Source organism: Podarcis liolepis (assembly GCF_965112155.1).
Source record: "Podarcis liolepis genome assembly, chromosome: Z".
Lineage (NCBI taxonomy): Eukaryota > Metazoa > Chordata > Lepidosauria > Squamata > Lacertidae > Podarcis > Podarcis liolepis.
Window position 1 is genome coordinate 22,517,166 of NC_139570.1, and position 126,354 is coordinate 22,643,519.

Here is a 126,354-nt window from a genome sequence, read left to right on the forward strand (position 1 = left end):
TCATTTTGATTTTAAAGCCACTCCAGGGACAATCGCATTGTTGCAGAACCACCCAGAAAAATAACAGCCTGGAACAGATTAGGCGAAGGAGGGACTCCATCAATGGAAATAAATCGCGCTGGGCTTGCTAATTTCAGCTGCCTTCTCAAAGCCTTTGCATTTGTCCAAATATCAGAGCAATAGCATGTTTACCTGGAGGCAATTCCCTCCGAGTTCCATGGGGCTGAGAAATATGGGTTGTATTCAGCTAAGTTTTACGCATTTAATGGACCGTAGTCCTGCCTATTAGTTTCAATAAATCTGACATGAATATGACTAACGCTGGGCACAACCCTGGATTAAACAGAGTGGACCCCTTGAAATTAGTGAACAGGACTAAATTAGGTAGATTAGTTGCAATCTAGCCAAAGTTCAAAGCACTTTTCATTTCTGCTTGATTGCATTGGGGCGTACTTAGTTCCTCTTGGAATCAGTGGCAATGTCAACACGCTTCGCTAGCCGGATTGTGCCCTTCGACTGCAGGATGGTACTCGCGTTGTTCTTGTAATGCGTTTTATAAACCTATGTTTATGCAGATCTAAATTTAAATATCTAAATATTTAAATATGCAGTATACCGCCCTTCATAACATCCCAGAGCAGTTTACAACAGAAATTTTAAACCAGCAAATTACCCCGCGCAAGAATAACTGGTAAACCTAACATTTAGTTACACAAACAAAAACGTGTGTTTTAAAAACGTGTATAAGAGGTGGAAACAGCTCAAAAAGGTCATCTCCTGGTCACTCCCTTAAGCCCTACTCTGGTGACTTATTAGTATATGCAAGTTTATCGGAGGAAGTAACCCCCTGTTGAACCGAGTGGAATTTACTTCTGAGTAAACATACATTGCCAGAGCTACCAGACGCGTTCCAAATACAGTAAGGGCAGGAATGAATCAAAGTAATACGTTGCAGATGTCCCGGTTATAATATTAAACACTCTATTACTGCATTTATAATATCAGTCTATTGTAATCATAAATATTTTTATTGGTGTAAGTAAAATACACACTGGTATTATTAATACGGCACGATTTTAGAATGATATTCTGAGCAAGGGGATCTCCATGTGCGTGGATTTTTATTTTATTTTTAAAAACTAAAGAAGTGCTATTTTGGCTGCAATCCTATTTCCACTTACATTGAAGTAACCTTCACTTACTAACATATTATTATTATTATTATTATTATTATTATTATTATTATTATTATTATTATTCCCTGTCCACTTGGCTGGGTTTCCCCAGTCACTCTCAGCGGCTCCCAGCAGAACTATTAGCCCTATACCGAGGACTGCACTTAAAAAAAATAAAAAAATGGGGAGAAGGCTTATGCTACTACAATTCCACATACTTCCAAACGGGAAGCAGTTGTGCATCGATTTAGCCCAGGCACCCCCAAACTCGACCCTCCAGCTGTTTTGGGACTACAATTCCCACCATCCCTGACCACTGGTCCTGTTAGCTAGGGATGATGGGAGTTGTAGTCCCAAAACAGCTGGAGGGCCGAGTTTGGGGATGCCTGATTTAGCTTTACTTACGGTAATCATTGTGTACACAGTCCATTCATTCTTCAGGATAGTGAAGTAATGTGCATTTGTCATTTACATCCTCAGTATGCTTTGAGGAGGCTCCTAGCCTGCTACATATATTCTTTCACACAAATTAGTCAGCTATTTTTTAAACAAACAAACAAACAAACAAACAAACAAACAAACAAACACTACTCCACTGCAAAGATAACTCTATTTACAATGTCTCTCCTCTCCCTCTCTACCCCCACCCTCAGACCTGGGACAGTCACAAGCTAGGAAGGGCAACATTAAAAGGTGGTGAACAGTCACTATTTATTTTACCATATGGTGTGGGCAAGATGAGCACCACTTGGACTTCCTGTTTTGTCCCCCAAATGCCTTGGTCCAGACTTGTCTAGACCAGGGGACTGCTCCCCACCACCACACCGCATGACTTTTAGGGAAGAAGGCCTGTTGGTCTCTAAGATGTGCTACTCGTTGGAATATTGCTAATGGTTAAGAGAGTAATGGAGAAATTAAATTTTAAATCGATGAGATTTTCACTGCAAACTTCTGCTTGTTTGCTCAGAAGTAAGCCTTGCTGTATAAAATGGAGCTTAGGAAGTGTATTTTGTATCCTTATTATCCACCAGGGGTTTTTTTTGGGGGGGGGCATAATTCATCACCACAGTCCTAACCAAGATGGATTACTTCTGTACTGTATTGGGAGTAAGGCTTCTCCTAAACCTGAATGTTGCACTCTAGCTAGTGTGCAGGACACTCAGCTCTTTCTTCCACACTAAATTATACATGGTGTGAAGAGAGCAGATAGAGAAGGTATTTTCTCCCTCTGTCATAATAACCCAATGATGTTGGAAGATTCAAAGCAGGCAAAAGAAAGCACCATTTCACGCGGTGCATCGTTAAACTGTCTTTCGTTCCTATAAAATGTAGTCATGGCCACCAATCTGGATGGCTTTGAAAGAGGATTAGACACATTTCTAGGGGATAACTGCTTCCAGGGACTGCGAGTCACTATGGCTATGTGTTGCTTCCATTGCTGCAGGCAAGGGTAGTTGCTGGTATCACAGGTGGGAGGAGTGTTGTTGCACTTTGGTTCTGCTTGCAGGTTTCCCATGGGTTTGTTAATAGCCTAGATGGGCCTTTGGCCTGATCCAGCAGGAATCCTCCAATGTTCTTATGTTCCTAACTAATACTTTCTAACTAACCAGGGCACTATATAGTTCATTAGTAATAATGATGCACAGAGGGCCAGTAACACTTCTAGCATAGAACATATGAACTGTGCAGATGCATAGTTGCAATGTTATTTCACCACAGAGCCCCCAAAATTTTAAAAACTGGATTCCTCTACAGTCAAAAAGCATACCAGCAATTGTTGCTGACACAAATAATCCAATAATCAAATGAGGCTTACATCTGAGTAGATACATGTAGGGTTGCACTGATAGGATACAAGTCTACATTCTCAGCCAAAGGAAATAGAAAACAAAACAAAACAACAACAACAATTTATTATTTATACCCCGCCCATCTGGCTGAGTTTCCCCAGCCACCCTGGGCAGCTCCCAATCGAGTGTTAAAAACAATACAGCATTAAATACTGAAAACTTCCATAAACAGGGAATATATATGTGTGTGTGTGTGTGTGTGTGTGTGTGTGTATACAACTTAATGCCATAATAGTTCATAAGCGTGTGTGTGTCTAGCATATTCATTAAAATAATTAAAATGCACAGTGGGTCTACTTTGAGTATGATTCCGTTCGTCTTGGAGAAGAAGAGGAGGAGGAGGAGAAAAACGGGGTTTGGTTGTTGGGGGGGGGTCGGTTGCCTTTGATAGGAAAACGGGTTTGTTAGGAGGGTTTTTTTTAATTACGATTTTCATTTATGGCCTATCGACAAGCACCTGGCTCACATATGCATGCAGCACATCTCTTCCTTGCTCAGCACTTCGTCAGTAGTAGCTGGAAGTATGACTCCATTACAAAGCGCAGCGTTCCAGGCGATAAGGAAAACTGTGTCCCCGGCCCTTGATCTAGAGGCTGGTCCACGTAGCTGAAATCACTAGAAATCACTTTTCGAAGGCGCAGCAACATGCACGTGTTAAGAGGCAGCTAGAGAGATCGGATCAAAAACCTTGCAGTTCACTCCTCCCAAAGCCTTCCGGACAGGATAGCTCCCAATATTAATGCCTTAAATAATCTTTGGGGAAGGACCTAGCTCAGTGGCAGAGCCACTATTTTGCACGCAGAAGGTCCCGGCATCTCCAGGTAGGGCCGTAAAAAACCATAGAGAGCTGCTGCCAGTCAGTGTCGGCAAAACTGAGTTATATGGACCAATGGTTTGACTCAGTGAAAGACAGCTTTCTTTGTTAGTGTTTTAGGTTGTGTTGCTCATTTCCTGCGAAGCTTTGAAAGAAAGAATGAAAGCTCAGGTTGCGCACCCCTGGTTTCTCTCTCCAACTGGAAAATCGCAAGCGTTGCTAGTGACCCATGGTTGATAAAGTGGCAAGGGCAGGAAAGAGCCGATTACCAAACTCCCTCCAGGGTAGGAAAGCGAAAGCCACGCTGACTTGTAATGGGCAAGTTGTCTCGTAATTGACAAAATCTCTTGTCAATTACCAGGCGGAGAAAGCGCGCGCCTTTCTCGATTTCACTTTCCGAGAGAAGAGATGGGCGCGGGGGACGGGGCGGGGAGACCGAGTGATCCGATCTCCACCTGTTTGTTTGCACTGAAGGAGGGCTGTCAGTAAAATGTCAACAGGCCGAAGTAGGGCGGGATCATCCGCAGGTTTTGGAGAAAGAGAGGGGCAGGACCCTTCCCGCCGCCTCCAAAGCATCAGACCTGCTGAGATTGGTTTCCAAATAAGGATTTCCTCTCTTATATCGACTCAGCTAGAGCCTAGATAGGAAGCAGATGCATAAATAGATAGATCTATATCTATCTATATCTAGCTCACGGGATAGTGCGGAAAGGGTAGGAATACACAATTTCAGCTGTGAAAGGGATGGCAGTGGTGACGCTCCCTCTATCCTATCAAGGCAGCATGTGATCTGGTTCTGTCGAGTTTCCTATCCCTTAATCCCTCCTCAATCCCTCTTTGCCGTTGTTTTCAAACCGATTTCTAGAGTGATTAGGATTTGTACCTGCACTCGTTCCGCAATTCTGGGTGTTCAGCAATACTCTTCACACAATTACAAGCATTCGTGCAGCATTAACTATCCAGCCCTCGGGTTGTTCAAAGACACCTCCCGCGAATACAGTATCCCAGCAAATCTTTACCGCAACCCTGAAATGTAGATGAAAATTGTATTCCCCTTCGCGGCAGTTAAGGGAGGCTATCTAGCCATTTCGTGAAAAAAATACCCACCGAGGCAAGATTCGAACTAGGGATTTCAGCGTGTTAGAGCGCAATGCATGTTCACCATCTATCGACTAATGAATATAATGCGCGCATACACAAAAGTCACTTGTAGTGCAATTTTCACGTTTAGATTGCAGGGTTGTTTGTGTTTTTTTCTTAAAAAAGGCGTGGCATTTATTCTTCCAGTCCATAAAGTTTCGCGCACCTCCGTCCGGATACTATGCATATTTTCCCTAGATGTAATCCCCTCTCTATACAATGCGTCTTACTCCCTGGTAAGCTTGTGTAGTACAGTGGTACCTCGGGTTACATACGCTTCAGGTTACATACGCTTCAGGTTACAGACTCCGCTAACCCAGAAATAGTGCTTCAGGTTAAGAACTTTGCTTCAGGATGAGAACAGAAATTGTGCTCCGGAGGCGCGGCAGCAGCAGGAGGCCCCATTAGCTAAACTGGTGCTTCAGGTTAAGAGCAGTTTCAGGTTAAGTACGGACCTCCGGAACGAATTAAGTACTTAACCTGAGGTACCACTGTATTTAAAGTCTCACTTGAACGCAACGAAAAGGGGCCGCGGGTGGGAGAAACGAAACAAGTGAAGGAAATATTTGAATTCCTCTCGCCGCCGCGTTTCAACGTGACATTTCTTGGACGTGGGAGGGAACACAGGGAAGAAGCTTGCTCGCTCTTTCCCTAATTGCACACAAGTAATTTAAGACTGCATATTTACATCGTGATAACTTTAAGTGGGGGGCGACTAAGGAAATGAATAAAAGAGACAGCAGAGCAGCATCAACATTCAGCTGGGATTTGCTACTGAATGGTCTCTGTGCTTCCTTCTGTGCTATATCTTTACGTATCTAAGATCCAGTCCTGTTTGATCAGAGCCCACCTAGTCCAGCATCCTGTTCTCACAGTGGCAAACCAGTGCCCGGGGGGAGGAATTGTAAGGAGGACCTGGGCGCAATAGCGCTCTTCCCCGTGGAATACCAAGCAAATGGACATCATCTGCGAGTGGACTTCCTTAGTTTCAACTCTGCGTCGTAAGAGGAAATACTTTCCGCTTCATTGGATGCTCCTGAGTTCTAATGTTATTGATTACTTATTATATGCATAAGCCTCCCTTTAACCTTAACGGATCCAAGGAGTTTACAATTTAAAAAATGTATTCAGTCCGAATATTCCAAACCAGGTCGTTTTGCTCCTTGCTCAGAGACAAACCCTGGTCTTTCATAGTGTCCGCTCAGCCAGGAGCTGTAGCCCAAGCAAGGCTTAGCGGCTGTGTGCTACACCTGCTTCTGCTTGTTATAGGAGCTAACCTACCCAATTCTACCTTTTATCTCGTCCAAGTCTCTGGAAACCGCCTCTGATCAAAAGCGAGGTATTCTGTGCCAAACCTTTATCCCCACGCTCCAATTCGATTCATGGGCTGAGGTTTAAAGAACCCTGGCTCTCATCACACCGAGCCAAAGGGAATTATTTCTATCCTCCACAAAGTTTCACAAAAGGTAGCGCTCACAATTAAAGAGAGACAGAAAGCCTTTGCAAAGAAATACTGGAAGTATGTACATTTCCACTGAAAACCTCAGAGCAATCCTTGATCCTTTATTTCTTTCTCTGAGAACAGGCAAGGCTGTCTGTACAAAACCAGTCGATCATGAGGAAACTGAAGTTAAACCGGAGCGCACGGTAGCGGGTTTGGAGGCGGAGGCGAATTTGGAGCTATTCGGGAGGAAAAGGAACATTCGATTTTAGAACGTTCCAGGATCTTTCAAGCAAATCGAGAGGGGCGTTTGCCGTTTATCCAGTCTGAAAGAATTCGCTCTCAGCTTGGCAGTGACGTTCTTTCCTGCCCAGAAATCGCTAATCATCCACTAGGTCTTTCTTTTAATTCAGCAAAGGCAGCCTCAAAGTTTTGATCGTGGATATTACATTTGGGAGCCAGCGATTTACATTCAGTACGTAAGTACATTTAGGAACTCAAATATCACTACTGCTTATTGAACTGAACATCTAGCGCCAAGCAGAACTGAAAAAAGAATATCCGACTCGAACGGGATAAAGATTCTCAGGCAAAACACACACAAACACGCCCCCCCCCCCAGTACTTTGCAAAACCCAGTTTGCAAAAATCCCAAAGAGCAATTTCCCAATTCAATCTTTTTAGGACTCTTATTTGATTAAAGAAACCACTTAAAACTCCCTACAATTGATCAGGTTATTAAATTTGCATAAATTTGCATGAGTGTAAGATAACATCCCTGGATCAAAAAGCATACCTCTTGTTTTAGATTATACCTGTGCCTAAAAGGCATAAATTTCGAAGAGGGAGCTCTTTTGGTATGATATGGAAGAGAGAATATTAGCACTGTTTACAATTTCTATAAGTGTTTTGCATTAGTTTCCATTTGTTACCTTTTACCCAAGAGTAAGTCTTAGTGTATCTGAAGAAGTGTGCATGCACACGAAAGCTCATACCAAGAACTAACTTAGTTGGTCTTTAAGGTGCTACTGGAAGGAATTTTTTTATTTTGACTATGGCAGACCAACACGGCTACCTATCTACTACTGTGTGTATCTGAAGAAGTGTGCATGCACACGAAAGCTCATACCAAGAACTAACTTAGTTGGTCTTTAAGGTGCTACTGGAAGGATTTTTTTTATTTTGACTATGGCAGACCAACACGGCTACCTATCTACTACTGTGTGTATCTGAAGAAGTGTGCATGCACACGAAAGCTCATACCAAGAACTAACTTAGTTGGTCTTTAAGGTGCTACTGGAAGGAATTTTTTTATTTTGACTATGGCAGACCAACACGGCTACCTATCTACTACTGTGTGTATCTGAAGAAGTGTGCATGCACACGAAAGCTCATACCAAGAACTAACTTAGTTGGTCTTTAAGGTGCTACTGGAAGGAATTTTTTTATTTTGACTATGGCAGACCAACACGGCTACCTATCTACTACTGTGTGTATCTGAAGAAGTGTGCATGCACACGAAAGCTCATACCAAGAACTAACTTAGTTGGTCTTTAAGGTGCTACTGGAAGGAATTTTTTTATTTTGACTATGGCAGACCAACACGGCTACCTATCTACTACTGTGTGTATCTGAAGAAGTGTGCATGCACACGAAAGCTCATACCAAGAACTAACTTAGTTGGTCTTTAAGGTGCTACTGGAAGGAATTTTTTTATTTTGACTATGGCAGACCAACACGGCTACCTATCTACTCTTAGGACCTATGTATGAGTAGATTTGCATATGTTTGCACAATCACAAGAAGCTATGCTTAATAGATAAAATGAAGTCTAAATATATTCATCTAATTAAATAAACCATTCAGATTAAAACTACTACTACTAATACTAATAATGAAACAGACAATACATTTGTTAGGCCAATCAAAATACCGCAAAATGGTGTACATGTTTCTGAGTTCTCCAGAACTATTGATCAGGCTAGACAGCACCACCAACAACAAAGAAGCAGGGGAGAGGTGGCCAGTGCCCATTTAGACTGGTAGAGCAGAAGGCAGGGAGACCAACAGGAGGTGGAACCAGAGCCAATGACAAGCAGAGCCACCCCCTAACTGGCAGTAAGAAAGAAGACAGGCAAATGGCTAATGGCAGTTGGCTTGGTATGGCAGTGTCCCATCCGCCACTAGGTGAGGGGAAAGGAAAAGGCTGGCTGAGGGTGAAGCCTTGTACATTGACCTCAAGATGGAATGCAAGAGGAGGTAGCAGCCATTCAAATGTGGCTCTGTTAGGTGCTATGCAGGCTCCAGGTTGCACCAAAATCTCTTGGGCGGAAAGGAACAAACAAGGGTTCATCCTCTGGAAGACCAAAGGGGAATTGAAGTTCAATTTCTGTTGGGCTCCAGGGAGAGTCTTAGAAGCCTTCTCAAGCTACTGAAAATTAAGGCTGCATGCCACTGTACTTATTAAAGCAACCCACATTTTCAACAACAAATTATGTGACTGAAATTACGGTAATAATTAAAGATATGGAACTATTGGATTCCCTTGCCCTTCCTGGCTATGAGTTAGGCAGTGGCTACACTGCAGGGGTGGAAGGTGGTAGTATGAAAGCAGTAGGATTAAATTCTCAGGGAGGCAAGCTCTGTTTTGCAGTATGCTTGCAATAGTACAGGAAAGTGCCTTTGATTTGAAAAAAAGTAAGTAATTTTAGAGGAGAAACATAGATGTCCAAGTGTCATGGGAGTGGCCAGACGCATTTTTGGTGGGTGTTGTGGAGATCTTTTGTGCTGGGTCTTTTTGTGCTTGCCCCTTCCTTATTTTTTACTTTTTTAAAAAGGAAAGTTGTTATTATATTTAACTCTGCTTGCAATTATCCATATGTCCCACCTGAGGGAGGTACAGGTGATAGTAACACGAGAATGGCCTTTTCACCAGTGACCTCCTGTCTGTGGAATGCTCAACCCAGGGAAACATACCTGGTGGCATTTTGTTAGCCTTTAGGCACCAAGCTAACAGCTTTTTGTTCACCCAGGCCTTTGGTAATTAATAGGGTTGAACATGCACTGTGACTCCAATTAGGAGGGGACATCTGGTTGACAGTGACTCATCCTGGGTTGACCTGGGGACCACTTTCTACCCTGGATCTGGTCCTGAGTAAGTTTAAGGTTGGAACTAATGTTTAATTAGCATTTTAAAATGCAATTAAACAGATAGCTAGCAGAGGTGTGTGGGAAGGAGATCTGGTGTTTTAAGGTTTTCTAGTTTAAAATTGATGAGATGGGACGGCAGAGGACGAGATGGTTGGACAGTGTTCATGAAGCTACCAGCATGAGTTTGACCAAACTGCGGGAGGCAGTGGAAGACAGGAGTGCCTGGCGTGCTCTGGTCCATGGGGTCACAAAGAGTCGGACACGACTAAATGACTAAACAACAACAACAAAAAAGTTTAAAATTTGTTGGAAGTTTGGGTGCAACTCACCTTGCAGAAGAGATGCCAGCATAGGGTTAAGGCCGATAGAGTGAAGGACAACAACATTCCCAGACTAGCCTTGTACCTTTAACATATCAGTTTACTTCTCTATCTCTTTGTTGTTTAGGCTGATAAATACTGCATTAGATTACATCCTGTTTACAGCTTCCTCCTCCTCCTCCTCCCACTTCTCTCAGATCTCAAGATGAGAGTTTACCTTGGAATTAACTTCAGAGAACAAAGGAGAAAGCATGGCTGCCTTGTTCTTCTCTAGGTTGGTTACTTAGGCTAGAAATGAAAATTTTTCTATTCAAGTTTTTTTAAAAAAAATGTGCTACAAACAACTTTTATTTTATTACCTACAAGCATCTCTCTCGGTGTGTGACTGCAACAAGTAAATTCTACTCTCTAACCAAGGCTCACAAGCTTAAAGGCTGCTCACTCTACATACCAAAAGGATTTCAATGCTATCCCATTAAAATTGTTCTTATTTGTTGTATTTCACCTTGGCAAGTCACTTTGAGACCTCTTCTTTTGTATAATTATCATATTAGTAGTAGTAGTAAAGGCTGACTGAGCAAGTTACAAAGTGCAATACTGGTGGGACCTTAGCCACCTAGCACTTTAATTTTCACATATGCAGTTGTTTATGTTTTACTAGGCATTAAACAGCAATTCTCACCTATAGATTGCAGATTGAAAGGTGGGGGGAGTGAATCTCGCTGGACACAGAAAACCCTTTTGGCACTCCTGAACTCAAATAAAGCCCTAACAGCCACAATTCATTTCCTCATCCCATTCCCATGTCAGCCTAAATGTGCATTTCTTCCTCTCAATAAATTAACCTATACACATTTGAGTCATGGGCCTGTCCTCATTATGACTTAAGAAGTTGCATTGCTAGAAGAGAGCTTTGGGGCAGAAGTCCAGGGCCCCACTCAGCAGAATGAACAGGAGGCTACCCCAAACATAGCAGACCTGGCTATATATGAAGTTAATAATGTAATTGGACAGTGATGGCTGGTGCTCAATGAAACTGGCAGGGCAGAAGGCAGGGAGGCTAACAGTAGGTGGAGCCAGAGTCAATGAAGACCGATCCAGCTACTGTAATTCCAGTTTTGTCCACATCCTTCTCCCTGCTGAGTTCTACAAGGGCAGCATTGATAAGGAGGAGAAGGAAGTTGAGAGGCAATGCTTCTACCCCCTGAACTAGATGTAAGCAAGAAGGCAGGCAGTTAGGGGCTGGCTGGGGATAGATAGCCTGTGTTGGCGGGATAGTGCCCCATTCACCCTAATGGATTAGCCTCCACTGATAATAGATTTCACTGAGCTCCCCAGCCGTACCACATAAGACAAGTAAGTCACAGTCTAAATTTACCTAACTGCACTACCTGGGAATGATAAGGAGTGCTGGAGCCCTTCAAGCAATAAAATTCCTGTTCAGAATTCCTCCTCTGCCTCCTGAGATTTACTGGTGTGCTTTCAAATGTATCAATTTAATCCATAAGGACTAGCAACTTGACTTTGAAAAGAAGTACCACCAAGATTCTCAGGATGCCAAGCAGTGTTGCCAAATTCTGTGATACAATCACAGATGGAATTTGCATCACTCTGCCATAAGGTTTTTGTTTTGATCATTTTGTTTCCAGGTCTATGTGTTTTAGTTTTAAAATGTAGGAAATGTGGTCATAGGGATTTTTTTTGGAGTTGGGGGTTTTTTGGGGTTTTTTTTGGTGATGATGGAGTATTACAATTCAAGGATGAAATGTGGGTTTTTAAAGAGTGTACACACTTGTTTTTTTCCTTTGTTCTCTTATCGACTCTAATTGGAGCCAGCTGAGAGTATTATGAAGAAACTGTTATCTCTGCTGAGATGACATGTTATTTAAAAAAACTATTTCAAGTAATCTTTTATTTCCTTCACACTGCAACACATTTGAAAAAAAAGGAAAAGAAAACCAAAGAAACTTGGCCAGGGATCAACCAAACTTTTTAAATTTCCTATGGTGAAGAATTAAAGAAAAGCAAAACATGATTGAGGATGATATAATCAGGAATGGTTTGGAAGCTTAGGTCATATTAATGCAGTATTATCCTTTTTTTCTAAAGAAAAGAAATGCAATGAATATGGAAAGCCTTAATCTTCACAGACAGATGCTGAGCCCCTTTCTGTGATCTATTGTCATTTGCAAATTATTTGACCTCACGCCCTGCTCTCCTGTCATCAAGAAATAGAGAAATCATCTCATGGTGATGCTTCGAAGATTCTCTTTCTTTGACTTCTTGTCCAAAGGTTCAATTTCTGAATTACCTAGACTTTCCCCACCAAAAGTGAAACCAACGTATTAAGGGATTGTCTATCGTTCATTCGAGAACAAGTGCTGTTCTTTATATACAGTACTCAAAACAGCACCATCCACACACACAAGAGGCAGCTATCAGAAGACTCCAGGAAACTCCAAGGTTTGCAGAATTGTTTAAGAATCATTAGGAGCCCTGCCCCCCACAAGAAGTGTAAGAACACAAGAGCAGCCTGCTGGATCAAGCCAATGGTCAGCAAAGCACCCTCTTCTCACAGTGGCCAGCAAGATGCCTCGGAAAGACTGAAAGCAGGACACTCTACCCAACTGCAATTCCTAGCAAGTGGTATTCAGAGGTGCATTGCCTCTGACAGTGGAGGTAGACAGAGCATAGCCATCCTAGCTAGTAGCCATTGATTGCCTTGTCCAAAATAGTCTAGTCCTATTTTGAAGACATTCATTTTTGTGGCCATCATCACTGCCTACAACATACAGGTTCCCTTAATATTTCCAGGTTGTAGCATTATGGGAGAAGGAGGAAAACTTACCTCTATCATTATCAGGTCTTGCTTTCCTTTTCTCTAAACTAAAAGGCATCAAATGCTGTAACCTTTCCTCCTCCACCCCTTGAACATTTTTGTTGCCCCTTTCTGAACTTTTCCCAAGCCTACAATACCCTTTTTGAGTTGAGGCAACCCGAACTGTACACACCAATCCGAATGCAGCTGCACCATAAAAACTCCTCAAACAACCCAATGAGGACTGTGCATGCATCTGTAAGAGGCTGGTAATGGACAATTGGGTGGGTGGGGGGGCAGAATGGAGTGTCTTGCAGGAGGGCTTTGTCTGTTTGAAACACTGAAAATGAACACTCTATGCTGCAACATTTTGTTGCAGGTCATGCTTCTTGTTTCATTCCTGGACTCTGCACAAAACACTGTGTATGCAAGTTTGCTGTTGTCACTTCCCCTTCCTCTACATCCCAAATGCACACATATACGTTGAGAAGAGGCAGTTCAGTATACTTCAGTAATTTGCACATTCAGCAACAGTTAACTGGAGTACTTGGCTCAGGGCCAATGCACCAGTAGTAGTAGTAGTAAAAAAGAATAATTTTATTATTTATTTATTATTTATACCCTGCTCATCTGGCTGGGCTTCCCCAGCCACTCTGGGTGGCTTACAGCACATGTCTAAGGTTCAAGGACATTGGAAGCTGAGATAAAGGCAATTTGCTCTCAGTTTGTAGCAGGCAGTTGCATTTTGCACTCTGAAGTGAGACGTTCAGGCATTTGAGATTGCAGGACGAGCCTGCAATCTGCAGTGTGAGAACGGCAAGGTGGTGAGAAGAACAAAGTGAAAGGATTCTGCTTTTGTACATAGTCTGCCTATCTTTCAATAAACACTATCAGTATTCAACCGCAGATGCTTCGGTTACCGTGCACGACCAGCTCAACAGTCGGCAGTATAGTGGTTACGGTGTTGGATTAGGATCTGGGAGACCATGGGTTCAAACTCCCACTCAGCCATTAAGCCCACTGAGTGACCTTGGGCCGCTCATTGTCTTTCAACCTAACCTACCTCACAAAGGTGTTGTGGGGATGAAATGAGGAGAGGGAGAGCAACGGAAGCCACTGTAACCTCCTTAGAGGAAACACAGGATGTAAATGTAACAAACAAACAAAACACCACAACGGACCAACACTTTGAAACATTTATTTTTTGTGGTTGCATCAAGCCTACATTAACAACACCCCCACCCCACACCTTTATGCACAACAATTGTGTGGCCAATGCATATGGGAGAAGGAAATATGTAAAGGTTTTAGCAAAAGGCAAGCTGAATTAATTTTAGAAATTCTGCCAGCTGAACAAAAAATTTGGGAAGAGGGGCAGATCAAGCCAAAAAAATGGCAACGGAAAGAAATGCAGTGGGTGGGTTAGAAGAGAACCCATTGTTTCTTATGGGATGTCCTCAAAATTCTCCCCATCTGAATTCCTTAGTTTTGGAGTTCCAAATTACCTGGTCTAGCTTCTAAAGTGGAACCAATGCACCACACATTCAGTTCCATCCCACATGCCCACCCCACAACCCCCACTGCATGAATGAGGGGCATGTTCCCAATGGCAGAAAACCCTGTGGTTTAAAGGTGTGCACATTCCCTTCTGGGCATTCATGAAACTCTGCAATAAAAAGCAATACTGATGCATTTGTACTTTCCATGATTGTATCATGAGTCAGGGAGGCCACAGGGGAATGCCTTTGATTGCTTAGAATGGAACTACCTATAAGCAGTACTAACCAACATAAAGTTTGGCCCTAACTTCCTACAAACCCTCTGACAAATATATTCGCAAGCCTCCACAAAATGCAGAATTAAGAACATGGACTCTAATATCCTAGCACTCCAAAGAGGCACAAAACAAGGATGCTCAGTGTTTCCCTTCCTATTCATTCTGGCCCTGGAACCCCTAGCAATCCTAACCTGGGCAGTCCCTGACATCAAGGGAGTGGAAATAAAAGGCAAAACCTATAAATCAGGGCTCTTTTCAGATGACCTGATGGTCATGACACTAGACCCACCCCCACAGCAACTACCTTAACCAAAGAACCCAACACATTTTCAATGGTATCGGGCCTAGAAGTAAACTTTGCAAAATCTGAGGCTATGTGCTTCAACACTCCCCTCCCCCATATCCAAAAAGAATTCACCACCAATATCACAAAGAAAAAACTCTGCCACACCAAGTTCAAATACCTAGGGGTACAAATAACCAGAAACCTCAACAATTATAAACCCCTATGGTGACAAATTAACAAAGACCTGAAGAGATGGAGCAATACCAACTTCACTCTCTCAGATAAAATAGGCATGATCAAAATTACCACCCTTCCAAAATTAACCTACCTATTCCAAACCCTTCCAATCTGGATTCCACCAACGCAACTCCACAAATGGCAGAAGAAACAACACTCATTTATCTTCTCACACGAAAAGCCAATAATAAGCCCCAAACACCTGCACCTCCCCTATTCAGGATGTGAAATCCCCAACACAGAACTATACTACATTGCCAACCAAGTGTGCTACATAATCCATACATTCTAGAAGATGAGACAAAACAATGGGTATACTTGGAGAGAGATATAAACGAAAACACTCCCACCCCAGCATACACTTTCCTCCAAAACAAACTAAGGAAAATCCCCACCACACTAAACAGGTTCACACAGATCATGCTTGAAGCATGGAAGGAAGAAGTAGGCAAACTGTCCCCAACCCAATCCCCACTAATCCCTCTGGCTCACCACCCACTATTCCACCATGCAGCACAAGATCTCCAGATAAAAACCTGGCAAACCAAAGGCCTATATCGCCTAGCAGACTTCTAAAAATAGCAAACCCATATCAAAAAAAGAAACACAAAACAAACTAGGGGACACCCAAATACCTTGATTAACACACCGCCAACTACATGCCTTCTTAAACAACCCATTGGTAAAATCAACAGCCACTAGGCCCTTGCCCACCTTTGAAAACCTTCTCCTAACAACAACAGGATGTGGCAAGGGGATGGTATCCACAATATATAAAACACGGCTGTGAAACACCCCCCCAAACCCCTTGACGCAATCAAAAAACAATGGGAGGATGACATAGACTATGAAAATAACCCCACCAATTGAATTAGAATGTGGTCTAAACCTTCCTTAAAATCCATATCAGTGAAAAGAAAAGAACTCACTCTGAAACTCACTTACAGATTATACCTAACACCATGGAAAGTGGTGCTGATACACCCAGGAACCTCACCAAAATGCTGGCAAGGCTGCACCTTCACAGGCTCATACGTCCACATGTGGTGGGAATGCCCCCAAACCCAACTCTTCTGGACAACAGTCATATAAGAAATAAGCAAAATAACTAAACAGGTACTAGAAGTCACCCCAGAACTGGCCCTACTGAACATCTTCCAAGATAACAATGCCCACTCACCCTATAAAGAGCTCATAACCCACTTCTCTCAGCAGCCAGAAACAGCATAGCCAGACACTGGAATAACTTGTCAGGAATAAACATGGAACACTGGTATCAAGTAGTATGGGAAACAGCCTTACTAACCAGTAGACTGAAACTGACACAGGGAGAAATAGATGAGGATGCCTTCACTCCAGCATGGCTCCCCTTTATCACATACACAGCCCAACAAGACAACAGTGTTATGTACTGAAGTTCTCACCCTGGGCCAGCAGGGGGATACTGTAGATAGTTTTCACTCAGGTCCACATATGCAAATAAGGGATTGAAAGTGATGTTCAGTGATTGGATAGTTACAGAAAGTGGTTACTGTTGTGTTCTAGTGGAGCTCTATATAAGCAGGCTGGCTGAACCCTTCAGTTCAGTTCTGTTCTGACCTGTGAATAAACAAGAGCTGTTTGGAGAATCGCTGTGTCGTCTGATATGTTCACCCACAACTTAACAAACAGCATGAACCCACTGACAGCATACAATTCTGTATGGCTAACTTAACCCAACAACACCCCCCCCCACGCACAAACAAATCCCACTGCAGCCAACCAAAGACAATCAACCACACCCCAGCCCCCCCCAACCTCTCTTACCACCAAGGAAACATAACTAGTGAATAGAAAGACAACCTACCCAAGTGACACTGACACAAAACCCGCATATATACGCTAAGTAAAAGAACATAAGCTTCACCACCCCACTCCCTCTCTCCCATCCCCCCTCTTTCCTTCCCAACCCTATACTGCATATAACACCAATGTCTCACAACAAATGTAACCGATCCATAGAAAACACAACCTGAAGAAAGAGACAATGCATGTGCTTTTGTAAATGAGGAAAATCTTTAATATACATTATTTAAAAATAAAAATAAAATAAAGGAACAGAAGGGGTGGGGAGGGAGATCCATTAATCTTAAATTGCCTACTGCAGAAACCAATTGCACCATACAGACCTGGCAGAACCCAGTGAAGGTTGTTGTATAGCAACTGCATTTGACAGATTGCACCTTTGATTTTGATGGAGGAACATTTGGCTTGCTAATGCTACTTTTTTCCACTGAACAAGAACAAAAAAGAGAGAGAGAGAGGCAAGAAATGACATATGACTTTCAGCTTACAGTACAGAGTTACTGGTCACCTGCACTTCATCAGGTGCCTGATACCTTTATCTTCTATATCTCCATCTGACATAATGCCCTGGATGTATACAGCGCTGCAGCTATAAATCTGATACTAACTTGCCTTCAGTTCCAACATGGAGCTTTCATAAATTGTTCCTTCCAGTTTGAGGAACTCTTAGCAGGGAAACATTTCAGATCTGTTTTTACCATTTGGGGGCGGGAATGGTGGTTGGTTTCATTGCGGCACAATTTATTGTCACATGTAATTACTGTTGTTTATGGGAGATTTGAGCCTTAGCTCGTTGCCCACGGATGAGGTAGCAAACCCCACTGAAATCAACAGGACTTGCTTCTGAGCAGAGGCATATGCCTGAGCTGTAAGCAATATTAGCTTCATTGATTAGGAAAAATGTAAACTGAATTTCAGGCTATGAGTCAAAATACAAACTGCTATATGTCTAATGATCTCTTGCGTGTGTCTCTTCCATCATGTGGTTCTCTGAATTCTGGGCTTGCTTTAATTTCTTTTTAAAGGTAGTAAAAACTTGGCAGTAACCATCCCTAGTAGTCCAGTCTCAGTCATGCCCAAGTTATTTTTCCTTTATGTGCTCAAATGTCAAGTCCCACAGGATAGCTATAATTTCATCCTCCAATTTATCTGGCTCATAATGAACTTTAATAAGCCCCTGCTCCATAAATTCACGAGCACTGTAATTAAGGTTATGCCATAACTATTTAGTGTTTTGGGGAAAACATTTGGGCAGTATTGAAAAAAACACCCCCTTGCCCCCTCTTCCTATTCATCTACATTGCCCTCATTTCTTTCTCCCTTCCCTTAATCTGGCCTCAGTGATACAGACACATAGCCAAACCTGGCTAAATAGTATAATGAAAACATCCCATTCATTGCAATGATCCTTGACTCATTGGGGTTCTGTGTGTGACTATTCCAGGAAGCAATACATTCACTCTCAGTTAATGTTGTTTGTCCTCACTGATGGTTTTATGTTGCATAGCCAAACACGGTTGGCTGAAGACCTGCACGATGTCATCCACTTCATTCTGTGATCCCCAGTTGGTTAGAATTTCCTATGTGGCAAACCCAGGAAGAGGAAAGGAAAAGGGTGGGAGGTGGGGTGGATGTTGCAGAAGCAACAGCATGTAGGGGTAACAGAACAAAAAAGGGAGTAATTTTCACTGATAGGTTCTCAGGAAACGTTTCTTCTGACCATGCACCCCTCACCAGTATATTATACCCATGAATAAAAATGGAAATCCTAATTATAATCTGTTATTTGGTGCTATTCAGAAAAGTAAGCAAATAATGAGCACTGGATGAAACCATGAGCAGGATTATTAACCATTCGTCCAACCATTGATGGATCTAATGCTGCAATCCTATGCACCTGGAAGTAAGTCCTACTGAACTACCACTGAGTAGACTGCAATAGGATGCACTTTAAATTTAGCCATTCATGTTAAAATTCCAGGATTTCCTCTTCCATCCCTAAAACTGTTTTTAGATACGAGCTCTTTCCAGATAAAGAGGAATTAGTAGCTGGGAGGGTACATTTTCCAGCTTGTTTTTATCACAACACAACATAGCATTGGTCCTATGGCTAGATCTGATAGGTATTGGGTCCCCATGCAAGAGCTTGAGCCCAGAAGCCATGCCAACTGTTGATTCCAGGTCCGTATGAATATGGACTGGTTTTAACCAAAGGGAACTCAAGCAGATGTTTCAGTGTTTCCTTAACTCCTAACAGGAGCATTCTAACCAGCCAGATGTGTTGGTCATGGGTTCCATCCCCCATGTCACAATTATTAATTTTTTGCTTTTGGCTCCAGTCCCACCAATATTTTGCACTTGGCTTCTCCGTGTGACAAACTACAAAGTGCATGCCACAAACCTGAAATTTGCCCACAGCTGCTCTAAAGTGCCACACCACATAATGTAAATTTTGCCAGCTGTTTTGAGTATCCATTTTGGGGATGAAAAAGCAAGAAAGAAATATGTTTATTATTATTATTATTATTAATGCTAATACTAATTCTAATACTAATAATACTCTGCCATCTGGTTGGGTTTCCTAAATGCAAAATAAGTATTAATGGTGGAGCAGGGATCCTCAAAATTATTACTGCTTTAGGGCTTCAACTAACTTTAATCAAATAATGGAAAAGAATGGGACATACTTTTAAAAACAGCATGTTTGGTGGAGTATGCAATTTTATTTTGCTTTTTAAACAAAAGTTGCAAGCATTTCTGGACTCTTTCTTGATGCACCTCTTCAGAGAGCAAACACAAATCATTTTCCTGTTACCCTGCTGACCTTTGCCATGAGATGTTTTGCAATCCCCAATGAAAGACCCTTTCTCTTGAACCCCTCCCTCTGAAACATTGCAAAAAGAGACCTAACAGCCTCCCTTTCTCCCATTAATTGAAGGGGGAAATCCTCAACATGTGTTGAATCTCCTCATAATACTTAAAAAAATACTTAAAGAATGTGTAATAATAGGGGAATTAGAGAGAGGGTAAAATTAACCCATATGGTTAAAACTGAGTGGGAAAAAGAGGGGGGTTTGAGTGACATTTAAATGTACTCTGTCCAATTTTACCCTGGGGAGGAGTACTGGAATGGAGAATGATAGAATGTGCTCTTGCTTCCAGGACAGAATGTGTGTGTGTGTAAGTGAACTTAGGCTCTCTCTTGTGCAAATGAAAAAATATTCTGAAGGCCACTTGATTGGGGTGGGGTGGGGGGTTACCTGTCACATGTAATGAGGGAAAATCTATCAGCTGTCTAGGTTAGCGTCCAGGAAAATCAAATGGTATTTTTTGTATTTAAAAGGGGGAAAAAACACAGAGAGATTTAAGGGAAACCACCTCAAAGAAATTTGCCTAGGCATTTAACAAAGAGAGAGAGAGAGAGAGAGGGAGAGGGAGAGAGAAAATGATTTTGACTCATTTCCTTTGCTCAAATATAAATCCATGCTTCCTTCACCAACCAAAATTGGGTCATTATAGATCGACACCATTGCATATCAGGTTAGGGCTTTGTCCTTCAGGCATAATTTCACCTGGGGTGTCCCTTCACATTCATGTAATGGGTTAAAATGAACTTCTACATGCACAGCAATCAAACCTGGTAGGAAAAGGCTATGTTTACATAGGAAATTTATACTTTTCCCTGGCTTGTGCATTGATTTGGTCCATTTTAATCAATAGCTAGAAGGGATGGGTGAACTTGTCAATTTATGTTTCTCTTAAGTTCTCTTAATAAACTTTCTCTTAAGTTTCTCTTAAGTTCTCTTAAGTTTCTCATTTTTCAGTTCTTTTGTTCTCAACAATTCCACATTTTTATTTATTTAAAGAATCCTCCTGAAAGGGAAGGAGCTTGAGCACCAACAAGATGGTGGCATAGGCTGATAGCTCCGTTGTCTATGAAAATCATCCCTGAAAATGAAGCTGGGGTAGAGGGTAAAACCAGAATAGGAAAAAACATGAAACTGCCCCAGACATAGCCCCAGAAACATTACAGATGACAATTACTTTAAAGCTCCAGGAACTGGGGTTCTGATATTACTAGGGATTTCTCTTTCATTTAGTGGTGCCCCACAATGGAGACACTCACACAGCAACCAAGTATAGATTCTGCACTTGGAACTACCTGAAGGAATAAGGGCTGGGGGCCTAGACAAAGAAGACAATGATGGTGATTTGGAGGAGGAAGAAGGCCTCCAACAGCTAGGATTAGGGAGGAAATGGAATTTCGAGTCTCAGAGCTCTTCCAAATAGATATGACTGGCATTGAAACACATTGGATGCTTAGAGTTTAAACATCCCACAGATACAGTACAGACATGCAGCAAGGCTTAAAGTGATAAAGACTGGGAAACAGATCAAATAGTTAGAGATATTTATTACAGAATGAATATCTCAAATAACATCTTTACTAACAAAAGAATTGGTAAATATTGTCCTTGCCTCAAATACCACATGGGTGTGGCAATACTAATAGGTGCAGATTTAGACTTGGGGGGCAGGGGGCGGGAATTGTTGAGATAAAAATGGCCAACGCCTATTTGTTGAAGAAGTCCTGGAAAAACACACAATGGTCACGTTACTGTCGCTATAGGCACCGAGTGAAGAGACAGCTCAATTTTCTTCATAAAGGGCTTAAGAAATTGGGGAAGTTTACTTAAGCAGAGATTATACTTGGGGGAGATGTAAATTGGAATTGAATTTAATGGAAAATTAAAACCAGCAAGGCAGCAAATTTCACATATGGCCCATTTTATGCAGCTATTACAAAAATATGACCTTCATTAAATATGGGCAGAAGCAAATTCAGGATGTTTTGTTTCTCAGATAATTTCATAAAGTGTGAAGGAGGTAGATTTGCCAGTAAGTGCAAATTTAACTGAATTTCTCCCCCATTCCTAGCAGCTAGATAATCTGGTAAATCTATAAGAAACTGTTTTAAACATCCATTTATCATTAGGTTTACCAGCCTTGCTCAACCTGGAATCCTCCAGATCTTTGGGACTTCAACTCCCATCAGCCCAGCTAGCATGTTCTTTTACTTCTGACTTTGCTGCCTGCCACACCACTGGTAATACCATCAGCTGATGTAGCCATGATGTCTGGCCACCATTGGCTCAGCTGTTGTGACATCACAGAAGGCCTGGGTAGCAGAGAATCAGGAAGCTAAGTGTTCAAGTTAGCCTTCTTCATGGAAACAACTGAATATAAATTTATTCCAATAGGCTTTTCCAGCTAGATAAATGAATATTTACAACAAATGTCTAGTTTGCATGGTTTTGAAAGTGTTTGCTTGCTTGCCTTTGGTTATTGTATATCAACCTGAGACAAAAAAAATTATATAAAAAGCAATACAGTGGTACCTCGGGTTACATACGCTTCAGGTTACATACGCTTCAGGTTACAGACTCCGCTAACCCAGAAATATTACCTCGGGTTAAGAACTTTGCTTCAGGATGAGAACAGAAATCATGCACAGCGGCGCAGCGGCAGCAGGAGGCCCCATTAGCTAAAGTAGTACCTCAGGTTAAGAACCGTTTCAAGTTAAGAACAGACCTCCAGAACAAATTAAGTTCTTAAACCAAGGTACCACTGTAAATGATAATAATTAGTGCTTTTTTTCAGGGGGTACTTTAATTGTTAAAAAGTGTGGCACTTACTGTAACAACTTCACGGCGAGGGTATCTATTTTTTTCTAGAAAAAAAGCACTGATAATAATACTGCAGTAAGTTTATGGAGCCTTTTACCAGAAAGAGACCAGCAACAATTGTAGATCATGTTGCAGAGTTGAGCCTCAGCTATTTCATAAAAAATGATGTATGCAGTCATCATTGCTAAGAAATTAATAATGGTGTTTCTTGAGCCCACAAGGTGCTGCTAGTTGCTTTAATTGTTTGGTAGCCCTGGAAATATAACGGTGTTACATTGTTTAAGTGATGGCTTACTTTTTTTTCTAAGGGACTATTCTGAGGGTTGCTGCAAATATTCAAATGATATGAGCATCATTTAACTATGATATTGACTTTTTTCTTTTTACAGTCAGTACACCCATTATTCCTCCTCCTTGATGCTGAAGCAAAAGAAAAGCATATAGTTCCGAAGCATCCTTAGCAAAAACAGCAACAGCTAAACGACCAAAGTCAATGTGGTGCCCTCCAGATGTTGTGGACTACAACTCCCACAATCCCTGACTACTGGCCATTCTGGCTGGGGCTGATGGGGGATGTAGTCTGTAGGGAATCCAAATTGGCTAGTCTTAAAGTCTGCAATGTAGCTACTTGGACATAGCTGATGCTCATAAATTGATTGTCTGATTTAATGAATTCCATAGGAATATATTCCCTCTCCACCCATGCCCCTGACTGGATCTTCCCCCCCCCTCTGGGACAGTGGTGATGATGACTCTACTATGCACGCCATTCTTTCTTACCTATGAAGCCAGATGTAGAAGGTAGAGAACAGCTGCAGAAAGTGCTGGAGTTATGATATATCTCCTAATACCCACAGGGACAATCAATTGTGTTTTATAGAGGGGCTGTTTGTGTCTTTCATTTTGTGTGTGTGTATTAAGATCTTGATGAAACCTTTTCTTTCCAAAGGCCCAACATTTCTCTTTTGCTCAACAGCTCAAACAAGTTGCAGCTGGGTCCATCTCCCTGGAGGAATCTTGTAACTTTCATATGGTGAAAGAATTACCATTGGTCCAAGTGAGCAAGACTTTCAGGTCCCCTCCACTGCTGACCATTATAGCTGGCAACACATTGAAGCATTCCAAATCCATCTGATTCAGCTGTGTACTGGAGAAGTACAAAAGCCCATGTAAATATATCATGCTATTACTGGTTGGCACAATTCATCTGCCATGGATAGACTCCACACGCCTGGATATTAAGACTCCCTATTAATTTTCATTACTCAACTTTATTTTGTTATTGGATCCTGGCTTGTTCCAATGAATGAAAAGTGGGAAAAGTAACATTATGAGGAGAGGGGAAAGCAAAAAATAGGGAAGGTCATAGCCTCTTACTTAAAGAACAATAGAATCTGTAGTTAATGAAGCTTTTCCATTGTACTCAGAATCTCCATCTTCATTTTCATGTTAATTTGCTAAGCATTTTATTCAAAGCAACTTTTTGGAAATGCAGCCAGAATGATCGTTTGCACTGCATGAGATCTGCCAATGCAAACATCTGACAACAGGATAAAATAATAATATCTTATTGAAACAAAGAAGGGGGGGGGGAGAGAACCACCAAGCAACTTTCTGTGGAAAGTGATGTCAACCGCGAAGCGAGCTATATATTCTTTGTATTGGAAATTAGAACCGCATGAACCCTCTGTATGAAAACATGAGTGAAAGCATGCTTTTTAAGATAATCCCCTGAGGGGTTCTGGTTATTATTTCCTGGTTTTAATTTTAAAGTAATAAATAAGTGCAAGTGATGGACCAGACACCTAGAAACACCAGCTTATTTGGACAAACGTAGATCAGCGTAGTTTTTTAATACAAATGAGGATGTTGGTAGTTTTAAAATGTATTTCTTCTTTTTATAACATGGATTAATAGAGATGTTATCCTGAAACAGAAAAACCAACTAGAGCTTCAGTGATCACCAAGCTGTACATTTTCATGAGTCAGTTTGATCACTGGACAGAAAAATCTGTCCCTAAAGTATTAGCTCAGTTGCCTCCGGCTGTGCAGATGATCAGACAATGGGCTGTAAATTATCCTGCAAATAATCTTTTGCAATAAGGCAAACACACAATGATTTAATATACGAGCCCCTTAAACTTATGGCCCTTTCAGCTTGCAAAATGGGACAGTTTTGCTCAGATTCAAAAAACATTCCAAATAACCCCCAAATTAGTAAGTAACCATCTGTTCTGGTGGCTCAACACCTTCCATGACCATAAATTTCAATCTCAGCAACATTAACAAGGGATTTACTTGGCAGAAAGAAGCTCCACCTTTGGATTATGGGGAGTCAAGGTCAGTACAAAAAGGTCCTTAGGTGGTTTTTATTACTAGATGTAGCTGATTTTGACAGGCAAACTCAAGAGGCCAAGATTAACTAGTGCCTGAATTTTAAATCCCCTCTCTACTGTATTGCAAATTCAGCTCCCCCCAACCCTGCAACTTTACTGATTACAAATGAGATCCTTATATTTGTCAGCTTAGGAGAAGTGTAAATAAGGGTCCCACTTCTGATGGTGCTCTGCACTACTGCAGAACACAATGTTTTACACGTTGCTATAAGATGGCAGAGTGAAGGCTGAAAGTTTAAACAAATCAAAGCAGTGATGGGGAAACTGTGATCCTCTGTATATTTTATTGGTCTGCAACTCACATCAGCCCCAGGCAGCAGGGCCAATTATCAGGGACTCATAGTCCAACAATCTGGAGGACCACAAGTTTCCTATCCCTGAATTAAACACCACACATACATCCATAAACAGAGGAACATAGAAAACTGCCTTATACTGAGTCAGACCAATTGGTCCATCTAGTTCAGTTTTGTCTATTCCGAGTGGCAGAGGCTCTCCAGGGTTTTGAGCAGGAGCTTTTCCCATCCCAACCTGGAGACAACAGGGAATGAACCTGGGGTCTTCTGTGCCTTTTTTTCACCTCTCCATAGTCATTTTTAAAAAGCCTAAAACTAAAATGTCCCAAACATTTTAGCCTTATCCCATGGGAAATGTGTACTCTATCATTTGGGTTGACATAAGAATGCAAGAAGAGCCTGCTGGGTCAGGCCAATGCTGGGTCAGTACCCCATCCTGTTTTCACAGTGGCCAACCATATGCCTGTTGGGAATCTGCAAGCAGGGGCCAAGCACCAGAGCACTCTCTCCTCCTGTGGTTTCCAGCAACTCGTATTCAGAAAGCGTTGCTGCCTCCTACTGTGGCGGCAGAGCATAGCCATCATGGCTAGTAGCCATAGATGCGGTCAGAGGCAGTGGTGATTCCTGCTGGGTCAGTGATGATTCCTGCCTTGTGGGACGGAAGAGTTAGGTCCCTTACAACTCTACAGTTCTGGAATCTATGAATACCAGTTGCTTATGTTCTTATAGAAGGTGCACTCTTATCATTTGGGTTGGCATTTTCCTTCATCTTCCCCATCTCTGCAATGTCCTTTTTTGAGATGGGGAGTGGCTGAAATTGTACACACCGTTGCTTATTTAAAAGGCTTCTAGAAATCTTTTCAGGCGGGTCACCCCTCAAACCATAAAACTGAACAATAAACAACGAAAACACAGGGAAATCTAATTATGTCCAAAACGTACACAAACCAGCACAATGATAAAAGCAAAGTAGTGCAATCTAACTCCAAATGAGGCCGTGCCACAAATTCATACAAAGGCCCAATGCTAGTGGCTCAGTCTCTTTTCTGACAATCCTGAATATGATTAATCATCATTTATATAAAAAGGAATAACTGAGTCTACAGGTGTTGTTGGGCTCCAACTCCCATCAGTTCCAGACAAGCAAGGCCAGGGGACAGGGATGAAGAAGAAGAAGAAGAGTTTGGATTTGATATCCCACCTTTCACTCCCTTTAAGGAGTCTCAAAGCGGCTAACAATCTCCTTTCCCTTCCTCCCCCACAACACACACTCTGTGAGGTGAGTGGGGCTGAGAGACTTCACAGAAGTGTGACTGGCCCAAGGTCACCCAGCAGCTGCATGTGGAGGAGCGGAGACACGAGCCCGGTTCCCCAGATTACAAGACTACCGCTCTTAACCACTACACCACACTGGCTCTGGTGGGAGCTGGAGTTTAGAGGGCCGCAGGGTCCCTGTCTTGGATTATATGAATGCTTTTTAAAGGCATAATTTCAACAAGACTCTGTTACAAACATACAAACAGGAAACTGTCTGTAAACAAATTTCTCTACATGGATGGCCAGTTGCCATCACCATCATCATTATTCAACTCTCATTACCCTTTACTATGCTGTTCCTACAAAACAGCATCTACACAAACACTCATTTTGAGCTTCAAACTACCTTGTGAAGTAGGGCAAGCTTAGAAATGGGGGATAAATTTGATTCAGTTAGTATTTAAAGGTGAACCTAACAAGTTTTCCAAAACAATATACGGACTGAAACACAGACACGTTTTGAAATCAGCACCATTCCAGATTTGGCAATGTTGTTTTCCAAAGAAGTAATGCGTACCCAAAATGCATATATCAGTTAAAAATAACATTAAAAAATTCATTAGGGATAATTGCTGAGCATAAATGTACAAAGTTCCATTAAAATGTTGATTTAAAAATGTGATGTGGAAATTTGGAAAACTGAACTTAAGATTGTAAAAATGAGAGAAACTGACACTAACAGATGTACCCATTTCTAGTAAGGCTAGATTGGCCCAAGGTTATTCATTGAGCTCCAGGGATAACTGAGGATCAGAACTCTGCTTCAACTACTATACTATGCAACAGTAGTTCCTCCTTCTCTCTGTCACCTGATGGTATTTCTCTGTCTTCTTCATAAAGAGGACTTCCTACTTGGTTGTTCTTCCTTTTGCTTCTAATATAGTCAAAGAAACCTTAAAAACATATTTTTAACCTCTCTTGCAAGCCTGGGCTTGTTCTGAGCTTTGCCCTGCCTAAGCTACTCATGCATTCCCTTTCTTCATGATTTCCCCTTTATTCCATTTGTTATACATGCCCTTCTTAAATTTCAGCCCATCTGTAAGTTGCTTAGGTAGCCATGCCAGTTTATTTAGAGGCCCCCCTTTCCTTTCTTGTTGGAATTGTCTGCATTTGTGCCTTCAGTATTTCACCTATAAGAAACACCCATCCATCTTGGCCTGCCTTCTGTTTGAGTAGTTCTGACTATGGGATCTTACCCAGTAGTTCCTTAAGTTTTTTGAAATCAGTCCAGTGTGCATGTCCGACTATACTCAGATTTCCCTTGCCTGCTTATAACAAAATCCAAAAGGGCATGAGCACTTCCTCCAAAGGTTCCCAGTACTTCCACTTCATCAATCAGTTCTTCCTTGTTGGTTTGGATTTGGATTTGATATCCCGCTTTATCACTACCCTAAGGAGTCTCAAAGCAGCTAACATTCTCCTTTCCCTTCCTCCCCCACAACAAACACTCTGTGAGGTGAATGAGGCTGAGCGACTTCAGAGAAGTGTGACTAGCCCAAGGTCACACAGCAGCTGCATGTGGAGGAGCGGGGAATCGAACCCAGTTCACCAGATTACGAGTCCACCACTCTTAACCACTACACCACGCTGTTGGTGAGAACCAGGTCCAAGGGAGATGACCCCCTTGCCGCTTCTTCCACCTTCTGGGAGATGAATTTGTCAGTGAAGCAATGAAGGAATTTGTTGAACTTTACATTCTTGGCAGAGTTTGAGTTCCAACAGATATTGGGGAAATTGAAGTCTCCCATGACTATTCTATCTCTCCTTTTTGAATGTTTGACAATCTGCTCTAGGAAGGCATCACCCAAATATTCAGTCTGGCTTAGAGGTCTACAGCAGACACCCACAGTAAGGTCACTGTTGTTTCTGTCTCCTACATGTTTTACCCATATACTCTCAATCTACCTTCCATACTCCATACTCATCTCTTCATGAGTGTGCACTTGTGAACTCACCACTCAGTTCTGCCTCGGGTTTTCTCCTCAGTCCCTGACAACTGACTTGCACCATGGATTCTGATTCAAAATGCAAAAATGCTCAAAGAGGGTATGAAGCAAAGCTGGTAAAGGGTGTGGCTGGTGAGAGAGTTTGGTCAAGTGCTAAGGGCCAGATGGACAGGTATGGAGGGCTGTATTTGGCTCCTGGGCTTGAGCTTCCTCACTTGTGGGCTTTGAGATTGAAGGTCACGATAACTCTTGTGCTTTGGAGAAAACCCAAAAGCCAGTGTCTTAAAAGTTCTTGTTCATTTAACAACAACAACACTTTACATCCACCCCAAGGCTGGAGGGAATGGCTATTCTTAAATCAACAACATCTTAATTATGGAACTGTTAATTTTATTTTATTTGCATTTATATCCAGCCAATGGGTCCTCTATGTCACAGCAGAGTCAAAGTTAAGTGTGGCTTAGTTTTAAGAAAGCAAACCATCCAAAATTCAAGCAATTTAAGATAAGCGTTCTGCTTTTGTGTGAGAGGTTGTGTGATCCTGCCAAGGTTCAAGGAGATACAAAGGGGCACACAGTCAATCTGCCAAAACCTCTGGCAACTGCATGCAAAACGGTTGCAAGGTCTCTGCATTTGAGAACTGATCTAAGCCTGATATGAATGGATGTGAATGGGAAAATTTCTCAATTGATTTTTGTTTGCTTTGGCTAAAGCTTTTGGGCATTCATCCAGCAAAACAGTAACAAGGGACTTTTCAAAGTGTTTCAACGAAACAATCTATGCTGAGTGGAAGGGTGATTTGAGGATCAAATTCCCACTTATATTCTACTTCATTCATGTATTACCCTAGTTAGTAGTAGTAGTAGTAGTAGTAGCAACAGCAAATTACAAATGGAATCATACCAGCATGGAGTGCTCATAGTAGCCCATATAATCTCAGTCATGTTTACTATACTTACCAAGTAGTTTAGTAGTTTTATTCCCATATTCAGGGAAGGGACAAAGCTTAGTGACAAAGCAACGGCACTGTGTGTGGAAAGTTCCAAGTTCATTCCCCAACATCTCCAGGTTGCACTGCTAGAGAACCCTGCCTGAAACACTGAATAGCCACTGTCAGTCAGTATAGACAACACTGAACTGCATGGACTGATGAGTCTGACTTGGTATGAAGCAACCTTCTATGTTCATATCCTGGTGAGATGCTACTAGTCAGTGTACCATAGAAGTAGGGAACATTTTCTGGCCAGAGAGCCAGATCTTCATCTCCTCCACCCCATAGGGCATCATAGTGACACCAGGTCCTTTCCTTTGTTTGAGGTCCAGATTCTTGCTACTTCAAAGCAAGCAAACTGTGGGACTGCTTACAAAGGGCTTTAAAGCTACCCCACTCCAACTTCTCCTTCAAACCTCTGTAGCTTGAATGAAAAGTGTGTGTGTGTGTGTGTGTGAGAGAGAGAGAGAGAAGGTGTGCTTTAATCCACCCATCATCTTTACCCTAATAAATGCATTTTTGTACACATGACTTGGATGGAGAACTGCATTTCAAAATTCAGAGAAATGTGAATTTAGGGTGGCTGCATTTTTTATTGCATAGTGTTTTGGAAAATCAAAATTAGGTAGGTTTGCCTTTAGAAAGGAAAATAATAATAAAAATTATTCCCAGTATCCAGGCAGATCTTGGTGCAGTCATTCCTGCTTGCATGTTACTTTTGCATACAAGCAGAGTGCCTGAAGAGGGCCACGGTTTTAGCCCAAACAGAACGTCCCTTTTATCTCTTCCTTCCTTCAAGGGCCGCAGAGGCTAAACATGGTGGGTGAAGCCAATCAAGAACCTAAGAATATTTTACTGCCCAAGAGGATGTCATAGTCTGATGCTCTGCTGAAGCACCACACAGAATAGCAGCTAGTCCCAGTGGGAACATCCCTGTGTCAGGAGACAGGAACCCCTGGAGCTAGAAATTATATATTATCCTGGCTTGGGCCTGACTTGAGGCATGACATATTATGTTACCTGGTGCTAAGCTGCTTAGCGCTTGAAAGGCTCAAACCAGCCCTTTTAATTGAGGCAGATGCAAATATGAAGCCAGCTGAGCTGGTGTAAAAATAGAGATGTATGTTTGGCCCTATGACCACCAGAAAAGTTGGCAGCTTCTGCACTATTGAAGCTTTCAGACTGGCTTCAAAAGGCACTTCCATGTAGAACTGCACTACAACAATCCAGCATGGAAGTACCCAAAGCATGGGTGGCTGAAGCCAAGTCTTCTCTAGGAAAGACCCTGGCTGCCTTATGAGCCAAATGTGATAGAAGGCACTCCTAGCAACCACTGCCAATTGGGCATCCAGGGATGGCAAAGGTTTAGGGAATACCACCAAGCCAAGGAACCACTGAAGACCAGTATCATATTTCTCCATCCTTATCATTTAGCTCAGAAGGATGTCATGCCTGGTGGTCTCAAAAGCTGCTAAGAGTTCCAGGAGAACCAACAAGGCAGAGAACTCCCCCAATCTATCCTTCACTGCAGGTGACCCATCAAAGAAATCAAAGCAGTTTCTTTTCAAATACCAGTCTTAAAGCCAGACAGGAATGGATCTAAGCAACTGGTTTAATTCAGAAAACCTTGAAACAGAGGCTAATGGGAAGGCAGATTTTCCCCACTGTTTCAGATGTGTACTTCCCTCCCATACCATCAGGCTATTCTTGTCCCCCCCCCCCCATTCTTTAGACTTCAGAGCCTTTCCACATATGGGATAATGGATTTACTCTAATTTCCCTGGAAAACAAAAAAACAGAAATATCAAATCCCTGATTTTATGAATAGTGAATACATATGGCCCAGGGCTGTGTTTCAAACTTTTCCTTTAAACTGTGGCCTTTGGGATATGCCTGCTGGAAATTAAACAAATAACTCAAAATGCTGACGAGGTTTGCAGTTGTACGATGCTATCCCGGAACTGGGGACAGAGAACAATTTAGTGGTTATACATGTATAAATTCATAGACGTAATCACTTGACCCTGCGTGTTTATTCTGCAGAATTCAGGGTCACGAAGGAAGCAGTCCAGTGTCCATCAAATCTGAAAATAATCACAAGATTTACAGACTTCAGGTTAGTCATCCTAGAATCAATGTTTTTATAGGGAAAGTTTTGTATTTCCCCCCCTCCTCTACCCCCTTAATGCTTAAATTATTACTCCAGTTTTATTCCAGTTTCCTAGAACCCAGAAGAATGTTTGCAAATGGAAAACCATTGAGCGTTTGCAAAATCAAAAGAAGGTGTAGTTCTCCATCTAGAGGCACTATGTCATATTCCCAGCCTGCAGGGATACCAAGTTTTTGTGCACCCTTAAGCAAAATACCTGGCTGGAGGCATCCTAGGTGTCATGCAAAAAGATGGCATCCATCTTCAGAAGAGAGGACAAAAGAGGCCACTAACTTGGATAAATTGTGTATATGCTCATTTATATGTATAGACAAACATTTAGAAATTGTTACTGTTACAACATGAACCAGCCCACAGCCTGCAGTCTTCATCAGAGGGTCCACTCTACGTGCCTCATCCAAGGGGGGTACATGAGAATGGGCTTTTGCAGTGGTGGCCCCAATTTTGTGGAACACTCTCCCCAGGGAATGTCAGAAACAGCCTTGGTTTCAAAGGCACTTCCCAGCCAATGAATGCACACAGGACAGCAGTAACTCTTTATTGTCAATAAAATCACTTCTGCAGCTCTGGAAGCCTATGCACACCAATCCAGCATATAGGCAGCTATTCCCAGGTCTGCTCTCCTTGGAGCAGTTGCAGCAACTGGAGACCACTCCCAGTTTATGTACCTTCTCCAGACGAGCTGTGCATACGTAGTCAGAGACTACATCTGCATGAAAGCTTCTTTGGCTCCTCTCACTTCAATTCTCTATTGGTTCTGGAAGACAATGGTGCAGAAGAGGCTGGGGAAGAACCCGGCCCTGCACTTACTTGGCACGCCTCTTCCTCCAGTTATGAAGCTTTGCCTGTCTCTGATTCTTGCTTCCTGGCTGGGACAGATCCCCACAGCCTCCCTTCCCCTGGTGCAGACACCAAGGGGGATGCATGAGGCCCCCACAGTGCCCATGGGCTCCACTTTGGGGATCCAAGCTCAGAAGAGTCAGAAGGGAAGCTGGGGTAGAGCCAGTGTATGGATCCTTTCCATCCTGAAGGCCACATTCTCTTCTGTGCAACCTTTTGGAGGTCATATGTCAGGCAGGACAGGGCAATATAAATTTCCGCTTTGTACAAATTGCTTGTTTCTACACACTTACACACCCCTCTCTGTCCTTCATCCAGGTAAGCAAGACTCATTTGGAGAGTTTAAGGGCACATTCAAGCTGGGCAAGGACACTAAAGCAATATCTGAAACAATGCCAGCAAGGTGTGGCCTGGGGAAAGATGGTGTGGCTCAAGAGTATGTGTGAACCACGGATAGTCCCACAAGGGCCACACAGAGATACTTTGAAGGTTGCATTTGGCCCCTGGACCTGATGGTCCTGACCCCACTGTGTGGCAAGCAGCGCAAGTTGGTCTGTTAAAGAAAATGGGGCACTGCCACACCAACCTCAGTCTGCCACCACCTGCTCACCTTCTTACTTAAAACGAATCCAGGAGGTGGCATTGGCTGTCCTGTTTGGCCTTCCTGTTTGGGCTGAGCAGGAGTGATCTTCTTGGCTCGGACTTCCTGATTCATTTCTGAAAGCTGTCTATCACTCAGCCTTGACAAAGAGAAGGTGATCCTTCAGATATGTCAGCCTTCTCCAATTTGATGCTATCCAGACATGCTGGCTGGGACTCATGGGGGTTGTAGTCCAAAAGACGTTGACAACCCCATGTGCCTATCTTTTGGTTTCTTCAAAACAGCTGAGTGAATACACAAAGTAAATAAGTGTAAGGAGAAAACAGCTTGAAATGAAGTAGCCCCAAATAGTTGCACAATTCCTTGTCAATGTCCTGTGACAGTGCCCTGGACGTTGACCTTGGAAAACTGTTCTCTTGTTGCCTATGGATTGAGCTGCAAACTTTATTATGTACATCTCATTTGTTTTTCTTTCTAAAAAGGAAAGCACACAGATGAGTAAACTCAATTTAGAAGGAATACTGGTAAGCCGTCCAATGTAATTTGATTTAAAAGTACTGGATTATACTAGCATTGTAAGAGTAACCTGATCCCTTTAAATTTTTTTTTTAAGTGAACTTGGTCATTCTTTCTCAAAACCTTTGTATGAAACAACTTTTATCAACTTGTGACCAAAAAAAAAAAAGTTGGGTTTTTTGCTCATAGCTTGGAAGTAGTTAAATAAATTAAATGGCTTATTATTCAGTTGCTTAATTTTTTCATACACAAAGGCCTGGTTGTTTTGCTCATGTGGGATGGATTCCATCAATAACCTTTCTGTCAAAGCCCCATGGAATTGAATGGGAATTAAATGCTTCCCACTGACAAATACTTTATACCGTATACAGTGGTACCTCGGGTTACAGATGCTTCAGGTTACAGACTCCGCTAACCCAGAAATAGTACTTCAGGTTAAGAACTTTGCTTCAGGATGAGAACAGAAATCGTGCAGTGGCAGCGGGAGGCCCTATTAGCTAAAGTGGTGCTTCAGGTTAAGAACAGTTTCAGGTTAAGAACAGACCTCCAGAGCAAATTAAGTTCTTAACCTGAGGTACCACTGTACTTTTTTTCTGCTCCACTGCCAATATCTTAGCAATGACAAGAGATGGAAGCTCTTACAGCAGTGATGGCTAATGCCCATGAATCTACTAAATCTCATTTTAAAGTGGGGATGGGGAACCTGTGGTCCTTGGGTTCCAGCTCCTACTAGCCCCACCCAGCATGGCCAGTGGTCAGGGATGATTGGAGTTGGGCGTCCAGTAACATCTGGAGGGCCACAGGTTACTGACTCCTATTTTAATTTAAGCAAAAGGCTATCACTCCATCTTGTGGCAGTGAACTCCATGAATTAAGTATGCATTGTGCAAAGAAGGAAGTGCATTGGTTTGCCTTTTCTGAATCTACTGCTCATCAATCTGACTGGGTGACCCCCAAGTTCACAGGGCATTTCTGCACTAGGCTTATGTTCACATCTGTGAATTGAAATGCTGGAAGGTCATTTCCCCCTGCTGTGTTTCCAAGTCGCTTTCTCCCATTGCTGTTAGCATCAGAGTAAGGGCAAGGATACCTTCACCTGATGACTTCTTTTTGCATGCCAAGCAAAGCTTTCATGTGCACATGTGCAAAAGTCTCCTCTTTGCAGCACAATTCCTTGTGGTTTTCGAATCACAAGGAAGCTGGGCTGAGGGAAGGCACATCAAAGAGTATTCTTCTAAAAGCAACAGGATACAGATGGCTTATCATCACTATCATTATAGAATTTATTGCTCACCAGTCACCTGAAGATCCCAGGGCAGGTTACAACAATCAAAGCACAAGATTATACAATAATAAAAACAGTTTAAAACAACTTAAAATTACAAGAATAGGGAAGCAGGTGCTTCAGTAGGTGCTGAAAAGACAGCAGAGATGGTGCCTGTCTATGCTTTAATGGGAAGGGATTCCAGAAGGCAGATGCCACAACACTAACAGCCCAATTCCTATATTGTGCATCCAATCATTGGTGCTGCCCAAATGCCCAGGAAAATGCAAACACTAAAAATGAAGGCTAGGACAAGCATTCCATAGATCAGGAGCAGAAAAAGCCAATTCTCTTGTTGCCAGCCTTCAGGCTTCCCTTGCATGTGGCACACAGAGGATGGCCTCAGGTGATGATCTAAGGGTCCAGGTGGGTCAATACAGAGAGAGGTGGTCCTTAAGTATCCTGATACCTGTTCCTTTTAAACTGGAAATGACAAGGGTTGGACCTGGGGCCTTCTGCGTGCACTCTGGTACTCAGCTATGGAGGCCACACTCTCTTCAGGCCCAGCAACAGCATTCCTACTTTGGGGAAGAGGCTGTCCTGTCCCTGTCACATAATCAGACCACAGCGAAAGGTAATGCAGATGCAGCCTCCCTCATATTGTTCCTCCACTAGTATAATTATCTCTTCTCCTACCAAACTCTCACATTATCCTGAGTGGGGTATGGGGGACAGCAAAGGGACCATAGGGAAGAGGAGGGCAGAGGAGTCCACAGCTGCATCCTCTATCACAGCTGGAGACCTTGTTAAAGAGACACAGTGCTCCTCTGTGTTATGACCTGGCAACTCTGCAAGGAAAAACAGGACATGTATAAGGTTAGAAAGAAGTGTGTGTATTTCTCTGTCCTGGAGCTTGGACAGTTGCTGCCTTTCATGATTGACAGTACTAGGGCAGATGGAACACTTAATCTGCTTCGGCAAATTTCAGTGGCATTGCTAGATGATGTGGCAAAATGTCATCTTGGATTATTGTAGAGATCTAGAAGCTAGAAGTGCTTTCTTATGCAGTTCCTAAATCTCTACCATCATCAAAAGACACCCTTGACCTGTGTCATCTGGCAATTCTAGGGAACTTTGCTGAACCAGATTAAGCGTTCCATCTGCCCCAGTCATGAATGGAAGCAACTCTCCAAGGTATAGATGAATCTGTCTATCCTTGGTCTGTGTTGCATATGCAGGTGTTCACTCATAAGTCCTTTCCAATCTGTTTATGAGTTAGCCTGCAATGAAAGAAACAACAGATCCACATTAAAGCACACATTTGAATGAACATTTAGTCACATATTTTTAAAGACCTTTCTTTGCAAAATACACATTTCTACAAGTATTTTTGTTAAATAATATCTGGTTATTGGAGATATAAGGAAAAGTATCTATACACAGTGTACTACCCAGTTGCTTAGTAGGAAGTAAACCTGCTCTTGCCTTTCAGTGACCTGACCAATGAGTGCAAAAGCATTGGGATGACTGACAAATGTTGAACTTTTCTTTATTTCTTATTTTATATGGCCAAGGCTGGATTAAGACATGCTGAATCCCAAAGCTATGCCAAGTTTAAGAAATCCCATAGCATTATAAAAAATGTATAGTATTCTAACACAAATGACAATGAAAATAGAAATGAACACTTGAACTAATTATTTTTGTAATATAAATTATAGTCATTTCTGCACATACTAATAAGCAAAATATGAGGTGGGAAAATCACTTAGCCATTGAGTATATTTTTGCCATGTCTGAATGATACTGTTTGCTTCTGACTCTGTTTTTGCTGTTGAGTTTTTTAACCATTTAGGTAAAAGTTGCAATTCAGTGATTTTTTGCCAGTTAGATGTGCCTCATAAGGCTCACCCACATTTCAAGAGGTGCAAGAGGTTTTTCTTTCAGCCCGCCACTTTCTCGGGGGAAATCCGTCTTTTACTGCTGAATCAGAACAAATGCCAATCTACAGAAAACCAGATTGATATTTGTTCTAAATCAATAATAAACCATGGGTATTCTGAGTGGTATCTGGTTAGGAGGGGGGACGGGACCCCTCTTGAATTCATGCCTAGAAATCACTGCACAGATGGAAGTGTGGACAAGCCCATAATCTGAGGCTCTAAACTGTGTGTAAATGTGGCACCATATACAGTGGTACCTTGGGTTAAGAACTTAATTCATTCTGGAGGTCTGTTCTTAACCTGAAACTGTTCTTAACCTGAAGCACCACTTTAGCTAATGAGGCCTCCAGCTGCCGCTGCGCCGCAGCTGCACGATTTCTGTTCTCATCCTGAAGCAAAGTTCTTAACCCGAGGTAATATTTCTGGGTTAGTGGAGTCTGTAACCTGAAGCATATGTAACCTGAAGCATATGTAACCCAAGGTACCACTGTACAGAGCTCTCTCTCATTATTGCCTCATGACCAAGTATTTGTAGCTCAGAGGAATACTGCTCTTGAACATGGAGCTTTCATCTAACTGTGTGACAAATAGCTATTGGGAGGCTCCATCGGCTAAATGAATTTGTCTAATCTCCCTTTAAAGCCACCTAAGTTTTGTCCCATCACTGCATCTTGTGACAGCAAGCTCCATATGAATTGCATGTTGCCTAAATGATTTCCCTCTCTCCTGGATCAACTGCCTGTCAACTTCATGAAGTAGTCGTGACTTCTAATATTATGGGAGTAGGAGGGTTAAATAGAAAATGTCTCACAACCACTTTATCTACACCATTTAAAACTCTATAGGTCCACCATAAAGGATTACTGAGAAGGATGTGCACAAGAAAGCCCATTGGAGATTTTTGTTGTTACAGTGGTGCCCCGCAAGACGAATGCCTCGCAAGACGGAAAACTCACTAGATGAAAGAGTTTTCCATTTTGGAGGTGCTTCACAAAACGAATTTCCTATGGGCTGGCTTTGCAAGACGACAATGTCTTGCGAGTTCCTGCTGGTTTTTTTTCCTCCCCCCCTTTTTCTAAGCCGCTAAGCCGCTTATCAGCTGATCCGATCAGCAGATAAGCCGCTAAAAGCCGCTAATAGCGCTAATCCGCTAATCCGTCAATGGGCTTGCTTCGCAAGACGAAAAAATCGCTAGACGAAGAGAATCACAGAACGGATTATTTTCATCTTGCGAGGCACCACTGTATTGGGTTTTTAAATGGGAAAACTTTAAGTTTTATATGAATACATGAAATGGAAGTAGGCAGAGATGGAGGAGAAATTTGATTCTGTTTGCATTAATTATTATTGTTGTTGTTGTTTAGTCATGTCCGACTCTTCATGACCCCATGGACCAGAGCACGCCAGGCACTCCTGTCTTCCACTGCCTCCCACAGTTTGGTCAAACTCATGTTGGTAGCTTCGAGAACACTGTCCAACCATCTCGTCCTCTGTCATCCCGTTCTCCTTGTGCCCTCAATCTTTCCCAACATCAGGGTCTTTTCTCTTCTCATGAGGTGGCCAAAGTATTGGAGCCTAAGCTTCAGGATCTGTCCTTCCAGTGAGCACTTGGAGCTGATTTCCTTAAGAATAGATAGGTTTAATCTTCTTGCAATCCATGGAACTTTCAAGAGTCTTCTCCAGCACCATAATTCAAAAACATCAATTCTTCGGTGATCAGCCTTCTTTATGGTCCAGCTCTCACTTCCATACATCACTACTGGGGAAACCATAGCTTTAACTATACGGACCTTTGTTGGCAAGGTGATGTCTCTGCTTTTTAAGATGCTGTCTAGGTTTGTCATTGCTTTTCTCCCAATAAGCAGGCGTCTTTTAATTTTGTGGCTGCTCTCACCATCTGCAGTGATCATGGAGCCCAAGAAAGTAAAATCTCTCACTGCCTCCATTTCTTCCCCTTCTATTTGACAGGAGGTGATGGGACCAGTGGCCATGATCTTCGTTTTTTTGATGATGAGCTTCAAACCATATTTTGCGCTCTCCTCTTTCACCATCATGAAAAGGTTCTTTAATTCCTCCTCACTTTCTGCCATCAATGTTGTGTCATCTGCATATCTGAGGTTGTTGATATTTCTTCCAGCAATCTTAATTCTGGCTTGGGATTCATCCAGCCCATCATTGCATGATGAATTCTGCATGTAAGTTAAATAAGCAGGGAGACAATATACAGCCTTGTCATACTCCTTTCCCAATTTTGAACCAATCAGTTGTTCCATATCCGGTTCTAACTGTAGCTTCTTGTCCCACATAGCAATTTCTCAGGAGACAGATGAGGTGATCAGGCACTCCCATTTCTTTAAGAACTTGCCATAGTTTGCTGTGGTCGAAACAGTCAAAGGCTTTTGCTTCGTCAATGAATAATAATAATAATAATTATTATTATTATTATTATTATTATTATTATTATGGTGAACCTATCTAATTTGCATTTTCCAAAGAAATGTGTGAACCAAAACACAACCATCCTTCTAAAAACTGCACTTCACTGAATTTTGCAGTGCAGTTTTTCAGTCAAGTAATCTGCACAAAAATGCATATAGTGTGCATAAAATGCACATATTCGTGAAAATAACATAGAAATGCATCATATTAGGGAGAACTGCTTTGCAAAAAAATTGTGGATAGTAAGCAAGATGTGATGTGGAAATGTGGAGAACTGAATTTAAGATTGGAAGAATGAGAAACTGAGAGAACGAAAAAAATGACAGATTTACCCACCCGTAAGAGTAGCACCAGTTGCACTAAAGATCAGACTATGTTAATGACACATTGGATAGACCTACATCACAACAGGATTAGCTTGAAGTCCTTCTCAGAGGAGAAACTCCCAACCCCTCCTCCCCAAATTTGAGTGTGCTCCTGTCTCCAGCTGTGCGAAATGTTAAGCGGCATGAAAACCCATCCAAGCAAATTAGCAGAACTTTGGAATGGCTAAACAGACCCCCAAAGGTCGCCTACAGTATAGTGCAGCTGAAAAGAGGAAGAGGCTGACAGCGGTGTGCAAACTGCCACTGAAATTCGTTTTGGAACTTGAGGGTTATGATCCTCTTAATGAAAATTTGACAAGATCCCATCAAGACAGACAGCTGTCACTGCTTTTAATTTTCTTTTTCTTTTTTTTTTTTTTTTTTAAAGTTAACAATATATCAGTTATAACATTCATTCCCCCAGCTAGAAAGGTTAGGCATCTGGGCCTGGAAAAAAAATGTTTAAAAAGAAATGGTCACCCCTAGAGACTCCACGGCCTGGAAATGATTTCACTGAACTGCTATGCAGATGGATTAATTCCAGTACTGTAAAGTCAACATGGCCGAACACTAGCTATATCACAGTCTTCATTACTGTGGTCTGGATCAGGTTTGATGAAGTAATTTCCCTTGGGTTTAGCACTTAGGAAGCATATAGGGCGTCCTTCTCGAATTTGATTTGAGAGTTGTCCTCCCCCCACTCTCCTCCCCACCTTTCCAGCTAAATTGGGCTTTATCAGTTGCACATGGACCTCTATGGTTTGGAGGAGTTTCAAACGAGGGCCATATGTTTTGTGGCATACAATGCCCAAACAATTGGATGCATGAAATGAGATTCATTTCTTGCTTTTCTCCCTCTCCCTCTCCCTCTCCCCCTCCCGTCTCAGTCATAGATGATAGAATTAATAACAAATGATACAACACTCCACTGAAGCATGTTCATATGGGGAGAGCCAGCTCTGTGGGGTCCTTGGTTCTTTGAGGCGGATCCTACCTCCACAAAGAAAAGGGAGCACTTCATTGCTAAAAGCTCACAATCACCCAGGGCTTTGAATTCTGATCCACCTGTTCTTTATAGTAATGATCAATGGCAGTAGTGCCTCTGGGGCAGGACTTTGGGACAGGAGCTCAGGGCCCCATTCAGCAGACTGAGCAGGCGTGCTGCCGAACACAGCACATTTTGAAGTGTGTAAAGTAATACACGAGATCATCTTAAGAGATCTCCACCACCAACACCCGCCACACCATTAAGTTCAGAGTCTAGGGTTACTTAACTGCACTGCTTTGTCAAAGCAACACAAAACAGAGTGAAATTGTATCTATATATTTTTATTGGGTCAGTAAGTGCAAATGCATGACATCCAAAACGGGTTCTGTATCCAGCACAGCACAGAAGTGAATGTCCTTTAAAACCTAAATCTACAGTCCAGATCAGTGATGTAGAACAGCTCCATAGAAGGCAGAAGAACAGACTATTTGCACTCAGCTAAGAAAGTAAAACTGTCTGAAAAATTATTCTCGTGGTCATCAGTATCAGGCCTCAAGCCATAGATAGACAGACAGACAGACAGACAGACAGACAGACAGACAGATAATGATGATAGATGATAGATGATAGATAGATGATAGATAGATGATAGATAGATAGATAGATAGATAGATAGATAGATAGATAGATAGATAGAGAGAGAGAGATATAGATAGATAGATAGATAGATAGATAGATAGATAGATAGATAGATAGATAGATATAGATGATAGATGATAGATGATAGATGATAGATGATAGATGATAGATGATAGATGATAGATGATAGATGATAGATGATAGATGATAGATAGATAGATAGATAGATAGATAGATAGATATAGAGACAGATAGATATAGATGCATAGATATGTGCCCCCTGCTTCATCCCCCATCCAACCATTTAAGGTGAGGAACCTCCAACCCTTGGACTTAATTAGGCCCACCAGGCCTCTCCATTTCACCAAACCAAGACCATCTGCTCTACACCTGATATCTCATGTGGATGTGGGTCAGATGTGGATCAGGTAAAAGCAGAACTGGGCCAAAGGCATTTTGCAAGCACCTGGAAAGTGCTTCTGCACGGTGCTTTGCAAGCACTGATAATCAGCTGGCTGCTGGAGCTAGCAGCCACAGAGCCTGCAACCATGAGCAGAATAGACTTTTCACCTCTTGTTGTTTCCTCACTCAGCATTGCCCCCTCCAGCTGACTTTCCATCCACAGGGAGCAAATATAGTTGCCTGCCTCTTTTCTCTTTCAGGGCATGTTGGGCTGATTCTGAGCAGGAAACACTCTTGGGGTGGGGGTGGGTTTAGCAGCGTTTTCACCCTCCAGTTTGCTGTCTGGTTGCTAAAACTTGAAGTCTCCTATGACTGCTTTGTAAGAAAGAGGGGAATGAGGCCAGGAGAAGGGAATTCATGTCATTTGAGGGTCACAATCAGTTTGGCCCCGAATCTCTTCTATTTAGTGAGATCATACAAATGAGACTTCAAGAAAAGCAAAGTGCTAGCAGGGAGAATGGTGTCAGATGACCATGCTACTGTCTCCTGCACTGTCTATGAGCTCGAGGGTAAACTTCTTCTTCTTTTTTAAAGTGTTTACTAATTTTCCAATAAGAACATCCAATTAACATATCAAATCAAATCCAATAAAAATAAAAAAATAAAATAAAAAGTCCAATTGTCTTCCAAAGACAGTAAACTTCTAAAGTGGGGAGTTTCCTGTCCCTGTAGAAGCTCCCCACATTGTTTAGGCTGTGCCTAGATCATATGGGGGACCCTCCCACATGACACAATTTTAAGAAATTGCATGGATCAAAGAACTGTGAGAACTGTGGTTTATTTCCTGAGAGCTGTTGGAGGATATAATAATAATAATAATAATAATAATAATAATAATAATAATAATATTTTTATTTATACCCCGCCCTCCCCAGCCAAGACCGGGCTCAGGGTGACTAACACCAAATACAAAAACAATTGATTGAAATACAACTTTAAAAACAAGATTAAAATACAGCCTCCTTTCAGTAGAAACTCAAATCAAAAACTTGGGGGGGGGGGATGAAAACATCAAGTCTTCACCGAGGCTAACTATCCAGACTGGTCCTACGTGGGCCAGAAAAAAGCCAAGAAAATCCCCAAATAGGAGTTCCATCACAGAAGGAGAGAGGAAAAAAAAGAAAGAGTGGGAGGGGATCATTAATTCCAAGCCAAAGGCCAGGCGGAACAACTCTGTCTTACAGGCCCTGCGGAAAGAAATCAGATCCTGCAGGGCCCTGGTCTCATGAGGCAGAGAGTTCCACCAGGCCGGAGCCAGAGTTGAAAAGGGCCTGGCTTTGGTTGAGGCTAATGTGACTTCCTTAGGGCCCGGGACCTCTAGGGTGTTGCTATTTATGGACCTTAAGTCCTCTGTGGGGTTAAGGTACCTCACAGAGCTACAATTCCCAGAATCAACCCCTCTTCCTAGGAAATTCTGGAAACCATAGCTTTGTGAAAGCAATAAGAGTTTCCTAACAACTCTCAGCACAGTTAACAGATTATACCTTCCAGAAGTCTTTGGGGAAAACCAAGGCTGCCATTACAATTTTCATAAAAGCCACTTCTGGAACTGTAGTGGAATATAGCACAAGTTTAGTGTTCATTTCTGTGCTATTTGCTTCCAGAAGAAAGCCATTTGCAAATAATATGGGAGTGTGAAAATTGCACTATATTCCACTTTTGCAGTGTGTGGATAGCTCAAATATGTGAAAATTAGCAGCAAGGGACATGTTGTGAAAATGGAATAAACTGCCATGTGAATGCAGCTCATGACTGCCTAAAGTGGTATGATACTACTTTAACTGTGTAGTGCAGATGGAACCTCAGTTAAAATAATCAGCATATTAAACTGACAAGAAGAACAGTGGAAAACAACATTTTGGTGCTGCCAGTTGGGGGCTGAATATTGGCTGTTCAGATATCACAAACAGGAAATTGTGTGTGAGTGTGTGTGTGTGTGGTTTTTTAAATTTGTCAGATTTCCCTCAGAAACGGTAAATCCAGATTAAATGGCAGTAAGGGGGGGAGGAGATATGGGCTGGCAATTGTTGTTGTCTCATAGTTTTTTACATAAATGTGTGACAGGATGGAAATAATAAGAAACATTAAAATAGAAGAACAATAACCTAAAATGCTCACCCACAGATTTAAAAAACAAACAAAAAACAGGTCCACTCTGCCCCATTAAAAGTATGACTACAGAATGGGCTATAGGCACTCTCGATTGTTCTCCAAAGCAAGGACCAAAAGCCTGGGTAGATAAGCATGTTTTTGTCTGTGCCAAAAAACAGACTATGATGGCACAAGGCGTGCCTCCCTGGGGAACCACCATTGATAAGGCCTGTTCAATGTGTAGCCATCCTCTGTACCTCCCTTGGAGTGGCACATAAAGAAGGGCCTCAGATGGCCAACACATGGTCCGTGTTGGTACATGTGGAGATAGGTGGTCCCTGGGGGATTGGAGTCTTGAGTCACATTTTAAGGCCAGCGATGCCATGTGACACTGTGAGAAATATGCATGCTTGAGGAGCACTGATCCCTCAATGAACACCAGTGGTGGTGCCTATAGGGGATGGTAGACCAGAAAGCAGAGAGGCCAATGGCCAATGGAGCCAGAGTCAGTGGTGGGCAGAGGCAACTAATTCTAGTTTTGTCCCCATCTTCTTCTCTGCTGTGTTGTACAAAGGAAATGCTGAGACAGAGGAAGAGGAAGCTGACAGCCAGGGCCACCCCATGGACTAGATGTAAGTAGGAAGACAGGCAGCTGGGGGCTGGCTGAGAGCAGACTTTGCCCTACAAACTCCAATGGGTCAGCCTCCCCTGAAAACTCCATTCTTGGAAGCAAGCTACTTACTCTCCACTGGAGCATATCCTAGTAACCTGCAAATCCTTCAGCAAGCAGGTATGTGCATATAAGTGTTGCAGCCTTCCCCTACTAGTCATGATTTAAGGATGCCTCAGTGTTACTTTATTATATTTACTTTGGTTTTATTTTTATAGCCACTCCTGCTTCCTCTAACTGAGAAAAGCATTTCTCCATTTTTATATTGTTCCTCTTTTCAAACCTCTGGGAGGTAATCAGTCAGTTCAGGAGTACTGAGTCAGGCTGAGAGATAGGGCTGTTTCCCCAAGGACCCATCTGAGAAGACACAGAAGTTCCTGGTGAACAAGGAACAAAACAGATCTCTTGCAAACAGAAATAACCGTCCAGCGGGTGAGCTGGGAAGGTGTAATGGGAACATATGATGGAGCATCTGTGATTTATTAGCTGCACAGAAAATGCATCTTTCCTGCACCAATTATTTTGCTTTCATCACTAATGAGAAAGAGGCTCAGGGGTCTGTTGCTCATGGCAAATTCAAACAGCCTCCCACGCATACTATGCATGCACATTTCTCATGCGCTATTGCGCATTACATTAAACAACAAATAATACATACAAGGACAATTCATTAGGACAGCAGCAAAATGCTCAAAAATAGGGCTGGAACTAATTTGAAGGGAAGGAGGCAGAAACAATCTCAAAGCAAAACTTCCTTACTCAAATTTGCCTGTAAGAATTCAAACTTATATTGTCCCAATATATATTTCTCTGTGTGCATATATAGGCTTACTTTTCTTCTTCAACAGCATCAGCAGCTTATTTTCCCAGAACACCTCCCAACACAGGTATAAGCTGTCTTGACACACGTGCAACGTGTGTGAAAGAATGTACATTTGCACAGCTCATTGATCTGTGCACACAGGTGCACAGGTGCAGTAAGTGCTCATAAGGGCCTCTGTATTTCCTTTTCTGCAAATGCACTAGAGTCTAACTGTAGATCACCATTTTAGATTTAGCAGCCTATAACGTAGGCTGCCATATTTCAAAAGGTGAAAATCCAGACACAAAAGCTGTTGGGCAAAATCTCAAAACCAAAATACCTTTTAAGGAAATTCGCCAAAATTGACATTACCGACATGGGTTTTCTTATGTCCAGATTTCCCCGGACATTTCAGGGATTTCGGCCCGGACACAGTTTCTGACGGCCTAATTCTGGCAATGTCCGGGAAATTCCAGCTGTATGGCAACTCTAAGATAATGATGCAAAACCTAGGGCCACCATGAGGATTGATGATGGTATCAAACCAAAATGAAATGAAGAAATGAGTGTAGCAACATCAAAACACAAACTCCATCAGTGATAAACATCCCCTATTTTGATAAAAGATAAACACTTCATCAAATTACTGTAATTAATGTGATGTACAAGCAGTACTGTTATACATTTTACCCCTTCTGGTGCAAATATGAATGAAACCATATAATCATTATATAATGACACACACATTTGATTCCCCATATTCCAGAATGTTATAAACAGGTAGTTTCCAAAATTTGCCTTTTGATGGCCTGAAACTTGTATGCCAAAAAAGATGCCAAAAAAGGGGCATCTTTTAGAGAAGGAGATATCAACTAATAAAGATAACTTTCTAACACATGGTTGGGTTTTGATGAAATAGAAATCTGGTGAAAATGTTGCCTCAGATACACCATATCTAAACTGACAAGATGAAACTAAAACAGTTCTTTGGATCCCACAGTCCCCTTAAACTCAGTGAGACTTACTACTAAGTAGGCATGTCTAGGATGGCACTTAACATTTTTTGAAAGTTCCTTTCAGATTCTAATCTCAAAATCAGCATTTGAACATATTCAGAGTTCAAACAGTTGATCATAGATTCCCCCCTAATATATGTTTCTTTGTAAGCAGATTGCCTAATATACACATTTTTGCAAATCAATTTCATTTTTATAATGCATTTGTATACACAATTTTCACTAATATGTCCATTTCCATACACATTATTTGGCTAGAAAACTGCATGGCAAAATTCAGAGAAGCGTGGTTTTGAATGAGGGCTCCGTTTCAGTTTGCATATGAAACAGTGAGAACTGAACTGAATCTCTCTCTCTCACACACCCCTAAATCTAAACGAGCACTATCCCTCCTATCAAGCAGAAACTCTCCTAAATTTCAGACACCATTGTCCATCATTCACTGGCTGCTCTAAATTTAAGTAGGAACTGGAGAAATACTTAATACATCATCCATACTTCTTCAGAAGAACAGCTGTCACTTTAAGGTTTCTGCATTGTTAGATGGGCATTATTCTCATACTCCGTCCAAAGTGAGCTTTTGCTTTTGTGTTGATACAGTGCTAGAATATATACCGTATTTTTCGCTCCATAAGACGCACCAGACCACAAGACGCACCTGGTTTTTGGAGGAGGAAAACAAGAAAAAAATATTCTGAATCTCAGAAGCCAAAACAAGAGGGATCGCTGCGCAGTGAAAGCAGCGATCCCTCTTGCTGTTCTGGCTTCTGGGATAGCTGCGCAGCCTGCATTCGCTCCCTAAGTTGCACACACACTTCCCCTTACTTTTTAGGAGGGAAAAAGTGAGTCTTGTAGAGCAAAAAATACGGTAATCCCATATCTGAGTACCTCTTTCAATACTAAAATTTATTTATCCAATTTTGTGGGATTCTGCAAGATGGATGACCCAGAAGAAACCAGAATTAGACTTTATAAACACCCGTATAAATTCACTGACGAGAGTGTTTTCAAGTGTAAGATTGATTGTTATCTTCTCTGCTATTTTATACCACTTTAATTTTTGTACATTCTGGCATACATCACTCTCCAACTTGATAATAAATGGAGCTTTGGATATGAAATACTTATTACAACAATCTTATTTTTAATTTTTTTAAAAGCAGTTTTTGTTCATGTTCATGAATTTAAGATGCTTCATCAGATCTTCTGCTGTTTTATGCATTCTGTTTTAGTTTGGGTTGCTTATTTGTAGGTTGATCATGGTTGCTGTTTTTGTTTTAGATATGGCTAAACAAAATCACATTAATTTTTCTCTCACTTGTAGAGTGTAGCAAAGTTCCAGAGCACTTTCACAACACCTAATGTCAGAACAAGCACAATTGACTGTATCCAAGGCTGTCCTTTTGTTCACAAAAGAATCTTCGGCTCACAAAATCTGATTTTGCTCCTTGCCATAGAACACCAATATGAGAAAAGTGAAACTAAATCCACAAATGTCGTTCTGCTAGTGTAATACACTTCATGGAGTTGCTTAAATATGCCAATGTATGAGAATTGTTATTGAACCAAATCTACCATGGTACTTTATTTTTTAGCATTTATGCAATGAACTACACTGAGATCTATGGTTGAACGGCAGTATACAAATTTAATAAATAATAATTTGTAGAACAGCAATCATGTCTATTTTCTCTGCATTTATAATTCGTTGGTTCCAACCCTATAATCTGGATCCAATGCAATATCTACTCAATGGGAAGTTCACACATTTGGGTAAGTGTTCTCAGTTAGGGGTATGTGTTTCTCCCTGCATTGCCTTGCTTCATCACTACAAACTTATTTCATCCCACCATTCATTTGTTTAAGGAAGGAGGGGAAACATAGGACTCTGGTGGCAGCCATCATTTCTACTACCATCCAGGACCAACTCAGAAAAATGCAACTTGCATTTTGAATGGGAAATGGCAGCTGCTAGAAGCAATGAATGAAGTCAGTTCTGCTGCTGCTGCCACCAACCCCCCCCCCCCCAAAAAGATAACAAACACAGGTAACGAAAACTGTGCCCATTGTCCTGCTTTTCACCCAACACACACAATGAGGCTCTTAAATGTAAGAAAGAGTTCTTTATTCAAGCAAGTAACAGCACAGGATTAGCAGCAGACAGAGTTCAAGAGGCACAGTTCTGGAGTTTAGGGATCAGGCAAGATGTACACAACTGGACAGAAGCAACAAAGGTGTCCCAACAGTTCCCATGCCCTACCACCAAGCTTTTAAAGATACAGTGTGACGTCCTCACTCGAAGTACTTGCTCGCTTTGCAGCAAATGTGTACTTCTCTGGGCGATAAAAACACTTTAATTGTGCTCTGGTGTGCATTTGAATCTCTCCTGGGGCGGGGAAGGAACAGTCTGGATGCATCGCGGGTGTCTTAAGAGATAAGAAATGAATGAACGGGTAAGCATGCTGATCAAGCCTTAGTTTTCAGAAAACAGAGATACATGAAATGGCACGTGGCAACTCCTTACAACAGCAATTCAAGTTAGTTCATCTAACAACTGCTATCTTTATTTATTATTTATTTTTAAAGTGCCTTTTCTTTGCTGTCAGAAGCAATACGACTTTCAGATGCTGAACATATGCAAACGCTTGGCAGGCACTTAGCCTCCTGTTAGAACAATAGCGACTGAACACATGCACAGGACAGCCTGTCATTCCCACGGTCCTAAATTTAAATGAGACTGTTGTGCTTTATATTGCTCATGGGGATATTCCTTTAAGATTGTAAAGTTTTAATGTTTCTGCTGGCTCAATTCTCCCCATCGCAGTTGGTTGACTTACACTGGGATGAGGAGACAATTGAGGATGCTGCTTTCTGTTCCGAGAACTTGTGGTTGTCATCAGTTTATTTACCTCCAGGGGCACAGTTTGTGGTCAATAGAAAATTTCATTGCCTCCAAAAAGACTCAGTGGAGGTCCAGCTTCCTGTCCATTCCAGTCAGGGGATTTCATCAACAATTTCATTTGCAGAATTCCTTGATACTGATAATTCAAGATCAATTTAATTTAACTGTCCCAGGAAGAGTAACATAAGTTCTTTACAATTTCCTGAACCGAAATGGTTTATATTACTAACCAGAATGTAGGTATTTTTGGGGTTTTTTTAGTTGGGTGTGTGTGGATTCTAGAGCACATTTTCCTAACTTGAGAGTGCTTACAGCATTCCCCCCCAAAATGTATATGTTCTTTAATTCGAGTCCATTTATTTATTTAGTAAGAGATCTCCTTATCAACATAGTACATAATAAACAAAAGCATTCAAAAATTATAATAAATTGTATAAGCAGCATGGTTAAGTACTCCATAAAAGTGACTTAAAAAATCTCAGGGAAAAGGGTGAGTTTTTAACTGGCATCTTAAATTATGCAGAATTGGGATGAGACACAACACAGTGAGAAGGTCATTCCAAAGGAATGGTGCCATCACTGAAAAGACTCTTCTGCTTTCACTTGAACTACAAATGAAGATACTTGTAAGGAAGAGGCTTGGACCCCAAGACAATTTAAGGAAATGAATGGAAGCAAATTAAAATTTCCCAACTTGCCCTCTTCTGCCCACCCTCAGTGGCCACAACTACCACTAGAGATGGGTACACACTTTCTGAGATAATATACAAACTGAAACACAGCCACCTTGCAGAATTTGTACCTCTCTAAAAATTGCAATGCAATTCTCCAAAATTGCATATGAGCATGCATAAAAATGCTTGTATTTGTGAAAATAACATACTGAAATGCATTACATTATGGAAAATTTCTTTGTGAAAATGTGTATATTAGGGGGCATTGCCTACAAAAATGTGTAAGTGAGAGGAGAAATTAATACGTACTAAAATGCTGGTCTTTCTTCAAGAAAATGCCAAAATGATGCAGAAATGTGGAGAACGGAACCTAAGACAGGAAAAAATGAGAAACAGAGAGACTCAGAAATGAATATATTCACCCTTCCCTTTCCTGTTTCCTGAACACTGTGGAATAAGACACAATAAATGTTCTTTCTGTTAACTTTCTTAAGGTATCATATCTTAGAATCAAAGACCAATTTTCAGTGATTCCCTCTTGCTCAGTAGCTCCCATACCCCAGCCCACATTGTTCAGGGCAACCACACAGGGGACCCCCCAGGGGCTAATCGGGGTAGGGGGTTAGAATGTTTGCAGTGGGGAGAAGGGAATGGGGGAAATTATTCTAGGAATTTCCTTATCTTATTTTAGGATCCAAGTCAGGTTTTTTTTGGGGGGGGCAGAGGGTGGAAAGTGTAAATGTATTGCATTTGTCGATTTAAGAGTATATCTGAAAGTCAAATTTTAGCAGTGAAATTTCAAATGTTTTAATTCTTTTTTTAAAATGCTGAATTTCAAAGTATCATTACATTTACCTCTGATCCCCCACATGCCATTGGACTCCAAATCCAACTGGAATTGGATATTTAAAGAAATTAATACAGCGACAAGTCAGGTGGTTCTTCTTATTCCACATCAGAACAATTGGGATTGGGGAATTACTACTTCATTTATTGGTTCCTATTGGTTTAGGCAATCCAGGACTCTCAAATGTGGGGTTTAATGTTACTCCTTGAAATTGCACTGCAGTTATCGTGTACTGGCAAGAAGTCACAATGAGAAGATGGTACATAAAAATTTCATATTACTGACTGCTCGACTAGAAATTGCAAAAACCTAGAAGCCGACAGTTAGCTTAACCTTTGAGCAATGGCTCCATGAATTTTGGCACATTGAAGGAAAATTAACATTCCGTATAAAATTAGCCAAAGTAAAAGCAAAACCTTTTGACCTTTTTTCTCTCCCTGGATTCCACTCATGAAATATGCTAAGGGAGACATACACATACAAGGCTCTTTTATCTGCCTTCCTGAGACTGTTGAACACCATCTGAAATGGCTTTTGTCCTCTGCCATTTGGACGCTGTAATTTCTTTTGCTTTGGATATCCTCAGGAAGCTTTTCAACTGCTTGTTCTACTGTGAGGGTGGGGTGGGACTTACCTGTTTCTATATTGCTATTTTCTCATGAAAACCAATATACTACACAGTATATACAGTACAGCTTTTGGGCAGGGGCACTCAAGGGTAAGCAGTACCGGCACCCAGTTTTCCCTAGAAGAAAAGCACTGGTTTAAAATGTGGCACTCGTAACAACTTCATGGTGAGTACCGGCACCTTTTTTCTAGAGGAAAAGCACTGTATATATCTCTCTCTTATAATCCTGACCATTGGCCCTGATGGTGGGGCTGTTGGGAGCAGGGCCGTTTTAAGCATATCCGGCGCCATGGTCCAAAGCTCCCTCTGGCAGCCCACCCCACCCATCGTTTCCCAGAGTTGTCGACCTTTTTTAGGGAGCTGGAGGAGGTGGGCAGTGGCTGGAGGGCAGCTCCTCTGGTGGGAAAGAGGCGGAGGCTGGACGTGGTGCCTCCCGGTTCAGCTGACTGCTTCATGCTATGGAGGCTCCGGGCATGGTGCTGCTTTGGCACAGGTGGCATGGCGGAGGCAGGCAAGGGCGGTGAGCTGATGCCGGGAGGCAGTGCGTCCAGCCTCTGCCTCTTCCCCGGCGCCCTCCAGAACTTGGTGCCCTGGTGCCCAACACCACTAGCCTCTAGGGTAAGATGCCCCTAGTTGGGAGTCAAATGCATACAATATCTGGGGGACCTCAGGGCCCACATCCCACATTACTCTAGTTCTCTCTGCCCAAAGAGTCACTTGTGTAGGTTGGCTTTAATGGGAATTGAAAAACAAAACAATTTTGATGCTGTATGCTATCTATTTATATTCCTAAAAAGAAAAAGAAAAGCATGCTGTATAGCTCCACAAACACCATATGCCTCTATGGGGCGAGGCCACCGTATCAGTGTGTAGTTCTTACTGCCAAAAGTGTCCCTTTTAGGAATCCGTTTCATTACTTCTGCAAACGTTCGTTGAATCTTCTGCTTATTTTAACTGCGATAACGTGCTTCACACAGCTGTTGTTGTTCTTTGTTTCTTTGTTGTTCATCTTGTTTTTATGTTGCTGTTTTTGAAAATTTAATAAAGAAAGAAAGAAGGAATTCTGGTTTAGATTGATGAATTTCACTCCAATTAACTCCAGAACTGAAGCAAGCAGAATACGTCATAGATCTCGGTTCCTCAAGTTCCTTGACATATTTCGGCAAAACTGTTTCCCTTACACTTATGCCTACTGAGAAAACACTGCCAAAAAGAAGAAGCAATTCTGATACAATCATAGGTATAATTGCATGAGGCATTTCATTTTGTTTTATTGGTGCACACACAGACAGGCACCCCTGCCAATTAGTAAAACATAGCACAAAAGAATCTGGATGCAACTGGATGCACAATCACAACAAAGTTGTTCTCTTGCTGAGTTGTATTCATGCATATCTGCACATTGGTAATGAACTGAAGGTTTGATAATTGGTGCTGAAGTGTGCATGTGGTGCCTTATATACATTCAGAAATAAACATCAGAACAATTGGGATTGGGGATTACTATTCCATTTATTGGTCCATTTTGTTTTAGGCAATCCAGGACTCCCAAATCTGGGGTTTGATGTTACCTCTTGAAATTGCACTGCAGTTATCAAGCAGTTGCACTATACAGACAAAACTGCATAGATTGAGAACAGGCCTTGTGGTTTGATCAATGCAAATTTACTTCCTTTGCTTTTCAATTTTCCTTTTTTGGCCTATTAATCCTAAATTTCTGGAGAACTGCACTAGCTGTGATAAACAATTTTTTGATACCTGAAAATCCCAAAATAATATTGTTATATCACCTTATAGACCTTTGTCAATTAAATGTATTCGTCTGCCACCTAGTGGGCATTACTAAGAAATGTGTGCAGAGAATGAGGATAAATGAAGGCATAGAGTCAATGAATGTTTCTGCACCACGTGTAAAGTGGTTGTGCAATGAAGACATAGTTATAGAAAGAGAGAGATAACTTGTGAGCATTTTGTTACTGATAGTGGTTTTTATTTGAGGGTGGTAGAGTTAAAAAGAGCTGTGATTAACAGTGTATAGCAGAAGACCATGAGTCTGTCCCAAGTATTCTCCAAAAGTTGATACCTACTGTTTGCTTTCTGGGGAAAAAGACTGGGGGTTCTGCTGAGACTTAGAACCAATTTGTTAGAACCAAAAAGAAACTACTGGTCTTGTCTGGTGGTTTCTGGAATCAAGAGTATTTGCCCTTTTCCCCAGGAAGTTTGGCTTGCCTTATCTCCCCATGGATATTTAAGGAAATCTGGCAAGTCATTCAGGTGACTGAGATTGGCTACCGTTTGAAGCATTGTCTCTCAGTGGTAGAGCATCTGATTTGCATGTATAAGGTCTCAGGCTCATTCCTTGACATCTCCAGGTAGGCTTGGGAATGCCCCTGTCTGAAACGCTGGAGAGTCTTTTCTAGTCAGTGTAGCTAGATGGATCAATGGTTTGACTTGGTATAAGCCACCTTCTTTTGTACTCATTGAGACTGGTGTTTAAAGACACTCTACTGCGTGTCTCTCAATAAACTTTCCGTTAACTGAGCTACCTTTGTCAAGGTGTGTGAGTTGGTACTTTTTACTCCAAGTACTGCCAGCTGTCTTGTTTGAAAACAGTGAGAAAGTGACCACTGTAAGCAGATGAAAACATTAGCAGAATTTTAATAATACTCATAATAAATGCTATGGACCGTATGGAGTAATACTATGGATTATGAAATAATATGCAGTTGAAAATGTTGACAATAGGACCCATGGAGGGGATGGTGGGAAGTCAGGAGATTCAGAGAACTATCTAAATATGGATATACATTTGGTATTGTTATAACTTTACACTTGTAAAATCAAATAAAAAAATATTTCAAACAGAAAAAAGAAAACAGTGAGAAAGCATACTCTTGTAATTCCTTTATGATATATTTTTTTGCTTGTTTGTACACCCCCACCCACATAAAAGAAAGAAAAAGAAATGTCACTATTGCAAAGGATTCAAACATGCAGCCTGCTCTAGCTATGTGAAAAGAAGTTGCAATATTACCAGTAGCAGCTATGGGATGCAAACAACCATTTTTCTGCTCTCAATCTCTCTGTCTCTCTCTCTCTGAGCACCCTTGACTGGACTGCCTTTGCCAACCTGGTGCTCTCTGTGTATTTTAGGCTGCAATTTTCATCAGCATCAGCCCCAGCCAGCACTGGCAAAGGTTGTCCTAGCTAATTAATAGTGTGAGAGCTGCTGTAATAACCAGATAGCTAATATTACTGAACTGCAGTTTTCTATAATATTCTACTGTGGTTTTACAGATTCATTGCACACACACACTTGCTATTTTTGTAAACCACATATAGACTATTTTTTGAATTTTATGTCTTCGTATTTAGTATTTATCATCTTAGTATCTGGTGTCTTGTTATTTTATATTTAGAATTTAGTGTTTTGGACTGCAACATTTTGGGGGGTTTTGTTATTTCTGGGATGGGTTTTTTATGTTTAATGTTTAATGTTTTGGACAGTGACCTCCATCAACCCCAGCCATTATGTATTGACTGGGGCTAATGGAAGCTGAAATTCAAAAAGCATTTGAGAGTGCCAAGCTGGCAGAGTCTGGACTAGAGCTAAGAAGAGTGTCTGAACCTTCATTTCCACTATAAGAGAACAATTGATTGCAAATACCTGCAGATAAAATGCAAAGAGGGGCAATAAAGAACCCAATGGCATTAATTTTGAGCAACTAAAGCTGCAATCCCAATACAAGCTTAGTATTCCATTGAACATGGATGTCTCTATTTTCATTGGAGAAATGCTGGAAGATGTGGCATGATGGAACATAGTTGGAGGGTATGACACAATGAAACCTATGTATACTGGGCAGATTTACCATTTCTTAGACAAGGTAGCAGGAGGAGAAAATGACAATTTCCCCCTGAAAGCTGTTTTTATTTCTCTAGATTTTGCCATTGTTGTTGTTTAGTCATTTAGTCGTGTCCGACTCTTCGTGACCCCATGGACCAGAGCACTCCAGGCACTCCAGTCTTCCACTGCCTCCCGCAGTTTGGTCAAACTCATGTTGGTAGCTTTGAGGACACTGTCCAACCATCTCGTCCTCTGTCGTCCCCTTCTCCTTTCCCAACATCAGGGTCTTTTCCAGGGAGTCTTCTCTTCTCATGAGGTGACCAAAGTACTGGAGTCTCAGCTTCGTGATCTGTCCTTCCAGTGAGCACTCAGGGCTGATTTCCTTAAGAATTCGTAGGTTTGATCTTCTTGCAGTCCATGGGACTCTCAAGAGTCTCCTCCAGCACCATAATTCAAAAGCATCAATTCTTCGGCGATCGGCCTTCTTTATGGTCCAGCTCTCACTTCCATACATCACTACAGTGGTACCTCAGGTTAAGTACTTAATTCGTTGAGGAGATACGCACTTAACCTGAAACTGTTCTTAACCTGAAGCACCACTTTAGCTAATGGGGCCTCCTACTGCTGCTGCACCGCTGGAGCCCGATTTCTGTTCTCATCCTGAAGCAAAGTTCTTAACCTGAAGCACTATTTCTGGGTTAGTGGAGTCTGTAACCTGAAGCGTTTGTAACCTGAGGTACCACTGTACTGGGAAAACCATAGCTTTAACTATACAGACCTTTGTTGGCAAGGTGATATCTCTGCTTTTTAAGATGCTGTCTAGGTTAGTCATTGCTTTCCTCCCAAGAAGCAGGCATCTTTTAATTTTGTGGCTGCTGTCACCATCTGCAGTGATCATGGAGTCCAAGAAAGTAAAATCTCTCACTGCCTCCATTTCTTCCCCTTCTATTTGCCAGGAGGTGATGGGACCAGTGGCCATGATCTTCGTTTTTTTGATGTTGAGCTTCAAACCATATTTTGCATTAGCATTATGTTTAAACCAAAATGAAATCAGTTGCATCTTAAGCAGTTGCAACCACCCCCTGAGACCTAATGGTGAAGGGCAGGTAATGATACTTATAATGTTGATATGACTATTACTGTATATCTTTAGTACAGGAGAGATGAAACTGTGTCTCTCCAGGTCTTACTGTACTCCAACTCCCATCAGCCCCAGCCAGCATAGCCAACAGTCAGGGCTGATGTGAGTCGTGATCTGTCAACATCTGGTGGGCACCAGGTTCCATCTGCCTGCTTTAGAGTAAAAGCAGTGATGCTTGACAGCTGTTTACAACTGCAAGTTGCCTTTGTTTCACAATGATTTCAAAAATAATAATAGTATATAGCAATAACATATGCAATTACTTTATACAAATTGAGCAATTGGCTTTAGAAATCCAGTCCTAGTCAGGAGCAATCTATCCTCTTTAATTTCTTCCCTGTTATGCCAAACATCAGAGTGCATTGTCAGAAAAGTTTAGATAAAATGAAGAGACATTGCGATGAGCACGCTGGATGTCAGCATGGTTCATAACATGTTTGCAAGTGATCAAAAATTATCGGCTTTTCTCTAATGCCTCAAGATAAAAACAAATGATTTCCCCGTGTCTGCTATGCAATTTATCCTGCTGTCTGCCAAAATATATTTTTTGGCAATGGCTGGAAGGAGGAAAATTGAAAACTGTTTTGGAAAATATGAATAGAGCAGGAAGGACAAAATCTTAAACACGGCATTGTTGATAGATTTTGTTTCTCCAAACTGGAAAAAGGCGACCCTGTTCTGACTGAAGGCAAATGCGTTGGAAGCTTAATACAGTTCTACAAACTGTGTTCCTGGACACATGAAAGATACCCATCTTCAGCTGAGAGCACAGGGACAAATGGCAGTTTCTAGAATGCACAGGAAATCAATACAAGGACAATGATACACAATTTTTGATATATCAGTATAGATATAACAACAGGTGAGGACATTCTCTTTACTGCAGGCAGTCTGTGATCTCCCATCAGTCTGAACCTGGTCAACAGGGATGATGGAAGTTGCACTCCCAGCAGCACCTGGAAGTCTGCAGATTCTCCCACCCTTGTTTTACTGCATTGCCCAAGTAAGGAAGATAGAAAACTGTTTTATCCACAGTTGTTTTCTAAAGGACTCTGAGCTCCTTAATGAATAACTTGTTGTGACGTGGGGTTTGTGATTTCAGCTCTCTTGATATAACATGCTGGAGACAGTTCTCTGGTAACACTTCTTTATTAAAGCAACAAGACTAAAGACTGGGGAGAGGAAAGCTCCATTTATAGGGACAGGGAACTAGCAAGAAAGGATACATTTTGGAGGGAACAATATCAGGCAATCACAGTCCTGCCTTTTGGAGGGAACCAATAAGACAGAGGATCCAAATACAGCAGCTTAAATGAACCAATAGTAGCTGTACCCTCTGGAACCAAAAGGCAGTTACTTTACCCTAATGCAAATACAGACAACCATAATACAGATATAAAATCCTTTGACTCAATACACAACATAACTGTTGGTTGTTTTCTGCTACTATAAACTGTTATAACCTTAGATCAGGTAACTAAGGTATTGAGTTGCAAATCCGTCATCTTGGAAGGGTGGTGGCTGTAGAAGGATGTAAATGAAGTTCTCCAGAAGGGAGAGTAAAAAGCCTAAGGCCAATGGAGGCTGGAATGCAGGCTGTGGAGAAAGAGAGAGAGACCTTTGCTTATATGTCTGTTCAGATTATTTCATATTTTGTAAGATGCCGCACCTGCACATTGTATGTACATGTACAATACATTGTATGGATATTTCGGCTGTGTCTATGATGCTTATGTTTTGTTTTGAAGAATTCTGCCAGTAAAAGTTTGAATACTATATTTAAGGGCCTGGACAATGAGTCATTTCCAAAAGGAGGCAGTTCTTATGCTTCCATTTGCTTCGAACTGTGCAATATTAATTTCTGCAAAAGACTTGCCAAGTCTAACTTAGAGATGGTGGTGCTTGAATCTGAACCTAGAGCTTTTGACATGCAAATCATGTGCTCTATCATGGAGATACGATTCTACCTCACCTGTTGACTATGCCAATCCCAGGTGGGGGGTTTTTGTGGGTGAGGGCAGTGGGTATGTTCATTCTTGGATAAGGCAAGAGCTAGTGAGCAAAAAGCCAGAAGCTCCTCCTCCTCCTCCTCCTCCTCCTCCTCCTCCTAGGGTTATCATATTTCTAAAAGTAAAAACCAGGACACCCCAAAAGTTACTGAGCTTATGGCAGCCCTACCTCCTTCTCTTTTTGCATGGTTTTGTTTTCCAGAAAAAACCCAGAATACATATAAATACATCAAAACTAATGGTCCCTTCCTGAAATCCAAATCTTGATTGCTCAGCCAAGGCCATCACCATTCAATAGCACAATGAAAAAAGGAGATAAAACACAGTCCACTATAAATATCCAATATACATCCAGTATCTTTACAATTAACCCCCCCCCCCATAATACTCATTACAGAAGTGTCTAAAACAGCATCTCACACCTATGTTCTACCCACATGACCAGTGGCAGTGAATACTGCTTGCTGTAAATCACAAGTGCAGAGAGCACTGCTGTAGCACTTAGGTCGTACCTATGGGATTCCCACGGGCATCTGATTGGCCACTGTGTGAACAGCACACTGAACTATATAGACCTTTTGCCACATAGCCAGCTCAAGACATTTTGCTGCCTGAGGTGAAGGACAAAACTGCACTGGAGGCCTTCCACTGCACTGGAGGGCAGAAAGTTAGCACAGAGGGTACAGCGCACACCACATGGCACTCACAACTGCATTCCCTCCCCGCACCTCACCATTGCCACCTGAGGCAGCTGACTCACTCTGCCTCATCACAAGGCCAGCCCTATTGGGTCTGACAAAGCAAGGCTGTGTGTGTGTGTGTGTGTGTGTGTGTGTGTGTGTGTGTGTATTATTCAACCCTGCTATTGGGGATTCTCCAGCCTCTTTCATTTTTCTAAATTGTTCGGGCAATCAATCAAAAGGGAATCAGCCCATTCTTCTTCTTCTTTTGACAGAAAAAGTAACACCAAAAAAACTATCTGGGTCAAATATGGTTGTCTGGGCCTGATTTTTCAGAAATAGACCTGTGCACCCTCTCCTATCCAATGCCTGTTGTCCCACAATCCTTTTCCAAACTGCCTTCTACACTGCAAAAAAGAGTTTCTGCCTTCACAACACTTATTCCATTGTTGAATTATTGGCTTGGAGACCTCCATGGAAGTGGCACCCCCAGCATTTTAGTCTAACCCCCCCTTTTTTTGCCAGCACAAATACCTCTCTGGACAGACATCTTCCTTTTCAGAATACCTCCTCCACCCACCCAATAAAGAGATTAATTTTAGCCAGGGGGTAAAGACTTAATACCCCCCTTCCCCGATTTCCACAACACACTGTTGTTAAGTGCTTATTACCTGTTTTGCATACCACGAACCCTTTCAACAAATTGCTTCCACACTACACTCTTAACTTTTGGAGGGAAATTTTCAAAGTCCAAGGGTTAAGAAATTTAAACGTTTAAAGAGTCATGAAATGGACCGTTTCCGCTTCCCATCTGGCTTTTATCAATTTTAAGTCAGTTTCAGAAGTACTGCTACACAATCAAAACATACAATCTCCCTTAGTCGGATAATTCAATTTTATAAATGAATTACTTATGTGCCTATAAGTAAATGCATTCCTATGCAGGGAGATATTGACTGCTGTCAATGAAATAATCAAGTCCAGGGAGGGGTGGGGGAGCTGTCCCTGGAAGTGGTCTGAGCTCCAGAGGGCTCATAGTATGCTAGCCTTGGGTCCAAAGGAGGGTAGAGGCAGAATTCACATCTGTATTTAAAACAAAACAAAACAAAACAAAAACCCACGTCTTTACAAGCAAGAAACCCTGGCAGGCCTCAAATTACTACTGCTTATTGATGGAACCAAATGCCTTCCCTACAGGGCTGAGTTATGGGCGATGGAAATCTTGCTTGCTAATAGGTTCAAAATTGTTTCAAATTTGGGCATGACCCAGTCAAAGTTAAGCACGTTCAAGGTGCTTATTAAGAACTCATGTGGATCTTTTCTGCAGGAACCTCCCTGCCTATGATGGTGGCTGTGTGTCCTACTTTGTAGAGGGCAGATGTTTATTGGAAGAGCTGTCATTGGACTGTCTTCTCTTTGGAAGGCTATTCAGTCAAAGTCTGGGTTAAAGATATAGAGTCATAAGGAGGGCGAGCAGGAGGAGGGGCCTTGAAGTTTCCCATCAACCATGGTTTCCTGGATGGCACACTAAGAAAAAACACAGACCATAGTCTCCTCTGCTAGGATGAAATGTACTGTTACTTCTGTTCAAATGACGGTAATTGTTTTAGAAATTTGCATCCATAAATGATGTATTATACTTCTATTTAAATTACAGTAATTATTTCTAAATTTGCAACCCTACAGACTATTTATTTATTTATACATACCCCGACTTTTCCCCTGATGGGACGCAAGGCAACATACAGATAAAAAATAAGGACTGCTAAAAACAGAAGAATCAGTCATTAAAATGCTATTAAACATTGATAGAATTCAAATTACAAACATACAAAATCTGCTTTAAACATACCAGTAAAAAACAGCATGACACCAACCCTTTAATGAAAAGGAGTCAGTCCCTCAAAGCCTGTTGGAACAAGAGCTTCACCTGCCGGCAGAAGGACAGGAAGGTGGAAGCCAGCCTAGCTTCCCTAGGGAGCAAGTTCTAAAATCTGGGAGCAGCTACTGAGAAGTCCCTTGGGAAATTTAGTGAAAAGCAGCATCCTGTTCGTTGGCAGTGTGTTCCCAATGCCAATGTTGTTTCGCAATGCCTAGCCTAATACAGCTGAAAGGGTCAGGTGCTCTTGTCCATGCCACTGCCAGTCCAACCAACACAGCTGCTAGGGTCAACCCTATCATTAGGCAGAATGAGGCAGCTATCTCAGGTGGCTGATGCTAGGGAATGGGAGTGGTGGCAAGGTGTTGGAGGACAAAGGTGTCTGTGCCACCTCATCTGCCTGGCATCTCCTCAGATAGCAGGCTGCCCTTAGGTGCAGTGGGCAATGCCATCCCTGCATCAGGGTGGAAGTGAGATTAAATTGCCGCCCTTTTAAAAGTTTTTGCTTACATATCAAACCTGAATTGCAACTGCACCCGGTGGGATAGATCAGATCCACAGAAAGGTGTGCTCGATACAGAAAAGAGACTGAACTACATAATGGGAAGTCTCTGAGTCTAAGGAACTGAGGCAGATAGTGGAGATGAGAGATGAACTTCTAGGCCTAATGGACAAATTAAAGGTAAAGGGACCCCTGACCATTAGGTCCAGTCATGGCCGACTCTGGGGTTGCGGCGCTCATCTCGCTTTATTGGCCAATGGAGCCGGCATATAGCTCCCGGGTCATGTGGCCAGCATGACTAAGCCGCTTCTTGCGAAACCAAAGCAGCGCACGGAAACACTGTTTACCTTCCCCCAGGAGTGCTACCTATTTATCTACTTGCACTTTGACGTGCTTTCAAACTGCTACGTTGGCAGGAGCAGGGACCGAGCAACGGGAGCTCACCCCATTGCGGGGATTCGAACCACCGACTTTCTGATCGGCAAGTCCTGGGCTCTGTGGTTTAACCCACAGCGCCACTCTTGTCCTTAATGGAAAAAATAAAGGCTGACAAATATCTGAACCCAGATGGTGTCCACCGGAGAGTTCTCAAGGAACTCAAATGAGAAATTGCTTGTCTTCTATGTAACTTGTTCATCGGATCAGCCTCCAGGATTGGAAGATTGGAAAGTAGCCAAGATGAACGTGTCCTGGGAAAAGTGGAGGAAAGTTGGTAACTTTGGGCCAATCAGGATTCCTAAATGTGAGGAAAACCTCTATTGCAATTATTAATATTGTGCATATGGAAGCAATAGGATGCATTAAAAACTACTCTTCTTGAAATAAACATTGTCCAGTCAAAAAATATGGTTCCAAAGCTTTACTAACAGAACTTGTTCCAAAACAGACACTCAAAACATTGAAGTTGCATCCAAATAGTTGCATAATATCACGTGCTTCTCCAAGCACAGGTACAGCATCTTAGATATATGAAATTACTTCATCCAGAGCTGGAAACAAAGCTCTGCCTCTGCCGCAGCCTCCATTACAGCCTAAGAATGTATTCTTAGAGAAAATCATTTGCATACCTTTCTACCCAACTGCTTCAGAGAGAGAACAATGATGAAATCACACAAAATGGAGATTTGCAACTGAATACCCCATGTGATCTAAGTTAAATACAGTGGTGCCTCTGGTTGCAAATGGGATCCGTTCCGGAGTCCTGTCCGCAACCTGAAAAGAATGCAACTCGCATCTGTGCACGCGCGGGTTGCAATTCGCTGCTTCTGGGCATGCGCATGACATCATTTTGCGCATCTGCACATGCGTGAGCAGCGAAACCTGGAAGTAACCATTTCCGGTACTTCCGGGTCACCGCGGGACACAACCTGAAAATGTGCAACCTGTAGCAAACGTAACATGAGGTATGACTGTACATCACGAAAGCTGGCAGAGATACATTCTAAGTTAATTATCAACTGTTAAGCACTCAGCTGGTCTTGCTTAGCTTCAGTGGAATTATCCAATGTTAAACCTTTAGCAATACGCATACAGAGTTACTTTCCATTTCAATATACAATTAAACAATATGCAATTAAACAATTATACAGTGGTGCCCCGCAAGACGAATGCCTCGCAAGACAAAAAACTCGCTAGACGAAAGGTTTTTTCATTTGCGATTTGCCTCGCAAGACGAATTCCCCTATGGGCTTGCTTCGCAAGACGAAAACGTCTCGCGAGTTTGTTAAACCGTTTAAACCGTGCTTCGCAAGAAGAAAAATTCGCTAGACGGCAAAAATTGTGGAACGAATTAATTTCGTCTTGCGGGGCACCACTGTATTTAACAAGCCCTACGTGTATGTAGTCTGGCCAGTCAGGGTTTCTCATCACAAGGAAGACTCCTATGTACATACAGTTTGGCCATCAGTTTCCCCAGTCCTACACATGTACAGCCACCCTCAGTACCTGTTCATTCAGACCAACCATGCAGCAGAGGGTGTGGTGATCTGTGGGGACATGTCCCTTATACTTTTGGTGTTATGGAATTGGAATTGGGCGATTCCTCCCTATGCATTCTTCTAAGCATAGGGGAAGTAGTTTGAACCTAGGTTCCCTGCTCCGAAAACAAAAGCCTCATAATTAAATTTATTATTTTGTTTATTTTATTTCTTTACTTCTCTTCATCCAAGGATCACAGGGTGGTTTACAATATAAAAACACAGAAATTCATAGCATAGTAACAAATGAAAACAATACCCCACCCTCCCAACTATTTTGAAAAACCATGCCTTGCCTTTTTCTTTTTCCACCATCCTGTAGAACAACTTTCACCAAACATCACCCCAGATGATTTGGGCAACAAGTCTCATCAAACCCACCCAACAGGGTCATTGTAGTCCAAACCATCTTGAGAGGGCATCTGTACAATATCTGCATTCACCCTAAATATGATTAGAGCACAAATAATAGAATTGTAGAATTGAGGAGCTGGAAGGGACCCTGAGGGTCATCTAGTCCAACCCCCTGCAATGCAGGAATCTCAACTGAAGCATTCATGACAGAGGGCCATCCCACAATCTGTGTTGATGCAGAGACCTAGGTTCACATATTCAGAGACAGGGGCCATATAGGTGAGGGGAAAAGGGAGATCTTACATTTCCATTTGTTGTTCCACCTACTTCTGCCTCTGGCCCTGACCACCATTGGCATGTGGCTCCGGGAGGGTTGCTCAGAAGGGAATGTGGCCCTTGTGCCGAAAAAGTTTCCCATCCCCAATCTACAGGATTTTCTTTGCCATCTTCCCAACAAATTGTGGTCCTGAGGTCACATCTATCTTCCACACCTCAAAGATAACAGCCAGTAATGGCCAACCCAACTTTCAGTTTCATAGTAGGGTTGCTTCTGTGTGAGTTGGGCCTATGTACACACTAAGGGCCCCATCAAATCTGGAACCAGCCCTACTGTGACTGGTGGTAATAGTTTTTGCCAGCATGTCTGCACAAATTTCCCTGTTCAGAAAAGCCTTTTGGTCTTTGAGAAACTACCACCCTGTAAGAGCTAATAGACCATCTTGGAAAATTCCACTCATGGGACCACGAAATAGAGAATATTGTTATGAATTCAAGTGTTAAAATTTAACCATGTCTTCTAATTCTTGGAATCGCTAGGCTGGCCTCCTGGTGAGGTGATAGCCTGGGTGGAGAGCCATTATGGGGGAACAAAAGAGGCTCTGTACGAGATGGAAAGTGTGTGAGGGCTCCTTCCCTCAACAGATGAAGCCAGAGTTTAGGATCAAAAGCTGCATTGAAGTGAGATAGAGGAGAAAGCAGCAAGCTGGAGAGAAAGGGCAATGTTTGATTTCAGTTTGAATCCAGGGTTGCTGCTGTGGAAGAAACAAGACCCTTTTGGGATGTCAATGCTTGTGAGCCCCTCCATCATAGACTCAGGTTGTACATACGTGTAAATAAAGCACATATCATAAAGATGCCACAGTCTCTCTCATTCTAAAAGGAAACATGAACCCTGGGTAAGTGCTTGGAACTCTTGGAATCTTGTACCGCTCCAAGATTGGGGTGATGTACAACAAATCATAGGGCAGCGACCTGGAAATGGATATTTTCTGCTATTGCCTCTGAATTGGGGAATGCTATTCTCTCTGCCATTTAACAACTCTCAGTTGCTTCAGACATCTTGTGAAGACTTACTATTTGCCTAGGCTTTTCCTGACCCGGGGTTACATGTTTACATCCCTTTATGTGTTTTTATACTGCTGTTTTACTGGTTTGAGGTTATCTTTTTGTTTTAATGCTTTGATGACACATTGTATGGTTTTTATACTACACCATACACAACTTGGAGGTTTTTGAAATATCAAGCGGTTCATAAAAAGCCTTTAAATAAGTAATAAATGTTCTAGAAAGAAAACAATATAAATCCTATTCAGCAACTTTGACAGGTTTTGAGGTGCTTTTGTGAGGTGCTTACATTTCAGGACTACTGGGTCAGGGTTGGTTGTGGGCAGGGGAAACAACATCTAGAATAATAAATCTGTACCGTTATTCAGGCCCTAAAATGGGTGGAGGTTGATAAGCTTCTCTGCAGTCAGCTCTCCGCAAAGTTCAGGAGGTCCCTCTTTCCATGGGGGAAGTGCTTTAATCAAGATTACACCCCCCCCCCCTTGAAGTAATTGGAGCTCTTCCTGAGTTTTCCTCCACTTTCCTTTAGGATGAAATTATCAAATTTCCATGGCAATTAAATGGAAAAGTTTGAACATATGGATCACTTCGTACAATAGATGGCATGAAGCAAGTGAAATTAAGTAGAAAGAATATGGAGGGGATCCCCAGGAAGGATTTCCACCACTGAAACATCAACCTGTTCTAAATCTGCGATTATCAAAGCCACTTCAAATGCATTTCCATCTATCAGTTCTAATCTTTTGTCACTAGCTAAACAAACTCCAACTGAAATGTTGGACGATGATCTAAAGCACAAACTTGCAGAGGGGAATGAATTAATTAGGCAATTAAGAGGAAAGCAAATAGCCTGCACATTAATGTTAGCCAGACTGAAATAATTTTCTGCCCTTCCAGGATGGCTATATTTCTAGGTGGGACAGATTAGGGGCCCTGAAGCAATTGCAGTTTTGGGGAGTCCCTGGGGTGTGACAATCTCCCTGCCTTTCCATAATATAGGCATATTTTATGCAAAACTCACAACCATTAAAGGAATCTTATTGAAGCTCCTTTCACTTGCCAGCCAGGTAATAATGTGAAATGTGAAATGAAATAATGTCTGCACAGCTTCCTTTAATCTGTGCTTAACACGTCAAATGCATCTCTGTGGCTTCCCTTGAGGTCTGCTGGACTTGGCTGATCAACGCTGAAGTACACTGTGCGGTGATTTAATAAGAGCTAAGTCAGAGTCCTGCTGGATCACACCAAAGGCCTATCTGGTCCAGCAGCCTGTCCTCACAGTAGCTGATCAGATGACTACTAGGGGAAGCCTATAGCAGAACCTGAGCACAGCAGCCCTCTTTCAACTTGTGACACAGAACATTAGCAGCCATTGATGGCCATATCCTTCATGAAGTACACAGAGTAGTCCTGGATCAGTCACCATCCTTTGGCTTAACATATTTCCCAGGGTTTTTGTGAGGATAAAATGGGGGAAGGGGAGGAGACTGTGAACGTCTTCTTGGCCTGCTTTGAGGAAAGGTGGGATAGACATGTAATAAGTTAATAACAATGCAACTCAATGCATGCTTACTTGGAAGAAAGCCATAATGTTCAATGTGGCTTTCTTCCCAGTGAGGTCTGTGTAGGATTGAAGCCTAACATCCCATCTCCTTGAAACCCAGTATCCCTGTATCTGCAGGAGTAGGAGAGTTCAGTCTGCATTGACCACAGAACTTCACACTAGTAACCTTGCAACAAAAAGAAGAGAAATAATGGCAAATCTCAAACTAATATATTTTTATACATCGCAAGATACATTTATGTGGAGCAGAGCTCCTGGCTGTGACCATGTAACACCACCACCACCATTATTATTATTAAAATTTGTATAGCTCTCTATACCCATAGATGTCAGGGTGGTTCACAACATAAAATTACTGTATTTTTCGCTCCATAGGGCGCACCGGACCATAGGGCGCACCTAGTTTTTAGGGGGGGGGGGATAAAGAAAAAAAAACCCAGCCGCAGGGCTGGGGCGGGGGAAGCCTGAGCTTCCCCTGACCCCAGCCCCCAGAACAGGTCCAGGAGCAGCGGAAAGATTGTGCGCAACCTCGTTGCCGCTCCCAGAGCTTGTGGGGCTGGGGACGGGGGAAGTCCGAGCTTCCCCCGACCCCAGCCCAAAGAACAGGCTGCTATCCGCAAGCCTTCGGAGCCCAAAGGCTTGCGGATAGCTGCCTGCAGCCTGAAGCCCGGGGAGCGCAGCGCCAACTCCCGCCTCACTCAAAAGGTTTGTGGATAGCTGCCTGAAGCCTGGAGAGCGAGAGGGGTCGGTGCGCACCAACCCCTCTCGCTCTCCAGGCTTCAGCGAAAGCCTGCATTCGCTCCATAGGACGCACACACATTTCCCCTTCATTTTTGGAGGGGAAAAAGTGTGTCCTATAGAGCGAAAAATATGGTATAATATAAAAAACACAAAATGCATAATAAAATAGTTAAATAACTGCACTGCTTGCATCTGACAATCCATTTAAAAGGAACAAGTTCTGCCCACCCCACTTAAAGGTTGAGCAGAATAGGGGCTACTGACACATCTAACTACCCTCCCAATTAAACACCATGAGCCTGAGTAAATAAGAATGCTTTTGTCTGGCACCTAAAAACAGACAGTGATGGTACCAAGCAGAGTATTTCTGGGCAGAATACTCCCAAATGGAGAGCCACCACTGAAAAGTCATGGGACTCAGCTATATTAGTAAAAATAAACATTGTAAATGTGTTATAACACGGTGACACCAGATGGCACTGTAGAGCTGAAATCAGAACTCTATAAAATTTTCCACTGTGAGCTTTAAAACTGTTTTTCCCAGAGCGTTTCCAGAGCCTTTTTTAAAATAGCTGTGTAGATGCAGCCCTGTTCTCTGCCACCATCCTCCACACTTCACTACTAGGGGGATAAATGCAGGGATGCAATTCAAAGCGGTGAATCCAGAATTTTAAGAATGAAACTCAAAGTGACCTTGGTAGAATAGAAAACTATGCTGAAACTCAAATGAATGAAATTCAAGGGAGAGAAATGTAAAGCCCTGCATTTAGACAACAACAACAACAACAACAACAACAACAACAACAATCAAACATACAAGTTTAATGCTTGGATATTAGGATTGTAGTGGTCCACGAGCACAACATGAGCTAACAGTGTGATGCTGCTGCAAGCTAAAGCAATTTTAGATTGCATCCTTAGAGCTACTGCTTCCAAGTCACGGAAGTAATAATTTCAGTTTAATCTGCTGAGTACTGTGGGCATTTTTGGTTGCCACATTTTAAGAAGGACATAGACAAATTGGAATGTGTTCAGAGGAGAACACCAAAGATATTTGGGGTATGGAAAACAAGTTCCATGATGAAAGTTTGAAAGAACTGGGTATGTTTAGCCTGCAGAAGAGAAAACTGAGAGGGAACACGATCACATTCTTTAAGTACCTGAAGGGCTGGCACATAGGAGAGGGCAACAGGCTTGGTTCCTTCTGCCTCAAAGGACAGAACTAGATCAAATGGGTTTAAGCTGAAAGAGAGCAGATGTAGGCTGAACACTTGGAGAAATTATAAGAGCCGCTCAGCAATGGAACCAATAACCTGGTGGCAGAGTGTCCCTTATTTGAGGCCTTCCTTTAGGAGCTGAACCACCCTGTATTGAGGATTCTCTAGCTCAAGATTTTTGGAATCAAGCAGGGGGATGGAATAGATGGCCTTAGAAGACCCCTTCCAACTCTGGGATCCTATGACTCCAAGTGCGTGAGATCATTTCACTCGACTCTGAACATAAATCTGGCCCAGATGTGTAAAGAAGAGAAAAAGAAAGGCAGCATTTCTCTGGCAGCCGTAGCGTGAGTGTCCTTGTGGCTGAAGAACCCTTGGAATCCCTTAGTAATTAGTTGGAACAAGATGACCTGGGAAGTTCCAGTAATGAAGTGCATCCTGATACATCTCAGTCAACAATTTAAATGCAGCAGCTGGATTATGATGTTGAGAACTTGCTGTTACAGGTAAGCCAACTCAGAAATGTTTTTGTTTTTTTTATGTTGATTAAAGTAATTGTGTCACTGCCATCAGCCTTGCAGCTGAGAGCTGGCTAATTAACTATCTCAGTAATCAGATGGGAAGACAAACCAACACAAGCTTCAAATCTTGCTGGAACCATGGGAACAAAGCAATGGCTAAACTACAGCATCTGGAGATTCTCTTTGGTAAAGTTTTCTTGTTGAAGAAGTTAAGTTTCACTGCCTGCACAAGACTGTGCGCTTGAATTTAGGGCGTGGCTGCCTCACTTGGGACATCTAAATTTACACACTAGGTCCATAAGTCTGAAATTTTGGCAGTGATATCAGTAACTGCCATGCTTTTTTAAAAAATGCATCTGTTGTCTGCTCGTTGTGGGTCAGAAAACATTTATTGTCTCATATGCTTCTGTCAACAAGCACTACCTAGACTTGTGATAGCTGCACTATTACGATGCTAGAATGTACCGTATTTTTCGCTCTATAACACGCACCAGACCATAACACGCACGTAGTTTTTAGAGGAGGAAAACAAGAAAAAAATATTCTAAACAAAATAGTGGATATATGATTTTTGTGGTTCATGCTGTGGCCACAGACATGTGATCTGACAGTGAGTTTGGAGTAGCCCAATGCAAAAATCCTGAGGATCCATGTGGATCCATGCTTTGGAACCACGGAGGAGGGAAGGAAGGGGAACCATGGATCCTCTGCTCACGACTGCAGCAGATCCCCCCGCCACCCGTAGGCATTTGCTCCATAACACGCACAGACATTTCCCCTTACTTTCTAGGAGGAAAAAAGTGAGTGTTATGGTGCAAAAAATACGGTATGTTCCTTGGGGCATGGCCCACCCAGTCTTTTTAAAATGTGTGCATACGTTACTTTGTAAAGGTGCTATAGAAATAGAGGAAATGGTCCTCCAATATAGGGATGGGAGAGAAATTCGATACAGTGCACACGTAAAGGCAAACCTTCCAAATTCTCACTCTCTGAAACAATGTGCAAAACGAAACATAGCCATCCCTCAATGTTTGCACCTCTCTGAATTTTGCAATTTTCCAGACAAGTAACGTGTCACAAAAATGCATATACTAGGATAAAGTGTGCACACATATGCACATATTAATGAAAATAAAATACAAAAAGGTAAAAAAGGTTTAAAAAATGATCTGCAAAAAAATAAAATAAAATAAATCACACTACAAATACCAATGAATTTTCATAAGGACTTTTTAGTGTTATCCCATTTAGCCCCCGAGTACTCGCGGCACCATAAAGAAGGCCTATATGTGGCCTTTTTAGATCTTAAGGCTGCTTTTGATTCAGTCGATAGGGGGCTGTTATGGTCCAAACTGGAGTCATTGGGCCTAGATCCTAGGTTACTTTACCTGATTAAAAAGCTTTATTAAAATAATACTTGTCATACAAGAATAATCCCAGGGGACGAGGTGTCAGACCCTGTTGTTATAGATAGAGGTGTGAAACAGGGCTGTGTTCTTGCTCCCTCTCTTTTTAATTTTGCTCTAGCTCTCCTAATACTGCAGTACCTTCCACCCAGTGGCAGAAGAAGGTAGTGCGGGTGGTGCCGGTCGCCCCGGGTGTCATCACTGAAGGAGGGGATGACAAAATTACAAAAAACTGGGCTCACAAAACTTTTTAGTTCACTCAACAAACGGAACGTGGCTGACACTGGGCGCTACGCCGTGGGGGCCAGCACTTACTACGGGGTCTGCAGCATGCCTGAGCCACGTGGCTCTCCTGGAATTGATGTGGCGACTTGGGTGCCTGTAGGCTCTGTGCTGCCTGAAATGGCAGCGTGGGGCTTGCATCTGCCCACCACCCTCCCTCAGCCGCCCCATAGCTGAGGGGGAGGCGGCGGAGAGGCTCCATGCAGTGCATCCTGTCCCCATGGGCAGCTCACCTCGCCCCCATGGGTGGCTCACCCCGCCCCCGGCTCTAGGACACGCGTGTCACACCGGGCACCTGAGTGGCTAGCTACGCCACTGTTTCCCCATGCCTTACTCTCTAGGCCCCCAAGTCTTTCTCAATGAAAACACAAACTTGACATGCCACTATTGCACTGAAAACATTTTCCCAATCCTGGAGTCTTAAGGTTAGTTTCTGTGTTCACACAGATTCAAAAGTCTCAAAACACTGTCCTTGGATGCCTTTGCAGCAGACATCAAAGGCTCAGAGCTGCAACTTTGGCTCAGGCAGAAAGGCCTGAAATGCTCCAGGCTCCAGGAACTTTGCCCAGGAGAGAAATCACTGTTATATCATGCCATTTTCTGTGGCAGATGGTGGTAGGATCAACAAACAACAAGAGCAACAGAATTAGAAAATATTTAGCAGCTAAGTCCTTGATGCAGTTGTTTCTATATTTGCATCCCTGAAAAGCAAGCTCCTTTGGTACAGGTTTAAAAATGGAATTAAGTCAATAATCTTAGGTTGCAGTCCTATGCTTACCTTTTCCCAGGTCCTATTCAGCTCATTGGGGCCTATATACGATTGCAGTGCACATATCTGGGAGAAGGCACCATTGACTATAGTGCAGTTTACTTTTGTGTACACATGTATAGGATTGAACTGTTAGCCTCTATGCTCCATATCTTTGGTATGGACATTGACTTATTTGCTTTTTTCTATCACAATTCTATGCATGACTATGCAAGTTGCACTGTGTTCAATGGCACTTACTCCCAGGAGAGCACATGTAGAACTGCTGAATATTAGCTGGTTATGTTAATACAGTCAAAACTTGGTTCTCAAACTGCTCCATTGCTGAATGTTTCAGCTCCTGAACGTCGAAAACGAATCCGTTTTTTTAATGTTCCTCAAAAGACGAATGTCCGATGCAGCTTCTGATAAGTGCAAGAGCCAATCAGAAGCTGCGCCTCAAAACTCGAACATTTCAAAGTCGAACGTCCTTCCAGAATGGATTATGTTCAAGTTTTGAGGTTTGACTGTATTTTGATGTTCCTCTAAGCAATCTGGCCACTGTATTCTTTTCTAGTTTTAGCTTCCAGACCAGATACAAGGGCAGCCCTGCATGAAGCATGTTGCAACAATCAAGCCTTGAGGTTACCAAAGCATGGGGTGCTGTGGTCAGGCTGCTGTGGTCCAGGTACAGTTGCAGCTGGTGCTACTGAAAATCACTCCTGACCACAGGGGTCACTTGGGCCTCTAGTGACATATATGGAGTACCCCTAGACTTGCCAAACCACACTTGTAAAACAACTCCCTTTTCAATTAAATAGCTCACATGGGCTGCCTGCACTCACACTGCTTGCTTGCTTGCCCGCCTGCCTGCCTGCCTGCCTGCCTGCCATTCTGTCATCATGCTGGAGTTGGTGTGTCCTGCTGGTGGTCATGTGAACTGCAGCATGACAACAGCCTTACAATTTTATGTATATAGGAAGATTCTCTCTCTCACTCACTCACTCTCTCACTGACACACACACACACACACACACATTTGAGATGAAATCAGTTCTCCACATTTCTACATCACTTTGTAAAAAAACATTTTAAAAAATCCTTAAAGTCCTCATGAAAATTCATCTACGTTTTTTGTGTGCCTTTCTCTTACTATACACATTTAGCTGCATTTTTGCCTAATATACATTTTTTTCAAAGCCATTTTCCCTGCTAAAATACTTTTCCATATATTGTTTTCATTAATATATGCATTTGTATGCACCCTTTACCAAGTTATGTGTGGGTGGGTGGGTAAAGGGCACATATAAATGTATATGTGTATTGCAAAATATGGATAAGTGTGACTATTCAAGAACAGCTGTGTTTCAGTCCACATGTTGTTTCAAAAAATGTTGATTTGGTACGTCTGTCTGTGAATGGTGAACTGTATTGAATTTCTCCTCCATCCCTAGTTGTACTTATCCTGGTATCACTAAGGGAAGTGTGAACACACCCATTGTCCCTGCCATTCTTCTTCCTGTCTGCATGATTTCCACTTTCAGCACATGATGGCTATCTTCAGATGCTCCCTGGATGGCTTCCAGCTTCTCAGCCATTTTATTATATCTCACTGACCTCACCATAGTCCCTCTCTTCAGTTCCTTACTAACTTCTAATTAACATGCTCTCAGTTTCCCCCGCACTTCAAATGGAAACTTCTTCCTTAGATAAGAGCCTTACCTACTGGATGGTGTTGCTCATCTTTCCTGGGTCTTAATGTGTTTTGCAGCAGTGACCTTTGAAGAAAAACCTTACCAGATAGACTTCCTTCTCGTTTCCATTTGGAAGAGCTCAAGCAGCACCTTGATTTTCGGGAAATATCTTTTCGTTTATGTCATACCTCAAACCACAAACTGTTTCAATCAGGGTTTTGTATTATTAGCAGAGTTCGGAATAGGCAACAAATGCTTTTTAAGTCCTTGGCTTTTGCCTTTATCATCAGACATCTGAGATGGCTTAGAGTGGAGTCCCCCCCCCCATCTCTCCCCCCACCCCCCGCTTCTCCTTCTGTTTATCTCCAAGCTAAGCCTCAGGCTGCATAATTTAACAGTAACATTATCACCCCAGAGTTGATGCAAAAAAAAAAAAAATGTTTAAAGGATAGGGTCGGCAAGAAGACGATGACAGTCTCTTTCTTCTGAAGACTTCATTCCCCATTCCTGAAGATGGTCTTTCCTCACCTCCCCAGTGGTAAACTGTGGGAGAAGCATTCAAAGTTCTCTTTGTGTATACCAGGGTGTTGTCAATATGCACATGCACCCGTAGAGGCCTTCCCTACCTGTAGGGTTCTCTCCTGCTGATATTAAGTTTGAAAGAAGCCTTCTGTTGGAACCAATAAACTAGGTGTGTGTGTGTGTGTGGTTTTGCAGATGTCCTCTGTTTGAAGACCTCAAATGAGGGAGAGCTCATAGTGGTCCTTGGTAACTGATTCTCTTGTCAAACTGCTCTTACTGTCAGGAGCCAGTATTCAGCTAAATAAAACTCAATTATTAGTGCTAGCATGATAGCATTTCCCTCCACCCCTCTGCCCATGGGCACACCACCCACAAATCTGCTCCAGGGGGCTGAGGGGATCCCCAGAAGAGATCTAGAGATGAGTGCAGCGGAGGAGGAGAGGGGAGGATGTTCCACTGTGCAATGAGAAATTATTGCACTGTTGTTGAACATAATCCAATATATTCCTCCCAATATTCTATCAAAATCTATCCTCCTATAAATTAAACCTATTCTAGTACTGCTTTCTGGAGATGCAGAGAAGGAGGACTGCATCCACCGAAGTTATACTGTGAGAAGACCTGTTGAAATTTATGGGCTTGCTAATGATGCTCATTAATTTCAGTAGATCTCTTTTGAGCATCACTAACATAGATACAACCCCAAGTCTTTGCCCCTTATTATGTGACAGCCCTTCAGGTATATCTTCCCCCACTCAGTCCACCTGCTAGAAATTCTGAATCCTCCTCAACAACATCACCACCTGAGCTTCAGAAATTGCCTGCATACTTTCTAGACCACATATTTTCAAACCTTTCAGACCCAGGACCCACGTTTCACCCAAGCATGTGTTTGGGGACCCATTTCTTTATCCTTTACCATATATCTGCATGGTGGTAGTGCTTCGGTTGCAACCTGCTTAGGATCACAGCATGACCCAATAGTGGGTCCTGACCGACCAGCTGAAGGTAATGTTCTAGATCTAGTCTATTGTTAAGGCTCCTTACTGTTAAGCAGGTTTGTGGTTAGCTGTTCAAGATAATAGGATGGTGCTTCATCAAGTGGAAGCTTGTAGGAACTTGTGGCGCTCCAGATATTGTTGGATGCAAATTCCTCTTAGGCACAGCCAGAATGGTCTCTGGTCAGGGGATCATGGGAGTTGTAGTCCCAACAACTTCTAGAAGGCTATCCCTGGGTTATGATGTGGCCTTTGGGGACCTCTTTGTGTTTGTTTTTATTTGAGAAGGTTCTCTTAATCAAAAGAAGAAAAATAATGAATGTGCACATATAGCTATGGTGGTAAAAGTCACCATAATAAATAAATTAAGTATATTCTTGCCAGAAAACTAACATCAGAAAAGGATAAGTGAAGGCCACAATAGCAAATGTAGCATTTCTGCCTGCACATTTTTTTAATAAGTTGTCTCTGTGTGTAAGTGTGTTCCAAAATTAAATAAATAGAAGCAATTATTCATACAGTTGTGAGACAGGGTTATAGTTACCTCTCCATGAGTTTTGATAGGACACAAAATTATTCAAAAGCACTGTAAGCTGGACTCTGTACACCTAAAAATGGAAACTGGGTTTGTTCCCAATATTTCAGTTAGGATCTGCCTGCCATAATACAATCCTTTATAAAACCTAAAAAGAATAATAAAGGTGTAGATGATATGTGACAACTCACTAAGGCTGTAAGCCTATGTACATGTACTTGCAAGTAAGCCTTGCAGTGAGGCTTACCTCTCAGCAATTACACATAGAAATACACTGAGGAAATTCCCAGATACTTGTGTATAGAGTTTCAGCTTAGTTTAATTTTTGTAGGGTGTATTATACATCTTTCCAAAAGGCTTGGACACAAGGTAATACCACTCCATATATAAATAAATGGCCCTTCAGATGACCTGTGTACTCAGCATTGCTCCTGATTTGCTTGCACAAAGCTTACATGGTGTTCAGACGATGTTTAGTCTTTACTGATTTGTTTACAGCGTGGTTACATGACAAAAACATTCCTCCTAATTTACTTTCAGAGTGTTTACAAGTCTTCCCATTATTCATACAACCCACAGTTTTCAGTGCGTTTCACTAGCACTTCCCTAAGCATAAAAAGTCATGCAAACACACAAACATATACACACACATATTAAAAGTACCGTATTTTTCACTCTATAAGACGCACCAGACTATAAGACGCACCTAGTTTTTGTAGGAGGAAAACAAGAAAAAAAATATTCTGAATCCCATTGCGCAGCGAAAGCAGTGATCCCTCTTGCTGTTCTGGCTTCTGGGATAGCTGCGCAGCCTGCATTCGCTCCATAAGACGCACACACATTTCCCCTTACTTTTTAGGAGGGAAAAAGTGAGTCTTATAGAGCAAAAAATACGGTAGATTTATTGTGCTAAGATGACAAAGCTTGTGAATCTACTTTAATTGCACAAACCTATATTCCTTGTATGCACTTGATTCCCTCCTGCAAATTAGCAAAAGTTTGAAGGCACCCTACAATCCACCCTTATAATTTACCCAAGTCCCACTGGTGTATGGGACCATTATCTTATAACAAGGTTCCTTTAGAGAGGTTCAAGGAAGCTCCTGATTATAAGATCTTCCTTTGGACATTCCCCATGCCTTAGAAGGAGATACCCATTGTGCCTTAGAGAAAATGACTCCTCCAACTGAGGGAGGGGCCAGATGTGTGTATGTGTGCATGAAACAGCTGTTGACAGTTTTGGATAAGGCAGAGGGGCAGTGTGAGGGGGGGGGGCTGACAGTTCCCAGCTGGAGAGAGCTGCCCAGTTGGTTCACAGCAGGCATACTTGCCTACACCTAAACCCTGCTTGCATGTTTGGAAATAAAACTTAAAGTTACAGAGATACATTAAAGTCTGAGACAGACATATCAGAAAAGTTTTCCAGCAGAAGGGAAATGCTTCTGCCTCCACAGTCAGAAGTAATTATGCCTCTGAATTCCAGCTGCTGGAAACTACAGAAGGGAAGAATGCTCTCCTGCTTGGGTCCTGTTCTCAGTTTTTCAACAGGCATCTGGTTGGCCACTGTGGGAACAGGAGCTGGACTAGATGAGGCACTGGCCTGATCTAGCAGGGTTCTTATGCCCTTAAGTGGCAAAGGAGGAAGAGGATTATGTATGGGCAGCAGCTATTAGAGATATGGTAAAGTTCTCCTGAGGAAGCTTTGGAGGGTCAAAGAAGCCCACCTCAAGTGAGAGGCAAACTTTTAAAGTCCATTTCCCCCCTCTCCAGTTGGATTGAACTCCAAGCCTGTTCAGCTAAACTGGCATCCATAAATGGTGTGCAAATCAGAAATGGCCATTGTTGAGTATCTGATGAGTCCCAAGCCCCTGCAAGATGACTACTGTCAACTAGATTAAATTGTATTTTAATCAAGTTGTTTTTATTATTGGTTGTTAGCCGCCCTGAGCCCTGTCTTGGTTGGGGAGGGCGGGGTATAAATAAAAAATTATTATTATTATTATTATTATTATTATTATTATTATTATTATTACAGTGGTGCTTCGGGTTAAGTACTTAATTCGTTCCGGAGGTCCGTACTTAACCTGAAACTGTTCTTAACCTGAAGCACCACTTTAGCTAAAGTTCTTAACCTGAAGCACCACTCCCGCTGCTGTCATGCTGCCGGAGCACGATTTCTGTTCTCATCCTGAAGCAAAGTTCTTAACCTGAAGCACTATTTCTGGGTTAGCGGAGTCTGTAACCTGAAGCGTATGTAACCTGAAGCGCATGTAACCCGAGGTACTACTGTATACATACCATTACAGGAATGAGAAAGAAATTTGATTCCGTTCACATATATAGATGAACACATCTAATTCAGTTTCCCAAACCAAAACACAGCCATCCTTCAAAATTTCCAAATTTAGCAGTGCAGTTCTCCAGCCAGGCGACGTGTACAAAAATTATGCATATGAATGCAAATATTAGCAGAAAAAAGTATATGAAAATGTGTGTGTGTGTGTCTGTCTGTCTGTGTGTGTGTGTGTGTGTGTGTGTGTGTAGTATCTATTAGGCAAAAATTAATTCCAAGGTGAGAAATGCTACTTGTGTTGTTTTTTAATGGCAGATTGCTGTGGAAATGCGGAGAACTGAATTTAAGAGTGGAAGAATGAGAAACTGAAAGAAACCATTATTGACAGATCCCAAGCCACAGCCCACTTGATAATCTCTCAGCAATACTGGATCCAGCAGTTGTCCTCAAGCTGCAAGCCTGCTTCTTAGAACAGATAATGAGCCCATCTCAAATCTTGAAGTCAGTGGGATTTAGGAATGCTTAACCTTGGCTGGATCACGCTATTGTTCCTTAGAACTGTCAGTCAACAGAATACTCTTCTTAACAAAGAGCAAAGAGATCCGAGGAATACATCCTCTCTCCTCTCCACTTTCCTTTCAGCTGCCAAACTTCTATATACATGAATGTTTTTCCCCACATTACTTTCAGCCTTATTAAATGTGTCATGTTGTTATGGCCTCCGGTCCTTTTTTTAAAAACGGAAAACAAATAAACAGCAAGAATTTGTCAATCTCCGTCCTAAGCGAGAGTGGCAGCAAACTTAATCTGGTGCTAATTAGGCTTGTGGAAAACTAAATCAAGCATCAGAAACCACAGATTATTTTAAGCTTCCTCCAGCATAAACAGAAAGGGCCGAGGATCGGTAACATTTTATTTTTGTTGACAGTTTCCCACTTTCCCCCCATTTCATTCCCTGCATCTGATAGGCCAGCCCTTGATTGCCTCTAGCTCTGTCTTCTTTTGGCCTCTGCACAGCAGTTTGTTAATCCTTCCTATTTATGTGTATTTAAGCAGGATTACAAACTTCAAATACACTGTAAAAGGAACCTGTATACAAGCCTTCAAAAGCACTTAAATGGGCTGCTGATAGATAGAACAGCCTCTCAAGGAAATGCCCAACCTTCTGGAAAAAAACAATCCCGGGTGTTTATTTGCAAGCCATTTGCAATTACTACGCAGCGAGGGACAAAAGGACTGGAAAATGTAAGATGACGGAGGGTTTAGCATCACATTTCAACTTGTACAGGACAAGGCAGGGATCAGTGTGCTTTCAAGTCAACGGAAATGTCATTGGGTAGATGCAATTTGTTGGCTTATTGGCAGGCTAATACAAAAAAATGGGGAGAGGGACATTAGAAGGTGCCTTACACTGAGACTGATCATTGGTCCATTGAGAACAGTATGATCTGCAATGACTGGCAGTGCCTATCCAGGCTTTCCAATTAGGGTCTTTCCCAGGCCTACCTGAAGATGCTAGGGGTTGAACCTGAGATTTTCTGCTTGTAAAACACAAGCGCTGCTACTATTACAACCCTTCCCCAATCAGTAGGGACACAGGAAGCCACTTTATACCTAATCAGACCATTGGTCCATCTAACACACGCTGCATTTTCCCGATGTTTCCTTGTTAATTTTTGCGTTATAATTGAGCTTCCGCATGTTGTAAAAGCCACTTCTAGAAGACAGGTGGAATATAGCACATGTTTAGAGATAATTTCTGTGCTGATTCCAGAAAAAAAATCCAACTGCAGCCTCCTGCAAATTATGGGAGTAAAGTGAGGAAATTTGGGGTGGCATACTGGCATACAGTTCTTTCCTGCTGTTTCCATGGATAAAAGAGTGGGGGAGTAACAGCGTTGTCCAAAGATGTTGCACCATGCCCACTGGGGCGAATGAAATTTAGCATGGCATGCTGGTATAAAGGTAATGAAGTCATAGTTACGTAACACAGCATGTCTGCAGAAACATTAGAAAATGGGACAGAGACACTAGGATTATAATCTGGAAAACTAAAGCAATATTCTCCACGTCCGAATGCACCCTCAGTACTGAGTACAGATGCCGATGGACTACAGCTCCCATCATCCCCCACCACAGGCGTTTCTGCCTAGAGCTGATGGGAGCTGGAATCCAACAGCATCTGGTGAGGCACAAGGTTTCCTATCCATGTTCTGCTTACAAAGAGCTCTGGATATGGGATATAGGATAGGGATTCTTTTAAAGATGGACAAAGACAGGAAAAGGAACCATAGGCACCAACAAGCAACTGATTGATGATCTTCAGAAGCACTGCTCAAGACACTTTGCAAGCCCTGTGCATGTTGTTTTGGAAGCGTTGTACCATCATTGTTGAGTGTTTGGAAAGCACTGCACAATAGCACAACAGCAGAGACTTCAAAGGAGCTCCCCTTGACCAATGGACAGGTAGGCTCTTTGAAGGTGTGTCCCCCAGCATCAATAAACTGAAAGTGTATCTTCAAAGGCAGTTGCTCTAACCCACGATCAGCTGATTGGCAGTTACAGCAACCCCAAAACTTTGATAGGTGTCCAACACCTGACACCATTATGATGTCAGGTGTTTCAGGAGCTTGTCCTCTCAAGTAGGACCCTGGCAGAGATACATGCCTGACTGTCATGTTCTCTCCCTCTTGGTCAATCATTCGGGAGCTTCAAAAGCTTTCTTCTGCCCAAACATCACAGCGACCGATGCCAACAGATAGCGGCACACTTAGGGATCTGCAGAGTCTGCGCAGTTCGCGTAACAGACCTCAGCAACTCAGCATTTTGGCTAATCTACTTTGTTTACATATAAACACACACAGAGCACTGCAACATGGCTCCCTCTCTCTCTAGCATCAGACAGCAAAGAGAGAGAACAAAGGTCAATAGTCCCACTTCATGGAACACAGTAACACAAACATCCTGTCTCCTTCACTTCCCACTCTGTGGAGTCAAAACATACACCATCATGTGAAAGACAACAATCCCATGACTGTAATCACACAGAGCAGGAATTCTAACAAGGTGATTTGAAGATGGGGAGACCTGTTCATGGTGGTATCTGTTCTATTGCCAATCAGTCACACTGGGTCTTCCCAAGTTCCTGGGTTAGGGGATAGGGAGAAAAAGTTATCTCTATTCCCTTTCTGTACATCACACATAATTTATCATCTCCCCCAACCCACTCACAAACTAGAAAGTCTCAAATGTTCTTGCTCTATCTTCCTATGCTAGATGCGCCACCCCACTTGATCATTTTGGTCACCCTATTCTGTTCCAAAACCTGCCTGTTGACCAAGCTCTTCTTAGCACACCTCACCTGCCCCTTAATCTTCTGACCATACAGGAGCTGAGTAGGACATATATTATGTGAGGAACTACAAAAAGCCAGTTTCCTATTTGCCAAGTTTCCTATTTGATGATTTGATTTGGGTTTGTTCACACCATTGCACTGAACGGAGTAAGAAGGTGTCTCTCCACATGTACAAGCTTTTATGTGAGTGTATTTTTTTTAATTTGTGTAGCTCAGCCATTGTGTACCCAGACTGTACCTTCATTGAATGTTACACATGAATAATTGAATGAATGTACAGCTCATCCATTTCTGCATAGCTTGAACACTCATTGAATGTAACATGTCAACAGCTCTTTTAGTTAAAAGCCAGGTGAAACCCTGGTTAGCACTCCTTATAGTGATCTTTAATAATGCAACTTAAAGAATACCATAGAAAAACGATTGCCTCCAATCCAGTACAGTGCCATGCCACATTAATTAGTAACTCAATACTGCATGAGAGGGCAATGAAAAGGCAAACAGAGGGAATGATATTTCAATGCGATAATTGTTTCCTAGCCGTAATATTTCTCTCCGCACTAAGTAAATAAAGCTGTCATGGCTTCCTGGGGTTGTCAGTGCTCCAGTCCCCAGCTCTCAGGAGCCATCAAACAAGGATGTCTCAAATATTATTTTTTGGGGTGGGAGATAAGGGCTGATCAGTGCACCCCAGTACTCCAATAACAGTGTTTCTTGTGGGGGGGGCGGCTTCTGGGTATGCATATGGGGTTGTCCTGTTTTAAAGTGGCTTGGACGCGGGTGGGGCTGTGGGTTAAACCACAGAGCCTAGGACTCGCCGATCAGAAGGTCGATGGTTCGGATCCCCGCAACGGGGTGAGCTCCCGTTACTTGGTCCCTGCTCCTGTCAACCTAGCAGTTTGGAAGCACGTCAAAGTGCAAGTAGATAAATAGGTACCGCTCTGGCGGGAAGGTAAATGGCATTTCCGTGCGCTGCTCTGGGTCGCCAGAAGCGGCTTAGTCATGCTGGCCACATGACCCAGAAGCTGTACACCGGCTCCCTCGGCCAATAAAGTGAGAGGAGCGCCGCAACCCCAGAGTCGGTCACGACTGGACCTAATGGTCAGGGGTCCCTTTACCTTTACCTCAGTTCACTTAGAGCAATTGGGTTCATTGAAGTAAATGGGGAAGGCATTCAGAGCATGGGCAGACTTTTGTTGGGGGGGTAGAACCGACGTGATTGGTTAGTTAGTTAAGTATTTCTATTGTTTTACTTGATGGGGGGGAGCTGCCCCTCCACACACACCCCATGGCTATGCCCATGACCCAGGGATGGACGAACTGCATCACAACATTTGGATAAGTTCAAATTTTGATAGATAGCTGCATTTAGTTTGCAGCTATCTATCAGTGAGTGTGAATTAGGTAGGTTCTCATTCAAATGCAAATTGAATTGAATTTCTCTCTCACCCTTTGAACTATGAAGGGTGGTGGCACTTCCAACAGAGGTTTGTCCTGATGATCTTAATACCTGGGCAGGTTTATGTGTTGTAAGAAGGTATTTCCCTGTTTGTCCTCAGTCTCTCGTACATTGATTTCATTGGATGAAATATTTCTTATAGCTACTTTATGCAGGCAATGTTCATACCTCAGCAACACGCATTGACTTCAGCAACACGCATTTGAATAAGAAATTCAAAATTCTATATTCATATAGAAAAGCAAGTCTTGGGTTCAGGGTTGCCAACTTGAATAAAATACTGAGGGGCAGATAAGCCCTGCCCCACATAATCGATCACAAGATGTGGTGCACACACCCCATTTGAATGGCAATGCACATCAACTCTGCAGGGACCCAGCCCCCTCAAATATTTTATTGGAGGGGCTAAAGGAACCTCAGCCCCCAGGAATTGGCTCCTATGCTTGGGCTACACAGACTTGAATTCATACAAGTCTCAGAATTGATGAATGGAGTATAGTTGCACTTTTTCCAAACTGCCACAAGGTGGAGCATTCAAATACATTGGGATGCAGACAATATTACTGTATAATATTCTCCCCCCCCCCCACCCCCAAGAAAAAGGAAGGTAGTTAGAAAGGGGTTGTGCATTATAATGTGTGGTATACAATTCCCACATTTTTATTCCAGTAAACAGGTTCATTGTTTCCCCCCTAAAGCTTCAAAAAATCTGAAAATAATATTTGACCAAAATCCAATATTGGGGGGAAAGAAATATATGTGTGTATGTGTGTAACTGCTTTTAACCCTGTCTAGCTCCAGCTTTACTTAACAAAGCATATGAATGTATTCTTTTAGGGGGAGAAAATTAATTGAATTAAGTAAAGGTCTGTAATTGTGCATAAACCATAGATTCACTTGATATAAACAAAAACAACAGCAGCAGGTTTTTAAAGCCTGTAATGGCACTGAGAAACAATCCAAGCCTATTTATTTACGTCACTGATAAACACCTAAAATCACTGTATGGACAGCCACTTTTAGAATTTTTTTATTAACCCTCAAAGGGACTGTGGTATTAATATCAGCTTGAGGAAAAAATCCCAACTCCACTGTTGGGCAAATAATTTTTATTAGGACAGACCAAAAGGTCACAAAATTTTGACAGGCTTTCAAATTCAGCAGAACTTTTCCGCAGGTGAGCTGTCTCACAGAGAAAGGGGAGCTGGGGCTCAGAGGCTTTCTGAGCAGCGAGACGCAACTCAGGGGCACCCTTGCACTCACAGGTGGCACATCAGTGAACCTGCCTGTAATAATAAATGCTCTAATCAGAAAAGGAATTGGAAAGGGTGGCTAGATCCAGCAGCCTGAGGATGCTTAGCATGGCAGCCTGGGTGTTAAATGGGACCCGTGAGACCTCACCAACCCTGCCCACAACTAGGGTTAACTAAGGACTAAGCAGAAAGAACTAGAGGCCTATATTTGGCTCCTGGGCTTGGGATTCCATCCTTGGTTGTTGTTTTTTTAGTCGTCGCTTTCTACTGCTTATTAGATCCTGCCTCTGGTTTGCTCCTCAGTCCCTGACCACTGGCTTGCCCATTATGACTCCCAATGCCTGCCTCATCTTAGGCACTACTCATGGTCCCTCCCTGACACCAGGGGACCTCTCAAAACTGATGCCAACCCTGGCTGGAGTCATTTTAAACCTTCATATAAGGGTGCTCCAAAGCAGTGGCGTAGCGTGGGTTGTCAGCACCCGGGGCAAGGCAAGTAATTTGCGCTCCCTAACCCGTGGATTTGTGCCCCCTAACCCTAACCCCCAGATGTTGCGCCCGGTGCGGCCCTCCCCCCCCCCCCGCACCCTCCACACTACGCCACTGCTCCAAAATTCAGTTTCGGTATGTGATCATGCAATTGTGTTAAGGAACCTGGAACTCTGCCAGTAAAAAGAGAGAGAAAGTTAACTCTAAATAAGGTGCCTGCATCATCGTCAGTGTTTCCTGAGTCTCCTTTGGTGCAATATTTTACAGCAACACTCCCTGAATTCAACACTACGGTTACCATTGTACTGAAGATATAGCTCTCTGGTCCAGAAAGATACATAAACAAACAAACAACGAGGAAAGGGACATTTACGTTGGCTCTGCTAGGAACCTTTTGCTCACATAGCCAATTTCTCTATCTAAAAAGAAATTTTCTTTATGGAACATTCACTCAGCACAGGGGGCGGGTGAGGTTGCTTTTTATATTTGCCTTCCTCATTGCTATCAAATGCTTTAAAAAAATGCTACATCCGATTATGAATTTAGTTGCCAGAAGACAGCCTCTGTGATGTAGTTGTTAGAGTGATACAGGAGGGGGGAAGATGAGGGGCAACACTGCACCAGAATGCCTCCCTCTCACTGGAAGGGGGGGGGAGTTTCTGGCACTGGTGGGAGCAGTGGGGCAGGTGGGAAAACGTCCTTTGTTCTTCCACCAACTGAGGTAGGTGCTTCAACCCACTTTATTGGTGGGCCTGCCCCAGTTTCAATGAAAGCAAAGTGGAGTGTAGGATGGCAGAGAAAAGCTGAAAGGGTAAGGGAGAGAGAAGGACAAATAGTGACCCCCCACACACACACACACTGACTTCTGCCCTGCCCACTATCAGCATGGCCCCTGACAGATAATTTGTGAAGAATGCAGTCCTTGACAGGAAAAAAAAAATCCCTGTCCCTGAGGGGATATATTGCAATATTGTGTGGCAGCTTCCACTTTGTAGCCGACCACAAAGGCAGTATGACACATGGCAGTTACTGAAGATCAGAAATGTTGCTGCATGAGGTGAAGGACAAGATGGTGCCCCCTCCTGATTCCGCATTTCAGAGCCAATTGGGCTGGCAGTTGAATCTTAGTTTGGTGGGACAGCATTGTCCATCGCACCTGAGGCATCAGGCCAGATTAGTGAGCCCTGGAGACGCCATGTAGCAACAGCTGGGGGCTCAGGAGGAATAACCGCGACTACCACCTGAGGCAGTTGCCTAATGGTAGGGCCAGCAATGGAAGAGGGGCTGTTGAGAGCCAGTGTGGTGTAATGGTTAGAGTATCAGACTAGGTACCTGGGTGATGAGGGTTCAAATCCCTATTCAGCTGTTAAGCTCACTCGGTGATCTTGGGCCCAGTCACTGTGTTTCAGCCTAACTGACCTCACAGGGTTGTTGTTGTGGTTTAAATGAGGAGGGGGGAGAACCATTTATGTTTCCTTGAGCTCCTTGGGGGAAATGATGGGACATAAATGCAACAAACAAACAAACAAAAATACTGCCTTCTTGCCCTACTTAAGGGATTTGTCCAATTGACAACTTTAGGAAACAAAATACTGCCTTAGATTGGTCCCTAATATGATCCAGCAGGACTCTCTTCATTTGTGTCATGCTTAGGAAGCTGATTATTCATGTGCCCCTTGCACTCTTTTCAGCAGACCTTGTGAGGGTGAAACAGCCGGTGAAGTGTGCCCTTTGTATTTGACATAATTTTCAGGAAGGAGACAGAAGGCCAGAGGCTTTGCAGGTGTACCTGTGATTTTTCCCCCTTTCTATTTTTGACATAACAGCCTTATTTTGGGTTTACCACAAAGCAACAAAATTTACCCTTCAATGTACAAAAGGTTCTTACTTATAACAGTGCTGGGATAACATCCAAATATAAGCCATTTGTGTGGGTTTCACATGGCCTGTTTAAGAATTAACTGGAGCAGGTGCAAGTAGCACCTGCACTTTGGAACACACCAACACCCAAAATCAGAATGGTATCAACATTTTGTTCTTTCAAGTGCCATATATATATATATATATATATATGTCAGACTTTTTAGGGGTAGCATTTTTGGATATTTTTCATGCTGATTTTGCAGAGGGATTTAATGTATTCTTGTTGTTGTAACAGCATTTAGTTTTTTATTTCTTTTTTGTACAATACTACAATATTTTCAAATTGGTTGGTTTATAAATACAATAAGTAAATAAATGAATCATTTAAGAAAGTTTCAGTGTGGCATGGTGATCTGCAATAGGGCGGTCCTATAATGAAATGGGTACATTTAATTTTGTAAATTTACAAAAGATTGTAAAATAACAACAAGGCTGTCCTAATTAAAATAAAAATTGGCTGCAATTCTTTTCTGATTTCTTTCTTACATTTTTAAAAATTGGGACCACACAAAGCAATAAAACAACAAAGTGATAACAAAATACATCAAAACACTAATATATTGCATATTCAGAATATCACTGGGATATACAATTTATTCCTGTATTGTGGGGGGTTGGACAAGGTGTCCCTTCCAACTCTACAACTTTATTATTCTAAGACACAGAGGATTATGCTAGCAAATGCAGAGGCAATAAATCAGTTTGGGGTTTTTTACTTTGGGTGCCAGCTTTGACAGGCAGGTGAGGCAACCTATTTATTTCTCAATCATATTGTGTCAGTATGATATCACAGGATTGACAGCTGGGCTGTCCTCCCCACCTGTTAAAATCCCTTGCATGGGATCCCCAAACTCGGAAACCACAGTGCAAGGGGCTTTGTCAGCCTAATTTCAGGGGTTGAAAGGAGCAGCGGGAAATGGCTCACAAAGCCCTTTGCAAGCCTCAAAAACTGGAGGTTGAAATGAGCAGCACACTGTGGTTTCAAAGAGCAGTTTAAGAAGGAGAAGCAGTTTATATTTATTCTAAACCGCTTTCCACTCCTTGAGCAAGGCATGCTCCTAGGGCCCATTGGGAGCACACCTTGTGCCAGCAAAGGAGCAATTAGCAGCCCACTCTAAGTGACTGGTTGTTCTTTTGAAGCCCTGCCCTTACCTGCTGCACATCTGACATCCAGTCATTGCATATCCTGTAACTTCCTGCCAAAATCCATAACTGGTTTATTTATGTCCTGCTTTTGTTTTGCCGTAGCCCCCTGGACAGGCAGCAATAATGTGTTAACAATAGGGAAACATTGCAGAACCAACAAAAACAGAATAAACTCACCACCCGTGCACTAATATTATGTCAACCATATGTTGCAGAATTCTCCTGCAATAAAACACCAGTCTTTTCTGGATTAGAAAGGTCCTTGGATGGCAATTTGTGTTACTTCACTTACTGCAAAATTGCTGAGTGGGGCCTTGGACATCTGCCCCAAAGTCTTGTTCTGACAGCACCACTGAATGCTTTGCAGCAGAGGTGGGGACCTGTGGGCACTCCAGATGTTGCTGAGCTCCAGCTCCAGTCTTCCTTGGCCATCAGTCATGCTGGGTGAGGCTGATGGGAGATGAAGACCAACAATTAGCCAGTCATTTTAGCCATTGTTTTGTACTGCTTTTCATTGTGTTTTATCATTGTACACTGTCCTGATATGCTACCATATGGTAGCATACAGGGTGGCCCCAAGGTAGGTATACTGCTTTAGAATCCACTTTCTTTGTTTTTGACTCATGTTCACTGTATCAGTATCAGTAAAGAAAAATCAGTCACAGTATCAGTAAAGAAAAATACCGGTAATCCTTTTATCTGACTCCACTCTTCTTTCCGACTACCAACCTGAAATTTAACTGCCACTTTGTTGTGTGCCAGTAATGTGTACCCATATAACCTGTTGTGGTGAATTTCATTTATTCAACTGTATACCTACTTTGGGGCCACCCTGTATAATGCCTTTATAAACAAACAAACATATGGCAGGCCACAAACATATGCCTTGCCATGGCGAAGGGGCTTGAAGAACTCAGAGAAGCTATGAACTATGCCGAGCAGGGCACCCAAGATGAACAGGTCATAGTGGAGAGTTTTGATCAGACGTGATTCACCTGGAGGAGGAACCGGCAAGCCACTCCAGTATCCTTGCCAAGAAAACTCCACAGGCATAGAAAAGTTATGACGCTGGAAGATGAGCCCCTCAGGTCGGAAGGCGTCCAACATGCTACTGGGGAAGAGTGGAGGACAAGTACAAGTAGATCCAGAGCTGATGAAGCGGCTGGGCCAAAGCCGAAAGGACGCTCAGTTGCGGATATGCATGGAAGCGAAAGGAAAGTCCAATGCTGTAAAGAAAAATATTGCATAGGAACCTGGAATGTAAGAACCATGAACCTGGGTAAGTTGGATGTGGTCAAAAATGAGATGGCAAGAATAAATATTGACATCCTGGGCATCAGTGAACTAAAATGGACAGGAATGGGTGAATTCAGTTCGGATGACCATCATATCCACTACTGTGGGCAAGAAACCCGTAAAAGAAATGGAGTGGCCCTCATAGTCAACAAAAGAGTGGCGAAAGCAGTACTGGGATGCAATCTCAAAAATGATAGAATGATCTCAATACGAATCCAAGGCAGACCTTTTAACATAACAGTAATCCAAGTTTATGCACCAACTACTGGTGCTGAAGAAACTGAAATTGACCAATTCTATGAAGACTTACAACACCTTATAGAAGTGACACCAAAGAAGGATGTTCTTCTCCTTATAGGGGATTGGAATGCTAAAGTAGGGAATCAAGAGATAAAAGGAACAACTGGCAAGTTTGGCCTTGGAGAGCAAAATGAAGCAGGTCAAAGGCTAATAGAGTTCTGTCAAGAGAACAAGCTGGTCATCACAAACACGCTTTTCCAACAACACAAGAGACAACTCTACACGTGGACATCACTAGATGGGCAGCATTGAAATCAAATTGATTATATTCTCTGTAGGCAAATTGAGAAGCTCAATACAGTCAGCAAAAACAAGACCTGGAGCTGACTGTGGCTCAGATCATCAGCTTCTTACAGCAAAATTCAAGCTTAAACTGAAGAAAGTAGGAAAAACCACTGGGCCGGTAAGATACAATCTAAATCAATTCCCTTATGAATACACAGTGGAAGTGAGGAACAGGTTTAAGGATTTAGATTTGCTAGACAGAGTGCCTGAAGAACTATGGATGGAGGCTCGCAACATTATACAGGAGGCAGCAACGAAAACCATCCCAATGAAAAGGAAATGCAAGAAAGCAAAGTGGCTGTCCAATGAGGCCTTACAAATAGCGGGGGAGAGAAGGCAAGCAAAATGTGAGGGAGATAAAGGAAATTGAATGCAGATTTCCAAAAAATAGCAAGGAGAGATAAGAAGGCCTTCTTAAACGAGCAATGCAAAGAAATAGAGGAAAACAACAGTATGGGAAGAACCAGAGATCTGTTCAAGAAAATTGGAGATATGAAAGGAACATTTCGTTCAAAGATTGCCATAATAAAGGACAAAAGTGGTAAGAACCTAACAGAAGCAGAAGACATCAAGAAGAGGTGGCAAGAATACACAGAGGAATTATACCAGAAAGATATGGATGTCTCGTACACCCCAGGTAGTGGGGTTGCTGACCTTGAGCCAGACACCCTGGAGAGTGAAGTCAAATGGGCCTTAGAAAGCACTGCAAATAACAAGGTCAGTAGAAGTGATGGTATTCCAGCTGAACTATTTAAAATTTTAAAAGATGATGCTGTTAAGGTGCTACACTCAATATGCCAGCAAGTTTGGAAAACTCAGCAGTGGCCAGAGGATTGGAGAAGATCAGTCTACATCCCAATCCCAAAGAAGGGCAGTGCTAAAGAATGCTCCAACTACCGCACAATTGCACTAATTTCACACGCTAGCAAGGTTATGCTTAAAATTCTACAAGGAAGGCTCAAGCAGTATGTGGACCGAGAACTCCCAGAAGTGCAAGCTGGATTTAGAAGAGGCAGAGGAACCAGAGACCAAATTGCAAACATGCGCTGGATTATGGAGAAAGCTAGAGAGTTCCAGAAAGACATCTACTTCTGCTTCATTGACTATGCAAAAGCCTTTGGCTGTGTCGACCACAGCAAACTATGGCAAGTTCTTAAAGAAATGGGAGTGCCTGATCACCTCATCTGTCTCCTGAGAAATCTCTATGTGGGACAAGAAGCTACAGTTAGAACTGGATATGGAACAACTGATTGGTTGAAAATTGGGAAAGGAGTACGACAAGGCTGTATATTGTCTCCCTGCTTATTTAACTTATATGCAGAATTCATCATGCAAAAGGATGGGCTGGATGAATCCCTAGCCGGAATTAAGATTGCTGGAAGAAATATCAACAACCTCAGATATGCAGATGACACAACCGTGATGGCAGAAAGTAAGGAACCTTAAAGAACCTTTTATTAAGGGTGAAAGAGGAGAGCGCAAAATATGGTCTGAAGCTCAACATCAAAAAAACGAAGATCATGGCCACTGGTCCCATCACCTCCTGGCAAATAGAAGGAGAAGAAATGGAGGCAGTGAGAGATTTTACTTTCTTGGGCTCCATGATCACTGCAGATGGTGACAGCAGCCACGAAATTAAGAGACGCCTGCTTCTTGGGAGGAAAGCAATGACTAACCTAGACGGCATCTTAAAAAGTAGAGACATCACCTTGCCAACAAAGGTCCGTATAGTAAAAGCTATGGTTTTCCCAGTAGTGATGTATGGAAGTGAGAGCTGGACCACAAAGAAGGCTGATCGCCAAATAATTGATGCTTTTTAATTATGGTGCTGGAGGAGACTCTTGAGAGTCCCATGGACTGCAAGAAGATCAAACCGATCCATTCTGAAGGAAATCAGCCCTGAGTGCTCACTGGAAGGAAAGATCATGAAACTGGGGCTCCAATACTTTGGCCACCTCATGAGAAGAGAAGACTCCCTGGAAAAGACCCTGATGTTGGGAAAGATGGAGGGCACAAGGAGAAGGGGATGACAGAGGGCGAGATGGTTGGACAGTGTTATCAAAGCTACCAACATGAGTCTGACCAAACTGCGGGAGGCAGTGGAAGACAGAAGTGCCTGGTGTGCTTTGGTCTATGGGGTCACGAAGAGTCGGACACGACTAAACGATTAAACAACAACAACATGGCAGGCCACAAGTTCTCAATATCTGCTTCATAGTTTTGTTCTACTGCCAAACCTGTAAACTACAATTTCCCCTGTTTTACAAATTGAGACTAGGGAACAGCATTATCTTTGGGGAAACCCCAGTGAATTCACATCTTCCATATCTGAATCCCATTGTCTGTCCACACTGTCTCTCCCATAGGGATGAGTGAGAAACTCAATTTAGTTTGCATTTAAAGATGAATCTATACCTAATCTTCACTTTCCAAAACAATACATGAAACAGACATTGTTCACAATTCACACCTTCCTTCCTTCCTTCCTTCCTTCCTTCCTTCCTTCCTTCCTTCCTTCCTTCCTTCCTTCCTTCCTTCCTTTTTAGCAATTCAGTACTCCATTATGCACATTTTGGGGGAGAGTGAGCATAAAAATGAATGTACCCATGAAAACAATATACACAAATGGATTATATGAAGGAACACCACTTTCCAAAATGTGTATATTAGACAAAGTGCATACAAGCATATGCATATTATGAAAAATTTGCACTAAAATGATGCTGAATTTAACAAGGACCATTTTTCCCCCACTAAGCGACCACTGACTCTTGTAGACATATTTTTTTCCCTCCTCTGTGGAGGGAAAAGCAACCGATGACTAGTTTGCAGGGAAAAATCTTTGCTTGTGCCATTTCAGCTGCTGCCCTCATCAACAGGCACCCTCGTCATCAAGGTACTTTCCCTGGTGTGGACAACAAGGAGTGAGATAGAGCAAAAAGTTGCCTATGGCAGGACAGCAACCTTATTCCTCTGCCTCACTACATTCCAGGCAGTTTTGAGCCATAACTAAAACAAACCGACCAAGGAGTTGTCCTTTTACTCCGGGTGAAAGGTGAGACACTGCACTGTTACCAAGTCACCAAGCAAGAGGCCATTGGGAAATCAAGCGAAGCCCAAGGATAAAGAAGGTGGGGTGGGGTGGGGTGGAGGCGTTTGACAGGTAAATCTCCGCTCAGCCGCATGAGGGCCAGGAGATTGGACAGGGCCGTCCGCAATCGCTCTCCAGCATAGCTATTCCTCAGGGCCAACAATGCATAGGACCAACAGATTGATGAGAGAAGAAGGAGCAAGCTGGTTCTTCTTGCCCACTTGTGGCAGAAGCAAAAGGGTTGCTGGAACATGGAGCCCCTGAGGGTGGCATCAGTGCCAAAGGCGATTGAGAGGGAGAAAGAAAGGTCTCCAGTGACACCCCTGAAAGCCAAGGTAAAACGTGGTGTTCTGGGTTTCTTTTGCTTGGTTCAGCTGAAATCTAGTTTCTTGCTGTATTTCTTCATTTCCTTATGAATTTAGCAGAAGTATTGGTTGGCTTTCCCCGCACCCCATATATATGTTTTTAAATTGCAACAATGGTAGGTTTGTTTTTGGCAATGGAGAGAGGGATTCTGTATTGGATTTCTTTGGGAAGTATTTTCCTGAAGACTTGATTCTTTGGCCAAATTTGTCTCTGGTGCAATAACACCACTGGACTGACAGGTGGAAGATGCTATTGTGCAGTAAACCCAGCGATCTATTCCATAATTGCCTACTTCAACTGTCATCTATCTTTCACAGCCCTGGTACCTTAGATTTTTTAGCTGGAGGTTCTGGGGTTGGAACCTGAGACCAAGACATTTTTAATGTCTTGTGTGAAGGATGAAATGGTATCACAAACACACACACGCTCCATATACAGAAGTCTGACTGGTGGCATGCATGCAGAAGGTCCCAGGTTCGGTCCCCGGCATCTCCAGGTTGGGCTGGGAGAGACCCTTGCAAATCTTGCTAATGTAAATTTTTGCAAAGCAACTTCTCCCATCATAATGCATTTTTGCATGCTGTTTTCACTAATGTATGCACTTTGATGCAGACTTTACATTCATAAATGCATTGTTTTACGTGTTACTTGTGGTACTCTACTGAAAAATTTGAGGTAGTGTGCATTTAGAAAAATGGTTGTGTTCTGGTTTGTCAGGAAGAGTGGATTTGGTAGGTTCGCCTTTAAATGCAGACTGAATCTAATTTCCCACCCATCCCTATGCAAGGATGACCTGGCCTGAGACATGCATATGGGAGGAGAGCATAGGCACTACCATTGAGTTAGTTATCCCAGAGCCAAATACCCAACACCCCTTCACTGCAGTTCATTAGGCCCAGGGAAGATCTACAGAGCATCTGATTCGTAACCAGGAGGTCCCAGGTTCCATCCCCTGTATCTCCCGGTAAGACTAGGAATGTCACCTGTCTGAAACAGCCAAAAGCTTCTTGCCAGTGGGCAGTGTGTGGCTTATGAGAGGAACTTTGCCTTTGAAATGGCCCTTAGCTCACAGTCATTTGGCTTATTTCTATAGGGCAGGATTTGTCATGGAAACTTTAAAAGCTATTGATGGAATGTCTTGTGATTCAGTGCTTTTACAATTCTCCACAGTGTTTGGTTAGCAGAATACAGTAATTACATAGGTGTATATGTTGGGGGATTTGCCCCCCCTTTCTTTTTTACTATGTTGCACAATTGGTAATCTCAGTCAGACTCTTCTCCTTTTTCTTCAGCTATACAGTTCTCCAATTGCAAAAGAAGCAATATTTATCATTATATGATTTTCCTGTAAAGGTGAGGATTTTCCTCACTTCTCAAGTCACTTTTCAGTCTTGAAAACAAATTATTTTAATAATAATAATTCCACATCTGTATCAAAAAGATACAAGTGGGAAAAGAACAGGGTGGAGAACATTGATAAAAGAGCTTTCATTATCTGTACAGTGGTACCTCGGGTTAAGAACTTAATTCGTTCTGGAAGTCTGTTCTTAACCTGAAACTGTTCTTAACCTGAAGCACCACTTTAGCTAATGGGGCCTCTTGCTGCTGCGCCGCCGCTGCACAATTTCTGTTCTCATCCTGAAGCAAAGTTCTTAACCCGAGGTACTCTTTCTGGGTTAGCGGAGTCTGTAACCTGAAGCGTATGTAACCCAAGGTACCACTGTACTGTATTCCCTTCGCATGCATAAGAACTAATATATGCCTCTCACAACTAGCCATTATAATCAAAATATTGCTGTATTGGGTGAGTTCTCCTGTTCCAGACACTCCATTCAATTCCTCCTCCCAGTTTTTCTCCTCTCTCCCCACCCCACTTAAAAAATAAAATAAGCCAATATTATGTGGCTACTCAGCATGTTCAGTCCTTGTTGGACTGTTTCAGGGGTTTCCTTCCCTTTAGGCCCACCCCCAAACATATATTTGCACTTATGCAAACTTCAGGGCTTCCCCTAGTTGGCTGATTCCTCACTCTTATTGGGCTGCTTTTGACTGCATAGGTGAAAACACTTAAACAGAGGGAGCACTGTTACTACTCTGGGGCCGAAACTGTCATAGGCCTAGCGAATGCATGGCTATGGCAAGATTTGAACTATGGCATGGGACTTCTGATCTCAAGTTCTTAGCAATAACCACCACATTGCGCCATTTCTGTTGGTTTCCTGTTGCAATATGGGAAAACACCCACAGCATCTGGGTGACCCAGGCTTACAGTCAAAGAGCCTAAGAGAAGTAATCTGGGCTCACAACAGAGACAATTTCAGGTTCTGGACGGAATGCCCCTACACCCCTATGTAGATCTTAAGAGCTTTCTGATGCTTGAGGTGCTAGGCCAAGCTTCACCAACCAGCCACAAGCTGCCTGGGGCTATTGGGAGTTGGAATCCAAAAGAGCTGAAGCTCACTAGGTTGGTGAAGATGGTGCTAAAATGAGAGCCAAGTGACATGTCCTTCTTTGTGCACTGGTTTGCTGCTTATGTTTGAAGTAGAGAGTAGCCTGGCAGAGTCAATTCCAGGATTAAGGGGGATTCTCGGTCTAGTGTTTTATGATCAATGGCTTAGTAGTTGAGCAAATGCTTTGCAGATAGAAGGTCTCAAGTTCAACCCCCAGCATCTCCCATGTCTAAAACCCTGGAGAGCTTCCAGCAGTCAGTGGATACCAGGGATGCGGACCTTGTGCGCCTCCAAAACTTGTTACAGTTGAATTCCCACCAGCCCCAGGCAGAATGTCCAGTGGTCATTCTGTAGTCTGACAACATACAGAAGGCCACAAGTTTCCTATTCCTGGTGTAGATGATATGGAGCTAGATGGCCCAACAGTCTGAATATGTAAAGCAGTTTCCTGTGTACCTCCTGGTTGAAGAAAGGTGGTAGCTCAGTGGTAGAGAACATGGTAGAATGTCACAGGTTGAGTCCCTGGCATCTCCAGATGGAGCTGGTTAAGACTCCTCTGAAACCCTGGACAGACACTTCCAATCAGTGTAGACAGTACTGATCTGGATGGGCTAGGAGTCTGACTAACCTTAAGGCAGCTTCCTATGTGACCTGGTGTTGGGCAGTTGGAGCAGTGATGATCCAAAGGGTGTTTGCAGCAGCTTGAAGTCACCATATCCTACAATCTCCTGCAGTAATTTCCTGTAGAAATTTAATAAATATATAAATAAAGACACAGCTCACCCAGACACAGTTTTCCCTGTTATAGTAAGGTGTGTTTTCATATTTAAATTATATCATTTTTAAATTTGCAGGGTGTGTGTGTTTGTGTGTGTGTATTAGGAATGCCATACATCTGGACATATCTGGCATACTGCAACCCCAAGCAGTGTCCAGGCAAAAAAAATTATTTGGGAAATTTTGCAAAAAAACAAACAAAACAAAACTCAACTTTGGGCAAAAAGAAAAAAGCTCAACAACTTTCCTGTCCAGATTTTAACTTTATGAAATATGGCAACCCTAATATATGTGTGTCCACACACATGGACATTTTATGCAAAAGAGGTGCAGTGGTACATCGGGTTAAGAACTTAATTCGTTCTGGAGGTCTGTTCTTAACCTGAAACTGTTCTTAACCTGAGGTACCACTTTAGCTAATGGGGCCTCTTGCTGCCACTGTGCTGCCGACACACGATTTCTGTTCTCATCCTGAAGCAAAGTTCTTAACCTGAAGTACTATTTCTGGGTTAGCGGAGTCTGTAACCTGAAGCGTCTGTAACCTGAAGTGTCTGTAACCCAAGGTACCACTGTATCCTCTTTTTGGGTCATGCACAACTTTCCTTTCATCCTGGTTCACTTCCATTATCAGAGCTTGAAGCAGCAGAAACAGCCAGAGCAACAGGTAATGTGCAGGGCAGAGTTATTTATTTATTTATCTATCTATTTTCTATACTACCCTTCATCTGAGGATCACAGGGCAGTTTACAATATTAAAAGGCAAAAATACACAGCATAGTAACAAACAAACAAAGCAATAACTCTCCTGCACAGTTTAAGAGATTGTTTAACTAGCCAGAGTCGTAGGAGAAGAGGAAAGATATGTAATGACAGCGTGATGTGAGCCTCCCTGGGAAGGCCATTCCACAAGCAGGGAGCCACTACAGAAAAGGCCTGTTCTCATGCTGCCACCCTCTGGACCTCTCTTGGAGGAGAGGGCCTCAAAAGATGATCTAAAGGTCTGGGTAGGTCATATGGGGAGAGGCGGTCCTTGAGGTATTGCAATTGGTGTTATATGCTCAAACCATCCTGCCCACAACCTGGCCGCTGAATTCTGCACCAGCTGAAGTTTCCGAACAGTCTTCAGAGCCATGCTCTTACTTTTTGTGTCTACTGACATCAGGATTCTGACTTCAGTAGGGCCCAGAACTGGGTGAATATGTACATTTTGGCTTCCCTCAGCTTCTCCTGTTTGTTTTTTTAAATCTTAAATTCAGTTATTCACATTTCCACATCAGTCTGTGAGATACACACACACACTTCATGAAAATTCATCAGCATTTAGTGCAAATGTATCCTAATATATACATCTTGGAAAGCAATTTTACCACTACAATGCATTTTGTATGTTTTTCCCCATGAATCTGCCTTTTTATGTGCACATTACCTCAGCATTTTGGTACACGTGGTACACGACATTTTGTACACATCCACCCGATGCTGTGGAATACTCTGCCAATAGAGATTCAACAGGTGCCTCCTAAATCAGTCCTTAATCAATTCTGTTCAGCTAACCTTATACATCTTTCAGAAAAGCTTATAATTTTATGTGGTTTTATACTATATAGATATTATTGTAAACCACTTTGATATTTTTCATGATATAGCAGTGTGTGTGTGTGTGTGTGTGTGTGTGTGTGTGTGAATGAAAATGAACAAAAGTGCTTTGTTGGCTGGAGAACTGCATTGCAAAATCTGGAGACGTGAATTTCAAAGGATGGCTGCATTTTGGTTCTTGTATTGATTCAGGAAGTGTGGGTTAGCGAGATTCTCCATTAAAAGTGAACGGAACAGATTTTCTCCAACATCCCTAGTAGCACAAGGGCTGTGGAAGTTTCCAGGGCAGTGGAGAGGGGGAGTTCAACATTAGATCATCATACTCCATGTGGAGTATGATACATAACAATATGTGCATGTGGTATGTCAAAAAAATCAGTGTCGGAGCTGGTCTGTGAAGCTGGTCATCACTTCTCTTGTGGTTCCTGCTGCCTCAACTGTCCCCTGCTTCCTGCAGAGGGCAGCAAACCACAAGAGCAGGCACTCAAGAAAGCAGCCTACCTGGGAACTTTCCTTAGTAATATAGATACCATGAGCTTCTTGTTTTAAGCACCAGGCACCAGGCTGGTACGATATGAGAGAGATGCCAGTGTGAGATGTCTTACGGTTCTTGCTAGGAACTTCTTTCCCTCTTCCTTGCTCCTCCTTTGGGCTCTCTCTGCAGGCAGGGCCATGCTAGTTCAGTGGAAAAATAAAATGTAATCTCCATATTGGGGGGGGGGGGTACGTAAAGCCACAGATCCCCAGAATGGGGTGGCAGCAAGGTGGAGGGCTGCTTACCTGAATTTAGGAATACAGTGCATGGGCTCTGGGAAAGTTGTGATCTTGGTATATCGTGATGTTTAGCTGGTAACATATCACAATGTTGTACTCCAGGCGCCATTTCATTAAGTCCATTTTCTGTTCCTATCACAATCTGTCATAAAATGGTGCTGTTGCATCCCTCAGTGAAGGCAGTGCCCAGGCTCTGGCAAGTCACTGCCAGGGCTCTGACCACATCCGGGAAGCCTCACACTGCCCTTCCAAAGCCGGAAGCTAGGGAAGGAAAGACGGGCTCTAGGACCTGCCAGAGCCCTAGAGGTGGCACCTTGTTTTGCTGCAATGCGGGGATCCGGCACAGGGATCTGAGCTGAAGTGGTACAAAATTACAAAGATTCAAAATTGAGAAGTTCCATTTAGGCGTGCCACATATTGGCTTAAAATATTATTAAAATCTGTCCATTTTATCCTCCTTTGGGAAGGCAGTGTGAGGGATCTGGTGTGTTAGCAGAACCCCGGCAGTTCCTTCCCAAAGCTGGTAAAACCTCATTTGAACTTAGCTTTGGTATCATTATTTAACTGCTCTACACACCTTCACTGGGACCCTTGCCATACCTCCCCTAAATCCACAGGTTGCTGCCCAGCTCTGCCTTTTGAACAGCCACTGCCTTCAGCCGGTGCTAACTTAGAAGCTGCTGCTAGTGCCGTGGAAAAATAAACTGTGATTATTCCTTTTGGTACTAGTATATGGTTTTGTCATGGCAGGATGCTGGGTGACAAAATCTGAGTCTCCACTCAGCTGAATGTGGGGGGAAATGTGTGGAGGGCTGGTTACCTAACTTTGGGATGCTGTACCCCAGAGGTCTCCCATCTGTCATAACTCAGAAGCTCAGAACTCAGAAGCTAACTCAGAAGCTGCTGCTAGTGACGTGGAACAATAAACTGTGATTATTTGCTTCTAAGTTGAAAAAATAAAATCACGCCTTCCCCTGTTGTTTAATTTTAATTTTTAATTTAAGAGAAAATGTGCTGATGTAAAAAACCTATCTGTACTATAAAATATGTAACCATATGTTAAAGTATAAGTTTGCGATCTCAGTATATCGTGATGTTTAGCTGGTTACATATCACAATGTTGTACACCAGCCGCCATTTCATTAAGTCCATTTTCTGTTCCTATCACAATCTGTCATAAAATGGTGCTGTTGCATCCCTCAGTGAAGGCAGTGCCCGGGCTCTGGCAAGTCACTGCCAGGGCTCTGACCACATCCGGGAAGCCTCACACTGCCCTTCCAAAGCCGGAAGCTAGGAAAGGAAAGACGGGCTCTAGGACCTGCCAGAGCCCTAGAGGTGGCACCTTGTTTTGCTGCAATGCAGAATCCAGCAGTTTTCCTGCACATAGTGCGGAGCTGTCACCTCCTTCTTAGAGCCCCGCGTTCTAGGATGCCAACAGTGCGATGGCCCCACCTTCATATGATTGAGTTTTGCTCAGGTGTGTGTGTGGAAATGGGGGAATAAATAAATGCAGTGTGGGATTCCTTCACTGTCCATTTTTTTATTTACTTTCCCTTGCACCTCCTGCACTGGGACCTTAGGACCCTGGACTCACCAAGAGCCATGACTCGCTTGGAAGCCACCACTAGTCCCATGGAAGAAAGAACTGGGGTTATTTACTTATGAGGTTAAGAAAATAAAAATAAGCCTTGTATTGTTGTTTAAGCCTATTTCCTCCCTTCTCCTCTGTGTGTGTGTGTGTGTCTGAGTCTCCTGTTTGACTAGAGCCAGTGTGGTGTAGTGGTTAAGAGCGGTAGTCTCGTAATCTGGTGAACCGGGTTCGATTCCCCGCTCCTCTGCATGCTTCTGCTGGGTGACCTTGGGCCAGTCACACTTCTCTGAAGTCTCTCAGCCTCACTCACCTCACAGAGTGTTTGTTGTGAGGGAGGAAGGGAAAAGGAGAATGTTAGCTGCTTTGAGACTCCTTCGGGTAGTGATAAAGCGGGATATCAAATCCAAACTCTTCTTCTCTTCTTCTTCTTCTATTAGGGAGCACTCTCTCACCTTATTTTGATATCTATGCTACTAATTGCATCTGTAGTTTTAATGTTGGGAAAAATGCCCTGCCTCTACATAGTCCCACCCTTATTTCAACATCATGTTATATTGGCATATCACAGTGTTTAACTATTGACACATTACAATGTTGAAAACCAAACATTGCCCAGCCTTCATTGCAGTGGATTTAGCGTCTGAACTATGTTTATGTAGGATGCTCATTTCAGTTTGTCAATCTTGATGCCTTTTCAATCAGCAGAACCTCATATATGATAGAATACATTGCCTGTAGCGATCTCGTTTTCTTGTAGGGTATAATACTTCTGAGATACTTAGCACTGATTCCAGTCCATTATTCCTGTTCTCATTTCTACATAGTTCTATACTATTTCAGCCAGCCCAAAAATCCCAACTGTGCCCCTAGTGGTGAAACCTGTGATGCGCATAAGTTCTTAATCATACAAAAAGGTACGACTGAACTACTTTGCTTAATTGTCATATTTCTAATGACTATTTCTGAGAAATGAGGCCGCCCTGCATCTGGTGGCTTTTAGGGGCTGCTGTTTTGTTACCTCTGAAGAGCCACCCCCTTATCTCATTTTAACCTACTACTCTCTCTCATGTTGAGGGGGTTTATGAAGACCGATCACTTCAGTGCTGCTAATACCACCGAGCCAACATTAAGGGTGGATCTTTATTGTGCATATCCCTTTGCCTCAGGCTTATTACCCACCAGTTAGTTAGTGTTTCAAGAACAGAAGTAGGTGGCACAGTGGAGCATATGCTTATGAACTGTGGACCCACTATTTATTTTGCTGCAAGTATATCTTTGTCTGTCACTGTGTCAGGACAGGACACTGGGAGACAAAATTTGGGGCCCCACTCAGCTGAATGTGTAGAAGGATCCCGTATATGGGGAAAAAATGTGTAAAGCCACAAATTTCCCAGTACAGACCCCAGAAAGGTGTGGGACAGCTTACCTGACTTTGGGAAGGTGGTGCAAGGGCTCTGGCCATGTACCAGAGTCCTCCTGCCAAAGCCCAATAAGCACTTGTGCAGCTAGTAGAAGGGTTTTAGGACCCTGTTGGAGCCCTGGAACAAGTGCCTTGATCCACTGCAGGGCTGAAGTGGTGCCAGCAGTATTTTTGTACAGGGCACTGAGCTGGTGCAAAATTAAGAAATTCCACTTGGTGGCGCCAAATATTGGTCTTGCTCTGGCCGCCATTTTAAGAAGTATATTTTGTCTAGTCCATTTGTAATCTGTCACAAAGTGCGCCAGTACAGACCGATATTTGGCGCCTCCAAGTGGATTTTGTAAATATTTAACCATCAAAACCCTAGTAATTGTTCACCCGTCCCCCCGCCCCGCTTTGGGAAGGAGATAAGGCTGGCACTGCCTTCCCAAAGCCAGGGACCTCATAAGAGAAGAAAGCCCTTTCCCCCTTGCCTCCCAAATTGCCCCCAAATTGCTCCTCAGTCTTGTCTGTTGAACAGCTGTTGCCCTCAGCTCCAGCTTTCTTGGAATCTGCCAGTGGTCTGCTTGTGCTGTGGAAGAATAAACATGGATTATTTACTTTTGAGTTAAAAATATATTTTTGTGTGTGTTTCTGTGCCCCCATCCTGTCTACCAGGGAACCATCTTTCACCTTACTTTTGATATCTATGCTACTAATTACTTCTGCAGTTTTAATATTAGAGAAAATGTGCTGATTTAAGAATTATATGTACCATAAAAAACAGTTGCAAAAATATGTTAAAGGTAAGTAAAAAATTATAAATGTAATACCCTATGAGTAGTAACAGGGGCTAACAAGTTTTTGGCCCCATGTAAAGCCTACAGAGGGGGGCTATTGAGGCTCCAGCCTGTGTGTGTGTATATGTGATCACAGATGTGAGTGGGGTGTGTGCCAAACTGGGTCTTTGACCCAGAAGAAATAAAGCCTAGTTTTGCCCCTGCTCTTCTCCTCCAAATAATTCCGCCATTATTTCTGATATAGTGTGATATTGGTATATCTTGATGTTAAACTGATAACGTATCAGCTGATAAAATATCATGATGTTGAAAACCAGGCATTGTACCAAGCTGAGGTGATGTCAAATTATGAAGATCCACTTGGGGCGCCAAACATTGAACCCACACCTGCCGACATTATATGAAGTATATTTTGTCTGTAATCTGCCATTACCTGACACCTTGAGTGAGGCCAATATTTGGCGCCACCAAGTGGATCTTCTAAATGTTACACCACATCAGTAAAGGCGGTGGGAGGGCTCAGGGAAGGCAGGGCTGTGTCAGAGCCCTGGCACCACCTTCGCAGAGCCCTGGCACCACCCTCCTAGTCATAGCTTGCCCAGCTTTGGTAAAGGAAGAAGGGCTCTAGGACCATGCCTGAGTCCTGGAGCTGCTTTCTCAGAGTCAGCTGTTGTTCCATTTTATCTGTCTTTGGGAGGGCGGTGCGAGGGTTTACATTTGCTTCAGGTTACATACACTTCAAGTTACAGACTCCGCTAACCCAGAAATAGTACTTCAGGTTAAGAACTTTGCTTCAGGATGAGAACAGAAATTGTGCTCCGGCGGCGTGAAAGCAGCGGGAGTGGTGCTTCAGGTTAAGAACTTTAGCTAAAGTGGTCTTCAGGTTAAGAACAGTTTCAGGTCAAGTACGGACCTCTGGAATGAATTAAGTACTTAACCTGAGGTACCACTGTACTGGGTAAAACTCATACTATCTCAGCTTTGGTTTATTTACTTCCCTACATCCCTGTACTGAGGCGCTTACCTCATCTCCCTAAAGCCCCTCCTAGTTTCTGCCACGTTTTGCCTTCTGAACAGCTTCTGCCTTTAGCTGGAGCTTCCTTGGAATCTGTTTTAGACCCCTATGGAGTAGAACTAGGTGGGACATTGCCCCGTTCCCCTCAACATACCTCCATTCTTATTTTAGACTATATGTTATATCCGATGTTACGACCCCTTCTCTTCTGAACTGTGTTTATGTAGGATGTTCTTTCAGTTTGTGAATCTGCATGCCTCTACAGTTAGCAGAACTTCATATATGAGAGAATACATTGCCTGTAGGATCTGCTTTTCTTGTAGAGTATAATACTCTTGAGATACTTAATTCTGTTTCCAGTCCATTATTCCTGTTCTTGTGTGTGTGTGTGTGTGTGTGTTTATGTCTATCTCACCTTACATTTGATATCTAGGGAACTAATTACTTTGACCTTTTTACTATAAAATATCACTTGTAACAATATTTTAAAGGTAAATAAAAATTTGTAAGCTTTAGACGCTTCAGTAGGAGCCATTGCAAGGATATTACCCTGTTGAGATCCACTTGATGCCAATCTTATTTCAGACATCATGTTTTCTTGGTATATTGCGATGTTTAGCTAGTAACATATCACGGTGTTGAAAACAATACATCGCATCGAGCAGCCACCATTTCATTAAGTCTATTATCTCTTCCCATCATGATTTGTCATAAAATGGTGCTGTTGCATCCCTCAGTGAAGGCAGTGCCCGGGTTCTGGAAAGTGAATGCCAGGGCTCTGACCACATCCGGGAAGCCTCACACTGCCCTTCCAAAGCCGGAAGCTAGGGAAGGAAAGACGGGCTCTAGCACCTGCCAGAGCCCTAGAGCTGGCACCTTGTTTTGCTGCAATGCGGGGATCCAGCACAGGGATCTGAGCTGAAGTGCTACAAAATTGCAAAGATTCATGATTGAGAAGTTCCATTTAGGCATGCCACATATTGCCTTAAAAGATTATTAAAATATGTCCATTTTATCCCCCTTTGGGAAGGCAGTGTGAGGGATCTGGGGTGTTACCAGAACCCCGGCAGTTCTTACCCAAAGCTGGGAAAACCTCATTTGAACTTAGCTTTGGTATCTTTATTTAACTGCTCTACACACCTTCACTGGGACCCTTGCCCTACCTCCCCTAAACCCTGCAGGTTGCTGCCCAGCTCAGCCTTTTGAACGGCCACTGCCCTCAGCCAGAACTAACTCAGAAGCTGCTGCTAGTGCCGTGGAACAATAAACTCTGATTATTTGAAGTTTCAAAAAAAGTAAATCACACCATCCCCTGTTGTTTAATTTTAATTTTTAATTTAAGAGAAAATGTGCTGATGTTAAAAAACTATCTGTACTATAAAATATGTAACCATATGTTAAAGTATAGGTTTGCGATCTCAGTATATCGTGATGTTTAGCTGGTTACATATCACAATGTTGTACACCAGGCGCCATTTCATTAAGTCCATTTTCTGTTCCTATCACGATCTGTCATAAAATGGTGCTGTTGCATCCCTCAGTGAAGGCAGTGCCCGGGCTCTGGCAAGTCACTGCCAGGGCTCTGACCACATCCGGGAAGCCTCACACTGCCCTTCCAAAGCCGGAAGCTAGGGAAGGAATGATGGGCTCTAGGACCTGCCAGAGCCCTAGAGCTGGCACCTTGTTTTGCTGCAATGCGGGGATCCAGCACAGGGATCTGAGCTGAAGTGCTACAAAATTGCAAAGATTCATAATTGAGAAGTTCCATTTAGGCGCGCCACATATTGCCTTAAAAGATTATTAAAATCTGTGCATTTTATCCTTCTTTGGGAAGCCAGTGTGAGGGATCTGGGGTGTTTCCAGAACCCCGGCAGTGCTTTCCCAATTTGATCCTAGCTTTGGTTTCTTTATTTAACTGCTCTACACACCTTCACTGGGACCCTTGCCCTACCTCAACTAAATCCTCTAAGTTGCTGCCCAGCTCAGCCTTTTGAACGGCCACTGCCCTCAGCCGGAACTAACTCAGAAGCTGCTGCTAGTGCCGTGGAACAATAAACTCTGATTATTTGAAGTTTCAAAAAAATTAAATCACCCCATCCCCTGTTGTTTAATTTTTAATTTAAGAGAAAATGTGCTGATGTTAAAAAACTATCTGTACTATAAAATATGTAACCATATGTTAAAGTAAAAGTTTGTGATCTCAGTATATCGTGATGTTTAGCTGGTTACATATCACAATGTTGTACACCAGGCACCATTTCATTAAGTCCATTTTCTGTTCCTATCACGATCTGTCATAAAATGGTGCTGTTGCATCGCTCAGTGAAGGCAGTGCCCGGGCTCTGGCAAGTCACTGCCAGGGCTCTGACCACATCCGGGAAGCCTCACACTGCCCTTCCAAAGCCGGAAGCTAGGGAAGGAAAGACGGGCTCTAGGACCTGCCAGAGCCCTAGAGCTGGCACCTTGTTTTGCTGCAATGCGGGGATCCAGCACAGGGATCTGAGCTGAAGTGCTACAAAATTGCAAAGATTCATGATTGAGAAGTTCCATTTAGGTGTGCCACATATTGCCTTAAAAGATTATTAAAATCTGTCCATTTTATTCCCCTTGGGGAGGCAGTTTGAGGGATCTGGGGTGTTACCAGAACCCCGGCAGTTCTTACCCAAAGCTGGGAAAACCTCATTTGAACTTAGCTTTGGTTTCTTTATTTAACTGCCCTACACACCTTCACTGGGACCCTTGCCCCACCTCCCCTAAACCCTGCAGGTTGCTGCCCAGCTCTGCCTTTTGAACTGCCACTGCCCTCAGCTGGAACTAACTCAGAAGCTGCTGCTAGTGCCGTGGAAAAATAAACTGTGATCATTTGCTTCTAAGTTGAAAAAAATAAAATCACCCCTTCCCCTGTTGTTTAATTTTAATTTTTAATTTAAGAGAAAATGTGCTGATGTAAAAAACCTATCTGTACTATAAAATATGTAACCATATGTTAAAGTATAAGTTTGCGATCTCAGTATATCGTGATGTTTAGCTGGTTACATATCACAATGTTGTACACCAGGCGCCATTTCATTAAGTCCATTTTCTGTTCCTATCACGATCTGTCATAAAATGGTGCTGTTGCATCGCTCAGTGAAGGCAGTGCCCGGGCTCTGGCAAGTGACTGCCAGGGCTCTGACCACATCCGGGAAGCCTCACACTGCCCTTCCAAAGCCGGAAACTAGGGAAGGAAAGACGGGCTCTAGGACCTGCCAGAGCCCTAGAACTGCTTTTCAGAACCTGGCACCTTGTTTTGCTGCAATGCAGAATCCAGCAGTTTTCCTGCACATGGTGCGGAGCTGTCACCTCCTTCTTAGAGCCCCGCGCTCTGGGATGCCAACAGACCCATGGCCCCACCTTCATATGATTGAGTTTTGCTCAGTTATGTGTGTGGAAATGGGGGAATAAATAAATGCAGTGTGGGATTCCTTCACTGTCCATTTTTTTTATTTACTTTCCCTTGCACCTCCTGCACTGGGACCTTAGGACCCTGGACTCACCAAGAGCCATGACTCGCTTGGAAGCCACCGCTAGTCCCATGGAAGAAAGAACTGGGGTTATTTACTTATGAGGTTAAGAAAATAAAAATAAGCCTTGTATTGTTGTTTAAGCCTATTTCCTCCCTTCTCCTCTGTGTGTGTTGCATCGCTCAGTGAAGGCAGTGCCCGGGCTCTGGCAAGTGACTGCCAGAGCTCTGACCACATCCGGGAAGCCTCACACTGCCCTTCCAAAGCTGGAAGCTAGGGAAGGAAAGATGGGCTCTAGGACCTGCCAGAGCCCTAGAGCTGGCACCTTTTTTTGCTGCAATGCGGGGATCCAGCACAGAGATCTGAGCTGAAGTGCTACAAAATTGCAAAGATTCATGATTGAGAAGTTCCATTTAGGCGCGCCACATATTGCCTTAAAAGATTATTAAAATCTGTGCATTTTATCCTTCTTTGGGAAGCCAGTGTGAGGGATCTGGGGTGTTTCCAGAACCCCGGCAGTGCTTTCCCAATTTGATCCTAGCTTTGGTTTCTTTATTTAACTGCTCTACACACCTTCACTGGGACCCTTGCCCTACCTCAACTAAATCCTCTAAGTTGCTGCCCAGCTCTGCCTTTTGAACACCCACTGCCCTCAGCCGGAACTAACTCAGAAGTTGCTGCTAGTTCCGTGGAACAATAAACTCTGATTATTTGAAGTTTCAAAAAAATTAAATCACCCCATCCCCTGTTGTTTAATTTTTAATTTAAGAGAAAATGTGCTGATGTTAAAAAACTATCTGTACTATAAAATATGTAACCATATGTTAAAGTAAAAGTTTGTGATCGCAGTATATCGTAATGTTTAGCTGGTAACGTATCACAATGTTGTACACCAGGCGCCATTTCGTTAAGTCCATTTTCTGTTCCTATCACGATCTGTCATAAAATGGTGCTGTTGCATCGCTCAGTGAAGGCAGTGCCCGGGCTCTGGCAAGTGACTGCCAGGGCTCTGACCACATCCGGGAAGCCTCACACTGCCCTTCCAAAGCCGGAAGCTAGGGAAGGAAAGACGGGCTCTAGGACCTGCCAGAGCCCTAGAATTTCTTTTCAGAACCTGGCACCTTGTTTTGCTGCAATGCAGAATCCAGCAGTTTTCCTGCACATCGTGCGGAGCTGTCACCTCCTTCTTAGAGCCCCGCGCTCTGGGATGCCAACAGACCCATGGCCCCACCTTCATATGATTGAGTTTTGCTCAGTTATGTGTGTGGAAATGGGGGAATAAATAAATGCAGTGTGGGATTCCTTCACTGTCCATTTTTTTTATTTACTTTCCCTTGCACCTCCTGCACTGGGACCTTAGGACCCTGGACTCACCAAGAGCCATGACTCGCTTGGAAGCCACCGCTAGTCCCATGGAAGAAAGAACTGGGGTTATTTACTTATGAGGTTAAGAAAATAAAAATAAGCCTTGTATTGTTGTTTAAGCCTATTTCCTCCCTTCTCCTCTGTGTGTGTTGCATCGCTCAGTGAAGGCAGTGCCCGGGCTCTGGCAAGTGACTGCCAGGGCTCTGACCACATCCGGGAAGCCTCACACTGCCCTTCCAAAGCCGGAAGCTAGGGAAGGAAAGACGGGCTCTAGGACCTGCCAGAGCCCTAGAGCTGGCACCTTTTTTTGCTGCAATGCGGGGATCCAGCACAGAGATCTGAGCTGAAGTGCTACAAAATTGCAAAGATTCATGATTGAGAACATAGGCGCCGACTCCATGGGGCTTGAGGGGGCCCGAGCCCCCTCAAAAATTCGTTTGGGGGGGCTCAGCCCCCCCAATAATCTCGGGCGGCGGTGGGCGCGTCCGCGGCTTTTATAGGGCGCCCGGCGCGCACCAGCTCAATAACGGGCACCGGTGCGGCCGGTGTCTCCTTGGCAACCCCATTGAGCAGCGCCGGCTCCCCTGGGAGGGCCATCCCCCTGCGCCGCCGATCGTCAACACCGCCGACGCTGTGGCTGCCCGAGCCCGAGCCCGAGCCCTACCCGAAGCCAGAGCCTGAGCCGAAGCCCGAACCTGAGCCCGTCAGTCAGGAAGGAAGGAAGGAAGGAGAAATGGGGAGGGAGACGAGGGAGGAAAATTGCGCGCAGGGTGAAGAAAGGAGAAGGGCGAACGAGACGAGCTTCCAACCCAAAAAAGGGCTGGAAGACTGGGAGGATGCAGGATCGGGAAAGAAAGCGACGCCTTCCCCGCCCGCGACGTCGCCCGCTTGTCATTGGCAGCGCAGCGGGCGCCCAGAGGGGCTGGGCACCGGCGCAGGGCCGCTCCGCAGCCGCGGAGGACAGCTGCGCGGCTAGCAAGGCGCGCCGTGTAGAGCGCGGCCCTTGTGTGGCCCGGTGGCCAGGCAAGCTCGGGCGGGGACCCCCATGCAAATCTAAGACGGGAGAAGAGGGCAGAGCAAAGGGGGTCCCTTCCCCAACCTCCGGCTCTGAGACTTCCCTGCGCCCCAGAAAAGCGAAAGGATTTTCTCTTCTTCTTTTTTTATAAATATTTTATTAAGTTTTCAAATACAAAGTTAGAAACATACACTGAAGAAAAAAGTAAAAGAACAAGAAAAAGAAAAAAAGAAAAAGAAGAAAAGAAAACCAACCATTCAACACATTTTTTATATAACTAACTGGACTTCCTCGCATCTCCCTTACCCTGCATTCTTTATAATAAAGATATCAGCAAATTATTACCTTGTTTCGTACCTTATTTTGTACTTTTCAAATACTATACCTCTAAATTTAACATACTTTTCATCAGTTACTTATATCTTAAATTAAACATAGTATTACCTTAGATTTTGACCTTTTCTTACTTAAAATATAATTTCCTGTTTCCCAAATCTAATTGCTGAAGCTATAGTTTCCGAATCGTGTAAATTTTTAACATTCATACAACTTATATTGTTTTTGTAAATAGTCCTTAAATTTTTTCCAGTCCTCTTCCGTTGTTTCTTCTCCCAAATCTCGGATTCTGCCAGTCATTTCAGCCAGTTCCATGTAGTCCATCAATTGCGTCTGCCACTCTTCCAGTGTGGGCAAATCTTGTGTCTTCCAATATTTTGCGATAAGTATTCTTGCTGCTGTAGTTGCATACATAAAGAAAGTTCTATCCTTCTTTAACACTTTCTGGCCAACAATGCCCAAGAGGAAGGCCTCTGGTTTCTTGGGAAAGGTATACTTAAATACCTTTTTTAACTCATTATAGATCATTTCCCAGAAGGCCTTCACTTTTGGACAAGTCCACCAGAGGTGAAAGAATGTCCCTTCAGCCTCCTTACATTTCCAACATTTATTATCAGACAGGTGATATATTTTTGCAAGCTTGACTGGGGTCATGTACCACCTATAAATCATTTTCATAATATTTTCCTTCAAGGCATTACATGCCGTGAATTTCATTCCGGTGGTCCATAACCTTTCCCAGTCCTCAAACATGATGTTATACCCAATATCCTGAGCCCATTTTATCATGGCTGATTTGACTGTCTCATCCTGAGTGATTTTCTCTTCAACCTGCCCTCCATCCTCTTGCAGAAAACTCTTTGCCTGCCCTGCCCGTATCTCGTTTTTGCTTTTTAATTCCACACACGCACCCTTCGGACTTCGTGGCAATCGGGCGCGCGGGTGCGTTTCCTAAGAGAGTGAGGACCCCCGCCTCCTCCCCACCTGCTCCCTCGCCAGCCAGCCAGCCGCGTGCCCTAGCCGGAGAGCCCCGGCCGTCCCCGTCGCGCAATCGGCTGGATCTCCCTTCAGCAGGCCGTGCTCACAACTCGGCCCAGGGACCCCCAGCAGCGGATCTCCGGGTCAGCTGAAGAATCCGGCAACAAGCCCCCTCCTCCCCAATCGCTCCGCCGAAATACGCTCCAAAACCCCCCAGATAGGCCGCCGGCCGCCAAGTCTAGTGGCGCCCTGAGCGAGGGTCTCTCCCCAACACCGCCACCTCGAACTGCGTTCTCCCGGCTACCCAAGCGAACCAGCGGCAGGACCCCGGTATGGGCCCCCCCAATATTTTTTATAAGTCGGCGCCCCTGATTGAGAAGTTCCATTTAGGTGTGCCACATATTGCCTTAAAAGATTATTAAAATCTGTCCATTTTATTCCCCTTGGCGAGGCAGTGTGAGGGATCTGGGGTGTTACCAGAACCCCGGCAGTTCTTACCCAAAGCTGGGAAAACCTCATTTGAACTTAGCTTTGGTTTCTTTATTTAACTGCTCTACACACCTTCACTGGGACCCTTGCCCTACCTCAACTAAATCCTCTAAGTTGCTGCCCAGCTCAGCCTTTTGAACGGCCACTGCCCTCAGCCAGAACTAACTCAGAAGCTGCTGCTAGTGCCGTGGAACAATAAACTCTGATTATTTGAAGTTTCAAAAAAAGTAAATCATCCCTTCCCCTGTTGTTTAATTTTAATTTTTAATTTAAGAGAAAATGTGCTGATGTTAAAAAACTATCTGTACTATAAAATATGTAACCATATGTTAAAGTATAGGTTTGCGATCTCAGTATATCGTGATGTTTAGCTGGTTACATATCACAATGTTGTACACCAGGCGCCATTTCATTAAGTCCATTTTCTGTTCCTATCACGATCTGTCATAAAATGGTGCTGTTGCATCCCTCAGTGAAGGCAGTGCCCGGGCTCTGGCAAGTCACTGCCAGGGCTCTGACCACATCCGGGAAGCCTCACACTGCCCTTCCAAAGCCGGAAGCTAGGGAAGGAATGATGGGCTCTAGGACCTGCCAGAGCCCTAGAGCTGGCACCTTGTTTTGCTGCAATGCGGGGATCCAGCACAGGGATCTGAGCTGAAGTGGTACAAAATTACGAAGATTCATAATTGAGAAGTTCCATTTAGGCATGCCACATATTGGCTTAAATGATTATTAAAATCTGTCCATTTTATCCTTCTTTGGGAAGCCAGTGTGAGGGATCTGGGGTGTTACCAGAACCCCGGCAGTTCCTTCCCAAAGCTGGTAAAACCTCATTTGAACTTAGCTTTGGTATCATTATTTAACTGCTCTACACACCTTCACTGGGACCCTTGCCCTACCTCAACTAAATCCTCTAAGTTGCTGCCCAGCTCAGCCTTTTGAACGGCCACTGCCCTCAGCCAGAACTAACTCAGAAGCTGCTGCTAGTGCCGTGGAACAATAAACTCTGATTATTTGAAGTTTCAAAAAACGTAAATCACCCCATCCCCTGTTGTTTAATTTTAATTTTTAATTTAAGAGAAAATGTGCTGATGTTAAAAAACTATCTATACTATAAAATATGTAACCATATGTTAAAGTATAAGTTTGTGATCTTGGTATATCGTGATGTTTAGCTGGTAACGTATCACAATGTTGTACACCAGGCGCCATTTCGTTAAGTCCATTTTCTGTTCCTATCACGATCTGTCATAAAATGGTGCTGTTGCATCTCTCAGTGAAGGCAGTGCCCGGGCTCTGGCAAGTCACTGCCAGGGCTCTGACCACATCCGGGAAGCCTCACACTGCCCTTCCAAAGCCGGAAGCTAGGGAAGCAAAGACGGGCTCTAGGACCTGCCAGAGCCCTAGAGCTGGCACCTTGTTTTGCTGCAATGCGGGGATCCAGCACAGGGATCTGAGCTGAAGTGCTACAAAATTATGAAGATTCATAATTGAGAAGTTCCATTTAGGCGTGCCACATATTGGCTTTTTAGGCGTGCCACATATTAAATTTTTAATTTAAGAGAAAATGTGCTGATGTTAAAAAACTATCTATACTATAAAATATGTAACCATATGTTAAAGTATAAGTTTGTGATCTTGGTATATCGTGATGTTTAGCTGGTAACGTATCACAATGTTGTACACCAGGCGCCATTTCGTTAAGTCCATTTTCTGTTCCTATCACGATCTGTCATAAAATGGTGCTGTTGCATCTCTCAGTGAAGGCAGTGCCCGGGCTCTGGCAAGTCACTGCCAGGGCTCTGACCACATCCGGGAAGCCTCACACTGCCCTTCCAAAGCCGGAAGCTAGGGAAGCAAAGACGGGCTCTAGGACCTGCCAGAGCCCTAGAGCTGGCACCTTGTTTTGCTGCAATGCGGGGATCCAGCACAGGGATCTGAGCTGAAGTGCTACAAAATTATGAAGATTCATAATTGAGAAGTTCCATTTAGGCGTGCCACATATTGGCTTAAATGATTATTAAAATCTGTCCGTTTTCTCCCCCTTTGGGAAGGCAGTGTGAGGGATCTGGGGTGTTACCCGAACCCCAGCAGTTCTTACCCAAAGCTGGGAAAACCTCATTTGATCCTAGCTTTTGTTTCTTTATTTAACTGCCCTACACACCTTCACTAGGACCCTTGCCCCACCTCCTCTAAACCCTGCAGGTTGCTGCCCAGCTCTGCCTTTTGAACAGCCACTGCCTTCAGCCAGTGCTAACTTAGAAGCTGCTGCTAGTGCCGTGGAACAATACACTGTGATTATTCCTTTTGGTGCTAGTATATGGTTTTGTCAGGGCAGGATGCTGGGTGACAAAATCTGAGTCTCCACTCAGCTGAATGTGGGGGGAAATGTGTGGAGGGCTGGTTACCTAACTTTGGGATGCTGTACCCCAGAGGTCTCCCATCTGTCATAACTCAGAAGTTCAGAACTCAGAAGCTAACTCAGAAGCTGTTGCTAGTGCCATGGAACAATAAACTGCGATCATTTGATTCTAAGTTTTTAAATAAATGAATTAAACCTTCCCCTGTTGTTTAATTACTTCGACAGTTTTAATTTAAGAGAAAATGTGCTGATGTAAAAAAAACTATCTGTACTATGAAAAATGTAACCATAAGTTAAAGTAAAAGTTTGTGATCTTGGTATATCGTGATGTTTAGCTGGTAACATATCACAATGTTGTACACCAGGCGCCATTTCATTAAGTCCATTTTCTGTTCCTATCACGATCTGTCATAAAATGGTGCTGTTGCATCCCTCAGTGAAGGCAGTGCCCGGGCTCTGGCAAGTCACTGCCAGGGCTCTGACCACATCCGGGAAGCCTCACACTGCCCTTCCAAAGCCGGAAGCTAGGGAAGGAAAGACGGGCTCTAGGACCTGCCAGAGCCCTAGAGCTGGCACCTTTTTTTGCTGCAATGTGGGGATCCAGCACAGGGATCTGAGCTGAAGTGGTACAAAATTACGAAGATTCATAATTGAGAAGTTCCATTTAGGCATGCCACATATTGGCTTAAAAGATTATTAAAATCTGTCCATTTTATTCCCCTTTGGGAAGCCAGTGTGAGGGATCTGGGGTGTTACCAGAACCCCGGCAGTTCTTACCCAAAGCTGGGAAAACCTCATTTGATCCTAGCTTTGGTTTCTTTATTTAACTGCCCTACACACCTTCACTGGGACCCTTGCCCCACCTCCCCTAAACCCTGCAGGTTGCTGCCCAGCTCTGCCTTTTGAACAGCCACTGCCTTCAGCCGGTGCTAACTTAGAAGCTGCTGCTAGTGCCGTGGAACAATAAACTGTGATTATTCCTTTTGGTGCTAGTGTATGGTTTTGCCAGGGCAGGATGCTGGGTGACAAAATCTGAGTCTCCACTCAGCTGAATGTGGGGGGAAATGTGTGGAGGGCTGGTTACCTAACTTTGGGATGCTGTACCCCAGAGATCTCCCATGCCAAAGCCCAGAAACCGCTTGTGTAGCTTTGGGAAGAATGGAAGGGTTCTCAAATCCTGCCAGAGCGTGCAGCTTTATTCTGAGAAGCTAGATCCCTGGCACTGCCTTTCCAAAGCCAGGTAGACCCCAGGTTCCTGTCCCGTCCCCCCTGTAATTTCCCCCAAAAAACTTCAACAACCTTAGGGAGCTATCTCCTAAAAGAGAGCTCAACAACTTTGATTACCCCCTCAAAAACCTAGTCCTATGAAAGTAGAAACTGGGATTATTGGCTTCTGAGATGTAAAAAATAAAATTAACCCTTCCCTTCCTGTTTAAGCCTCTTTCCAACCTTCTCTTCCTTTTTGTGATTGTTTCTGTGTGTCTGTGTCTCCCTCATGTCACCTGGGGATCATTTTCTCACCATATCTTTGATGTCTATGCTACTAATTACTTCTACAGTTTTGATTTTAGAGCAAATAAGCCCATTAACAATATTATCTGTACTATAAAAGTAACAATGTGTTAAAGGGAAGTTAAAAATAAATAATGCACGTATTTTGGTAAAATAAGAAATCTTTAATGGGAATTATTTTAAATATATATATAAATAAATAAACAGAAGTAAAAATTGGCAAGTTTTGAAAACAAAACAAAACACTCCAGGGGCTAACCAGGATTTTTGCCCCAGGTAAAGCCTCCAGAGGGGAGCTATTGAGGTTGCCAGGCTGTGTGTGAGTATACACAAATGCATTTGGAAGTTGCCAAACTACATCTTTGACCTGGGTGAAATAAAGCCTAGTTTCGCCCCCGCCCTTCGCCTCCAAATAGTTCCATCCTTATTTCAGATATCATGTTATATTGGTAAATCACGATGTTTAGCTGGTAACATATCACGATTCTGAAAACCAAACATCGGACTAGACTGATGCCGCAAAATTAAGAAGATCCACCTGGGGGCGCCAAATAGTGACCTTGAACTGGGCGCCATTTTCTGGAGTCCATTTTCTCGGGTCCACCTGTAATCTGCCATAACATGGTGCCTTTGGGATATCTGGTGCCACCCAGTGGATCTTCTGAATGTTGCACCACCTCAGCATAGGCGGCGCCAGGGCTCTGGTAGGCAGTGCTATGGGAGGTGTCATAGTCCTGGCACCGCCTTCTAAGAGCCCTAGTATCACCCTCCCAAAGCTGGAAGCCTAGCAAGTGCTTCCATGGCTTTGGGGGGGAGAGACGGGCTCTAGGACCCAGCCAGAGCCCGGGAGCTGCATTCCCGGAGTCAGGCACCTTGTTCTGCTGCAATGCGGGATCCGGCACAGAGATCTGAGTTGAGGTGGTGGAAGATTGTGAAGATTCATAATCGAGAAGTTCTATTGAGGCATGCCACATAACTGGCTTGAAATATTATTAAAGCCTGTTCATTTTATCCGCATTGGGAGGACAGGGCAATGTATCAGAGATGCTACAAGATGCTACTTCCTTCCCAAAGCTGGGAACACCTCATTTGATCAAAGTTTTAGTTTCTTTATTTACTGCCCCATACACCTTCTTTGGGGCCCTGGGGCCCTTGCCTCACTTCTTCCAAACCTCCCCAGGTTGCTGCCCAACTCTGCCTTTTGAGCAGCTCTTGCCTTCAATTGTGGTTGGCTTGGAAGCTGCAGCTAGTCCCATGGAAGAAGGAACAGAGGTTATATAATCTCAAGTTTAAAAAATGAAAATAAACCTTGCCTGTTGCTTAAGCCTCTTTCCCCCCTCATTTACTTCTCTCTCTCTCTCTCTCTCTCTCTCTCTCTCTCTCTGTGTGTGTGTGTGTGTGTGTGTGTGTGAGAGAGAGAGAGAGAGAGAGAGAGAGAGAGAGAGACTGTGTCTTCCTGTCTATTGGGGAACACTTTCTCACCATATCTTTGATGTCTATGCTACTAATTGCTTCTGCAGCTTTACTCTGAGAGAAAATATTGTATTTGTTGTATATAGCAACAATATGTTAAAGGTAAGTAAAAATCTGTAAGTTTTAGACGCCTCAGTAATAGCAGTTGCCAAGACATTATCTCGTTCTCTAGAGAGCTCCATCTTTATTTCAGACATCATGCTATATAGGCACATCACGATGTTTAGCTGGTAATATATAATGATGTTGAAAGCCAAACATCGCCCAGCCTTCCTTGCAACACTCTTCTCTTCTTAACTATGTTTATGTAGGATGCTAATCTCAGTCTGACAATCTGCATACCTTTTCAGTTAGCGGAACCTCATATATGAAAGAATATGTTGCCTGTAGGATCTTCTTTTCTTGAAGGGTACAATACCCCTGAGGCACTTAACACTGTTTCCTGTCCTTTATTCCTGTTCTCATTTATTCATAGGTAAAGGTAAAGGGACCCCTGACCATTAGGTCCAGTCATGACCGACTCTGGGGTTGCAGCGCTCATCTCGCTTTATTGGCTGAGGGAGCCGGCGTACAGCTTCCGGGTCATGTGGCCAGCATGACTAAGCCGCTTCTGGCGAACCAGAGCAGCGCACGGAAGCGCCGTTTACCTTCCCGCTGGAGCGGTACCTATTTATCTACTTGCACTTTGACGTGCTTTCAAACTGCTAGGTTGGCAGGAGCTGGGATTGAGCAACGGGAGCTCACCTCATTGCAGGGATTCGAACTGCCGACCTTCTGATCAGCAAGTCCTAGGCTCTGTGGTTTAACCCACTGTGTCACCTGCATCATAGTGCTATGCTCTTTCAGTCAGCCCAAAAATCCCAACTGCCCCTCTAGTGGTGGAACCCCAAAATTGAATAAGTACTTAATTGTACAAAAAGGTGCAATTGAATAACTGAGCTTAATTATGTTACTTCAAATTATTATTTCTGATGAATGAGGTTGCCCTTCAGCTGGTGGCTTTTAAGGGTTGCTGTTTTGTTACTGCAGGAGAGTTACCAACTGATCTCACTTTAACCTACTGCTGTCTCTTATGTCGAGGGTGTTTGTAATGCTGCAACAATCTGAGCAAACTCCACATAAATGCAGAGTGGAGTCCCTAAGGCGGTTAGATGGCACCTTGTACGATTCCTTTGGGCAACTCCTGCAGACAAGCTGGTGCCAAATGTATTGCTCTGCTTTCCTTTGCACCACATCAGTGAGGTCAAGGGTGTGTGTGTGTCTTGCCCTCTTGGCATCCAAGGACCTCCACACACACTGCCCAGGCTTGTGCCCCAAATAAAGCCCCAGAATAGGGCCCCAGCAAGGTGGAGGGCTGCTTACCTGACTTTGGGAAGGTGCTGCAAGGACTCTGGCAGCCCTACTGTCTCCTGTCAAAGCTTGGTAGCGCTTGCACAGTGTTAGTAAGAATAGACGGGCTCTAGGACCCTGCTGGAGCCCTGGCCTTCCTTCCCAGAAGCAGGTGCCTTGCTAAGCCGCAGTGCCAGATTTATTGTACAGTTTCTCTGTACAAATGCCTGAAAAAATAAGAAGATCCACTTGGGGGCACCAAATACTGGTATTGTGCCGGTCGCCATTTTTTCTGATCCATGCCAATACTGTCTTTGGCACCCCACGTGGATCTTCTTAACATTGCACCTGGGAAGGAGAAAAGGGCTCTAGGACCCTGGAGCCACCTTTCCAGAGCCAGGCTCCTTGCTTAGCTGCGTGCTGGATCCAGCAGGTTTTCTGCATAAGGAGTCAAACTAAGGTGGTGCAAAATTAAGAACATCCAATAGGGAGTGCCAAATATTGGACTTGAAAGATTGCTAAAGTCCATCTTTGGGTGGACTCTGCAAGGGCTCTGGGATGGCACCACATTCCCAAAGCCGGGTAAACCTCATGTGATCCCAGCTCTGGGCAGGTGTGTGTGAAAGGGGAAAATAACATACAAACAGGACTCTTCAGGGCCTTTGCAAGAGAAGAAAGCCCTTTCCTGCTCTCCTCCCAAAATCCCCCCAAGTTGTAGCCCAGGCTTGTCTTTTGAATGGCTGCTGTCCATAGCTGGCGCTTGCTTAGAAACCCCTGCCAGTTATAGAAATATAAACTTTGGTTATATGCTTCTATACGCACGCATGTGTGTTTCTGTGTCTTCCTAGTGTCTATTGGGGAACATTCTCCCAATTTCCTTTTGATATCTATGCTACTAATTACTTTGGTGGTTTTAGAGACTATGTGCTGATGTATTAATTATCTGTACCATAAAATAACATTTGTAACAATATATCTGAAGGTATCTGAAGAAGTGTGCATGCACACAAAAGCTTATACCCAGAACAAACTTAGTTGGTCTCTAAGGTGCTACTGGACAATTTTTTAATTTATTTCAACAGCATCAGACCAACACAGCTACCTACCTGAATCTAGAAGTTGTAACAATATATTAAAGGTAAATAAGAATTTGTAAGTTTTAGACACCTGAATAGTAGAAGTCACCAGGAAATTGCCCCATTTGCCTCCCCATAGGTCCATCCTTATTTCAGACATCATGTTATATCAGTATATCTTAATATTTAGATGGTGATATATCACAATGACATTGCACAGCCCTCCTTGTGGCCCTTTTCACTTTTGAACTATTTTCTGTAGGATGCTCAGTCTGTGGCTCTTCATGCCTTTGCAAGTAGCAGAAATTTAATATAACACATTGCATAGAAGGCCTGCTTTTTTGTATGGTATGTTCACCCTGAGGTACTTAACACTGTTTCCAGTCCGTTATTCCTGTTCTCATTTCTACTTAGAGCTATGCTATTTCAGCAATCCAATTGCACCTCTGGTGGTGGAACTCCAGAATTGCATGTGTACTTTGCACAAAAATGTGCAATTCAAGAACTGTGCTTAATTGTTCTACGTACTTTCAATGATTATTTCTGATAAATTATGCTGCCCTTCAGCTGGTGGGCTTTAAGGGCTGCTGTTTCATACCCTCCAACATTTCTCCGATGAAAATAGGGTCGTACCATTCCACACATGATAATTTTACCATTTACACACACACATCTTACTGGGTTGCCCCAGTACTCAGGGCAGCTTCTGACATATATAAAAACATAATAAAACATTTTTAAAAAAACCTTTCCTATACAGGATTGCCTTCGGACGGTTCAGGGATCAAATTACTCCATACCCTCCAACATTTCTTCAAAGAAAATAGGAACACCCTAAGGAAAAGTGGGACATTAGGGATGGCTTTGGGTTGTGTCTTGTACTCCTCCTTCGGGCAGCAGCCCAGGACCTCCACGCACACTGCCCAGGCTTCTGCAGCAAGATGGTGGACTGCTTACCCAATTTTGAGAAGGTGGCATAAGGGTTCTGGCAACGTTCCAGAGCCCTCCTGCCAATGCCAAGTAAGAGGCAGCACAGCTTCAGGTGCCTTGTTTAGGCATGCCACATATTGGCTTCTATGATTATTAAAATCTGTCCATTTTATCTGGCTCTGAGAGGGCAGAGTGAAGGACCTGTGATGCTTGCTACAAGAGTTCTGGCACTTCCTTCCGAAAGCTGGGAAAACTTGATTTGAACCCAGCTTTGGTTGCTTTATTTAATTTCCCACACACCTGCCCTGGGACACTGGCCTCAACTTCCAACCCCCCACCTCTTTCTGAGTGTATATTTTTCTGTGTATCCCTCCTGTATATAAGGGAACAGTCTCTCACCCTCTGATATCTGTATTGCCAATTACTTCTACACCTTTAATATTCCAGATTTAGAAATTATCTGTTCTATAAAATAAGAGTAGTAACAATATGTTAAAGGTAAGTTTAAAAAATGTGCTTAAACCCCTCAGTAGTAGTCGTTGCCAGGACATTATCCTATTTGCGTCTAGATAGCTCAATTTTTTCAGACATCATGTTATATTGGTAAATCACGATGTTTAGCTGGTAAAATATCACAATGTTGAAAACCAAACATCGGACTAGACTGATGCCGCAAAATTAAGAAGATCCACCTGGGGGCGCCAAATAGTGACCTTGAACTGGGCGCCATTTTCTGGAGTCCATTTTCTCGGGTCCACCTGTAATCTGCCATAACATGGTGCCTTTGGAATATCTGGTGCCACCAAGTGGATCTTCTGAATGTTGCACCACCTCAGCATAGGCGGCGCCAGGGCTCTGGTAGGCAGTGCTATGGGAGGTGTCATAGTCCTGGCACCGCCTTCTAAGAGCCCTAGTATCACCTCCCAAAGCTGGAAGCCTAGCAAGCGCTTCCATGGCTTTGGGGAGGAGAGACGGGCTCTAGGACCCAGCCAGAGCCCGGGGGTTGCATTCCCGGAGCCAAGGATCTGGGATCCTGCAGTTTTCCTGCAAAGGGCTCTAATCTGATGTGAAGTGGTTCAAAATTATGGAGATTCATAATTGAGACGCTCTGTTTAGGCATGCCACATATTGGCTTCTATGATTATTAAAATCTGTCCATTTTATCTGGCTCTGAGAGGGAAGAGTGAAGGACCTGTGATGCTTGCTACAAGAGTTCTGGCACTTCCTTCCGAAAGCTGGGAAAACTTGATTTGAACCCAGCTTTGGTTGCTTTATTTAATTTCCCTCACACCTGCCCTGGAACACTGGCCTCAACTTCCAACCCCCCACCTCTTTTTGAGTGTGTATATTTTTCTGTGTATCCCTCCTGTATATTAGGGAACAGTCTCTCACCCTCTGATATCTGTATTGCCAATTACTTCTACACCTTTAATATTCCAGATTTAGAAATTATCTGTTCTATAAAATAAGAATAGTAACAATATGTTAAAGGTAAGTTTAAAAAATGTGCTTAAACCCCTCAGTAGTAGTCGTTGCCAGGACATTATCCTATTTGCGTCTAGATAGCTCAATTTTTTCAGACATCATGTTATATTGGTAAATCACGATGTTTAGCTGGTAACATATCACAATGTTGAAAACCAAACATCGGACTAGACTGATGCCGCAAAATTAAGAAGATCCACCTGGGGGCGCCAAATAGTGACCTTGAACTGGGCGCCATTTTCTGGAGTCCATTTTCTCGGGTCCACCTGTAATCTGCCATAACATGGTGCCTTTGGGATATCTGGTGCCACCAAGTGGATCTTCTGAATGTTGCACCACCTCAGCATAGGCGGCGCCAGGGCTCTGGTAGGCAGTGCTATGGGAGGTGTCATAGTCCTGGCACCGCCTTCTAAGAGCCCTAGTATCACCCTCCCAAAGCTGGAAGCCTAGCAAGCGCTTCCATGGCTTTGGGGAGGAGAGACGGGCTCTAGGACCCAGCCAGAGCCCGGGGGTTGCATTCCCGGAGCCAAGGATCTGGGATCCTGCAGTTTTCCTGCAAAGGGCTCTAATCTGATGTGAAGTGGTTCAAAATTATGGAGATTCATAATTGAGATGCTCTGTTTAGGCATGCCACATATTGGCTTCTATGATTATTAAAATCTGTCCATTTTATCTGGCTCTGAGAGGGCAGAGTGAAGGACCTGTGATGCTTGCTACAAGAGTTCTGGCACTTCCTTCCGAAAGCTGGGAAAACTTGATTTAGAATCATAGAATCATAGAATCATAGAGTTGGAAGAGACCACAAGGGCCATTGAGTCCAACCCCCTGCCAAGCAGGAAACACCATCAGAGCACTCCTGACATATGGTTGTCAAGCCTCTGCTTAAAGACCTCCAAAGGAGGAGACTCCACCACACTCCTTGGCAGCAAATTCCACTGTCGAACAGCTCTTACTGTCAGGAAGTTCTTCCTAATGTTTAGGTGGAATCTTCTTTCTTGTAGTTTGGATCCATTGCTCCGTGTCCGCTTCTCTGGAGCAGCAGAAAACAACCTTTCTCCCTCCTCTATGTGACATCCTTTTATATATTTGAACATGGCTATCATATCACCCCTTAACCTCCTCTTCTCCAGGCTAAACATGCCCAGCTCCCTTAGCCATTCCTCATAAGGCATCATTTCCAGGCCTTTGACCATTTTGGTTGCCCTCCTCTGGACACGTTCCAGTTTGTCAGTGTCCTTCTTGAATTGTGGTGCCCAGAACTGGACACAGTACTCCAGGCGAGGTCTGACCAGAGCAGAATACAGTGGCACTATTACTTCCCTTGATCTAGATGCTATACTCCTATTGATGCAGCCCAGAATTGCATTGGCTTTTTTAGCTGCCGTGTCACACTGTTGGCTCATGTCAAGTTTGTGGTCAGCCAAGACTCCTAGATCCTTTTCACATGTACTGCTCTCAAGCCAGATGTCACCTATCTTGTATTTGTGCCTCTCATTTTTTTTGCCCAAGTGCAATACTTTACATTTCTCCCTGTTAAAATTCATCTTGTTTGTTTTTGCCCAGTTCTCTAATCTGTCAAGGTCGTTTTGAAGTGTGATCCTGTCCTCTGGGGTGTTAGCCACCCCTCCCAGTTTGGTGTCATCTGCAAATTTGATCAGGATGCCCTTGAGTCCATCATCCAAGTCGTTGATAAAGATGTTGAATAAGACCGGGCCCAAGACAGAACCCTGTGGCACCCCACTAGTCACTCTTCTCCAGGATGAAGAGGAACCATTGATGAGCACCCTTTGGGTTCGGTCAGTCAGCCAGTTACAAATCCACAAATTTGAACCCAGCTTTGGTTGCTTTATTTAATTTCCCACACACCTGCCCTGGAACACTGGCCTCAACTTCCAACCCCCCACCTCTTTCTGAGTGTATATATTTTTCTGTGTATCCCTCCTGTATATTAGGGAACAGTCTCTCACCTACTGATATCTGTATTGCCAATTATTTCTACACCTTTAATTTTCCAGAAAATGTGCTGATTTAGAAATTATCTGTTCTATAAAATAAGAGTAGAAACAATATGTTAAAGGTAAGTTTAAAAATTGTGTTTAAACCCCTCAGTAGTAGTCGTTGCCAGGACATTATCCTATTTGCATCTAGATAGCTCAGTTTCTTCAGACATCATGTTATATTGGTAAATCACGATGTTTAGCTGGTAACATATCACAATGTTGAAAACCAAACATCGGACTAGACTGATGCCGCAAAATTAAGAAGATCCACCTGGGGGCGCCAAATAGTGACCTTGAACTGGGCGCCATTTTCTGGAGTCCATTTTCTCGGGTCCACCTGTAATCTGCCATAACATGGTGCCTTTGGGATATCTGGTGCCACCAAGTGGATCTTCTGAATGTTGCACCACCTCAGCATAGGCGGCGCCAGGGCTCTGGTAGGCAGTGCTATGGGAGGTGTCATAGTCCTGGCACCGCCTTCTAAGAGCCCTAGTATCACCCTCCCAAAGCTGGAAGCCTAGCAAGTGCTTCCATGGCTTTGGGGAGGAGAGACGGGCTCTAGGACCCAGCCAGAGCCCGGGGGTTGCATTCCCCGGAGCCAAGAATCTGGGATCCTGCAGTTTTCCTGCAAAGGGCTCTAATCTGATGTGAAGTGGTTCAAAATTATGGAGATTCATAATTGAGACGCTCTGTTTAGGCATGCCACATATTGGCTTCTATGATTATTAAAATCTGTCCATTTTATCTGGCTCTGAGAGTGAACGATCTGTGATGCTTGCTACAAGAGTTCTGGCACTTCCTTCCGAAAGCTGGGAAAACTTGATTTGAACCCAGCTTTGGTTGCTTTATTTAATTTCCCTCACACCAGCCCTGGAACACTGGCCTCAACTTCCAACCCCCCACCTCTTTTTGAGTGTGTATATTTTTCTGTGTATCTCTCCTACATATTAGGGAACAGTCTCTCACCTTCTGATATCTGTATTGCCAATTACTTCTACACCTTTAATATTCCAGAAAATGTGCTGATTTAGAAATGATCTGTTCTATAAAATAAGAGTAGTAACAATATGTTAAAGGTAAGTTTAAAAAATGTGCTTAAACCCCTCAGTAGTAGTCGTTGCCAGGACATTATCCTATTTGCGTCTAGATAGCTCAATTTTTTCAGACATCATGTTATATTGGTAAATCACGATGTTTAGCTGGTAACGTATCACGATTCTGAAAACCAAACATCGGACTAGACTGATGCCGCAAAATTAAGAAGATCCACCTGGGGGCGCCAAATAGTGACCTTGAACTGGGCGCCATTTTCTGGAGTCCATTTTCTCGGGTCCACCTGTAATCTGCCATAACATGGTGCCTTTGGGATATCTGGTGCCACCAAGTGGATCTTCTGAATGTTGCACCACCTCAGCATGGGCGGTGCCAGGGCTCTGGTAGGCAGTGCTATGGGAGGTGTCATAGTCCTGGCACCGCCTCCAAGAGCCCTAGTATCACCCTCCCAAAGCTGGAAGCCTAGCAAGTGCTTCCATGGCTTTGGGGAGGAGAGACGGGCTCTAGGACCCAGCCAGAGCCCGGGAGCTGCATTCCCGGAGTCAGGCACCTTGTTCTGCTGCAATGCGGGATCCGGCACAGAGATCTGAGTTGAGGTGGTGGAAGATTGTGAAGATTCATAATTGAGAAGTTCTATTGTGGCATGCCACATAACTCGCTTGAAATATTATTAAAGCCTGTTCATTTTATCCATCTTTGAGAGGGTGGCACAAGGAATATGGGATGTTAGCAGAGCCGTGGCATTGCTTTCCCAAAGCTGGGAAAGCCTCATTTGATTGCAGCTTTGATTTCTTCATTTTCTTCCTCACATGTCTGCCCTGGGGCCATGGTCTCATATCCCAAAAGTCCCCCAAGTTGCTGCCCAGCCCTGCCTTTTGAACAGCTTCTGCCCTCAGGCAAGGCTTGTTTGGAAGCAGCTGCCAGTTTAATAAAGAAGAATAAACTATTATTATTATTATTATTAAAATATATGTTCCTCTGCGGTTTTGTCAGCATAGGATACGGGGGGGGGGGATCTGAGGCCCCACTCAACTAAATGTGTCTGAGTTTCCCATATATGGGGAAAAATGTTTGGAGTGCTGCTTACCCAACTTTGGGAAGATGGCTGAGGTGGTGCAATATTAAGAAGATGACCTCGGGAGCACCAAATAGCAGAACCTCACTGGACACAATTTTGCATTACCAGGGCTCTGCATTACCAGACATTGCCCAGAACTTGTTGCAACCACCTTTGTCTTTGTTTGCGTAGGATGCTCTTTCTGTCTGTCAGTCTGCATGCCTTTTCAGTTAACAGAACCTCATATATGATAGAATACATTGCCTGTAGGATCTACTTTTCTTGATACTCCTGTGGTACTTAATGCTGTTTCTAGTTTGTTATTTCTGTTATGATTCTTACATACTGTTATGCTATTTCAGTAAGTGGAATTCCAGAATTGAATAAGTATATAATAGTACACAAAGGTACACTTGAACCACTTTTCTTAATTGTGGTACCTGTAATTATTATTTCTGAGAAATGTTGTTGCCCTTCAGCTTGTGGCATTTACGAATTGCTCTTTTGTTAACTCAGGAGAGTCAAACCCTTATCTCACTTGAATCTCAGCGTTGGGGGATATCTTCCAGAGAAGAAACTGCTCAGGAGTAAACTCTACACAAATCCTGAGTGGAGTCCCTAAGGTGGTTGGATAGCGCCTTGTATTCCACTTTCTCAGACAGGGTCTTGTCTTCTGTGCAGCCCAGAACCTTCTCACACATTGTCCAGCCTTCTGCTGCAAAGAGATCACTTCAGTACTGCTATTGCAGCCAAACAAACATTAAAGGGGGGACACTTTATTGTGCATATCATTTTGCTGCAATTATATGTTCGTCTGTGGGTAGGATGTTGGGGGGAGAATCTGAGGACCCCCACAGCTGAATATGTAGAAGGATCCCATACATGTAAAAAAAAAATCCATAAATACACAAAACCTCAGAACCTGCACCAGCAAGGTGAGGGGCTGCTTGCCCCACTGTGGAAAGGTGGTGCCAGAGCCCTCCTGCCTCTTGTCAAAGCCCATAAATCATGGGTAGGCAAACTAAGGCCCGGGGGCCGGATCCATCCCAATCACATTATAAATCCGGCCTGTGGATGGTCTGGAAATCAGAGTGTTTTTACATGAGTAGAATGTGTGCTTTTATTTAAAATGCATCTCTGGATTATTTGTGGGGCATAGGAATTCATTCATTTCTTTTATTCCAAAATATAGTCCAGCCCCCCACAAGGTCTGAGGGACAATGAACCAGCCCCCTGCTGAAAAAGTTTGCTGACCCCTGTCATAAGTGCTTGTTCTGCTTTGGGAAGGACAGAAGGGTTCTAGGTCTCTGGCACAGCCTTGGCACTGCCGTCCCAGAAACAGGTGCCTTCTTCAGCCACAGTACCAGATTTACAGTGCATTTAGTTTAGTGCCTTAATAGCAATTTCTCTGTAGCTCATCTGAGGTGGGG

The 126,354-nt window shown here is 43.1% G+C and overlaps 1 protein-coding gene and 1 long non-coding RNA gene across 10 annotated transcripts; both read right to left on the bottom strand.

Annotated features, from left to right (window-relative positions):
* Positions 1 to 18,325: 18,325 nt before the first annotated feature.
* On the bottom strand, positions 18,326 to 21,933 carry LOC310697958. The gene is made up of 2 exons (XR_014521266.1): positions 21,856 to 21,933; positions 18,326 to 18,433 (listed from the first exon to the last, which is right to left on the bottom strand). It is a non-coding gene; the product is annotated as an uncharacterized lncRNA (long non-coding RNA).
* A 3,759-nt stretch (positions 21,934 to 25,692) lies between these two features.
* LOC310698083 (uncharacterized protein) lies at positions 25,693 to 98,350 on the bottom strand. Of its 9 annotated transcripts, none has more exons than XR_014521293.1 (5): positions 88,217 to 88,920; positions 87,514 to 87,671; positions 50,178 to 50,238; positions 29,455 to 29,586; positions 25,693 to 25,877 (listed from the first exon to the last, which is right to left on the bottom strand). XR_014521293.1 is itself a non-coding variant. In XM_083484845.1 (4 exons), exons 1-4 carry the CDS (start codon positions 88,326 to 88,328, stop codon positions 31,253 to 31,255), a joined length of 345 nt encoding a protein of 114 aa, XP_083340971.1. In that variant the 5' UTR covers positions 88,329 to 88,920; the 3' UTR covers positions 31,164 to 31,252. The 9 variants fall into 9 exon arrangements, 4 of the variants coding, with proteins under 4 accessions (XP_083340971.1, XP_083340970.1, XP_083340972.1 ...); XR_014521294.1 differs by lacking the exons at positions 25,693 to 25,877; positions 29,455 to 29,586; positions 50,178 to 50,238; positions 88,217 to 88,920 and adding exons at positions 57,760 to 57,927; positions 95,638 to 95,750; positions 97,884 to 98,040; positions 98,163 to 98,350; XM_083484845.1 differs by lacking the exons at positions 25,693 to 25,877; positions 29,455 to 29,586 and adding an exon at positions 31,164 to 31,266.
* Between the last annotated feature and the right edge of the window lie 28,004 nt (positions 98,351 to 126,354).

Bases quoted from the DNA above. Each gene is read 5' to 3' on its own strand.
- LOC310698083 (XM_083484843.1), bottom strand. From the start codon at position 88,328: ATGTTGGACGCCTTCCGACCTGAGGGGCTCATCTTCCAGCGTCATAAC. The intron at 87,672-88,216 runs GTGAATCACGTC...ATCTCCCATCAG, and splicing joins CTTGCCGGTTCCTCCTCCAG to CCTCACCCAGCATGACTGAT. The intron at 48,719-50,177 runs GTACGTATTAAT...TTATCTCTTAAG, and splicing joins GAAGAAAGACCAGCATTTTA to ACACCCGCGATGCATCCAGA.